The sequence below is a fragment of the Mixophyes fleayi genome, chromosome 3, assembly GCF_038048845.1.
Source record: "Mixophyes fleayi isolate aMixFle1 chromosome 3, aMixFle1.hap1, whole genome shotgun sequence".
In the NCBI taxonomy this organism is placed as follows: Eukaryota; Metazoa; Chordata; class Amphibia; order Anura; family Limnodynastidae; genus Mixophyes; species Mixophyes fleayi.
The window spans coordinates 73,327,406-73,462,657 of record NC_134404.1 but is presented as its reverse complement, the minus strand read 5'-3'; the positions used below and the strand labels follow the sequence as shown (position 1 = coordinate 73,462,657).

The following is a 135,252-nucleotide window of genomic DNA, read 5'->3' as shown; positions in this document are numbered from 1 at the left end:
GGGGTCCATTGAAAAGCCACTAGGGGAGATGATATATCCAAGGAATGTGACTTGTGTAACCTCTAACTCACATTTCTCCAACTTAGCGAAGAGGTGGTGCTGACGTAGTTTGAGGAGTACCTCCCTGACGAGTGGTCGGTGAAGTTCCAGTGATTTGGAGTCGATTAAAATATCATCGAGGTAGATCACAACAAAGTAACATAGTAACATAGTTGATGAGGTTGAAAAAAGACACCAGTCCATCAAGTTCAACCTATTTTGGATCTCCTGTGATCCTGCACTTATATTTGAAATTAATCCAGAGTAGGCAACCGCCCATCTGTTTCAATTTTGAAAATCCCCCCAGACTCAATATTGCAATCCAATTTTTACCCTATATCCACTACTATCCTTTATTTTAAATTAACGGTCGTATACCTGGATACACCTTTCCGCTAAAAATTTGTCTAACCCTTTCTTAAACATATCTATTGAATCTGCCATCACAACCTTCCCTGGCAATGAATTCCATATCTTGACTGCCCTTACTGTAAAGAACCCCTTCCTTTGCTGGTTGTTAAATTTCCTCTCCTCTAACCTTAGGGGATGACCACGTGTCCTGTGTATGGTCCTTGGGGTAAAAAGTTCCCATGAAAGCTCTCTGTATTGACCCCTAATGTATTTGTACATAGTAATCATATCTCCCCTTAGACGCCTCTTTTCTAAAGTAAATATGCCTAAACTGGCTAACCTTTCCTCATAACCTAATGACTCCATACCCTTTATCAATTTTGTCGCCCTTCTCTGAACCCTTTCTAGTTCCAAATTATCTTTTTTATAGAGTGGTGCCCAGAACTGTACTGCATATTCAAGATGAGGTCTTACCAACGATTTATACAGTGGCAAAATTACACTGTCTTCCCTTGCATCTATGCCCCTTTTTATGCATGCCAATACTTTGTTTGCCCTTGCAGCTGCTGCTTGACATTGAGCACTATTGCTAAGTCTACTGTCTACGAGCACTCCCAAATCCTTTTCCATTATAGATTCTCCCAAATTAATTCCATTTAATTTATAGATTGCGTTCTTGTTTTTGATCCCTGAATGCATAACCTTACATTTATCTGTGTTAAACCTCATATTCCATTTAGCCGCCCAATCCTCCAGTTTATTTAAGTCCCTCTGTAGAGAAGCTACATCTTGCTCTGATTTTATTACCTTACAGAGTTTAGTGTCATCTGCAAAAATAGAAACTTTACTCTCTAAACCATCACCAAGGTCATTAATAAATATATTAAAAAGGAGTGGTCCCAGCACGGAACCTTGAGGTACTCCACTTAAGACCTTTGACCAATTAGAAAATGTTCCATTTATCACAACTCTCTGTTCCCTATTCTCTAACCAGTTTTCGATTCAAGTACAAATTTTGATTTCTAGACCCAGTTCCCTTATTTTGTAAACCAACCTCTTGTGTGGCACTGTATCAAAGGCCTTTGCAAAATCTAAGTAGACCACATCTAAAGTCTCGCAGTACATCATTAATAAAATCTTGTAACACAGCAGGAGCATTACAAAGCCCAAAACTAAAAGAAAAATAATGGCGCTGATCGATACGTGAAGAATAATTAGAATGAGGGCTAGACCGCAGCTGTGGAGGATTGGTTAGATCCTCAAAAGGTACAAAAGGACAAGAGAACATACACAGTGCTGAAACTAGCAAACACTCCAATATTATGATGCAGAAAAAAAAATATGTAAAAAACATTTATTAGTACACAATATCATAAACTATTGCACCTGATCTCATATAATAATGTCTAAGACTTCACATAGATTAAAATCATCCTATCATCAGTGCACTGATGTATCAAGAAGAGGAGCTGAGATCCTCTGCACGGCCACACAGATTAATCAGATGAATAAACACCTTCATACGGAATACATAAGCTGTTAAATAACCTCTGTGGCAAAAGAACTGCTCTATGGGTAATCTGCCCATTAAGACTTCAACATAATATTTATGCACACCACAACTTAGGTGAAATATTGGTGTGTATAATATACACCACTACTCCTATTCCAAACCAAAGCCAATAAGAACCATGAATCCAGGCTGTTGTTCTTTATCACAGTCTCGTATGTATAGATAATCTGGTGATTGGCATATATTGATGCATCTGTAGTGGACAGGAGAAAAAATTTATAATATGTATATGTGCACATATAAAACCAAAGTCAGTTCAGTTTATAATGCATGACCTCCAATACGTATGTTTGATGAGAGATGTGTATGCCGTAGATCGATAAACAACTAAACAAATGGCTATCTGGTACTCGCGATACCATACAGGAGTTAACCCGTTGGTGGACCCGCCGTCATGTGGGTAAATCCCCCACTACTGGAGCAGCCGGTGCTCGGCGGTCAGCCCACTCTAGTGATTCTGATATGGTAGATAGTGCTATAGTCAGACCGAATGTAAAACAACGTGATGTGAGCCAAATAATCCAGGTGAATTCTATACGCCGTTATTAGGGTCAGCGACCCCTACTGGTCATAAAACGGCAAGCGGATACTACAGATCTGTTCTATTTGAACTCTGGTCCAGCTGTATGAAAGTTCAAAATGTGTATACACATGTAAGCGTAGATGTTGAGAGTACTACTTCCTGCTCCTTGACACATAAGCTACCCTGCCAGGATAGCTTATGTGGCATTGACGGCTTCCTCTTGGGCGGACAAGCTAAGCGAGAGGTCCTGGACCACCTGTGAAATGGTCTGAATCTGCCTTGTGAGGACTTGGGCTGGACTAGGATCCGTCACAGGTTTGTCCTTTTATTTTGGGCCGGTTATAATGTTAGGGCTGACGGCAAATAACATAAACTCGCAGAACAGGCAGAAGTGGTCTTCACCTATAGCAGCCGCCTTTCCCATAGAGCTAAACATGCTCACAGTTATTCAGATGTCCCAGGTCTTAAACTCAGAGTAATACAAGTTTATATATATTACCGTAGTGCAGGCAAGGGCCTGATGGCAGGAATGGCAGTAATCTGCAACTTTCACTTCTTTTGTGGACATTTTTATTTTTATCAATATATTTGTGTCCTTTTGAGGCTAATTTAGAAGAAACAATTGAAGTATATTATAATATAGTAACAAAAAAAGCCCTAATATTGGCCTTGACTTGCTTACACTTACTAATAAAGTTTTTATTGAATTACCTTACATCTTTATTCACACTTTCCTCTGTTCACATTCTAGTCACCTTTGTTCCATTGTTCTCTATATGGAAAAAGTAATAGCTACTGTGAGGAAATAGGGATCATTAATCCCTATAAGATTGGAAGCAGTTTCAAAACTTGCTCGTATGAACCGCGATTTGTATTTTTTAGACAGATTATTAATCCTTATACCCTGTGTGTTTTGATGAATTGAACAACATATTAACTGACCTATGCTGAAACAGTGATATCCTGAAACCCCCCCATAGATATCTGTTCCCAAGACCCATGACATGATATTGTATTAACATAACACTGAATTAGTTTTATATCCCTTTAACTTTTCCAACATGCACAATTAAAGTAGTCTCTCAATCATGTCATCATGATTGCCTGGTACAACTAATTACCAGATGACCAATTCTAGCAGATGTACATTCTCGTAACAAGGACTGTTGAATTTAGGAACTGTGTATTAAGGATATTATTATGTGACAATGTCTTCATATCAAAGCCAAGAGTTCATCATGTTGGTAGATTGTAGATAAACAGAAGGAAATGGGTGTTGCAGGATAGAATATCTGACAACTGTTACTAACAGTTGTAACCAATTGTGTCATTTATTGTCCCTGAAAACTAATGCTACAGTTACAGGATTAGTTAATGCATTTGAGTGACAACAATACAGGATATCGCTGCACTGCTCTCGTAAGATTGAGGTAAGTACCTCCATTATGTGTATCTTCTATGTAAGCTTAATAAATAAACTAGTAAAGTTCGCCTATCATGAACGCATTACTAGTGCAGGGTAATACTCATGGATTTTTTTTATAAATGTGATGATGCCAAGTGTGAAAATTAAGCTTGCAGATCTGATAATCTACAGTTAAATGTACCAAGACTAGTCTATAGCATCAGTGGAAGTGCGAAGCTTCAAACATCTATTTTAATCAAAAGAGACAAATATAATGTTTCCCTGTATGGCCATGTAAACATCTAATAATAATAATTATCTGTAGCTGACAATACAAATTGCAAATGTTCATTCACTAACAAAAACATAAGTTTTGCACACGTAAGGTAAGTTTCTCAACTTTTAAGTGTCTATAAATGTTTACTGAGTACTTTCGTCATATTTACTAACATAAAGGGGTATATTTACTAAACTACGGGTTTGAAAAAGCGGAGATGTTGCCTATAGCAACCAATCAGAGTCTAGCAGTCATTTTGTAGAGTGTTCTAAATAAATGATAACTAGGGGCCTTATTCATTAAGGATCTTAAATTAAGAGGTATCTATCTCAGTCTCCTGGACAAAACCATCTTACAATGCAAGGGGTGCAAACAAATTTTCTGTTTTGCACATAAGTTAAATACTGACTGGATTTTCCATTTCTTTCACATTAGCTGCCTCTCTGCTGTCTCACTTAGCTCTTGTCCCTTCCATTACTCCTCATAAACTCTGTCCTGTCGGCTGCCAGCGACTCCTCTTACAACTGGCACTTTATGGGGCATATTCAATTGTTCGGCAAAACCGCCGAAAAATTAGTGCTCTAAAAGTATTACCGTTAATACGGTAACTACTCGCTGAATTTCAGCTCGTGGCTCAGGGAGCTGCGAGCTGAAAATCAGCGAGTAAATTACAGTATGAACGGTTTTTATGCGCAATATTACCGTATTAATGGTAATATTTTCAGAGCGCTCGTTTTTCGGCGATCACGCAGTCAATTGAATACCCCCCTATGGGTTCGATTCAGTTAGGAGAGAGGTGTTAATGAACATCGTAACAGCAATTAGAGTACAGAAATCTTTGCTTATTTTTGCTCATATCCCTATGAGGTGCAAGAAAATATAAGCAAACATTTAAACCCCAAACATTATGCAAAGCTCCTATGGGACTTCTCCAGTAATTAAATCTGCCCCTATGTGTTTGAGTGCACTATAATTTTATTACACTCTATGCAGACTTAAGACCCTACACCTATAAGAGTTTGGTTCACTTTATATCATTTTACACATTGCCTGCAGAAGTGTTAAAACTTGGCACAATATAATGCACTTCTATGTAGGGATGTGCACCGGCCACTTTTGGTGTCTCGTGTTTTGGGTTCGGATTTGCTTGATGTTTTGGGTTCGGATTTGTTTCGCAAAAAACACCTGTCGAAAGGTTTTGGTTCGGATTTAAGGTTTTGGATTCGGATTTATTTTGAAAAAAGCATAAAAAGTTCCAAAATCAAGTTTTTGGGCTTATTTTCACTCCTACGCTATTATTAACCTCAATAACAATCATTTCCACTAATTTCCAGTCTATTCTGAACACCCTCACACCTCACAATATTGTTTTTAGTCCAAAACGTTTCACCGAGGTAGCTTTCTGGACTGCATAGTGGAGTGGTCTCGGTACCCAATTTGGTACCGGGGCCACAATATATCACCCTCAACTGGTCTCAATTCCACCAAAAAAGTATCTGGACTGCGTAGTGGAGTGGTCCCCACAATATAATAAAAAATCCCTCAACTGGTCTGAATTCCACCATAAAAGTATCTGGACTGCGTAGTGGAGTGGTCCCCACAATATAATAAAAAACCCCTCAACTGGTCTGAATTCCACCAAAAAAAGTATCTGGACTGCGTAGTGGAGTGGTCCCCACAATATAATAAAAAAAACCAATTGTTCTGAATTCCACCAAACAAGTATCTGGACTGCGTAGTGGAGTGGCCCCGGTACCCAATTTGATACCGGGGCCCGAATATAATAAAAAAAAAACCTCAATTGTTCTGAATTCCACCAAACAAGTATCTGGACTGCGTAGTGGAGTGGCCCCGGTACCCAATTCGGTACCGGAGCCACAATATAATAATAAAACCCTCAACTGGTCTGAATTCCAGGGAACAGATGGCGGACACCGGATGGACGTCTAAAACCAACATAGCAGTTAAGGGCGCAGTTCCTCTTTTTTGTGACTGCACAAACAATTAACGTAGTAATAGAAATGACAGTTTTGTTTTTTTTTAAATAGAGAAAGAAAGAAGGTAGTAATAAAAATGGCAGTTATTCGAATCCCCAGGAGAGTCTAAGTGGGGTGAGCCACAGAGAGATTATTTCCCTCAGTTTCTCTAACAGGTTGTCAGTGTTGTGCCTCTTCTTAAAACCTGTGATACATAACTACACACACTCGGCAAAGCTTTTACAAATTATCTGCGGCACAGGAGAGTACCACTGGACTGTACTTTAATAGCAGTACCTATTATTTTTGGGTACAGCAACAGTGAATGATCGTAGTTAGACTTTTAAATAGCAGTACAAGCTAGATTTTTTAAAATTTTGTAATATTTTTTTCCAATTATTTTTTGAAAATTTTTTTCCAATTATTTTTTGAAATTTTTTTATAATTTTTTTTATAAATTTAAATTTGTTTTTTTAGAACTTTTGGATAACTTGGAAATAACAATGCTCTTATCAGAACAGACCACAGGACACAGGAAATACAGAAAGAAAGAAGGTAGCAATAGAAATGGCAGTTCCTCTTTTTTGGAACTGCACAAACAGTGATGAAAATGAAGGTGGAGCTGGTGGCATGTCACGGTCCTCTTCAGAGGACAATCTCCTGACCAGCAGGTCTTTGCACCGCTGTAGAATTGTGTCCGCCGGAAACAGAGACACAACATACGCTTTAAACCGAGGATCGAGAACGGTGGCCAGAATGTATTCCTCTGACTTTAAAAGACTGACCACCCTCGGATCCTGGCAAAGCGTACGAAGGGCTTCATCCACAAGAGCTACATGCTTGGTGGAATCGCAATGGTGTACCAGCTCCTCCCTCACTTTCTCCAGCTGCTTCTGCAAAAGCCTGATCAGGGGAATCACCTGACTCAAGCTGGCAGTGTCGGAACTGACTTCTCGTGTGGCAAGTTCAAATGGCTGCAGAACCTTGCACAACACGGAAATCATTCTCCAGTGCGCATCCCCACTCCTTTTCCTATGTCGTAGGTGGCTGTGTAGGCTTGAATGGCCTTTTGATGCTCCTCCATCCTCTGCAGCATATAGAGGGTGGAGTTCTAGCACGTCACTACCTCTTGTTAATTTAGATTGCAAGGCTTGTAAATACTTTGAAGATAAAAAAAAGCAGGCTGCACAGACTGTGGAGCTAGAAAGTGAAATTAAATGGACCACGTTACTTTGGTGGCTATCTATGCCCCCCCTACCCCGCCCTACACTTGTAGTTGAATATAAAAAAAGCAGCCTGCATAGACTGTAGAACTAGAAACTCAAATATACAAAGAAATGGACAAAGGCAGTTTGGTATCTGTCTGCATCAGATCCCCTCTCCACTAGGAGTAAAATATAAAACTATTCAGCCGTTATATAATCTAGAATATAAATAGAAATTGAGAAAGGCAATTTGGTATCTGTCTGCATCATAATCATCAACATCCTCCTCAGCGCCAGCTACATCAATATCCTCCTCCCGGTGTACAACATTCACACCTTCATTAGCCAAATCTGTAACTGGACTGTGGGTGATCCTTCCAGCATATGCAGAGGGCGTGCTGCAAATGGTGGAAGGAGCCACCTCTTCCCGTACAGTGGTGGGAAGGTCAGGCTTCGCAACCACCAACAGCCTTGGACTCGCCTTGGGGATTTGTGATAATTTCTCTTTAGAAGGCAGAGTTGTTTGCTGTGTTGTTGCTGACAGCATAACTCTCTTAAATTTTTTGTAGGGGGGGGGGGAGGGCATAGTTCCTTGGGTGAAGCTGAACACGGGCCAGGGCCTAATCCGTTCCTTGCCACTGCGTGTCGTAAATGGCATATTGGCAACTTTACGTTTCTCCTCAGATGATTTTAAGTTTCTCTTTTTGCTACTTTTACTGAACTTGGGCTTTTTGGATTTTACATGCCCTGTACTAGGAGATTGGGCATCGGGCTTGCCAGACGACGTTGATGGCATTTCATCGTCTATGTCATGACTAGTGGCAGCAGCTTCAGCATTAGGAGGAAGTGGGTCTTGATCTTTCCCTACTTTATCCTCCAAATTTTTGTTCTGCATTATATGTAGCACAAGAGAGTGGACCCCGAAGCCACACACACTCGGCAAAGCCTTTAAAAATTATATGCGGCACAGGAGAGTACCACTGGACTGGAGTTATACAGCAGTACCACTGGACTTATACTGCAGAATCAGTGAAATTTATAATATGGCAGTAACAACAATAGACTTATACTGCAGAATGAGTGAACTTTGTGATATTGCAGTACCACTGGACTTATACTGCAGAATGAGTGAACTTTGTGATATTGCAGTACCAATGGACTTATACTGCAGAATGAGTGAACTTTGTAATATTGCAGTACCACTGGACTTATACTGCAGAATGAGTGAACTTTGTAATATTGCAGTACCAATGGACTTATACTGCAGAATGAGTGAACTTTGTAATATAGCAGTACCAATGGACTTATACTGCAAAATCAGTGAACTTTGCAATATAGCAGTACCACTAGACTTATACTGCTGAATCAGTGAACTTTGTAATATAGCAGTACCACTAGACTTATACTGCTGAATCAGTGAACTTTGTAATATAGCAGTACCAATGGACTTATACTGTAGGATTGTTTTGGGATATTTTTTTTTATTTATTTTTTTAATAATTACTTTTTTTGTAGTTTTTTTTTATAACTTTTTTTGACATTTTTTATAATTTGGGAATAATGGGGAAATAACAATGCCCTTAGAAGGACAGAGCATAGGACACAGCACCACTGGACTGAACAGGACACAGCACAGGACCCAGCAGCACCACTGAACTCAGAAGGACAGAGCACAGGACACAGCACCACTGGACTGAGCTGAACACAGAGCACAGCACAGCACAGCACAGAACTGAACAGCACGAGATATAGCAGGACAGAGGACCACCTAACCCACCCTCCCTCTACCCTGATCAATGCCCGAGTGAAGATGGCGGCGACTAGCGGGGAATTTATAGGATCCGAGTATCGCGAGATCCGACAGCGGGATTATGACTCAGAGCCTTGGTTTCAGTTTTGCAATTGGCAGGAATACCCGGATCTGTCTCGGATCCCCCTCGGATCGGCAACGTTCGGGTGGGCTCGGATTTCAGAAATCCGAGTGCGCTCATCTCTACTTCTATGGGAAAGCTCATTAAATTCATAGTACAGCCATGGCCAAAAGTTTTGAGAATGACACAAATATTATTTTTCACAAAGTCTGCTGCCACAGTTTTTATGTTGGCAATTTGCATATACTCCAGAATGTCATGAAGAGTAATCAGATGAATTGCATTTATTTTAAAAGTCCCTCTTTGCCATGACAATGAACTTTATCCCAAAAACAACATTTCCACTTCACTTCAGCCCTACCACAAAAGGACCAGCTGACATCAGATCAGTGATTCTCTCATTAACACAGGTGAGAGTGTTGATGAGGATAAGGCTGGAGATCACTTTGTCATGCTGATTGAGTTAGAATAATTGACTGGAAGCTTTAAAAGGAGGGTGGTGCTTGAAATCATTGTTGTTCCTCTGTTAACCATGGTTACCTGCAAGGAGACACATGCAGTCATCATTGCTTTGCACAAAAAGACCTTAGGATATTGCTGCTCGTAAGATTGCACCTAAATCAACTATTTATCGGATCATCAAGAACTTCAAGGAGAGAGGTTTAATAGTTGTGAAGAAGACTTCAGGGCGCCCAAGAACGTCCAAAAAGTGCCAGGACCCTCTCCTAAGGTTGATTCAGCTGCGGGATCAGGGCACCATCAGTGCAGAGCTTGCTCAGGAATGGCAGCAGGCAGGTGTGAGTACATCTGCACTCACAGGGAGGATGGCCTGAAGAAGGCCAGCAAAGAAGCCACTTCTCTCCAGGAAAAACATCAGGGACAGACTGATATTCTGCAAAAGGTACAGGGATTGGACTGCTGAGGACTTGGGTAAAGTAATTTTCTCTTATGAATCCCCTTTCAGATTTTGTGGGGCATCTGGAAAAACGCTTGTCTGGAGAAGGAAAGGTGAGCGCTGCCATCAGTCCTGTGTCATGCCAACAGTAAAGCATCCTGAGACCATTCATGTTTGGGGTTGCTTCTCAGCCAAGGGAGTGGGCTCTTTCACGGCCATGAGTAAAGAATGGTACCAAAACATCCTTCAAAACCAACTTCTCCCAACCATCCAAGAACAGTTTGATGACGAGTAATGCCTTTTACAGCATGATGGAGCACCTTGTCATAAGATTAGCCTGAGCCACTTAGTTATGATGATAACTAAGTGGCTCAGGGATCAAAAATTTACATTTTGGGTCCATGGCCAGGAAACTCCCCAGACCTTAATCCCATTGAGAACTTGTGGTCAATTCTCAAGAGGTGGACAAACAAAAACCCACAAATTCTTACAAACTCCAACCATTGATTAGGCAAGAATGGGCGGCCATCAGTCAGTATGTGGCCCAGAAGTTGATTGACAGTATGCCAGGGCGAATTGCAGAGGTCTTTAAAAAGAAGGATCAACACTGCAAATATTGGTAAACTTAATGTAATTGTCAATAAAAGCCTTTGGCACTTATGAAATGATTGTAATTTTACTTCAGTATACCATAGCAACATCTGACAAAAAGGTCTGAAATCACTGAAGCAGCAAACTTTGTGAAAACCAATACTTGTGTCATTCTCAAAACTTTTGGCCATGACTTCACACTATGTTGCAGGGAAGGTTTGAGAACACACTTGCTATCCTCTGTTAAGTTAAGGACAAAGTACAATGTTTTTCTCTAAGCTTTTCAACACCCTAATGTACGAGCACTTAACATTTCAAAAAGCATAACAGGAGCATTAATCTATAACACAACAACTGATTAGAACATTTCTACAATACTGAAAGTATCTTATTTTAATACTGACTGTATGCAGGAATGAATGCAGCTACATAAATTTCCTTTCATGATAATTAAAGAAATGGATTTTATAATATAGTAAGGTATATAAAATCTGCTACATCCAGACAGTGGAAATTGAGGAAGGGACAGGCCTAAGAATTATGTCAAATACAAGAAAAGAATAAAATATTATAATGGTAATGGTCTCCCATTGTCACTTGATAGTGTTGCATGAGGCAACAGCAAATGAACTGGGTGATTTGCTGAACATGAATATACTTTATATTAAGATAAGTTATTGAGCATTGAGGTAAATAGTATACTTGAAGTACCAGATGTTGCAACATTCCTACCCAGACCCATAGCTCTCGCCCTGGCCTACATTGCCTTATACATTGCCTTATACCACGGCACCACATGAGCAGTACTGTCAGGAACAGTCTGGAATAAGAAGGGCAGATCCATGACATGCTCACTCTAGCCCATGAAGTGAGCATTAATATCTCTACCCATATACCGTATTTTGTATGGATCCTAAGGATAGACCTCTAATTCCTCCTACACTGTGTTTCTCACTCTTCATTTGGAAGTACTGTGTACACTCTTATAAGCTAGTAGACAACCCTAATAGAATGATGGAATAATCCGGCTTTCTATCCAGGCTTAACATCAAAGCATACAAATGCTGGACAATCCATAACAATTTCTACCAGACACCACATGCTTTAAAAACTTCTTCCCTGAATTCTGTGAGCTCGGCAATCGTATAAATCTCCATTTTACCAGTATCTACCAATTTACAATCTCTTTCACAACAAAAATAAAATACTAGGACCACCCTCCACCTTGGAGCTATTCTTTGTATGCTGATGCTCTTCTAGGTGTCTAATGTCTACCTTCTACTCCCTCCTAATTAAGCATAATCAGCCCGAGAAGGAAACCTATGAACTCCATAGGGAGGAGGACATGGGTGAGACACTGTATCCACAAGACTGGTCCCTCATCAGGAATGAAGTGACCAAGAGCTCTATTTGCATATTAATGAAAACTCTTATAAACATCTGTTCTGTTGGTACTTGGTCCCAACTTGACTTTATGCTATCTATCCAATATCCTCAGGCTTTTGCTGGCAACTCTGCGACGATTGAGGGCACCCTGCCCCATATTTAGTGGGATTGCCCCAGGATAATGGGTTTTGGTGTGAATTTGGTCCATGTTATCATGCAGGTTAGCCTCCCATCCAACTTGTCCCATGACCTCTTTCCATCCCAATCCCAGGTATACCAAACCATACACAGAAACGAATAGACCACATACACACAGCATCTAAGTTCCTAATAGTTCTTATAGTTCTTAATTTAAAAAAAACTGATTCCCCCCCATGGTCCCTACTGTCATCAGCAAAGGTTGGGAGATCTACAAGTTTTAACATCACCAGCATAATACGGAACTCACCGAACCAATTTCTCAATGCCTGGGACTATTGGCTCATGCATTTGAGCCTGACCGCACACAAAATAAATCAGTCCTTTTCTTATGATTGCTCATACACATTTGCAAAATCCAGTCTTTTTACTTCTTTTCCCCTTCTGCTCTCCTACCTTTCCTGTACTAACGTCCCACTGTTTCCCCTCTCTCACCTCTCTTTGGGACTGTCTTAAAATATCTACCATACACTCGCCAATCTCCTATAAAGCTAATTATTTACGATACGTTGTATGGAACGATTTTATGGTTTACCAATATAATAATAATAATAGGTTCAACAGATGGGTAGAGTTATTAGTTACGTTGATTATTATTTACAATCTCTGGTGGTCTCGCTGAGATCTCCCATCCGGGACTCTACTTATCCTTTGAACTTATTACAGAATGTATTTTGTGAGGATCATTTTGCCTTCCTGACATTGGATGTGGGATCTTTATATACAAACATTCCCCATACCAAAGGTGTGAGCGTTATAGGAGAGGTATTATCATCCAGATGTGAGATCTCAGCAAGGCACAAGAGGTTTCTTATTGACTCTGTCAGGCGCCGTCCCGCTGTCTCCTCGGGACGGTCGCCTGCGTCAGTTCCCGGCACGTCTGGTTGCGTGGCAAGTTCCGGCGGGCTGGTGTGGCCTTCTGCGCATGCGCGTCCCGTTGCTAGGCAATGGGACGCTACTCCATAGTCTCGGCAGCTGAGATCAGCGCTGCCGCCCACTGCCTTCCATTGGTCCCTCAATATATAAAAGGCACTTCCTGAGCACTCACCTGTGCCAGAGTATCAGGTCTTCCTGCCTCCAGCGTGTTAGTGTGTATTCCAGTCTTCTGCATTGTTCCTGACTATCCTCGTGCTGCTTGTGACCTTTTGACCCGGACCATTTGAACACCTCTATTTGGATTCTCCTTTGTGCTCCGGTACCTGAACGTTACCGACCCGGCCTGTCTGACACCTCTTGTACCTCGCTGTTGACTCATGGGAGGACCGCGTCCTGCGTGTCCCTGCAGTGGAGTCCATACTTCCTTGCGGGGGTTCCTGGTGAATACCAGGGGCACGTTAGATTCCGCACCTTCCTCTGAGTTGCGCCAACAATAGCAGGTACGCAATATAGTTGTGACAGACTCTATATCTTTTATATTAACTCAGTCACTTTTTGTTTGATAATCAATATTATTTACAGGTGATGGGAACGGCCATGGGGACACGCTTTGCCCTGAGCTATGCCAATCTATACGTGGAAGACTTTGAGGAAACCCACGTGTGGGATGGCAGGTTCGGGGTGGATTTTGTCCTCTATGGCCGTCCATTGAGTTCCTGGATATCTACCTGTCGGTTACAGGTTCTATTATATCCACTTCCACTTATTTTAAAAAGGTAGATTGTAGCAATTGTTTACATTTCTCCAGTGCTCATTATTCCAAGTGGAAGAAATGGATTCCAAAGTGGGAGTTTATGTGTCTCCGTCTGAAACTTTCCAATGGAGATACATTTTTGAAACATGCTGAGATAATGAGAAAAAACTTTCTCGATAGAGGATATCCACCTAAATTGGTCTATCAAGCACTTAGAGAGGTTAATATGATGGATAGAGGTACTCTTCTGATTCCTATGATGAAAAAAGGAGATCATAAGGTGACTGTGAATATTATTGGTAAAGATTAATTAAAAATGTTGGGAGAAGAAGTAGGCATGTCGCTAATAATTCGGAGTGGGCATTTATTTCTAGATACAATAAAGTATCATCCAGTGTTAAAATAATTATATTCTCTAATTATCCAATTCTTAAACATGATCCATCATTAAAAACACTCTTACCGGAAAAGCTTGTGGTTGTACTTAAAAGAGAATATACTGGCTCCTAGCTTCTTAAAGTCCAGAGTAGATCCTTTGAAACTTAAATGTTCAAACAAAGGTTCTTAAGGAGATGATGCTAGTCTTGCATGGTTTTCCCCTACCCCAGATGGTTGCTATAGATACGGCGGACAGCGCTATATCACATGTAAACATATAACAAATAGAATTTATTCAGTTCATTCTACGTCCGGTGACCAAGAATATAAGATAAAAGGGTTTATCAATTCTAATTCTTCTTTTATAATTTATCTGTTGAAGTGCAGTTGTAATCTGCTATACATTTGTCGAACGAGTAGAACTTTGAAAACGAAACACAACGAACAAAGACATATTATCTTGAATGGATTTAGAGCACATAGGGGAATATTCAATTATGATTCGCGGGTGCGATTACGCAAGGCCACAAAGGTTCCGGTACCGCAACATCGTGGATTTCTGTGTGCACCGAAATCTGCGATATTGCGCTGCCATAATGACGCTTTATACGCGCAGCCGCGAATTGTAACTGAATATGCCCTATAGTGTTTCCCGACATTTTGCCCTCATGCATAATTGTAACCCTGATTGTTTTTCTGTTACTGGGATGGAATTGGTAAAACCCACCCCAAAAGATGGCGAGAGATTTAAAAGATTGTGCAAACAGGAGGTTTTTTGGATGTACCATGTGAATACATTATCACTGGTAGGGCTAAATGATTTCTTGGAACTTAACGAAATTATTTAGCTAGTTGTTGTACACTTTTTGTGTTGTCCTCTTCCTCACCTTAATATAGGAAAATCAATTAATTAACTTTCCAGAAGACGTTTCCCTTGATTCTATGTAGTTTTTTCAAATATTTCTTCAAACCATATTTGTTAACATCTTGGATGTCTCTTAGATTAATTTGAGATATGTTAGGTATTGTGTTTGCTTTTTGTAGTTATCATATTGTAGGAGCCATTTATAAATTGATCAATCGATGGACATCTGTAATAACATGGTACCTATATCAGACCTATATGCATGAGTTAGTGTCAGAGTTACACCCCAATAGTGTAACTTATCAGCTCTGGTACCTGTGCAACAAATGGGTTATCGATCGATAGAGAAGAGACACACTCAGTTCTTTAGGGCTGAATGAGAATCAATTCTGACTGCCCCCTAGTCAGAAGGCTTTATTTATACATGAAAAGTGTGCTCGCAGGCACATTCGTTATCTAGAAATTATTGCATTTTCTCAAGAGAAAATTAGACATAGTCTCAACAGAAAGAGTCTATACATCTATTATTTCACTTCTCAGGGATGCTGCTGTAAATGTCAAGGCCTGTAACTCCTGTAACTCCTTATCTTCAAGGACGGTCCATAGCCTTAGTCTCCACCACGGCCTCTGGGCGTATTGCCAAGCTCAGCATATTCACATGAGAAAGAAACAGAAAAGCTGGTGTCAATATCATATTCAGAAAAACAAAGAAAAGCATCTTTTATTTTACAAGTTTGATCAATATATGTACTTTTTACCATATTAACTCTCACAGATTCTCCTTTTTATCATACTTTTAAAATGCTACCTGTCTTTTTATGTCTGTGGATTACACCTGTACTTTGCCTACTTCAATGAATGGAATCCCTTCTGGACCCTAGACGCTGGTAAAGATACATTCAGTCAAAGTCTTATAATCCACATACATTCATCATATTATGGTATGACAATAGGAGGCATCCGGGGGGGCTTAGTAATATAAATCAGGGGTAGATTAGGTATAAAAATATGCAGTGCGCTTGGCAAGTGTCTTAGTCACTTATTTCACAAAAGGGGGATCACCTTTTGTGCTGCATAGTTTGAATAGGAAGGTGAGGGTAAGGTATCAATATAGCTGAAAAGGTCTGGGGGCGCAAAACATTTTATAGGCAATAAAGCATTTCCATAAGCTGAGTAGTAAAATGATTATACATAGTATCAATACTGGGTGTATCAGCATATTTAACATTGCAGATACTGTGGGGGATGCCCCTGTGAATACATCCCACCAATGCTTTTCCAAATCCTTCAATTTGGTAGCCATGCCTCTTAGCTCATTTCCTTCAATAATAGTTACCATTTTAGCATGATTATTGGTATAATTTACCTGTTTAAGATGCTCATTTAGTAACTTAGTTTCATTAATTACCCTCACTATCATCCCTATATCTAGGGTCAGTTGAGGTAATGTTAAATCATTATACATGAACATTTTGTCCACCTGTGTCATTTTATCTTTATAGAACATTAGCAACTTCCCTTGCCATTGTAAGTGTGTTACATTTATTAAGCACCCTGAGAACGGGTAAGCTAGTCCATAAGTTTGTGTTATTGCTTCATCGTATGTGATGAGGCAAACCATCTGAGGAGCCACCTCTATTAATGTCTCATATTCTTTTTCTTTTGGATGCACTGTCCATATACAAATGCTGGTATTATGCTGTAGTAAACATGGTTCAAAGATAAGTCTGTTGTGGGCATACTGGTCCCATGTCTGTGTCATCACAGAGGTCTAAATTATGTGACCTGTTTTTGTTATCAATATAATGTCCCTTAAATTCAGGTGTCTATAGGTTACCATCCTGCAAAATCATGGGCATAACAATAAATTTACATACTTGAACTTTTGTTTTTATTGTATATGTTTCTAGAGTCCCTGCACAGAAGGTTCCTTCACATCTTATTTTTCTTCCATCTAACTTAAACCTTTCTTGGTTTGTCAGATTAAACATTTTTCTATAGAATAATATGTTTCTAGTCATAAACTTTGTTTGTGCAGTGTCCTTCTGCTGCTTTTGATACAAATATTGCAACGTACACTGGGTCCAATTTACAAATTTCGTAATGTTTACTTGTGTACTCCAGCTATTAAGTATGGTTCTGTTGTATATCTGCAAAAACTCTTTATCCCACTGTATGTTTTTAGTCAAAGGGTTGAAGACTGTGGGCATCCAATCAGCTTGCATATGAACTATTTTACTGAGATCTGCTCCTGTTTTGCTAAGTTTCGTGTCTATGACCTCAGTGTCTATTGTGTTCATTATGCCTAATCCCGTCCCTGTAGCTCCTAACAAGGTATCATACCACTCCCGCTTGCACTTTTTTTGACTATGTGCCGGGAAAGTAATGTTCCACCTTATTATTGTTCTTTGTTTTCTTATTCCCATCATTAGACATGTAGATGGGACCCTTACAATTGTGTTGGTTACCACCTTAGGCTGTAATTGCAAAATATAAAATCTAAGCCTTAACCCTAAGGTGGAATTTTGCATCTGTGTATTATTGGCACAAACTATTACTCTATCTTGATAGTTTGTAGCATTATTGGTTTGGTTATACTTTATAGTATCAGTTCTATTTCCACACTGATCTATTTGATTCTTTGCCTCATAGCTTTCTAGCCATTTCAGAAAAGGCTGCTCACAACATTGAGTTTCATTGGTTCCTTTTAGCTCAAAAGTACTATTCAATTCTGCTGCCCATATTATGTGAGTGTGTGTATCTCCTAGAATTTTGTACACCTTTCCACCTTTTATTTTTACACTTAATTTGTCACATGGCCAGACAAATTCCTGAGCTCCAGTTTTATTTTGTATTGTGTCTTCCATGTCCCAAGTGCCATCTCTCAAATAGCTTTTAAAACATGAATCTGCAGTTACATTTCTCCCTATGCTTGAGAAATCTGTAATATTCCATTTGCATATAGTCATATTGTTTTTTGGTAGTTCCTGGTGTATGTAACCTCTACCTGTGCAAACTGTCACATGTTCTTGCAATAGCCCTGGAGCGGCAGACAGTATTATAGTCATGTGATGGAAAAACAAAACACATGTGTAGGCTTTGTGTTGCATTTTGCACATATCAGGTGTCATTCCTGTATATTACCTCAGCTAGTGGTCAGGATTGGGATCTGGTGCTGTAGCTTTCTTGCAATGACTAGCATGTATCCAAGATCCTTTTCCTTCCAGTTTCACTGAAGTGGAGGTAATTAGTAGGACTTGGTATGGTCCTTCAAATCTGGGTTCCAAGGTCCTTCTGACGTGCCTTTTTACGAAGACGTAATCTCCTGGCTTCAAACAATGGGTACCAGACAAGTTATCTGGATCTGGAATGGAAGAGAACACTAGACCATGCACTTTAGTTAATTGTCTTTGTAACTCTCCCATATAAGTCACCATATTGCCATAGTTATGTTCCATCTGTTGTGGAAAATAGCACCCTGTTTTGGGTGGCCCACCAAACAATATTTCATAAGGACTCAACTTAGTATTTTTATTTGGGGTTATTCTTACAGAATAGAGAGCTAAGGGCAGACATTCTACCCAGGATTTACCAGTTTCTCTCATAGCTTTCTGTATTTTTAATTTTAGTGTCTCATTCATTCTGTGCTGTTGCTCCCCTTTTTTTCCCACTCTCCCTTTTCCATGGGCATTGCTTGTTTCTGTAATTGTTTCAACACCTGCAAGTCTATTGGTTTCCCTCGGCCTAGGGTGACCTCATAGTATATGGCTACTGCTTTTAAAGCTGCATCCTTGGCTGCTTTATCTGCTAATCTATTACCTTTTACTTCAAACGTTTGCTCCTTAGTGTGTGCTTTTACCTTTAAAATAGCCACTTCTGTAGGGGCTGCTAAGCCCTCAAATAATGCTTTTATGAGGCTTGCATGCTTTATTGGCTTACCATTTGCCCCCAGTAAGTTCCGGCTACGCCATATGGGGCCAAAATCATGTGCTACCCCAAAAACATACCTGGAGTCTGTGTATATATTAACTCTCTGCCCTTCAGCCATAATAAAGGCATCTATTAAGGCTTGCAGTTCCACCTCCTGTGCTGATTGCACTGGGTCTAAGGCCTCTTGGACGAGTATTTGCTGTTCAGTAGTTACAGCATACCCTGTTTTGGGTTGCCCCTGTGGTAGTATCTGGAACCATCTACAAATAAGATCATATCAGGATTTGTTAGTGGCTCTTCGAACACATTGGGAAGCCCTTGATGCTCAGAATCCATCAAAGCTAAACAGTCATGAGAAAAATTTGTAGTGTGATCTGAGCCCTGCGCATTAAACTCCTCACTGAAGTCATCATGCTTATGGCTACTTTCCAGACTACTACTCCCCTCTTTTAAATCCTCTTCCTCATCCTTTGGTAACAGGGTGGCTGGATTTAAAACTGTACACCTTTTAATGGTTAGGTTACTCTGACTTAATAATGCAACCTCATATTTAGTAAGTCTGGCAGTTGACAGATGTTTGGTTTTAGCTTGATTTAAAATTTCTGTTACTGCATGCGGTACTTGTAATGTGAGGGAATGATCTAACACTATATCTCCCACTTTGTCTTTTAGCAGAGCAGCCGCAGCTACTGCTCTTATGCATGAAGCTGAACCTCTGATTACAGGGTCTAGTTTTCCTGAGTAATACCCCAAAGGTCGTTGTTTACCACCATGCTCTTGAGTTAATACACTGTGTGCAAAGCCCTTCTGCTCATGACAAAATATACAAAGGGTTTATCATAATTTGGTAACCCCAGGGCTGGTGCGTGTAAAATGATTGCCTTTATTTGGAGAAAAACATCAACCTGTTTATCTGTAAGTTGCAATGGGCCCTTGTTATTACCCTTGGTGGTTTCATACAGAAGGTCTAATAATGCAGAGATGTTGGGTATCCATTCTCTGCAATAACCTACCAAGCCTAAAAAGGCTCTTAATTTTCGCACTGTAGTGGGCACAGGAACATCTTTTATAGCATTTATTTTGTCTGCTGTAAGGTATTTTGTTCCTTTTCCTATACAGTGTCCCAAAAAGATTACTTGGGATTGTGCCACATGCAATTTATCCTTGCTTATTTTGCATCCTACCTTATGTAAAAACATAAGTAGTTTTATTGTTTCTGTTTTACATTGTTGTTTATTTGTTGCACACAATAACAAATCATCCACATATTGTAACAACCTTGTCTCTGGGTACTGTGGCTGCCATTGCTGCATTACTGTCTTTCAAACCATCTGATATAAAATTTGGTTTAAAAAAAACCCCCCAAAAATAAACTTAAACACTATTTCATATTCAACTTCAATGTTAGTCCATTTCCCCTTTTCCCTTTAAAAACATCTTCTCACCTTCTTCGACATACAGAAAAACCACCTAGTTCATGCATTTGCGAATAGCCCATAAACTCTAATATCTCTTTCCAAAACAAGGTAATCATTACTCAGCAGAATCTACGTTCTTTAAATCCTTCATTAGTTTATACTTATGTTTGTTGTGGCTGTTGACCAAAACATATTGCAACTTCTATTCATTGGAAGTTTGATCAATGCAATCTGGATTGCCTAAATGGTCTTTTTTTCTGGAGATCTGTGAAGAAAAAACTTTTGCATAGAGATTAACATTTATTCACTAGGAATTACAGTAACTGTTATTAATTCACATTGAACAGCTGCTAATACGACACTAATCTCACAAACAGGGAATGTCAAAGTGACGAGACCTGGGTTAGTGTTCAAAGCCACTCCTTTCTCATCATCTCTTTGTAAACCAAATATTCACACATATTTTCAGATTCTGTGATTTCCATGTTTAAAATACAAATATATATTCACAATTCTCGCTTGCAGACGACATTTTATCTCGTAACATTTCATTATGGGCATAACAAACCCTCCTGATTTCTGAGAACATTTATCAGCGCCATTTTACACAGATAAAAACAGCTTGTAATATCTCTCCATGTAAAGCTTACTCCCACAATTCTCAACTTCAGAAACAAAATTACTTTGTTCAAAATATAGAAACGGCTTGTTGGACCCCAGCCAGTTTTGTTCTGACCCTATTAATAGTGATAATGTATATTATTTACAGTCTTGTGACGGACCTAAGATTTTAAAACTTCTTTGCATCTCTTCAAAAGCATTACATTTGCAACTGTACAGCTTTTTCAACCTTGAAACATGTCTCTTAAAACTAGAGATAGTCACTGACCCCCGTGTTTTGGTTTTGGATTCGGTTTTGGATCTGGATTACCGTCGTGTTTTGGTTTTGGTTTTGGTTTTGCAAAACTGCCATTGCGTGTTTTAGTTTTGGTTTTGGTTTTGTTTGGTTTTGTTTTGCTATTTTTTTGGAAAATCCATGTTTTTGGGCCTAAATTAACCCAATTTAGTGCTCCAACTGTTTTAGAGACAAGTAATCTAATTGTTGAGGTAATAAATCATCCAAAAAAACAGTTTAATTCTTCGTTGGTAGGCCTATTCTACACACAAAACAGATTGTCTTCCTCTCCATCTATGCATATTGGCAATGCAGCCATCGTCTTTGAATGTATATTAAACCCTACACTTATAGTTAAATATGTAAAGAAATGGAAAAAGCCAGTTTGGTTTCTGTCTCTCAAGGCCCCCCTCCACTTGTATAAAATACCAAAAAATTCAGCCATTATAGACTGTACAATATTAATTGACATGGAGAAAGCCAGTTTGGTTTCTGTCTCTCTAGGCCCCCCTCCACTTGTATAAAATACTAAAAAATTCAGCCATTATAGACTGTACAATATTAATTGACATGGAGAAAGACAGTTTGGTTTCTGTCTCTCTAGGCCCCCCTCCACTTGTATAAAATACAAAAAAATCCAGCCGTTATAGACTGTACAATATTAATTGACATGGAGAAAGCCAGTTTGGTTTCTGTCTCTCTAGGCCCCCCTCCACTTGTATAAAATACTAATAAATTCAGCCGTTATATACTGTACAATATAAATTGAAATGGACAAAGGCAGTTTGGTATCTGTCTGCATCAGATCCTCTCTCCACTAGGAGTAAAATAGAAAACTATTCAGCCGTTATATAATCTAGAATATAAATAGAAATTGAGAAAGGCAATTTGGTATCTGTCTGCATCATAATCATCAACATCATCATTAGCGCCCTCGTCGCCTACACAAATCTCCCCCTCATCCTCTTCTAATTCCAAAGTGGCATCCTCAATTTGGGTATCACCGGCTACTCTCGGGCTATTAAGGCACACATCAGCAGAATGCTCACGATTAGACATCCCACTGTTGGATGGACTCTCCACAGGGATTGTTGTCATTTGTGAATCAGAGCAAATATTCTCCTGTAATGCCTCACTGTTATCTTGCAGCTCGGATTTGACGCGTAACAGTAGTTGTGCACCAATTGTAGGCTGGGTAACTTTTTGGGATCTGCCACTAATAGCCAAAGGTGAAGGCCTCATTCTCTCTTTGCCACTGCGTGTGTAGAATGGCATGCTTGCAATTTTTTTTTTATCGTCACTTAACTTTTGCTCAGTTACACTTCTTTTTCGCTTCAATACAGTAAATTTTTTTTTGGTTTTTGTTTTTTGCACTAATTTGAAAACACTCTGTTGTTTGACATCGCCTTGGCCAGATGACGTACTGGGAACACTAACATCAGGACTGGTGACAGAACCTGGTTGCTCATTCAGATCATATGTGGACTGCTTTGAATCCATTCTGAGCGCAAACCACTGGGGAGTGCTAAAAATTATTTAGTAGATACTGCTGACAGATATGACTTTTGACAGCCAGAAATATTAATGCACAATTAGGGAGGACACCCCAAAAGCACTGAGGAGTGCTAAAAATTATTTAGTAGATACTGCTGACAGATATGACTTTTGACAGCCAGAAATATTTATGCACAATTATGGGGGACACCCCAAAAGCGCTGGGGAGTGCCAAATATGAAGAAAAAATAATAAACCTCTATCCTCCTCTCTGCACTAGCGATTTTGGTTAGAGCAATTGCAAGAACAATATTGTATTCTCTGTCCCTGCTATAATTAGCCTATGACTACACCCTGCTCTCTCCCTCTGTCAAATGGCGATGGATTGCTGTGGAGGCGTGTATTTATAAAGTTGAAGTATCGCGAGAACCGAGCCCCGAGATCCGACGACGTCACAATGACGTTCGGCCTCGATTTGGATTCGGAATGGGCGGGAGAGTACCGAGCTGCTCAGCTCGGTACTCGGATACCCAAAGTTCGGGTGGGTTCGGTTCTCGGAGAACCGGACCCGCCCATCTCTACTTAAAACGGTCAAGACAGACAAACACGGATCTCCCTCACACGCAGTAAGACGGAGATCAAACTCACATACAGAGAAAGAAAACTTAACTGCTATCTTCCAGCCTACTGCTGTGGAACTACAAGTCCCAGCATTAGACTAAATACACATTAGCTTCAACATGTTACTATCAATCAACACTCCGGACATATTTTTTCTCTTGAAATATTGAAGCAATGTTACATACATTGTCAGATAACAAAAAACAGCGTTCTTCTTATCTCAACACTGAAATCTTTTACACAAAATAAGGGAGGGGCACATCTCACTCTTTAAGCTGCGCAACATCAAACATACATTTTTAGTACACAACCTACTTGATTCATTGTTTTAGTCATTATATCATTTAGCTTGCGATACATTGTTCAAGATAACCTTCTTTTAATGACTGCTTGTGATGTCCTTTAATTAATTTTTTCCATTTGTCTGCTTTTAATGTCCCTTGCTTAGGAAATCCTGTCACCTTAAAAACTTTTTCCATGCCTGTAGTGAGGGAGCTTCCCCCATGCCTGTATGCATATTCCCAGGGGGTATACCCCCAATAATTTTCTGAATCCTTATCGGTCCTAGACTCTTTATTACCCACGTCTGGGTACACCTTATGTCTTTACTCTTAGCGGACCATCAGATAATTATATCTTTATCTTTATTGTTTATATAAAGGCAGGATTACCAGGGGGACAACAAATCTGTAGGGTTTAATCCCCTTCTTATGTTGCAGACTATCTTTATGCAAAGTATAAGAAATAATATTGCTATTACACAGCTAAGTATTAGTATTCCTTCTGGGCAATCTAGAAATATCCACTTTACACATTGTTCTAAATAACCTTTTGCCTCTTGTCTAACTTTAGTGTGCCTGTTTCTGGAAAACCTGCTGCTTTAAAAACTTTATCCATGCCCTTTATGAGGGATGAACCCCCTCTCTTTTTGGCATATTCCAGGGGAGTGTAACCCCAGTAAGACTCTTCCTTATGCCCGGTTCTAGACCCTTTATGCCCACAATGAGCGACTAGATGGTCTCTTTACAGAACCGTCTGCTTTTGAGTCTTACAACTGTATGTTTTTAAACTGATTTATCTACCAAGGAGATAACAGGTCAGTGGCACTACGTCCTCTCTTAATATTTAGAACTATTTTAATCAACAGAGCGATGAACAATATTGCAAGTATACAACAAAGTACTGTTATCCCTTCTGTACATTCAATTTTCACCTATCTAATGTGGTCTTTGCACATCTTTATTCCGCTCTCTCATAGCCTGTGCACCACACTTGTCCTATATCGGATATATCTGGTTTATTTCGGCTATTAATTATTTTATAGAACCGCCCATATCTTCCAGCAAATGTTAACCTAGCACTTCTGTCTATGTGTGTGTGTAGAGCAGGTATTATGTCACACAATATCCACGAGTTGTTCTCTCTTGCTAGGACTACACTGCAAATTACCTCTGCACCTTCTTCATTTGACATGACTCTTACATTTCTTAACAAGTACTTTAAACATGCAATTTCAACAGTTCAACATAATTTCAACTTTATACTTTATATAACCTCTAAAGGGGTTATTCTGGTCCAGAGCTTGGGATCTTCGTCAATCCAGATGAGTTACCCCCGGACTTGTTACCTACCCCACTTCCACAAGGACAGAACTCTAAGAGTAAAAATAAAGCTTTTTACTCACCATATGGATTTTGTCCTCTGTCCTTGGGGATGAGGTGGTCCTGTGTGCCGGAAGGTCTGGATATATTGAAGACCGCGGACGAGCCCCCACTGAAACTGTCAGAGTTACACCCCAATAGTATAACTTATCAGCTCTGGTACCTATGCAACAAATGGGTTATCGATCGATAGAGAAGAGACACACTCAGTTCTTTAGGGCTGAATGAGAATTAATTCTGACTGCCCCCTAGTCAGAAGGCTTTATTTATACATGAAAAGTGTGCTCGCAGGCACATTCGTTATCTAGAAATTATTGCATTTTCTCAAGAGAAAATTAGACATAGTCTCAACAGAAAGAGTCTATACATCTATTATTTCACTTCTCAGGGATGCTGCTGTAAATGTCAAGGTCTGTAACTCCTGTAACTCCTTATCTTCAAGGACGGTCCATAGCCTTAGTCTCCACCACGGCCTCTGGGCGTATTGCCAAGCTCAGCATATTCACATGAGAAAGAAACAGAAAAGCTGGTGTCAATATCATATTCAGAAAAACAAAGAAAAGCATCTTTTATTTTACAAGTTTGATCAATATATGTACTTTTTACCATATTAACTCTCACAGTTAGAGTTATAAAATATGTGAGATACTCAGACCTTTCTGGTCCAAGGTCATGGAGGTCTCTGCTGAAATGTTAGGAGATGATGTTCCTCATAGTCCCACCTTCTGGCTTCTCAACAAGATCGACGTTCCAATTTCCAGGTTTAAAAAAAACATTTTACGTTATCTGATTTCAGCTGCGAAAGCAGTGATTCCAACCCATTGGAGATCTCCTAACCCCCCAACCATCCAGGAGTGGTTCCAGAGATTGGAGTTTTATAGAGTTATGGATGAGCTTTTACTTTCATCTGCTGATAAAGTTACTGAATATTACTCCATTTGGAGCCCATGGCTCGAATTCCAGGACTCCGATAAATGTAATCATTTAAACAAACCAGTTCTCTCACCTACTCTCCCTGCTAGGACTTGAATTATTTATTTACATAATCTGTACTAGGAAACATTGCCCCCTCCCCCCTTACCTATGCCCGCCTCTGTCTTTTCCTTTTTCTCTCTTCCTTCTTCTTCTATTTTATAACATTTATTTGAATGTGTTATTATGGCATTTTGTATTAATGAGGTGGTTTTGTTACCCACTTATCTGTTCTTGTGAATCTCTGTTGAAACTGCCTTAAAAACTTCAATAAAGATAAATATTATAAAATATGTGTTTAGTTATACTAATTGAATTGAGTGATATCAAAAGATGGAGTTGTTTATTATGTTTTATTTATATTTTATTGTTATATATTTTTTTTATTATTATTTTCATATATTACATTTTTATTAGGATTATGCTATGGTGCATCATACTTTATCTGTATAGAGAGCTCCTCATGTGGTGTGTACTGATATTGACAACTATATAGCAGTGGTTTATTTTAAATGTCCTGTTTTAAGAGTAATTTATTATTTTTACTATTGCAGGATTAATCGCTGTTTTTCTGCTGTTTTGTCTAATCTTGTTTAATATTTTTTATAGCTTTGAATTAAGGTATGACTACATTAGGTCTTACTGTACTATTAATGTGTTTGGTCTTGACTTAATCATAGGTCTGTTTTAGATTCTCTTGATAGATAACGGTAGATCAAATGTCTGTGAACAATTGTTCATATAGATGTATTAAATGGTTTTGTGCGTTGCAGATAATAGGTGGTTAATGATCTCAGGTGAGAAGGATGCTAATCAATGCTGGATATGTCTAGTAGTGAAGTGTACTGATTCTGAGTTTGGAGTGCTAGATATATTTTGTGACTTGCCGTGTATGTTCCTTTTCTCAACCAGTCGTTTGTTGGATGTAACTATAATACCGATCTGTGCACAGACGGCATAAGGAACAGCAGTAGGAATCGTCCCCCCTGCGTGAAAGGTAGGAGGCTCTGAAACACTGCCGGATATTTTCAATAGTTTGTGACGGTAATCACAGCTGCAGTGCGATATATTGACTGACCCGACCCAGATCCTGGTAAGACAACCGGTGTGTGTGGTTCTCTGGTAAGACTTACCTTTCCACGTTTATACAATAATAGGCGGCTGTGGCTGTTACATCGATATGTGGTTGAAAGTTCTTATGTGGCGCCTGGACGCTCAAGTTGCATTTACTAGACTTTCCTTTATGCTTCAATCCATCGTTTTGGTTTCAAGAGGGTTATTGTGCTTTTATCAAATCCGTGTTCTCAGACTTTGAGTATAAGGGGCAAGCAACAAGTACATACTTACATTACTATAGCAGATAAATGGGTGATAAATCAATTATTTGTGTGAAACAAGTGTCTTCAGAGCTATATATCCTATCGAATATGGATGCTTAGGAATACAATATGTGCTGAGTAGTACTTGTGTTTTCTATATGTATCTTTGCTAAATAATTGTCAAATTATCTGCAGTTCACTGACCTGTTTGTGTGGCACCTAACATACTTTTGCAGTTTTGCTTTTTATCAATATACTGTCTTGTAGCATTATCTTATATTGTGAGTGTATTCCCAAGCCCCCCTCCCTCATCCCCCTTTTTCTCATTGTACCCCTTCATTTTTTTGGTCTTCTTTGTTTGAAATTCAAATAAAAATATATTATTAAGGATAGAGCCCCAAAACTGGAAGTGTCTATATTTCACTGAATCTATCCACCTTGAAATCCATACTTTGCTGAATGCGGGTATAACTAGGTAAATTCTTTGGATCTCCATATTACATCTCTGAAGAGAACTGCAGAAATCTGAGTATAAGTGATTGGATTGACATCTATTAAGAAATGCTCTGTATAATGGGTTTATCTTGGAACTGAATTATTCCTATAGTATCCTACATTTCCAATCCATGTACACATGAAAAGGGCAGTCCATACTCCTTCATACACATAAGTGTGAACATATTCTGACATCTAATCCCAAATAATTGTCTTTGTCTAAATTATATATTATGTACATGTAAAATATTGCAAATAAATGTGATGCTTTTTAAGCATAATCCAATTGCTTGCTTTTTAAGGAGACATAATGAACAAACAGATGAAGCAAGAGGATGACAGCTGCCCTCTTTTTGGTGATAACTATATGCTAGACACAAGGGTAAGTGCCCATGTACATTATCGGCCTGGTTTCTCAAGTTAGCTGTTTCACTTTACTCTGTTATTTATTTAGACCAATGCAACATCAGCTATCACAATCTACTGAACTGTAACATAAATTGCAGTTATTGAAATACTTCCATGGAATATACGGAGTTCCACAAACTTGGAGTAACTGAAGCTCTATTTGTCATTCCTGTACTGTTATCATACCACACTGACAATTCTACAACAATCCCTTCTGCTGACACATTGTTCCAGTTAAACAAGAGGATCATCTTGTGCGCACTGATTGGATATGGAATGTACATATATTCTGAATAATAATTAGCATAACACTTTATTACTACAACTGCTTGTAGGAAGGAATCGCTGGAGACGTACAGTCTTTGCTCATTTATTAAGTACATACAAATAATCAAGTAAGCACAAGTGCTGCTTCTTGTATCTGACAAAAGCTACTTAAAAATCCAAGGTTGGCTATGGTACAGCAGAGCCTCCAAACATAATTACAATAACCAGCTATTAATGAAAGGACTGAAAAGGTCTAAACCCATGATAAGTGGTCAGTCATGCGCACATGCAGATACAGAATAAGTATGGCTGAACCTAGTTCTTCTCCCTAGTCCTGCTCAGCAAAATCAGTATGTTTGGAGACTGTACTATGCATCACAGTAGAAACCCATGGCCATCTCTCGGTGCCAAGTCTCATCTGTAAAAATAAGGGCTGACGTGGGGGCCTGGTACCTCACTCCTCCCTTTCCAGCCTGCACCTTGTTTCAGTGGTGTAGGAAATACCTGACTTACGTATTGCTTACAGCTAAAAGTTTACTTTGCTTTTCTTCCCATGGTAGAAAATATCATTCTGGTCAGTCGCACCATAGATGACTCGTTCACATGTGCAATAAAATATAAGGGGCATGAAAGTGTTAAATATTGTACATTCTGAAAATCCTGAGTACATGGTTGCAAACATTTTAGTGTAGTGTCCAGGGGCACTCTAATGCTGGGCAGATGCATGTGAGCATATGCAGTGCAGTTTATACTGATCCTGATACTCCTGGTTAATGGTTTCTGTGAAATGGTTAATGAGAGGTTAAAATTAGTAGAACTGTCTCTATTGCTCTTTGCTGAACCTAGGATAGTTATATTATTGGATATAATTGGATATTATTATTAATATTAAATATGATTGGATTTTATTGGAGATACAAGTAAGAAATTAAAAAAAATCAATAAAAAAAATCACATCACTTATGTGAATGAATGGCAGCTGAAAAGAGGAATCGGTTAAGAATGAAAATCTTGGCACTGTGATGGGCGTCTTGAACAATTGCAATAAAGCTGTTGACAGCACCACCTATGTTGGCCTATACAGATCAGGGGGTAAATGTATCAAGCTGAGAGTTTTCCGGCGGGTTTGAAAAGTGGAGATGTTGCCTATAGCAACCAATCAGATTCTAGCTATCATTTTGTAGAATGTACTAAATAAATGATAACTAGACTCTGATTGGTTTTACAAACCCGCAGGAAAACTCTAAGCTTGATACATTTAGGAGGATTACAAGGAATGTGATAAAGGGCTATAAGAATGCTCTGTACTACACTTATGGTACAATATTATTGAAACTGGATATAGGCGATAAAGAGATGGATATTGTGAAATTTTAGAGACATTTATTTTTTTTGTGGCAGAGATTACAGCTATATCAGCTCTGCAAGAACACTTGAATTTTGCACCAGCTCAGAGCAGGTGGAGGTGGCCTTGCCCTTTCCTCTAAATGGGATGTGAAACGCATTTCAAGGCGTACTTGGCCAAAATAAAAAAGCTTCACATAAAATGTAACAAAGATCGTCCTGATGTCCGCTCAATTCCATGATTAATTTAAGCCCATAAATTAGGCTAACTATAGAAGATGATCGGAAAATGTTCTTAAGAGTAATGTGTATGTAATCCTCAACTACTAGAACTGCTTCCTGAGATTTTCACTTTTATCGGCCCCTTTCCAAGGAACTATGGGGCACATTTATCATTCATCGGCAGAAATGAGAAATAGTTATCAATCCTTATCGCATGGATAAGGATTGATCTATTTCTCAAATTTATTAAAAATGGAACTCAGAAACAGCAGTTCCGTAAAACTGCTGTTTCTGTGATAAAAAAAAATCACACTTACCCCTCTCTTCGGGACGCGCTGTCTCTAGGATCTCCTCCACGTCATCTTCGTTCCTCTTCTTTCCATTGCGCATGTGCAGTTCCACAAAGATCCCGGTCTGTCGGCAATTCTGCGAGCGGTGAGTGACAGGGAGGGATCATGTGATCCCTCCACACATGCACTGTCCAGCTCTGCTCTTCGGAGCAGAGCTGACAGCATTGGGTTTTTTCATTTCTGATAATGTACGCCAGCTTCAGCTGGCGTACATTATCAAGACAAGTTTCCGAAAAAAATGTTTTTTCGTAACTTGTTTAATTGCAGCTGGGAGCAGTCACCATACTGTTGAATGGTGACTGCTCCCAAAAACGAAGAGGAGTGCAAAGCAGCAGATATCCATGATATCTGCTGCGATGCACCCTTAATAAATTTGCGGAGGACACAGAGGCACTTTAATTACCCGGTAAAAAACACTATCGTGCTTTCTTAAATATGCCCCTATATACTTTCCACAGTACTCTGTTGCTCCCAGGACTTAAGCTCAGGTAGTAGTAGTTGATTTACAATTGACCAATTGAATGGACAGAACACAGTAGAAGGTAATGAGCAACCTTGATGGTTTCGTAGAGTAAACTGAGAATCAGACTGGCACTTGCCTGGTGAAGTGGACAGCGCACAGTAGCAGGTAGTGAGCAACCAGATAGTGTAGTGTTGCAAACTGACAATCAAACAGGCAGGGGTTAATGTAGATAACAGACAGGTCACTGTCAGGAATAGAGATATATATGCAGATCTGTTTAATAAGCCAAGGGTCAGAATTGGAGACAACAGCAAAATCCTTGAAACAATCTGGGTCAAATACTGATGGCAGAACACGTTTGGATACAGGGCACACTAGGTCAAGCAGGAACTATCACCAGCATTGGTATGAAGCCAGAAAGAGGTTTATAAAGGCAGCAGCAACTGCAGGATGATTGGCTGTATCAATGTGGTATGTGATTGCACACCTGAGGCTGCCAGACTGAGAGCTGAATGAAGCTTGTAACTATTTACCTAGCAATCAGCTGAATCTGTGAACTGCAGGAATGATCCTACACATGGTAGTAGCAGTAATTGCACGGATGATGGATCAAAGCATGTTTCTTAATACATTGATGAGACCCCCTCTGCCTCCCTTCTATGGATTCTATGTGTTAAAACAGTGCGGTGACAATCATTATGCATTGCTGTGATGCATACTGAAGCACTGCTGTAATTCACCATGCCAAGGCTACTGTGTTAGCCCTGGCAAAGTCCCCATACAGCACCAACTTTTTACCGGCAAGTGCATAGCACTTCCACAAGTGAGTGATCCAGGGAAGCTGGAGAGGCTTCAGCTGGATCCCATAGTAAATGACAGGAATCCTGACATAGCGTTTCTTGTTGTGAAAAGCAGAGCTTTTCAAAGCTTAATGAATTGCAGAACTTCGCAGTCCCCATATTAATCTATGGGGACTGCGTTAAGAAATTTTGAATGGGTTATAGCAGGATAACACTCAAGCATATCCAATGCAGACGCAGCGTAGAAGGAAAAACCGACAGAAGAGCTGCGACTAGCAGGCCCCCAATTTAACACACACCAGCAGGACACCGAACAAAGAATCTCTTCTAAGGGACGGTACCTCCAGACTATGGGACCTGTGTGTACCATGTTCTACTTTTTATACCAAATCTCTTTGCTTTATTGTATCCATTTTAGAATATACGTTCCTTCAATGTTTTACTATTTTTTTTACATATGCTACCATGTGCATTCTGAGCAATAACTGTGAATTTATCTGCCCAGCAGGTCTGGACTACTAGCCATGGACCTCAGGAAGAGGAAGACAGAATACATTTTTTTAGCAATGAGAAAACCCAAATTGGTAATGAATTGTAAAATAAATATTAACTAGAGTATAAATGACGTGTGCTATCAATCCGTTTCCTTTTCTTCAACACTTGACTTCAATTCTTTTATATATGACACAAATATTCAAACATTCTTATCCTATAGGTATGGACTCAAAACATGTGACCATGATCCTTTTTGTGCAAATATGTGATGTATTAACAATTATGGATCACAATTTTTTTTTTTTTTAATTAACATTTTATTGAGTTTTTTTTAGCATATAGGTTAGGACATAAATTGCTTAATCAGTATATAAAGTTATTAAGAACTTTGTTATAACAAAATAAAACATCAACATTAGAAATAGAGGGAGGAAGGGAAAAGGACAAGAGAGGAGGAGGAAAATTAGACTGGGGAAAAAAGGATGAAGGCAAAGAATTATCATATTTTCATGTAACAGTATCACCAGTTTTGGGAGCAGCTGCAGTTACAGATCCTGCTATGGGTATACAGTGTAATCCCTGAGTCTCCTATCCTACACCGTTCTACTCATTGTGCTTTTTTTTTCTTTTTCTACAGAGCATGATATCAAATTCAATGGTTTATGATTTCTTCTTTCTGTATACTCTATGTAATCATATGTCCCCACTTTAGTTTTATCTGGTCTCTCCTTCCATATCTATATAACCTGTGTGAGACTATGTAAATAGGTTGGAAATAGATGACGCAAGATTTAGATAATGTCATTGCTGCTTCCCAATCCACAGTCCTTTAAATAATGAATATAGACTTGGTTTTATATAGTTTAACATATTACATTTTTTTCATTTTGGACAAGACTGAAAACTTTATATAAATGCAGTATTTTCTCATTTTTAAAATATCGGACACTAAGGGGGGTATTCAATTGTCGGCGTTAACGCTGAAAAACGAGCGCTCAAAAAATATTAACGTTTATACGGTAATATTGCGCGCGAAAAGCGTTAATACAATAGTTGACTCGCGAAATTTCTCGCGGGGGCTGCGAGCTGAAATTCCGAGAGTAATTACCGTATTAACGGTAAGATTTTTTGAGCGCTCGTTTGTTAGCGTTAACGCTAACAATTGAATACCCCCCTTAGGGAACCAAAGCAACTTATCAGCAATTGGCTTTTATTCTGTCAAGTGCAAGTTAGAAACTTAATTAATTTAGTGCAAAAGCCATTTTGGACAGGTAGTTTGCCTTCATTTTGTCCTAATTCACCTAGGTTTTCTTCAAGGTGCAGAAGTTTACAACGTGTTCTTGCAGAGTAGCATCAAGTTGCATAAGCAGAGAGGTGGAGTTGGGTGGGGTAAAAGCATTCTGAAGTGTAGACAAGGTGCAGCCTAACGTTGTGCAGAAAGAAGCTTTCATTTTGTGGGCAATAGTATTGCAATGAGACAAAGGTACGGAGAGGAGACCTTTCAGGGGCCCCTCTGCGTAGCCATATCCCCTCTATCAATGGAGTTGAATTTTGTATCGGATCGGAGTTGGTGGAGATTGGCTCCCTTTGTATACTTGTAATGGGATTGTTTTGCTTCTCTGTTGTATTTGGTGGGAGCAACAAATTTCTACTTTCAAGCAATGTAATAAAAAAAACTTCACACACAAAATAGCCACCTGTAGTAAAAGCAGTGCCCATGTTCTTACATTCTCAAGTTTATTTTTAAGCCATTAATGAGGCTAAGCTGAGCACTATGATGGGAGATAAAGTGAAATATTTATTTGATTGAGAGGCGTGGCTGGCTTTTGTTTGCACTTTTCTGGACATTGAGGCACACTTCTAACTTGCAGAAGGTGGATCCTGAGAACAGTAAGTGGCCTGTTGAGAAACAGTAGTGTAAATTCAAAGGGATTTTACAGTGTGCAATGGGTGTGCTCTCAAATGAGGGCAACCAGGGCTGCCAAGAAGAATTCAGGGCCCGGGTACAACAAATTCATGGGGCCCCCCTCATAGTGAAGTAAGCCCCAAAATTTTTTTGCGCCGCCTTACGGCGGCGCAAAATAAATTAGGTATATGGTCATATATTCAGGGGCGTGGCTAGCCAAACAGCAGTGCAAAATTTTTGGGGGTGTGGTCATGCATTTGGGGGCGTGGCAAACGTGCCATTGGGGCGTGGCTAACATAAAAACCACTAGGCTCTCAATTCGCCGGAGCGTCACATATGTTCAAGCACTCCTGACTTTCAGGACATCTACCACCACAGGGTAGTATACAAACAATGCAGTGTGTACACAAACAGTTCAGTCTTGGCCTACACCTTACATTGGACACAACATTCACCAAAAATTGGTATTGTCCCTACTAGAATCACAACATTTCACACACTGTGCTGCTCTCTCCTACCTGTTCTTCTCACTTTCTCCACCTGTGGCTGCTGCTTTCTTTAGTTGTGGCTTGTCCGGATCCAGAAATGTTGAAGGACCTATTTTGAAAAAAAAATGGCTACATTTAGAAAATTACAGCCAGCCCCAGCGTTAAATCAATAGCACCCACGATTAATAATTAGGCCTTCCTCCAGCCCCAACATTAAAATACTATTCACATTTAATAAATAAACCTATATCCCTTCCTGCAAACAGCCCCAGCAATACCTATTTCCCGCAACCATCACTGCCATTAAATAATTCATAGTCACATTTAATAAATAGACCTCATTCTCCCTAAACTCACCCCAAGATTCAATAGCCCCCAAACCACCCCATCTTAAATTAATAGTCCCTACTATTAAATTGCCTCACCATCACCCTACAAACAAAATAGCGCCCATTAATTAACCTACCTCACACACACTACATTGCAACAAGCCCCCTGTGCCATTACACACACAATACTGTGCCCCTTCATCACAACTACACTGTACCCCCTTATGCTCACACTGCGACCTCCATGCTGCTTTTCCCCCTTCTTTTTTACTTTGTGCCTCTCTCCCACTATTTTTCCTCCTCTGTTCCTCTCTCCCACTTTTTTTTTTATTCCCCTGTGGCTCTCTCCTTTTTTTCCCTCCTCTGTTCCTCTCTCCCACTTTTTTTCCCCTCCTCTGTTCCTCTTTCCCCAATTTTTTTTTATTCCTCTGTGGCTCTCTCCTTTTTTTCCTCCTCTGTTTCTCTGTCCCCTTTCTTTATAGTACTGTCCCTCTCTGTTTTCCTCCCCTTGCCTCTCCGTTTCTTTACTTACCTTTTGTCAACTTCTTTCTTTTCTTTTCTGCTCTTCTGTCTCCTCTTCTGTCTTCTTTCTTCCTGCTGGCTGCGGCGCTCCTCACTGACTGACAGGTGTGACTTGATGACGTCACGCCCGGCAGTCAGTGTGAATGGAGGAGAGGAGGGACACGGCGCCGCGCGATCACGTGAGTATTTATTTATTTTTAATTTATTCTTCCTCCCAGCTCCCAAGAAACCCAAGACCCCCCCCCCCCGCGGGAAAAAAAAAAAGCGCAAGACAGAAAAATTAAAAAAAAAAAAAATTAATTAGCAGCGGGGGCCCAGCCCGGGCCCCCTGGCATGGCCGGGCCCGGGTAAACTGTACCCGCTCCCCCCCCCTCTCGGCGGCCCTGAGGGCAACTGTCTGGTCGGTTGGTAAACATGGCAACACGTGCACTAAAATATAGACAACATGATTTCATTGAAACCTCAGATATAGGGCCTGATTCATTAAGGAAAATAAGGCAAAAAAGAGTAAGTTTTCTCTCCTGGACAAACCATGTTACAATACAAGGGGTGTAAATTATTTTTTTATTTTGTACATAAGTTAAATACTGGCTGTTTTTTCATGTAGCACACAAATACTTGATGGTTTTATTTTTACACTGACATTTAAAGTTGTTCTAGGACATGCCCTATCCCCAACTATAAATATACTATAAATCTGTCCCCACATTTTAAATTTGCCTCCTCTCCAATGCAGCATGGATTTGCCAAGTTGCTCCTTTTTGTTTTTCTTTAATGAATCAGACCCATTGTCTTTAAATGTTTAAGGGAACATGCTATAATACCTTAATGTGTCTTTCTGCATCTTCATATAATCCCAAAGTCAGACATGTGCTTTGAACTGGAGTTATTAATCCTTATGGAACACAAAAGGATAAGATGACTCTATACACGTTTGGAGGGCTGTTGGGGTACTTGCATGAATGGAGCCTCTCAATTCCCTAAACCCTAATGACCTTACACATTTGCCCAGTTTACCTTATTTGCTAATTCCACATAAACCTGTATAATGTATTTAATGCTTATGTCATACATTCCAATGTATCTTGCCAATTTCATACTGTAATGATGTTTTGTAAAACTTCAGGTTCTGATCACTAAATTGAGTGTTCTGTTTCTTTGTTTTTTACATGACCACAGATTTTGTGTTGGTTTGGAAGACGAATAGCGATGTCCACGAGGAACATAAGAATGAAAGGAGGCAAACCTACTTTGAAAATCTTAAGATAATTGGAGTTCTCTTGGAGCAAGTGAGATTTACATACTATTCGATTTCAAATCCCAACATTCTAATCTAGCCTTAGAAAAAATGGGGTCATTTCAAAAGTGCAGGTCTAGTGGATTGACATGCAATAGCTTTTACTAGGTATTAATGAGCGGTTAGTGCCTTTATCTGAATCTATACTACACTTAAGGTAAATATTTGAGATAGAAGTACCAGGGGTGATTCAGGAAATCTCTCCCTATAGCTTCTTGTTAATATTTAATCTGATAGATTCATGCAGACCACCAAAAATGTTATAGTATATATAGCTATGTATTGATTACACAGCAACAGCAGTGGTGAATATCATACAGCAACCCAGAAATTGATACATTCAATGTATGCAGAAATTAAAATGTAATCTGTATAATTTAAATCTTCTGGACCATATCATATTACTCCCTAATTTGCTCATTATAACTATTCAACCCTAAACTTACACATGACAAATCTGATTATGCTACTAATTCTTCATTGTAAACTGTTACTTTAATGCTATTACTAGAGATGGGCGGTCTCTGTTTCCCGAAAACTGAGCCCAGCCAGGATACGAGTGTCGACTCGGCTCGGGGCAAAACGTCATTGTGACGTTGTCGGATCTCGCGAGTTTTGGAATCTATAAATACCGCCCTCCACGGCGATCTAGCTCCATTTGAGAGGGATACAGAAGGGGTAGGATGTAGAGCAGTTGGGCAGGCAAACTTACAGAAGTGAAAGAGGAGGGTGGTAGCAGTGTTCAACAAAGCTCCATTGCCAATTGTCATTGCTGAAATCCAAATATACAAGTCCTTGCAGGCTTTTTTCTGAATTTGCACCAAAAAGTGTAGGGTGTTATCCAAATAGATTTACAGCAGTACACAGAAGAGCAGGAGCAGCAAGCAGCTGCTGCCACCAGTTCTGATGATAGTAATCCCTGTACGTCATCTGGCAAAGCCTGTGTAAAAGTACATAGTCTTTTTAAGTCAGGGAAAAAAACTCGCCTTTTACTGTGGTGACGAAAAAAAGAGCTGTAATCCAGGAAAAGTTATCTGCCGAAAAAAATAATAAAATAAAAAAAAAATATTGCCAACATGCCATTCTACACACGCAGTGGCAAAGAGAGAATGAGGCCTTCGCCTTTCTCTATGAGTGTGAGATCTAAAATTGTTACTGAGGCATCTTCTTATAAGGTCACTCGTGACCAAGTAATTCCGACTCTAAAAGTGGTGCACAAATACTGTTACATGTAAAAGTCGAGCTGGAAGAAAACAGTAAGGCATTAGAGAAAAATGTATGCTCAGATTCAGAAATAACACCAATCCCTGAGGAGAGTCCATGCATGAGTGCTATGTGTAATTGTGATCATTCAGATAGTGTATCCATAAAGAAGGCCCCTTTCAGCATTTCTGCTGATGTGTGCCTGAACAGCCCAAGTGTAGCCGGTGATGCACCAATTGAGGATGCCACTTTGGAATTGGAACAGGATGAGGGGGATATTTGTGTAGCCGACGAGGGCGTTAATAAGGATGTTGATATGATTTCGTTTGTGTTAGTCTTGCACCAGTGGAAGCCGTTCTGTCAAGTGATAAGTAAGCCATTGTCATGCCTGGACACAAGACCAAAAAAGCCACTTGTGTGGAATTATTTTTACCCAAATTCTGCCAACAGTTGTCTAGCTATTTGTAGTGTATGTAAAGCCACAGTCAGTCGAGGGAGGGACCTTAACCATCTAGGAACTTCATCCATGTTACGCCATTTGACGCGAGTTCATGGAAAGGTGTTTGTAAAATCAGAAAGTTATGGTAAAAAAATAACAAGCAGTCCATCAGCTAGGACCCTTCTCACCTACATCCCGACACCTGCAATCTACACCCACAACACCTTCCTCATAAATATCCTCAGTAGCGATCGGAGTTAGTCCTGCATCCAAGTTGCTAAGGCTAGATGACTCCTGCACTATCCTTGATTCCTCTGAAGAATTCTTGAGCGTTGGTCCCGCTGCTGCTGCTGCTGCTGCTGCTGGGGGTGGATCTTCATCCCAGAAGCGGACCAAGAAGACGACTACTAGTAATTTACAACAATTGACTGGTAATCCATTGCAAGAGGAAGCAAGTATTAAAGCTGTCGCCCAGTGGCAAAACGGATCACAGACGCCATGGCGATTATGCTCGTATTAGATTTGCGTTCAATATCCACTATTATTGCAGCTGGTTTTAGACAGTTACTTGAGGTCTTCCGTCCAGGGCCGGTGCTAGGGTCCATGGCGCCCTAGGCATTTTTACAAAATCGGCGCCCCCCCCCCCCCCCGCAAAAAATCAGCGCCGCCGAGTCCCCCCCCCCCCCACCCCCCCCCGCGCAAAAATCGGCGCCCTCCTCCCCCTCACCCTGTCTTTCCTTACCTTATCTCACCACCGCTGCCTCTCTGCTCCGTCTCCTCCCCTCCACTCACTGACACTAGTGAGGGGAGGAGACGGAGCAGAGAGGCGGCGGTGTCTTTGCATATAGAAACTTTCATTGTATCTAGAATTGAAGCATGGCGATGTGTCACAGGCACATGCTATTATGTTTTTGTAAATTAAAATGTTTAGATTTTTTTTTAAATTTTTTTTTTATTGTATTGGTTCTTTTGGTATGAACAATATTGCTTTAATAATTGGGGGCTCCTATGAGATTTCCTATCAGTTTGTCGTGGAAGAATACATTTGGATGCTGACTTCACAAATTTGATGGCAATTGAATGGCTGACAGTTTGAAAATGTAAGCAAATTAAGGCCTTCTTTTTCAAAAAGTACATCTTTGATTCCTGGCTCTACAGTGGAGAAAAAAAAAAAAAAAAATGTAATCTGTGATGGATAGATAGATAGATTTATATTTCCGTTGGACAAATACAACTTGATGCCTGGATTCTGAGTAGAAGAGACTAGGATGTGTTTATTGCTGTGTGAGTGGTGGAATAATGTGATAAGAGTTTTGGCTCTTTTACCACATGTGGTGCGTGATGGACTTTCTGAACTTGTGTTGTGTAACTGTAGGGCCACAATACATGAGTTTGCAGACTGCAGGATGCAATTATCATATATATGTGTTACAGGGTCCAATTCTTAATTCGAAAAAGGTTGGAAGTTTAGCTAGCAAGGTGTACTAAGATGAGACTGCTAATGTGTTTGTGAAACTGCAGGGCCACAATATTTGTTCTGCGAGATTTCTGCATGACTGGGTGAATATGACTAATAATGATTAATATTTTCCAACTTCAGGTTCTTTTGATAAAATTGTGTTGGATAATGTGCAGACGGAAACTTAAAAATTAGAAAACAAAGTTGCTTATGACATATTTCCCATTCTGGGGGGCCCACTAAAAAACAAACAAACTGGAAGCCATTAGGGACTTCAGCCAGCATTGCTCAAGTATTTAAATCTGAAATGATTGATTCTGAAATTGCACAACAGGGCAGATCTCCACTTCCTTACCACCCATCTAAGTCTGTAAGCTTGTATCCCTTGGCAGTTAAAACGGATGGAAAATTATTCCAGTATGAAAAGTGAGTCTGAATTGCTAATGCCACTTGATTATCTGTGATTAATTCAGAGGATTTTGCAGATGCAAATAGTTGATCAGGGAGTGGCTGCAATACCAGCAGTCCCGGTAGATGGCGCAGCATCTGCAATTGAGCTGGGTGGAGTGGGGGGGGGGTTTACAATATGCCCCTAGTATCTCAAAAAAAGTTTTAAAGGAAAGAAGACATGTAACAGATGATGGTATATAGAACCATCACATATGCCTCCTGCAGATGGCCCATTCCAGGTAATATAAATTGACTTCATGCAAATGCCAAAATGTTGAAATTTGCAGTGTGTTTTCATGTTTTCTAGCTAGGTATAAGAGTATCCAGCTGCAAGTTGCTCAGCATTATTTACAGCAAAGAAGTTGGTGCAAAAATTTGTGTGTAGATATGGTATACCACCAGGGTCGGATTAAGGGAATGGAGGCCTCTGGGCTAAGGGGGCCTCCATTCCCCCATGAGGCCCCCAATGTGAGCTGCCCCCCGTGCGGCCCCCCCAAGCGCTTACCTGTCAGTGCAGTCCTCCTTCCGCGGCGTGCTGTAAGCTCCTTACTGAGGAGATCTCGCGAGAGTTCACAAACTCTCGCGCGATCTCTTCAGTAAACATACTGAGAGGCGCCGGGGATGGATGATTGCACTGACAGTGCTCAGCAGCATTGATCGGGCCGGGGGCGCCCCCGCACCGATCAATAATGCTGCTGAGGACTTTGAAGGGCCCCCTGGATGCCCGAGGCCCCTGGGCTATAGCCCAGTTAGACCTCGGGTTAATCCGGCCCTGTATACCACAGGTGATTGAAAGTGATAGCGGTATACATTTCACTGGGCAAGTTTTTCAGTCAATGTGTAAATTATTATGAATTGAGAATAAACTACATACCCCATATAGACCACAAGCAAATGGTAACGTTGAAATACTTAATGGAATAATCAAGAACAAACTGAGTAAAGTAATGAGGGACACAGGAATGGGTTGGCCAGAGGCATTACCTCTGTTAATGAACAGTATCAGAACCACTCCCAGGCCCCCATTTAATCTTTTACCATATGAGATTTTGTTTGGAAGACAAACATAAGTCCTAAATCCCAAGAGACTTTAGAGTGTCACAAGATATAACAGTTAAGTGCCTGACACAAATGAATAACATTAAATTATTGCTTTAATAGTGAAATGGGTGTAGTGCTATTAGGAAGAACAGGGCTCACAGTGCTTTCCTAGCAGGGGTCATGGTGCAGTGCAATCATAGGGGAGCATCACCCTTGTGTACCCAGGGGGATTCCGCAACACATGTTCAAATAACAATGAACCAGGATTAGCAAAATCCATCTTGGTTAAAGTCAATGTGTGTGTATGTATGTATGTATGTATATATATATATATATATATATATATATATATATATATATATATATATATATATATATATATATATATATATATATATATATATATATATATATAATTTCTTTCCTTTTACCTGGAGGAGGGTAATTGGGCCTTGGTGAGCACCGTCCATGGTACAGATGGTGGGTGTGAAGATACCAGGTTTCTCTGGCCCAATGCTACCCACTTCACGCTGGCTGGCCACCCACAGGTGCCTTCCTGTGCCAGGGAAGTCTACCCAGTACCTTCTAGGATTCATATAGTCACTCAGACAAATGCAGTTAGAAAGTAAAGTATTACATTTATTGTCATATAAACAATCACTAGATTATGTACACACAGCAAATAAATGTCAGGCAGGTTTACCACATCAACTGTCCCTTACCCCACTAGCTTAAGGAGTTAGTCACCTGGTTGTCCAGACTTGTTGACCCATGGATCTCTCAGCTGCATATGTAGACTCTGGTAGAGAACAACTCAAAACCAGACCTTGCACATTCCACCAATCAAATCACAGAATGAACACCCCCCTCTCCCCCTGTAGTGGCTTCTTATATCTACGGTCTAATTTACACAGAGCTTTCCCTTCTCTGGACACATCCCTGGGCCTCTCCTTGTTAAACATTGGTTCGTGCTGGGGGTTGGAGAGGGCAGTGAAGATGAGCTGTCCTTCCACAGAACCTCCCCTGCTAGATGGCCTGTCTGGACTAGTCTTGTGAGAACAATGAATACTAATTAGTTTCCCCCCTCCAGTATCTTGCAACCTGATCCCTATCCATAACTCCCTGGCTTCACATTAAGGACAATAAATAACAATCTCGCTACCACATCACCAATATACAATAAACAATATGCATAGTTACAATGAGCTACAATGTCCTCTTCTCCACATGTAATTGGACACTGCAGTTGTCTGTTGAGCTGGGGAAAATAAGCAAAGTCTGTAAAAAGGGGTTGGGTACGTTTAAACGATGTTGACATCGCCAACCTAGTAAATGCCTACAAAATAAAAGCGAATGTAATAAATCCGATAAATAAAACATTCAGACTTAACTTAAAGACAGAGTACATCCCCGACAGATGCGCTACACAACTGTTCTATTTATCAATTGAAGGCAATGCTGGAACTTGGTACTTGCGTCAGTAATGTGCGCAACACCAACATTTCCGGAATTAAAGCAGCAATACCATCACTCCACGCATTTAGCATCTAATTTAAAGTTTAGGGATAGGAATAGTGTTTTTACATTGGAAATTCGAATTGTGGATTCTAATTACATAATAAATACACTGAGTGATGGTATTGCCTCTTTAATTCCAAAAAGGTCAGTGCCACGTACATTACGGATGTAAATGCCAAGTTCCAGCTTTGCCTTCAATTGATAAATAGAACAGTTATGTAGCGCATCTGTCGGGGATGTACTCTGTCTTTAAGTTAAGTCTGAATGTTTTATTTATCGGATTTATTACATTTGCTTTTAATTTGTAGGCATTTACTATGTCGATGATCTGAGTGATGGGCATGTGACTACCACCGATAAAAAGTACTTGCTATAATACACATTATGTGAGAAACGAGGACAAGTTGGTTGCAGTGTTATCAATCTCGTTTCGTCACAGTGGGACATAACGAGTGATTCGTTGTAGTGGTGAGAAGAGGGAGGCAATCACGTGGTTTTAGCTAAGAGAAAAGGTGGCTGGATTCAGGTACCTTGAGCAGATGAGTAGCTGTGTGAATATGTAAACCACTCTCGGGTGTATTCTGTTTGTCTCTCCCATGGTGGAGGAAACCTGCGTAAAGTGCAGACTGAGCATAGGCTGCAGAGCAGAGGCAGCGTATGTGACTGTGTATATGGTTGTTGCTTGAATGCTCTTTGCATTGTATTGTGTTCACTCTCTGTATTGTATGGTGGTTACTAGAATGCTCTCTGTACTGTATGGCAGTCACTAGGAAGCTCTCTGTATTTTATATCACTAGTACTTGGCAAATTATTATGCATAAAAAGTATAATACCTGCTCTGTCTTACTTGCAATAAATCGCTGCTATTTCTTCTTCAGGATACAATATGTAGTCCTCTATATTGACATAATTTTCTCAACCTTCCTTAAATGTTGCACAAGCCAGTTGGTTGTAGGGAGGCAATTCCTATGCCCTCCATACTACTGGCCACACTTCCTCCAGTGGCATGTTGTGGCCCTTAATCTGGCCCTGGTGCTTTCCCTGTATTTTATTGAATTAACCCACCTATTGTGTGCACCTTTTCATCAATTGATTTGTAGGTCATCCTTCTGAAACTAACTTTTTCAGCTTCTGTGTCTTTCTCTTAGCACTCACTCCAGATCAAGGATCTGACTGTAAATTTCGTGCTGCTCAGTGCTCCATTTACCACGCTGTGCCATTTTGCTGAGGAAATGTCAATGAGAGCCCCTCTACAGGTACACATCATGAAGTCTGCGTGTGTGTTAGCAATTCTGCCACTGTCTAGTGTTGTAATGTCTACTGTGTTATCGGCAAAGTACTATTAAAGTTGTAAAACAAAATTTTGCTGAACATGGTATTATATTTCTTTAGGTGAAAATGCCAAATATAACAATTTCTAACGCTCCTCTTTATTTAGTATTTTACAATGTTATGCTACGTTTAATCACAAACTAAATGCCATAATGAGATCTAAATTATAACAGGCACTTGATGTGCTGCACAAAACACATATGCAACCGTGCATCTAGATGGTCCACCCTGTGCACATCATTGTGCACCTAGAATCTTAAACGCTCTATGCACAATTATAAATGTTACATGTTCTACCCCTTTACAATCATGATCATGTGATGCTGTTGTGCATTTGAAGTTTTACATTATGCAAAGTGTTCATAATTTGCTTCTCTGCCAAAGGGTAACTGAAAGGCAGAAAATACGTCCATTAAAAATAAAGGATAAGAACCTTAGTTGGGTGTTCCCTAACCCTCCCTTCCAGTCTCTCTATACCGAACACCCCATCCTTATAAAGAAATAAAATGCACAAACAGCACTTTTACTTTGGCTCCCACTCTATTAAGTCGTCCTGAGTATGTGGATCTGAAATGTATTCTAGAAATGCATCGCCTGTTATTACTTTTACAATCTACTATATCAATATGATCAGATTTGATAAGGAACTCAACCCACTTTGTGCTTTGCGCTATCCCCCCTCTCCCATCAGTATTATACTGTTTGACTATGTTTTCCTATTAGCATGTTTTATCTCTGTAACTGCTGCATTTCTAAATGGTTTTAACAAAAAGAAAAGATAGGATAAGACCAAATCTCTGAGCTCAGAGCTGGTAAATGAAACAAAGTATTTTTGCTTAGGGAAAATAGCCATGTGCCCACCCAAGGAGCAAAGAACAACCCAGAAATGTGCCCAACCCTTGTTCTCATTGCAGTAAACTCGCATCTCATTTTTGCACAACTATGCAAAACTTGGTGTCTGATGTACTCCATATTGTGCAAGGAACGCCCTTGTTTATACAAACATAGGTTATTTTCTGCCATCCAAGTCTATGTGTCATTTAGTCTCTCCCACCCAAATCTCCATACCAACAACTAGGTGAAGTACTATGGCATGTCCCAGCAAGTTGCGCTTTGATAATATTGTGTGTCCTAGGGCTTCGTGGCTGTTCTGTTGCTACTAGACATCTCCACTTCATACCAGCACCTAGAGTTGACCGGGCCAGCTCTAGCAGGCCAGAAATCTGACAAACCGTTGTGAAAAGGTGGCATCATATGAAAGTGCCGTGTTGAAAATGAGGTCTTCTAATCTTTATCTATGCAAATTGCACGTCTATATACTTGATTTTATGCACCTGTTAACAATGGGTACAGCTGAAATGACCAAACACATTAAATAAAAGGAGCTATGTACTGTATGTATAACCTTCACCACAACAATGGCGTAAAATACTGTGTCATTTGAGGTGACTTTTTGAATAAAAGCTTAGACTTAGTGGTGGTTTCAGCATTTTGAAAAACTGGTGCTTGGTTTTTCACTTCTGCAGGCATCACCCTTGATTATTAATTATTTGTACAATCTAATTTTACACTGCTGATTTTATGTTAAGGTGAATATAAACTGATTTGGCAGTGGATAACTGTTGAGAACAGCAAATCACAGGTTATTAATTACTGAACAAATGTCATGCACATTGTGAACAGTATTAAATGTAATGTATCATGAACAGGTTATTAATTACTATGAATTTATTTACATAAGGTTCTGATTGTGATCCTTGTAATGTCGTGTGATTTCTGTGAAAAATGATGTAATAGATAATGTTTGCTCTATAATATGATGTTGTGACATCATTATTTATATAACTTATCATATGATATAAACTGTCAAAAGGAAATCCTGTTGTTGGGGCTAGTTGTATAGAACCTTAATATTTAAGTTTCCTGGTTTCTCCTTTTGTACAACATAGTCTTAAAGGTGTTTTGAACAAAGTTTGTTTCCATTGGATTCAAAACTGTTCTTCTAATTAAGTGAATTGCACTATACGATTAGTGTTCAGTTTATAAAAAACAATATTTCATGTGTTTTGTCATTGTTAGGGGATTCAGCAGGCTGAACCTATCTGGCTTTTCCCTGTCTTTAAGCGTGCGTTCACAGACAATGTCCCCAGAGATCCTCCAGATCTGTTGACCTGTCCCTTTAGAACCCGTGCATTTAATAGGTAAGTGCACAGAGAAAATGTGTAGGTGCAAGATCAGCATTAAATACCTGTACAGCAAGCTTGTGAATTAAAATGAGAACCATATAAATTCTGGGGTATTGTAAATGCCAGTATTGTATTATTGTAAGTAAACTACTGCTGGTATTCTATAAGGATCGGCAAGGATACGATAACGTAAGAAAGAAAATAGCAGAAGCACTTCTCTACCTGTATTTAAAAACAGCAAGTTTTTAAGAGTGTATTGTGAACTGTTAAACTGCTTGCTGCTACTCTAGAAGTCAGCCCAGAGATTGATACAAGTGAGTTGTTTCATCTAATGTTTTATACCCACTACCATAGTATATATTGATACACTTTAACTGAATAGTTTTTTGTGTGAATATAGAACATATTGGATTGATTCATTAAGGCACACGAAACGAGCGCTTTGTGCATTTTTCTAAAAACGCATGTAATGCATGCATATGCACGTCTGTATTCAACTACAAGCGGGTCTGAATAAATGTCTCTTGTTAAACACAGGTGTATGTACGCTCTGCCTATACGGCAATGTATTGAGACACATAATACACTGTAGGATACGTAGAAAACACTTGTGGTATATAAAGAGCAGAATTCACAGAAAAAACACAAATCAATTGGCACCTGTTTATAATTTAGTCCTTAATGAAAAATATATAGACAAATATTATTTAGTCATAAAAAAATATATGTATTTAATGATTTTTCTTTAATTATTTCCAACCCCTATAAAATTTATCAGAATGTTTTTAGTGTCTGCAATCTACATAAAATACATTTTTATAATTGAGTAAACACATGTTATAGCATGCATAAGAGTCCGTCATCACTATCAGTTAGCACTTACACCACCCCTATAGCTAGTGCAAGTGATATGACTGAAAAACACGAACCTTAGAGATGGCCACAGCTTGAATTGGACACTGCTGCATATGTTCAACCTTGACATGACCTTACTGTAGATTGACTACGTGCATATACCCCTTCCCCCACATTCCGCTCATTTATAGGCTGTTGGACACGTCCTTTGCGTTCAAAGATGAATTGGATGCTCATGCGTACACTGGTGTATAGTCCGTTTCTGGGCTTATGCAGTGCGATTTAACGAAAAATACGCCACATATCAGCGTTCATGTTCCTTAATGAATCAGACCCACTGAGTGCAATAACACGCTAGTGATTGGAAACTCTAGACGTTTAACTTTATATTTCAACATGCTTGTGAGATTATCTCCATTAAGATTTGCACCTCTTTAATTATACTATGCATTATATATTTAGTCATTGAACAGTTACAAGACTTGCTATTTCTAGAACTATTAAAATATAAGAAAAATGATTCCTATTTTAATTGGAGAAAACTAATTTTGATCTTATTTTGATTGCTAATTATGCTTCTTAGGAACAGATATATAACAAATTAATGAGATCATATGAGAATCTACTAAAAGGAGGCTACTTAGAGTAAAATAATTATTGTTAAGATTTGAGTTGACAGTGACACACCAATTTTTTTTTTTTTTTTTTAAAGCAATATTATTCAGATACCATCCTGTAAAAAAACCATTCATAATAACATTTTCAATTACCAAGTTGCAAAACAATAAAGTTGTATATACAGGTTTATAAATAGATGATTCAGTACTTAAGCATTTTTTTTTTTTTTTTTTTTCATGCTTATGCTTTTTATTTATTGCTTTCCATTGTTGCACAGTTTGAATATATATTTGTATAATACTAGTCTTGTCTTTTCTCTCAATGAATCTCACCCTAGGCCAGAAACCTAAACAGTAACATGTAAAGCATAAGTAAGGTATAATGGTAAAACAAATAAGCCATCATTATTTGCAGTAGTTCTGATTAACACAACAACCATTATTGTTGCAGTAACCTGTGTTGTAGCCTGTTACAGAAAATCTGAACCTGTAATGACTTGGTTTCATTAAAGCCTTTCATATTAGAACACCTCATTAGAAATGTAAAATATTTATACCAATGCAGGACACTTCTGTACCACGCTTTTAGCAGTATATCGCTTGGATACCGTATACAACAGATGTAAAAGTAAATATGCCTTGAACATCGGTCCAAATACTGAATGTACAGACCATAATCCTAGAACCTTTCTATTGTTGTGAGTGTATAATACTTGTACTAATATTTGCAGATTACTAGTGCATTCACTTCTCACAGGTACAGAGGAATGGTCAGTTTTTTTGTAATTCCAAAACACCTTAAATCTTAAAGTAATGGAAGCTGGCATAACTTTTCCCTCATCTGTGGTCTCCCCAGGTACCTGGGAAGTGAGAACAAAGAAACATTTTTCACAAATGGCCAACGTCACCAGATGGTGAGTATTTGTTTGAAATACATTTATCCATGTGCTTTAGATGTCTTATTGTAGAAATATAGACATGTTGTATGGACCGGAGTCAGGGCCGGACTGGGACTAAAAATCAGCCCTGGCATTTAAAGCACACAGGCTCACCTCTATGCCAGATAATATTACAGTGCTTTTTGCAAAGGTCATTGTTATACAGTGTCCCGTGAGATATAAATGTATTACGTGCATCTTGACTCTCTATTTGTAGCATAGGGCTTACCAGTATCGGCAAATGGTATGTACAGGACCAGCAAGAGAAATTTGGGAACTTTTGGGGTCCCCCTCCATAGATGAGTAGCAAACAAACTGTGTGCCAAATGGCGCCAAAATGGGCGTGACCACATTGTGCTGGGGTGTGGTCAACATGGGGCATTGATACATATATTGTAATAAAACATTACATTTATCATGCCCTCCCAGCCACATTGACACCCCCAGCCCACTGTAGCTGTGCTTCTGGTGCTGCTGACATCCATCAGGGTGGGAACTTCCTGTAGAGTGAGCAGGGAAGCTTTGTCTCGCAAGATTACCAAATCTTGTGATACATAGAGCTCTTCAGCTTGCTCTGCAGGCTGTGTCCCTTCCCCTAACCAGAGCTGGATTAAGGCTCGGTGGGCCAAGGGTATTTAAGACAGCAGGGCCCCTATTACGTAACATAGTTATCATTTTAGACAAGTACACAGGCAATACTGTGTGCACTACTGTTAGTTGCACACAGCTCTGCCTGCACAAGCAGTACGTGGTGAAGCGGGACATACCTCCCAACTATCCTTGTAGTCAGACTAAATCCCGACTAAGCGAGACAGCCACCCAAATTCAGGGCTGTCCCATCAGATTCAGGACAGTTGGCAGAGTGTCCTGCTCTCTCCTACCTGTCTTGGTCACTTTCATCACTTGTAGCAGTTGGTTTCTTTAGCGCAGTTCCTTCTTGTCTTGATCCTGTGATGTTGGATGCCCTATTTTGAAAAAAATGGGTACATGAGATTTAGAAAACTCCAACCAGCCCCGGTGTTAAATCAATAGCACTCACGTTTTATAATTAGGCCTTCCTCCATTCCCAACAGTAATATTCACATTTAATAAGTAGATTCCTATTTCCCTCCAACCAGCCCCAACATTAAATTGACAGTATACCCATTTAATCAAAACTTATTTCCCTCCCTCCAAACAGTCCCAACAATAAATAGCATTTACATAATAATAATAATAATAATAACCATTTTCCACAACCATCCCCGGCAATGAATAATTCATATTCACATATAATACATAGCCCTCCTCCCCAAAATCAGCCCCATGTTCAATTAATAGCCCCAAACCACCCCAGCATTAAATTAAAGATTCTGTCACCTCACCTTAAATAATTAGCCCCCATCCACACTCCACCATTAAATAGCCTACTTCCCACACTATATTAAGACCCTCCTTTCCTTCACACGCCTAATTAAAATACTGTGGCCACACACACTATATTAACAAACTTTCACTCCCCCCCCCCCCCCTCCTAGCAGCCATGTTCACTCACTCCCTACCCCCCCACACAGCAGCCATGCTCACCCCCCCCTGCACAGCAGCCATGTTCACTTACAAATGTCTTACTATTGCCTTGATGCAGTAAAATAACTCTGCATCCATTTTATTTGAAATGTAGAGCACAAATTTTTACGATAGCTGATGTTCCACATTAAAATGTTACCTCATTGGCCTGTATATCTTAGCAACATTTACTACATATCTTGTTTGATATTTCTGTCTTCTCTTGTGTGTTTTCAGTTATTTATTTTTTTGCCATACAATACAAAGTTGATCTCTGGATAGGTTTGTGCCCATCAGGGCCGGATTAACCATAGGGCTAACTGGGCTACAGCCCAGGGGCCTATGGCATCCAGGGGGCCCTTGAAAGTGCTCAGCAGCAGTATTGATCGATCGGGGGTGGGAGCACCCCCGGCGCGGTCAGTGCTGCTGAGCACTTTCACTGCGGTCCTTCTCCGGCGCGCTGTAGTCTCCTTACTGAGGAGATCTCGTGAGTCTCACTCTCACGAGATCTCTTCAGTTAAGAGCGTACAGCGCGCCGGAGAAGGAGGTAAGTGCCGGGGGGCGGGCAGCTCGGATCACACTGGCGGCGCGGGCAGCTCGGATCACGGGGAATGGAGGCATCCTTAGCCCAGGGGCCTTCATTCCCTTAATCCGGCCCTGGTGCCCATAGCCCAGCAGAGCTGTCTCCTGTCCCAGGGCTACAAAAACAGACTGAGTATAAGTTGCAGGAATACAAATTAAAGGATGTGACAATAAGGGGAGTAAGGGATAGGATCTTGAAGTAAGTTTGTAGAGCGGTTGGAGATAACTAAAAGAAGCTACACCCCCCCCCCACCCCCTTCCTGTACACATGTTCACTTATTCCTCCTCCTCCCCTCCAGTACCTGTCCCTATCCCCCGAACGGAATAAAGATACTAAAAATAAAGACCATGCAAAACACTCGCCTCATGAGCCTGCTGGCATTCACTCTGCGCCGCACTCAACACATTGCGAGAGATCCTACGCGGCCGCGCATAACGTCATGCCGCGTGAAACTTAAAGCGCCGGGACTCGAGAGTGCTAGGAGCCGGACCGGCCCACAGACCCATCGGCCCTTCTGGCAAATGCCAGAAGTGCCAGATGGCCAGTCCGGCCCTGACCTGAGTCAAGCTGCAGAAGAACAAACTATAATGCAGGCAAAGGTACATTCCAGTACCAGGAAATCTATTATCATGTCTGTTTCACGTGTTTGGAGTTGTGTGGAAACATCCTCCATGCACAGGCATGCATAAAATTGCACACAAATTTTGGGCAGAAAACTATTATCTGGGCACTTGTGCTGTTATATGTAATGGGTGTCAGCGGCGTTGATGGTAGATGTTAAACCACAACAAGATTTTAGACTTAACAAATTTGTTGGTTTTGTTTCAGAACTTGTTGTAACAGATGAGTATGTATATGTGTATACAGGTGTGTATGTATGCTGTTCTCTAACATTGTTCACAATAGCAGTTTACCAACTGCATATATGAATGTACTATAACAGTTTTAAGTACATTAACTGTCCAAGTTTGTTATCCTGTCTGCTACAATAGTCAGTATCAACTGTGAATACATATACAATACTGTGTGAAAGTTTGAGGCAAGTGTAGAAGAAATTATTATTATTATTATTATTATTATTATTATTATTATTATTATTATTATTATTATTATTATTATCTTTGACTTATAAGGCGCCACAAAGGGTCCGCAGCGCCGTACATTACATATACAGAAAACAGAACCAAGACACAACATGATACACAAATATATACAAACACAGGTGACAGGGTAAAGCAAATCAAATTATATCTGACAGATAGTGAAAGGGATAGTAGAAATCAGCAAGAAGAAGGCCGAAGATGAATAAAATAGGGAAAACAGAGCTAGCGAAGCAGGGCAAGAGGTACAGAGGGTGAAGGAACAGTAGAAGAAGCACACAAGGAAAGAGGGCCCTGCTCATGAGAGCTAACAACCTAAAGGGAAGGGGGAGACACATAAAGGGTGGTACTAACTAGGGGAGAGAGCCAGGACAAGAAAGTTAGGATGACTGATAGACTTGAATAAAGAAATGAGTCTTAAGGGCACGCTTGAAGCCTTTGAGAGTAGATGCTAACCTGATGGAACGTGGAAGATCGTTCCACAGCAGGGGAGCAGCCTGGGCAAAGTCCTGAAGACGAGAGTGAGAGGAGGTGATCAGTGAAGTAGTGAGGCGGCAGTCAGAGGCAGAGTGGAGGGGGCGGGTAGGAGTGTAGGTAGAGATGAGATTGGAGATGTAAGGAGGGGAAGATTGACGAAGAGCTTTAAAGGTGAGGGTGAGGAGTTTAAATTTAATTCTGTAGGGTATGGGGAGCTAATGTACAGGGTGATTCAAAAGTTGCAGTACACCCTTTTATTTAAAAAACTCTACAGGAAATTGGGAAACCTGAATACTCCAGTAAGGTATGGGTGACGTGGTCTGTCTTTTACGGTATGTACCAAACATGGGCGCCATCTTGAAATCGGCCAATCGGCCCAATTCCTGTAGAGTTTTTGAAATAAAAGGGTGTACTGCGACTTTTGAATCACCCTGTAGTGACTGTTGGAGGGAGACCGCAGAGATAGAGCGGCGGGAGAGAAAAATGAGGCGGGCAGCAGCATTGAGGATAGACTTAAGAGGGTCAAGGCGAGAATCGGGTAGGCCAGAGAGAAGAAGGTTACAGTAGTCAAGGCGAGAGATAATAAGCGAGTGAACAAGGGTTTTCGTGGCTTCCGTGGTGAGAAAGGGACGTATCTTAGATATATTCCGAAGGTGGAAGTAACAGGATTTTGAGAGGGACAGAATGTGAGGCTTAAATGAAAGGGAGGAATCAAGGATGACCCCAAGGCATCGGACTTGGGGGACAGAAATGAGGGTAGTGTTAACAGAAATAGAGAGGGGGGGGAGGTGGGAGAGTCCTGGCAGGGGGGAAGACTATAAGCTCGGTCTTTAAAATATTGAGTTTAAGGAAACGTTGGGACATCCAAGATGAGATGGCCGAGAGACAGGAGGAGACGCGAGACAGAAGGGAAGGGGAGAGGTCAGGGGATGAAAGATAGATTTGGGTATCATCAGCATAGAGGTGGTACTGGAAGCCAAAGGAGTGGATGAGGACAACAAGGGAGGAGGTGTAGAGGGAGAAAAGCAGGGGGCCAAGAATGGAGCCTTGAGGAACGCCAACAGGTACGGGAGGAGGGGGTGATGTAGAGACAAAGAAGGAGCGGTTGGTGAGGTAAGAGGAAAACCAGGAGAGGACAGTGTTACATAGGCCTAAAGATTTGAGAGTTTGCAAAAGGAAGAAGAAATGCTGTAAAGTAAGAATGCTTTCAAAAATAGAAGTGTTAAGTCACTTTGCATTTTGCTAATTGATTAAAGTAAACTTAAGTCTAAATGAAAACAATATTTGGTGTGACAACCATTTGCCATCAAAATACACACACGTATGTGTGTGTGGGCGTGTTTGGAGGCACAAATATATAGTAAGTTTACACAATAAGGATGCAGCTTCAGTTGACCTCTTTTCAGTTAAACTGTCACTGGAAGAACCTGCTGAGAGCTTAACTTCCTGTCTGTGCGTGCTCAGTAGAGCAATGTGGACGGCTGGAGGCTGCATCAATTCCTGTCTTCACTAGATAATAGGGGACACCACTACTAAGATGAGACGGAGCGCAGCACTCCGTATTAACATCGAAAACGTTGCTACACTTGCGGAATAGCAACCACGTAATTTTTAAAAACTGTCGCAATCCAAATATGCGGCCTAAATGTGCATTAACATATGATTTGTGTAAGCATTGTGTCCTTACCGGCTGTTGCATTGAAGACACCAACCAGGGGCTGGATATAACGACTCATGATATACACAAAACTAATCTAGCTAGTTAATTACCCTAAGGATTATAGTCTGGATGTTGATGATGTAAGGCTAAACTGGGCAAATGACAAAATGCTGAAGTTAAATGAAAACCCAAAACTCGCCAAGAAGGTAAAAAAAATAAACAACCCAGAACAAAGCTATGATCCCAAGAGCACTTTTTTTGCCTCATAATTTACCTCCACCGTCTCTGACAGAGCAGAAACATTACTCGTTGGATGTAAATCTGACTGATGCTCATTAGACGTAATCCATGTGATTTAAACAATTTCCTTCCCACCTCTAGATTCCCAAAGTACTTCATTAATGATTTACATGTATTATATAGTAGAAAGATATACATAAGGAAAAGTTTTTTGAAAGGGTTTTCATTCCTCAGACTGCACTTTTTTTTACGCTTATTCACCCTTACACTCACCTTAATTATATCAATAGCGTAGATTGTAAGCTTTCAAGCAGGTATAGACCTTTGTCTGTTTGGTACTGCAGAGTATGCTGGCCGTATATAAAGTGATGATGCTAGTAGTAGTAAAATGGATACAAAATTTAACTGTACAAAATGTTTAATAAGACTTGTGTTTTCTCCAGCTCTACGAGATTCTGGCTTGCACTCCATATGGTAACTCCTCTAAGGGTGAGATTGGCGTGGAGAGATTACTGCGTGAAGATGTATTCAGTGATGCATACCCTCTGCATGATGTAAGACCCTGTGCAGTTCACTAGTTGCCATTCAGGTTTCAAGGATGAACTATATTAGTGCTGTTCAATTTTTTTCACCATGAAACCTGCACTTGTATTTTAGTTTAATAGCAGACTAGATGTCACTAAAGGATCATAACAGAAAATTACGTTTGAGTGTTTGCCACAAAAAGTACTTGTCCTAAGGGAATATAGTCTCAATGAGTGTCTGGTTATGTATTTGGACACCCCTGCAAACAGTCTAATGATTTTTATATATAAGATTCAGAGCTCTTCTAAAAATATCTTCCAGATTGTTCATATTAATACTTTGTCAATATATCATATCATAAATACAGGCATGTACAGGAATGAAGGAAAAACAAGCATCTATCGATGGGTATAATTTTATTTTGTACTCCTTGTAGGTGAGGAGTTTATTTTAGAACTATTTTTAGCTGTTAGGAGGGTAAAGAATGTTTAGAAACTGCAATCCAGCCATAAGCGCAATAACATCCCAATTTTTTTAAAGACCTAGTACACAAGAGATGTACACACTAATTACAGACAGATATTTTAAGAACTGTGGGGGTCATTCCATAAAAAATTATAGGGCAGAAGTTGTCAAAAAAAAAATAAATCCAAAGTGCTTTTAATTTTCACTGGTCACAATGACCCCAAATCAAAACAATGGTTCTAACTAGAGTACAAATAGAGAGGAAAGAGAGACTAAGAAAAACAGTGAGAAGGATAAAAACATTGACAGAAGAGACATTTTCATTAATTATAAACTAGTCCGAAACGGCATCGTGTGAATAGCGACAATAAGATGCTTTGCTACATAAATAGGCTTCATAGAGAGAGAAAACAGAAAGAGGGAGATTGATGGTTAGAGATAAAGGAGCCTTTTTTATGAAGAGTCATAAATCCCCCCAATATTGCAGTTTTCGGGGTTATTACCAAATTTATAGCCTCATTGATCGCAAATCCAGTTTCCATAGGTGTCTTATGCCCTATTTATCAACCTCTGAAATTGGTAGCTTGACCCCCGACAGCCAACGCCATGTTGGGTTCTATCCTATGGGGAGAGCATCGCAGGAGAGGCAGCTTTGGATCCCTTCACCTACAGGCTTCGTGCTACTCTCCATTGCAAATTGTGCAGAGCCATTAGAACTTGTACCTGTCATAAATAGACCTAAAAAAAGAGCTAAACAAAATAAAACAGAAGAGAGCAACCGTTACACAGAAATAAAGACAGAATAACCTTACCACCTCCAATGTGCCATCTGCTTCCTTTTGCTGCCATTTTTGCAACTGCATCTCTAGTCTGCTGACCGCACTGACCTGCAGAGAGGTCTTCTCCTGCTACCCTGACCTATTCATTTATGTGCTGACAGAGTATAACTTGTCTATAGGAGGAGAAAATGCTCCGCTAATCCGAGCTGTCAACGGATTGTGGGAGTGGATATTGAGGCACTAGGTAATTCATCCAAATATATAGTTGAGACAGCTATACCTATAGCGGATGAAGGGTATACGAGGAACTGAGGGTGGATTTAGACCATTAAGGAGCTATAGTCCCACTGACTGCTAAGGATTATTCCCTGCCATAGGAAGATGCCTTCACTCATGGGGGATTTATTCTAATAAAACCAACCTTTTGATACAACTGCACTTCTAACAGAAGCACTCGAGCATGTGACAAGAAGTGAGCTCTAGATGGGCAACAAGTTCATTGCTCATTTCTCACAGTCAAGATCTAAAGATTCATAATGTTATATTAGTTATAACTTAAACTAATAAATTAGATTTATTATAGATGTACTTCTATTGGAGTCATGGCACAATTTAATTGTAGATGGAGTACCTTTAGTTTACATAAAAGCCACAATCAAGAAATGAAGTGCCCTGGTGCTGTTCAGCATTTGGAGCAGTTAGGCTTGAGTTGTGCGGTCAACACACCGTGTGGCAGGAGGTCTATCTCAACATTTGTATAAAATATTTACTTTAGCTGTGTGAACATTTTCTACTAGTCCAGTTGCTCCACAATGACTTTGCATGATCTGCCTTTTACTTCCCTCAGGGTGAATACACCCACATACCTGGGACGGACCCAGAAAACATGACACACAGGCAGATACTGTTTGAGTACTGGGCTTCTTGGAGGAAGTGGTACAAGTACCAGCCACTGGACCATATCAGGAAGTACTATGGAGAAAAGATAGCATTGTATTTTGCATGGCTGGGTAAGTTAATGGTATAAAAAGCTGAGAAGAGTATTGTTAATGGACATGAACAATAGTGAGCAGATCGGTTGTGTGTCCAAGTATTCTCCCTTACGCGATGAGCAATGATTGATAATCTTACTAATGTAGGGGTCTTAATGCATAGACCACTAAATATCTCCATCAGTCTTTCACCCCTTTGCAGCAGATTGCCATGTCAGAAAGGGGTGGCTTCTCTAAACAAGTATAGAGTTATTAACAGCTTGGCAGATGTGCACTGTGTGTATTGCTGGATTTGTGATGTGCAGCCCTAAATCAGATCCTATTACGTCAGTGTCCTAAAATAGTTTGAGGAGATTCAAGAATGTCAGTTTAAAAATGAAAAATGTGGAGTTTAGGGGTCCTTTTATAATTTAGAAAAAAAAAATAGAAGGTGGAAAAAGGCTTCTCATTGAACATATATTAGCCCTAGGAAGTGTAAAATTCAAGTTCTTTGTGAGAAGCTGCAGAGCCTCTTTCTTCTGTCAAAGTAGGAAACACGAACAAATGCTTTCTTGTCACCACTTGAATTTAATTTAAATATTTCTTCCTGCAAAGCTAAACCTTGCTTTTGCAGATGGGTCAATATGAAGCACCGTTCAGCAGAGCACACAAGTCCTCCTGGCACCACCCACCAAAAGATGTAACGCCACAATCCCAGCCACCCTGGGCAGATAATCGGTCTGCCTCCCGCTGTAAATATGCGCACAAATACGCATAATGTTTTAAATGACACTTGCGCTGCAGGCCTGCATTCATTTTTGTTTTGGTAATGACTCATGTGCAAGCTAATTTCTAGGCATAAAACTGAAGATGTGTTTGTGAATTAATTCCTAGTAATAGCGCGACATGGCTCAGAGGAGCTGTTAAATCAATGTGTTTTCCTCAGATGGTGCTTGTAGATAAGGGAGCCCCAGATCCATGGATATGGACTAGCACTTTGTATCCATTTATGTCTGGTCACAAAAAGGGAAGCCTTTGAAATGTCTCTTAGGACAGTGATATGCTTCAAACTCAGACATGCCGGCTGCGGAGACAGGGTTATATGTTGATGACACATTCAAGCTGAATAGGGTTACAGGAAAATATAATATCATATTTTCTCCAATATCATACTCACCGGAGGCATCTGTGTTATGCAGATGGAGGGGAACTTATCACCTGTTGTATGGAGGTAAAATCATGTCTATAAGCCATGCTGGAAAGAAGTTTGGAAAGGGTACTTAAAACCTGATTTAGAAGCTGTTGTCTACAGGGGTCATAAAACCCTAATTTGCATTTACACAGACCTTTCAGTTCTGACATCACAAGAAGGGTGGGCTGTGGGCCCTGCATGCTTTGTTTTAAAACTAGTGTAACTGTAAGGTGGTGGTCACTTTTGTGAGTCAATATTATATTGAAGAGTGGCCCATTTTTCTGTTTCTTCCAGCACTGGAAACTTGATTATACGCAAGTTATCTATTCTGTGTTTTTATCCTTTTTTTTTATTTTATGCGAAACCATTCCATTATATTTGTATGTCATTTTGTTAATTTTATATTAAGCATAGTGGATGTATATTCAATATTAAACTACACTTAATAAGTTCCGCTCTCTGTGTCCTTACAAATTTACGTGACAGTTTGGTCAAAATGCTACAAAGTGGAAAGAGGGGGAAAAACATTGTGGTTTTTGTTAACTCTGATTTAAAGTAAATAGTGATATTAGTTTTAAGGGAGAATCTAAGGCTTCCTAAATAAGAGTGTCAGCTCTTCACAAAAAACCTTGGGGGTGGCATAATTGGTAAGACAAAGCTTGTGTGGGGCATAGATAGGGAAGGATTTAATCATTTTGGACAGACCAGGTGGTGGTTTTTGATTAACCCTTTGTCACACACGTCACTCAGGCTCATGTAAGCCCTGTGCGTGGCAATGACCTTTATTGAATATATGTGAAAAGTATCCAGGAGACACTTTTACAGATCAGCCTGATAGTGGAGTATAGAAGGAGTAGTTACAGTATTACAAGATGTACAGGCTGTATTGTGTGATAGGCTAATAGTTATAGTCACTGGAAGTCTTTGTTGTAATACATGATTATCCCTCATTGCAGGCCTGTACACTAACTGGCTCCTTCCTGCTGCAGTTGTTGGAACCTTTGTTTTCATAGTGGGTTTCTTCCTTATGGCCACTGACATCCCTGCGTAAGTACAGCATGTGTTTAATACAACCCATTCACATTCACAATAAAGAGACAACGCATGACAGTGGAATGTGGTTGTGGACACAGCAATTTTATTGAAAGTAATACAAATTTCAACCATTGAAATAAATAGCAAATACATAAGTTGGCACACTAACAACCATTCCCTCAATTTTTTTTTATCAACTACAGAAGTATAGCAAGGACCTGTAGGGGTGCTAAGGAGGGGAAGCAAGTATTGAGGCTCAGGCCTGGCTGGGGCCCCTGGCCTGTCTGTTTAGTGGGAGGAGCCACATCCCATTTGATGGCTATGAAAGGTGCCCCAAGAAGTTGTTGTACCGGGGCCCCAAAAAACCTCTTAGCGGCCGTGAGGACCTCGTAGCAGTGACAGAACTTTCCACAGTGCTGCCTTAGCACTTCACAAGAGGCTGGAGGCAGATGAGGGTTTTTGTGTGGGTTTTTTTTGTGTGTATGTGTGTGGGTTTTTTTTTTTTTTTAGTTTTTTTTTTTTACTATTTGTCACTTTTCTCTTCTGCTCACCCCACCTTTTTCATCAGGATGATTTCTGGCATTGAAGGAAGATGATTGCAGCCAAGCTAGCCCTGCTACTGTGTAAACTGATGCAACATGTGTGTTCTAATGTGACCAATTAGGAGTTGTCAGTACACAATTGGGTCTATTTAAGACCCTTTGCAAATTTAGTGAACATAGTGATATATCTGTTATACTGTTCTTAAATAGCCCCTAAACTAAAATTTGCCTTAATCCTGTGGATACAGCAGTTTCTGCAAGATTTAAAGTAAAATAATATTTCATAAATAGGCCCCAAGGTCACCTCATACTGTGGGGTAGTGGACACGGGTACTTAAGGATCTGTATCACTGCTTATCGCAGAAATGTGTACCACTGCTATTCTAGAACACTTGCCTGCTGTGAGATCCTGGGTAAAAAAAACCTTGTCTGCAACAAAAATCTTGTTTTGTTGTGAAGGGGACTAGCTTCATTACAGTGACCGTTGATTTAATGCGCATGTGCCAGTGTTTAGTTGTGCATGAGCAATAAAGTCAACTCTGGCCTAATGAGGCGAGGAGCATGCAGCCTGCAACGAGGATTGCACGCCATTGGAAAATGTAAGTAACCATCCTGAGATGGCGTTAAGATTTTGGTGCTAGCGGCAGTGTTGGACTGGGGCATGAAAGGCCCACAGGGGGAATACAGTCGTAGGGGCCCACCAGAGGGGGTGTGGCCAGCCATTAGAGGAGTAACCAAACTACTAGGGGGGTGTGGTAAGCCCACGAAGAACAGCTAGAACCATAGTGTAGTATATAAAGAATGCATTGTGTATATAAAAAGTAGTCTTGGCCTCCTTAGATTGGGCAGAACAGTCACCAAAAATCAGGATTGTCCCACTAGAATCGGAACATTTGATAGACTGTCCTGCTCTCTCCTATTTGTTCTTGTCACTTTCACCATCTGTGGCTGCTGGTTTCTTTAGTTGCAGCTTGTCTGGATCCTGGAATGTTGGGGACCCTATTTGGGGGAAAAAATAGGCACATTTAGAAAATTACAACCAGCCCCGGCGTTAAATCAATAGCATCCACAATTAATACATAGACCTTCCTCCAGCCCCAACATTAAAGTTATAGTATTCCCATTTAATAAATCTATATACCTCCAACTAACCCCAACATTAAAGTAATAGGTTTATTTATTAAATGGGAATACAATTTACCTCCCTCCAAACAGCCCCAGCAATAAAATTTATGTGTAATAAATATACCTATTTCCCGCAAACCGTCGCTGCCATTAAATTCATATTCACATTTAATAAATAGACCTCATGCTCCCCAAACTCAGCCCCACATTCAATTAATAGACCCAAACCACCCCATCTTAAATTATAGTCCCCACTATAAAAATTGCCCCACAATCGCCTCACAAACAAAATAGCACCCACTAATTAGCCACCACCTACCTCACACACATTAGATTTCCACAAGCCCCTTGTGCCATTACACACACACATTACTGAGCCCCCTTATCACACTGTGCCCTCCTTGTTGCCCCACTTCACATCCCCTCCCCCCCCCTCGCATCACTCTGTGCCATGCTGCTTCCTCCCCTCCCTTCCTTCATCACTCTGATGAAGGGATGGGTGGAAGCAGCATGGCACACTCTGTGCCATGCTACTCCCCATCCCCCTACATCAATCTGCTTTCCTTCCCATGCCTCCATTCCTTTACTTACTGTTAAAGGACCCGTATTTACACCATAATTGCGCACGCTATCTTTTATTTCTGAATACGCTCGTTATCTTACCATATGCATTTACGCTTTACCACGTATGACACGCCTACTTCAGACCTTTAAACCTGATTTACTGCATCACACACATTTATATATATAATATCTCCTATATCAAGACACTATAAATTCATAACCACAACAGATATATATGTATGAAATAGAATCTTGTACAATAATGTAATAAAATAATTTCGATAACATAATCTTACACACAGTACATATAATAGATGGCATTCTGTGTGTAGGTACAATAACTTATTAATTTCTTGTTAATTCTGCATGTGCATGTGACTGCGTGTAAGTATCTCAGATCATCTTACAATGTAGTCACCATCCAAAATGGCTGACTTGCAATGCTTTGTTACAAACTCATGTTGTCTCACAAGGCCTCAACGGCAGGACAGACCCATAACTCATTGCAAGCAGTATTCGCTAGTCCACCACAAATGGCTCTCTATTCAGCAGTTATCACAATATGTCCACTAACATTTCTTGTCTAACAGGGGAAGGAGGAGATCTCTACAAAACTTCCCAGCAAAAGTCTTTTCATCTTATCACACATCTGTTTAACTAGTCACATAGGGGGGAGGGGATGAGAGCACAGACCAGCCAGACAATTTACCAAATACAGTCAGTATTAAACTCAACAATCAGAACTTCAAAGTGTTATACAATACAGTATGAATATCTAGCAGATATTAACAGAGAAGCCACATTATTGCTACATCAAATACAATACTATTCAAGTATGAAGTCTATTGTATTGTTACAATCAAACTCCTAAGATATTACTAATTTCAAACCCTTATACGGCATCACTTCTTAAGCAAACTAACATTTACTACAATGACATCTAATTCTATGACTATCCCATGCAACTTCACTTTCTATGCTTACAGTGTTAGCCTAAACAAAACCCTTCTTAACAGCTAAACCACATGGTCTGTGATTCTATAACAAAGCTTACAACACAGTCTATTGTAGCTCCTATAGTCTATAGATCACTAACAATACAGAGTACATTTTACTCATATTTACAATGTCAGCAGAGCCCTATTAGAGGGCTCATATATATACTTTACTATTTTTCAGTCCAAACAGGGATAGAATCCTTGGTGTGTGTCTGCGTAATCAGTCTGATCCCAAAAGACTGTTTTGTCTTCAGAAGGTAATTACAAAACTTCTGTGGGATGGGCTGATGTATCTGATTGGAAGCCAATTCTTTTCATATGTAAATGTACTGAGCCTCACAGTTCACTTCTGACAAAAGCTTATGTACTTTGATATAGAGACAATAGTTATTTAAGGAAGGAAAATTATATAATATATATATATATATATCTTCACTTGCCTTCCTATTGGCTTCTCTCTTTTCTTCTCTTCACCGCTCCTCACTGAATATCGGGCGTGACATGGTGTTCAATATGAACGGAGCAGAGAGGAGAAAGCAGGGGTGCCGGCACCGCAATCAGGTAAGTATTTATTTTGATATTTTTTTTGAAAAGTACCTGCTCCTCCCACCAACAGAAGAGGGCGGAGCTGTCAGACGTCGGGGCTCACCAGGGAATTCCCCGGCGGGCCAGTCCGACCCTGGCTAACGGTGAAAAGCTGAAAGAACTGAAGGTTGCTTAAAGCCCGGATATATTTCTGATTTCTCTGGTGTTAAGCCTTTTTTAAACGAGATGAAGCGGTGAGTCTTTTTCCATCACTGCTTTATAAATAGACCCCTGTATGTGACTGTATGCAGCAGCTGCTGCTCTGGTTGGAGACATTGGAAGAAGGGGACGTGGCAGTGTGTGGGTGCACAACCTCACACTGAAATTTCAAGGTGAAAATTTTTAGTGGAAAATCCATACGTTACTCTTGAGCAGATAACTGTACATTAACTCACTTCTGACGGGAAGTGAACATGTGTTTCTGCTTATCGCATCTGTGATACAAAGTTATATGGGAGAAGAACCCTAATAAATTATGATGATGATCCCTGGACAGTGTATTTATTAGGATTGCGTATGCTGGGAATGGGAGGAGAATGGCAGGTAGATGGTAAAGGGTAATATAAGGGCAGTGACATGGCAGTCAAAGATAATAACCATGTTATTTATTATCTTTCCAAGTAGTTGTGTTACATATTTTATATAAGTCAGTCTAAGCATATCTTTATGGCAGACATTCGCACGTAATAAGGAAGATCTATTATTTTATCCTGAACCTAGGCCTTAACATAATGTGAATGCCAACAGTATGATATAGTACACTCATTGGACACTTGCTTACTCTCCCACTCTGTTACTATCTTGTCACCCCAGGGTCCCTAAGCTACATTGCAGCCTTTCTGGTGCACATTCTATTTGATATAATAGGCCTAATTCAGGCTGCTGGGCAAGATATGCCAATCATCCGCCATGTACAGCTTTTTAAGGCCCTTTTTGTACTCTATTGTAGAAACAGTATTGGTTGGGGGATTAAGTTTATAAACAGGCTATAGTAATAGTATCACCCTTATCACCATCGTTTGTTTATATAGCGCCAGCAGATTCCGTAGTGTTTACAATTGGGAACAAACCGTAATAATACAATGCTAGATAATGCATAAATACAGAGAGTTAAGAGGGCCCTGCTCACAAGAGTACAATCTATTACACTCAGATCAATACATCAATATAATGGTACCTGTTAACAGAAGACCTTTGATCAGGATCTCACACAAAGGCTTCCTACTGCTGTACACTTCATAAGGCCTCCATAGCAATTTTCCTCTGTTTGACGCTCAGTTGGAGGGTCCTGAAACATGCAGACTCTCAAACTGGCACTCATCATCATCATCATTTATTTATATAGCGCCACTAATTCCGCAGCGCTGTACAGAGAACTCATTCACATCAGTCCCTGCCCCATTGGAGCTTACAGTCTAAATTCCCTAATATATACACACACACACACACACACACACACACACACACACTAATTGTGTGCTATCACTTGCAGAAGCTGTCTGCTGTCACTTGCTGTGGTCATGCCTGGAAGTCTCTACAGAGTATTCTCCCCTTCTGTCCTCTCCGGTCCTGCCAGAAAGAAATATGGGCCTTTATCTCATTTTCCAAGAGGCCCTGCTGTTCTATTCTGAGCAGCCAGTACACAATGTCTTGTCGGGTCCCCAGGGGCTGCCCAAGAATAGGGCTTGTCTAGTAACTCCCAGTATGACAGGGATACATTACAAAACCCAGAGTTACAATAATATTTGCATACCTCTTGTGAAGACACGTAATTCCCAAATAACTCAAACACGGTATTAGGAAAAATAGAAGGATGTTTTATTCTACATAACAGGATTAAATACAGCACTGCCCCTTAACAATAGCAGGTCCAACAAGTGAGGAAATTGGTTCAAATAAATCCAGTGAGATTGGTTCCACAGCACATCTCTGGCAGAGCGTTACCTCTTGTCCAAAGTCGGTCACATCCATGTCCAGCTCCCAGGGTAGCCTCATTTATCACCTTATAATTCCACCTTGGGAACTGCCTGCCCAGGGGAGTTGCAAAAGGTCTCGATTGGTGGGCTTCTCACACTATACAGCCCCCTCCCCTAACTCCCCAGGTGTCTTCCCTCAGGTGACCCCTGCTGGGTCCAGCTCCTGGCTATCTGTAGAGCTCACTAGTGAACAATAGGGAGCAAACAGAAATAACAATGGTAGCTTAATTCACTGAACTCCTGAGTGTTCCCTGTGGAGGTGGAATTTAACCCCTGAAGTGCTTTTCCAAGGAGATGTTATAGTACTATCGCTGATACTTACTGATAAAAATGTAAGGACCCGCGAGGAGAAGTGCCTCACATGGTGACTAACTCCTAGTACCTAGGAACTTCCCACAATTTGCGTGGATGACCGGACCCTGCCCATGCCTCCGTTCCAGAGAAGAAAGATCTCCGTCCACTCGCCGGTATCACCCTAGGAAGGGAAACAGAGAATTAAACCCGGGCCTATCAGGAGAGGAGTGTTCGAGACCACGGCAATAAGCGAAGGCACTCTAGTCAAGCTCGCTTGCCGCCACCTCGCTTTTTCTCTTGCCAAGGTGTGGGAGACTACGAGCACTTGAGGCCAGGAACAGTCCTGCCTCAAGTAACCCACTAACCTCTCGGTGAGGGCCTAACCTAAAGGGGGAATCAAGCACTATACTCACCGGGACACTCCCGCTTCCGGTCCTGTTCTCCTGCTCCTCCCCGACACCTGTGGGCGACAGGAAACACACAGCCTCCCTCTACTCTACCAGTTTACCAGGCTAAGATGTACACCCACAAAACTACTTAACTACAACAGGCGACCCGACCCTAACAACTCACTAATGGCTGGCAACGCAACTAGAATAAACAACTAACACTGAGTGCGGTGTACTATCGGGACGTACTGTACTCTACGGGGAACACCAGCCGGTGTTCACGATCTATTCCGGAGGGCGGTTCCTAACCCCCTCTCCCAGGTCGTACCAAGAAGACTGTCTTCTTGCTATGGGGTCATCCATGGAGTCCTAAGGTCCGGCTGCACAAGGCCCGAAAGAGGCTCACTGGAACAGCACACCAACCTGAGAGTTGACTGCCGCACGGGACAGACAATCGTCACCGCGATGAACCGCCCAACTGCCTCCACCCAGGTCGGAACACGTGTCCCACCCCTGGAACCGCCAGAGAACCTGCAAGGAACTCAGGACTGGGACACTCAACCAGAACCACGGTCCGCCCCTGGAACTCAATTTAGCTGTGCCGCATTGCCAGTGAGGTACTCTATCACCACCTCTGGAAACCAGCATAACCCCAGGGACCTACGGGACGGGAAAACTATGTGCGTTCTTTCCCTGGCTATGTGTAAGCTTGTAACTACACTTGTCCCTACAGTACAGGTCAATACAGGAAAACAGGAAACAAGAGCCTACCTTTAATGGGGCCTGACGTCTTGCACCTGGAAACAAATATACAGCACACCAAAATACAATATACACGGCAATTCTCGCCGCACAGGCAGAAAAAAACTATGTTACAGTATATGGCAAGCTAATCACACGAGTACACAGCTGCTAGCTAACCAGCCGGTTACTACAGCACCAACAGAAGCCTTCTGCTCTACTGTTACCTTACTCCTCTTAGTGTACTCACCTCACTCACAGGACCGCGCCCTACTCTCACAGGACTCTCATGCCACTGCACACAACCAGGGCCTTGTACCCTTCACTTTGGCCTCTAGGCCACCAACTAGGGCCTTGTGCCCTGTCACCCAGGGGCACTAGCCCTTGCCTCACTAGGCCTTGTGGCCTTTCTAACTATGGGCACTAGCCCACTCACTAACTACAAGGGCCTTGTGCCCTTTATACACAATGGGCTAATAGCCCACTTCCTATAAGGGCCTTGTGCCCAGCTCCCTGGGCCTTGTGCCCCTGTCTTGTGACCACGGGCCTAGCGTCGGACTGTGGCCACAGGCCTTGTGCCCGAGCTTAGGGTGTGTGCTGCGGGCGGGGGCCCGGTAGAGGTAGCACCCCAAAAGGGCCTCACCTGCTTCCCTGGTCTTCGGAGAGCTTCTCCTGGCTCCTTCCCCCTCAGCCGCCGACTCTAAGCCCAGTCGCCGGCTTCTGTTCTTGATCCCGGCGGTCTTCAGGTGACAGAGGCACTCTTAACCCTGACAAGGGTTCTCTGCCGCCGCCGGTGATCTCCACTGGCTTTTCTTCTTTACTTGATTGCGGAGGTCTCTGATGGACGTCTTCTCTATTCTGGCTCCGCCGAGGCACTGAAAATGGCGGCGCAGGTGCCGGCTTAAATAGCCGGCGGTGTGCTGACGTCACTACGCAGCGTCGACGCGACGCTAGGTGATGACGCGTCAAGTCCGGATTGGCCAGACGCCACGCCATGAATTCAAACGGCTGGGAGGTGAGCCCCGCTTGGCTCACCACTCCGGATGAACGGAGCTGACTGCCGCCGCCCTGAGGACGATGACAGCCCCCGGGGAAGCGCCTATCAGGTAAGTTCCCCACAACAACATGGCTAAAAAGTGCAGTTTAAGTATGTATTAGATTAAGGGGTTTTAACACAGGTTCCGTACACCGTGCCCATTGATTTACAAATCTCAATTGTCCGGTTTTTGTGTTTTGTTCTTTTTTAAAAAAAAAAAATTATTGATCTCACCTGTGACAATGTACAATTGCACATGAGAATATACATGTCTTCAATACAATCAAAGCTATTTTGACAACATCGTAAACATCGTGGTATACAGTCATATCAAATACAATAGAAATCATATACAGTCCTAAACCACACGGGACCCATGTTAGCGCTTGTCTTCAATTGTCGAGTTTTGAATGCATTGTCCCACCTATCATAACTTTTGTCCCAATTACTGAAATGTTGGGAATTATGTCCGGATCAGCGGTGCTCTGATCAGGGGTGAGCCACAGTCAGCTTGTCACTTATAAAGTCCCGAAAAGAGTTGTACATATTGTATAAAGATGTCATCAGTCAGAACCAAATAAGGACCCAGGCAAGAAACTGGTTTGGGCCCTGACCCACCTCCTCCATTTGGCCCTTACATGAGGCCAATTATCCTGAAGCAGAGTAGTATTATGCAAAGTGTTGTCCTCAATTGTTTAACTACATTCTCTGCATACCAGGCATGCCGGAGCTTGTAGTTCCACAACAAGTGGATGGCAACTGGTTGCATAATACTAGTCTGCTTTTGCTCTTCTAAGTAAATGTTATTAAAAATAGAATTGTAATGTTCAGGGTAGTGAAGGTAACAGTGATGGCAATGCCATGTATTAGTGTAGCTGAATTAACAGGATCGACAGTGCCATGAGGTTTTGGGGTGGGTAAGGTAACAGGAGTTGCATTATTGCCATGTGGATTGGGGAGGCAATAAGTAAACTTGTGAGACAAACTAACTCCAATCCAGACAGCATATACACAGGAGATATAATTTCAGGGCCATGTCGTGTATGTTATTAATCCTACAGACAAACATTAATGATGCCCAATAAAATGTAAAAACTGTCCTGTGCAAAAGCCACATTTCTGCCATTATCTCTTCCCGAGCTCAGTGGGATAAAGATCATCCTTATCACCACATTTTGATAAATAGGGGCCTCGCTCTCGTGTGATAACAAGTAGCAGCTCCTGACTCAAGACCACTTCCCTTTCTGCCACACGCCAAGGTCATTACAAACTGTGGGCCTCAAAAGGTTCTCTGTGTGTGTTGTTGACAAGGGCTATGAGAGGCCCAAGACCCTTTGTCCCAGGAGAAGAGGGTATACTGGGCAGGCTAGGTGAGGTTTTACTGTTTTCAAGTTATGTTCAATCAGTTGAACTGCCTTTCCTGTTGCAACAGGAAGGGGGAACTATGGGGTCAGGGATGTGGAGATTTGATTGACTTATGTTACTTTTACCAAAGAACTGTTTTCACAAACTGCAGTGTAAAGGAGCGGAAAAAATTGATTCTGACTGCAACCTGTTTATTGCAGTGGTATGTGTAAATATTTATTGAGGGCAGGATTTAATTTATTGAAGTTTTTATGTGCTAGCATTTTAATACTGTAATGCTGCTATGTTTTACTGTTGTACAATCATTGTTTGCGTGTAGTAAGTTGAACTATACATTCCCACTATATGTGAGTGAGTTGTTGTGCTTGGTGTGCAATGTAGTTACACACAAAGGCATAATCCATGTCTGTTACTATAATAGGGGAGGGTGGTTGTAACATGTATAAGCGATGGCTTTGAATGATGAATGAGTGTAGCACCGCTGGGGCATGACTAAAGGTTGTATCAGGACCAGAGTATTTCAGTCTGAGGAGTGTGGAGAAAAAAGCTCCTTTCCATGGCTTTTGGTCCAGCTACAGAGCTCTCATTAGTGAATATTAATGTTTTCATATGATCCCGGCCGGCTCTCATGCCTGTTTTTGTCTTCTCAGGAAAGAAGTTTGTGGGAAGAATGGAATGTTCTACATGTGTCCAGTTTGTGCCACGTGTCCGTATTGGAACCTATCGAGCATCTGTGAGCAGTACAGGGTGAGGACCATGCCAGTTTCACGTGTCACATGGAAAAGCTGTGACATGTGAGCCTAGAATCGACAATTCATACCAGTAACCTATCTAGCAGTCCCTGGGACTCGGTGCAAAATTTTAACCTACACCTCCACTATTGTCCAGTATATAATGCAGTATCAGCCTGTAATATATACTGGCCATTTGCACAGAGATACCTCTTTCTGTATAGAAATACTTTGCAGCAAGATTGTCCAGTACACACAGAACTCGCCATTTATACAAGAAGACTTCCCTTTGAACAAAGATATATCCCCTTTACAAATAGATATTCACCCTCTTACTCAGAGATCCCCCATTCCCCACTTAACGTTATCCAGATGTTGGTGCCTCTAGATGACTGTGTGGAGGCTCTGGACCCTTGCACTGCTATGATCGTTTCTGACATCACAAAGACACGAATCACGCTATGAAAAACTGTCTGAGAAGTGCTCACAGCCAATCCGTAACCTAGGAAGATATGATTATTCCATAGGTGGTAGACAACCACTTCTCTCCAATAAGTCTTGTAGGTGGCTGTGAGAAGGTTAGGTGCAGATCTAGGAGGGCATGAGGGAGAGTGTTTGGAGGTTTGAGATATGAGGTGGTGGTTTTGTTGAGAGAAATGTAGGTGAATAATTTGCATTGGATTTTAATGGATTTACAGAGTGGTAGATATGTAGCAGGAGCACTTTTTATAGCTGAGTTTTGTACTGTTAGACAAAGAAGCTCCAGATATCACATACAGTCTAAGGCTGAAGTGAATGTGTTGTAGAATGTCGCAGCCAGATCAAGGCATATTGGGGTATTTACAGGAGAGAGGAGTAGTTTTAATGAAGATGAGAAGTGGATGTGCAGAGTGCGAGTTGGAAGAACTGGGAATGGAGCAAAATCGGGAGAAAACAAGGGCAAGAGCGTGTCCGTCACAGTGGGTGGGAGATGAAGGTAATGTGGAAACACCAAAGAAAGAAATGGTAAAAATTTGTAGCAGCAGAGCCAGACCATATCAGCACACTTGTATACTATATATATACTATGTACTGCTGTTAACATTTTGATGATCTGATTTGGTAAGGTGTTCTGGCTCCACCCACTTCACAGTAGGGTACAAAAAGAAATAAAATATACAGTGTTGAGTGTTGTCACTGACCCAATTCACACATATAACACCAACACGGATTTCAAAAGATAAATACAAAATCTATAATTTTATTATATCCTAATAAAAATTAACATTACAATTGTTAGGAACTCCCAAGTCAGTACAGTGGGTCGAGTAGCGTATACTGACTTAAAGGAGTTTCCCAGAAGTGGAGTGATTGGTGGACTGTAGTATAAGAGAAATCCAAGGTCCAAAGGTCACAGGCACAGAAGCAATATCCAAGGGCAAGCAAAGGGTCAAACTCACAGGCAGAGAAGCAAAATCCGAATTCCAGGCAAAGGTCAAGGTCAGAAGAGAAGGGTCAAAGGTCCAATAACAAGCAGGGGTCAAACACTGGTGGTCAAATCTAAGGTAACAGGAACCTAAATGGATAGTACAAGCAGGCAGCAGGACTGAGGACAGAACGCTATAACCGGCAGTGAGGCTCAGTCCTCACTGCCTTAAATAGGACACAGTCCAGAATATGTCCTCAGCTGCAGTATGATAGAGATGCAGAGCCTGCAGCCAATGGAATAGGCAGAGTGCCAGCAGTAACCTAATCTGTAATCAGCCTGATTAGCTGATCCTACACAGCCTTGCATGGCTGGCCCTACCTAATCCTGTGCGCACGCGCCCGACTGTTTGACAGCTGGCCGGGCGCGGCGTCAGGAAGACCAAAGCGTCCCGGTTGTTGCCCAGGCAACCAGGACACAGAAACCGAAAGTGACGCCCTGGTTGCCGTAGCAACGGCCGGGGCGTCACTAGGAACAGCAAGAGAGTCGCGGCGGTGACCGGAGCCACCGCGACCACTAACAGTACCCCCCCCTTGAGGAGGGGTTAAGGAACCCCGACAACCAGGCTTCGTGGGGAACTTCTTAAAAAATTCTTTAACGAGTCTTCCAGCGTGGAGACACCTCTGCGGTATCCAACATCGCTCCTCAGGGCCATAACCCTTCCAATGAACGAGGAATTGGACTTGACCCTGAACCCTCCTAGAATCAAGGATTTTTTCAATAGCATATTCGTGGTCTCCGTTCACCATCAGAGGCCTGGGCCTGTTAGAGAGAGAGACCGATTAAACTTGCTGGGAGCAGCGACTTTCTTCAGAAGTGAACAATGAAAGGTCGCAGGTATTTTTAAGGAAGTGGGTAGTTAAGGAAGTGGGTAGTTTCAATCTAAATGCCACTGGATTAATTTTCCTCTCAATTGGAAACGGTCCGATGTATCGGGGCCCCAGGTTCCTACAAGGTTGCCGCAACTTGATGTTCCGTGTGGATAACCAAACGTGATCCCCCACTTTCAATGAACAGGGTCTATGGTGACGGTCAGCGAAGATCTTGGATTTTCGGGAAGCTTGACCTAGTGCAGCGTGCACCTTTTTCCAAATGGACCTTAGCCTGGCCGTGAAAGCAGGCGTTCCGGAATCTCCACAGGGAACAGTAGTAGAAAATGAATTGGATTTTGGGTGAAACCCGAAGTTGCAGAAAAACGGGGACGTGTGAATAGTGGAATGGCAAGAATTATTGTACGCAAATTCTGCCCAGGGCAGGAGAGAGGACCAATTATCGTGAAATTTAGACACATAAATGCGCAAAAACTGTTCCAGAGCTTGGTTCGTCCTCTCTGTCTGTCCATTCGACTGAGGATGATATGCTGAAGACAGACTGATAGAGATCCCGGTGGACTTACAAAAGGCTTTCCAAAACCGGGCAATAAACTGGGATCCTCGATCTGATACTATATCTTCAGGAGTCCCATGAAGACGAAAAATATGCGTCAAAAACAAGGTGGCCAGGGTCCTGGCATCCGGTAGCTTGGGCAAAGATATAAAATGTGCCATCTTACTGAACTGATCGACCACTACCAGGATGGTGTTATGTCCTGCGGATACTGGTAGGTCAACAATGAAATCCATCGACAGGTGGGTCCAAGGTCTGCTCGGTGCCGGCAAAGGTAACAATAGCCCAGAAGGACGGTTCCTATCGGTCTTGTTTTTAGCACACTTGGGACAAGCCCGAACATAATTCTCCACATGGTTTGACAAGGTGGGCCACCACAACCAACGAGAAAGAACCTCAATAGTCCTACGGATTCCCGGATGGCCAGCAGAGCAGTTGTTGTGGCCTTCAATGAGAACAGATTTCCTTAAATGGACGGGGACAAATAATTTGTTGACCGGTGTCTGAACTGGAGCGATTCTCTGGAAGCGCCGGATAGCTGCTCCTAGGTCATGGGTAAGACCAAGATGAACAGCAGTTGTAGGAACAATAGACAACGGGTCCGGAGACTGAGGATGATGGGCCAAAAAACTTCGGGACAAGGAATCGGCCTTAGTATTTTTAGAACCTGGACGGTATGTAATAATGAAGTTTAAATCTGGTGAAAAATAAGGCCCAGCGGGCCTGCCTAGGATTCAGAGTTTTAGCGGTCTGAATGTATTGGAGGTTTTTATGGTCTGTGAAGATGGTGATGGTATGGGTAGCTCCCTCTAACCAATGCCGCCATTCCTCCAGTGCCAACTTAATGGCCAACAATTCACGATTGCCGACCTCATAATTACATTCGGCCGCTAGAATTTTTTTTAGAAAAGAATGCACAAGGATGTAATTTTTTGCTCCTTGGGTCTTTTTGAGAAAGGATAGCGCCAGCACCGATATCGGAAGCGTCCACCTCTACAATGAACCGAAGTTCCGGATCAGGATGTCTCAGCACTGGAGCAGAAATGAAAGCGGCTTTGAGTGCCGAGAAACTCGCCAATGCCTCCGAAGGCCACTTCGCTGGGTTAGCTCCCTTTCGAGTGAGAGCAGTGATAGGAGCCACTAATGAGGAAAGAGTCAATAAACCTACGGTAATAATTCGCGAATCCGAGGAACCTCTGGATCGCCTTCAGATTAGTAGGGAGGACCCAATCCTGGATTGCTCGAACTTTGGCAGGGTCCATGGCGAATCCTGTTGAGGAGATGATATATCCCAGGAATGACACGGTGCCCACCTCAAATTCACATTTCTCCCTTTTTGCATAAAGGTGATGTTCCCGTAATTTCAGCAGAACTTGGCGAACATGCTGACGGTGCTGAAGTAAAGACTCAGAGTAGATTAAAATATCATCCAGATACACAACTACTGTTTTACCCAGGAACTCTCGTAAAACGTCGTTGATCAGGTCCTGGAAAACCGCCGGAGCGTTGCATAACCCAAATGGCATCACGAGATATTCATAATGTCCCGACTGCGTATTGAAGGCAGTCTTCCATTCATCCCCTTTCTTGATTCGAATAAGATTGTACGCCCCTCTGAGGTCAATCTTCGAAAATATAGTGGCAGATTTTAATTGATCAAACAACACCAAAATCAATGGTAACGGGTACATATTCTTAATAGTGGTGATATTCAGTCCACGGAAATCGATGCATGGTCTAAGACTGCCATCTTTTTTTGACACGAAAAAACAACCTGCGCCTACGGGAGATTTAGAAGGACGTATGAATCCTTTTTTCAGGTTTTCCTCCACGTATAGCTCCATGGCCTGAGTCTCTGGAATGGACAAGGAGTATAACCGCCCTTTGGGCAACTTGGAACCCGGGACTAAATCAATGGCGCAGTCATACTCTCGATGTGGTGGAATGGAATCAGCTTTTCTTTTGCAGAACACATCAGAGAAGTCCTGGTAGGGTACCGGCAACAAGTCTGGACTAGGCTGTAAGATTCTAAGCGGCAGGGTCAAGCAAGACGTAGAACACTCGGGACTCCAATGAGTAATCTCTCCACTTTTCCAGTTGATAAGGGGATTGTGACTGCGAAGCCAGGGATACCCCAATATCAAAGGAGCAGAGGGACAACTAATAAGATAGGAGAGCTTCTCTGTATGGAGAACTCCTACAGTCAACCGAACCATTGGAGTCCTAGTGAGAATCCTTCCCCCAGGCAAGGGGTTACCATCCAAACCACACCTGGTGATGCTTGATCCTAACCTGATATGCGGAATATCAAGCGTCTGAGCCAAATGTATATCCAGGAAATTACCAGCCCCACCACTGTCAAGAAAAGCTTTCAGGTCCATGGATCTCCCACGGAAAGTTAAACGTCCAGGGACTAATAAAGAGTTTTCTGAAGAGGTAATCTGAAGACCCAAGCGCACCTCTTCACCTGCACTTAGGCTTTGGAGATTCCCGGCTTATTGGGACATGAGCGAACTAAGTGGCCTGGCTGACCACAATACATACACAGGCCTAGTGAGCGTCTTCTGGAGCGCTCCTCCGGAGGCAAGCAGTAAGCGCCCAATTGCATGGGTTCAGAGGAATCGGGCAGAGTTTTATTGGAGCTAGTGAAAATGTCTATCGGAACAAAGGACTCCCGTTCAGCCTTCCTCTCTCTGATCCGATGATCAATTTTTATGACAAGTTGCATCAAGTTCTCCAGCGTGTCGGAGGTGTTCAGAATAGACTGGGAATTAGTGGAAATGATTGCTATTGAATGTTATTGAGGTTAATAATAGCGTAGGAGTGAAAATAAACCAAAAAAACTTGATTTTAACACTTTTTTTTATGTTTTTTTCAAAATAAATCCGAACCAAAACCTCAAGCAAATCCAAAACACGAGACACCAAAAGTGGCCGGTGCACATCCCTAGTCCAAAGACACCATAACTTCATCCCCTGAGGGAGACAACCGAACCTGTAGGAGAGTGTATAGCCTCCTAAGATTAATAGAAGCCTTACATGGCGCACCTAACATTGCTTTAATTTCCAGTATGTTAATGGGCATATATTCTAGATTATATAACGGCTGAATAGTTTTCTATTTTACTCCTAGTAGAGAGAGGATCTGATGCAGACAGATGCCAAACTGCCTTTGTCCATTTCAATTTATATTGTACAGTATATAACGGCTGAATTTATTAGTATTTTATACAAGTGGAGGGGGACCTAGAGAGACAGAAACCAAACTGGCTTTCTCCATGTCAATTAATATTGTACAGTCTATAATGGCTGGATTTTTTGTTTTTTTAAAAAAGTGGAGGGGGGCCTATAGAGACAGAAAGCAAACTGTCTTTTTCCATTTCTTTACATATTTAACTATAAGTGTAGGGTGTAATATACATCCAAAGACGATGGCTGCATTGCCAATATGCATAGATGGAGAGGAAGACAATCTGTTTTGTGTGTAGAATAAATGAAGGCCTACCAACGAAGAATTAAACTGTTTTTTTGGATGATTTATTACCTCAACAATTAGATTACTTATCTCTAAAACAGTTGGAGCACTAAATTGGGTTATTTTGGGCACAAAAACATGTATTTTCCAACAAAATAGCAAAACAAAACCAAACAAAACCAAAACACGCAATGGCGGTTTTAAAAACCAAAACCAAAACACGACGGTAATCCAGATCCAAAACCGAATCCAAAACCAAAACACGGGGGTCAGTGACCATCTCTAGTTTTAATGTTATCGCAAATGTATGACCAATGTTTGTGTGCTTACAATTATACTTGATGTATGCTCTGCAGGGTTGTGGGATACGGGACAGTGGGACTCGGGGGACCCAGTACAAAGTTATGTGGTTTTTGTATGTGTTCTGGTGCATCTGACGGGGAACTGAGACTTCTCTCCTGGAATGTGCGTGGCTTAAATAATGCTGTGAAATGCTCTTGTGCTATGTCAAATCAGACAAAACGACCCCGATCTAGTTTTATTAGAGACTCCTCTACATAGTGAAAGAGTACTCTCCCTAAAAAAAAAAATCAAAAAAAAAATCATGGGTAGCGCTTATCACTATATATATATATATATATATATATATATATATATACACATACACACATACACACACACACCCCCACCCGCCTCTCGAGGGGTTTCTGTACTTGTGCATAATAGTCTTGGTTTCTCTTTAGAAAAAATCCAGGCGGAATCGGTGGGGAGCTTTGTGCTAATGAAAGCTGTCATTAATTGGGTCCCAGTGCTTCTCCTAGTAATATATATACCCCCACCGTATAACAGTGAGGTGTTAAAGAAATGTGGTGAATTCATAGCAATGGTTCCGGAGGTTCCCATTATATGCATAGGGGATTTCAATAATGTGATAAATAAAGCTGTTGATAGATGGCGGGAGCAAAATGCTGTAGTTAGTCAATCTACGTCGGCTTTCTTCGCCTTGGTAGATGAGTTGGGTCTGGTAGATGTCTGATCCCTGAGACATCCAGATGATGTCCAATTCTCCTGTTCCTCTACATCAGGGGTCAGGGAACTTTTTTACCTTTTACCCCAAAATATATTTAGAAATGCAGACATTACCCCCTTGATTAGAAATTTAAGAAAATAATAATAATAATTAAGGTAATCAGATATTATTATTTGAATTCAAACCTGTATGGAATCAGCTTCAGCTTCAAAACTTCAGGCTTTGGAGAAATGATGATGCTTCATTGTTGATACGAGAGCATCAATATTGGGGCATTTTGATGTCAGAGCAATTTGGATACAGTTTTCAGCGTCCAGTCGATTTCTCTGCTTTGTTTTTATGTTCGTTAAAGTTGAAAATCCTTGTTCGCAAAGGTAGACTTGATGATGATGAGACTTGCTGAAAGCTGTACAAAATGAACACATGGAAATTGATTGAAGCACCAATGTAAAACCATCCAAAGAGAGAAAAAGACACCAAAGCACCTCTAATTGAGCACCAGGTGGGGCCTGATTGTTGCGCAAGGCTCTAGTTAAGCATCTAATAATAATGCAATTGAATATATATATATATATATATATATAATCTCCATACTTTTGTTCCCCCCTCTCTTACTTCCCTCACCCTATATGCCTGTTATTTTACTTACTTTTCTATTGACTTTCTCTCTTTTTTTTCTTCTTTTCTGTTCTTCTACTCTTGTTTTCTTCTGCCGCTGCTCGTCTCTGCTCCTCACTGAAATTGGCGTCGGGCGTGATAACGTCACGCCCAACATTCAGTGGGAGAGAGCAGGAGAGGGGACTGCTGGGAGCCATCGCGCCGCGCAGTCATGTGATTTATTGGAAAATAAAAAAAAACCCGTTTTGGAGCCACGGTGGTTACCCCCGGAAAAGTCATTTTTACCCCATTTGGGGTAATTTACCCCTGTTCGCCGACCACTGCTCTACATCATATAATGCATTCTCAATAATTGATCTAGCTTTGTTGTCACATTCTCTGGTGCCAGCCGTACATGAAGTAGAATATAAGGCTATAGGGATCTCTGACCACCCGCCTCTTTGTCTATCGATTTTTCTTCTTAAGACAGGTCAGTCCTTTTTGAAATTGAACCCCCTTATGGCGCTCCTTGATGGGGGCATCACTGGTGACGCAGTGGGAAGGTTTTTTCTACGGATAATTTATGACAGCACGGCCACCGATAGTTTGGGACGCTTTTAAGGCTTTTTTGAGGGGGACATTAATCTCTGTCGTTGCCCAAATAAAAGTTGCCTAGAATTAAGGAAAAAGAATTGGAGAAAACATGTAAATCATTAGAAGCGCAATATATAAATGGTAGAACTGAGACTGCAAGGTGAGCTTGGCAGTTGGCCCAGAGGGAGTGGGTTGATTATGTCTTTGATAAATTCAAAGACGTCTGGATTTATCAATCCAGACGCAAGTTTCTTTATTCTAAACGGGCAATATGCTGAAGGTGACAGAAAATGTTGTTTTTTTGGCATATCTGACAAGGGTTGGGAAGGCTGACGTGACTGTACTGGTCATTTGTGGTGATAGCCGGGTTAAGAGGTTTCTGATGCCAGATTATTATCAAGGTGTTTTATAAATACTATGCAAATACATATAAAGCACAGGTCCGGTATGACTTAGCTGCTTTACATGCATACTTGAATGTTATTTCTCTCCCCGTGCTCTCCGCCGATAGTAGGGAGTATCTTGATTCACCTTTCACTCATTAAGAAATTGATATGGCTATTATGTTGTTCCCTAATGGCAAGGCGCCTGAAGTAGATGGTATACCAATTGAATTACATAAAAAACATCAACCTTTTTTGTATCTAAGTTATTGGACACATTCAGCGAGCTTTGCGAGGCCGTCGCCCTTTCCCCTTCCATGGCGGAAGCAATAGTGGTGGTGTTGCCTAAATCAGGGAAAGATCTGTTGTACCTCGAGTCCTATCGCCCGATTTCACTTCTGACGAGTGATTTAAAGATTTTGGCTAAGCTGCTGGCTCTGAGGTTGAATAGAGTGGTGCTGGAATTGACTAATCCGGATCAAACGTGATTTATGCCGGGCAAGTCTACATCTATTAATCGTAGGAGGCTGTACACTCTCCTACAGGTTCGGTTGTCTCCCTCAGGGGATGAAGTTATGGTGTCTTTGGACTAGGAATGTGCACCGGCCACTTTTGGTGTCTCGTGTTTTGTGTTTTGGATTCGGATTTATTTTGAAAAAAACTTAAAAAAAAGTGTTAAAATCAAGTTTTTTTTGGTTTATTTTCACTCCTACGCTATTATTAACCTCAATAACATTCAATAACAATCATTTCCACTAATTCCCAGTCAATTCTGAACACCTCACACATCACAATATTGTTTAGTCCAAAACGTTTCACCGAGGTAGCTTTCTGGACTGCATAGTGCAGTGGTCCCGGTACCCAATTTGGCACCGGGGCCACAATACCTCCGCCTTCAAATGGTCTGAATTCCACTGCACAGCTGCCTGCTCCTACATCCTCTTCAGCATATACAGGGTGTAGTTCGAGCGTGTCAATAGCTCTTGTTTTTGACGATGACAGGTCATTTTCATTAATTTATGATTTGGCAGCAACAGTCAACGTTGTTTAATATCTGATACGCCTCTATCTGGACTGCATAGTGGAGTGGCCCCGATACCCAATTTGGTACCGGGGCCACAATACCTCCTCCAACTTTCAAATGTGTAGTGTTTATAATTTATAAAAACTACAGTAGTTATAGCACGTCAATAACTCTTGTTTTAGACGACCATGGTACAGAGCATTCATCATTGAGATCCCATCAAGTATGTGAAAGACGAAAGAAGTGTTATTTGTTGACTTTGTTAACCAAAAAATTGTCCCTGTTGCAAATATTCGTGCAATGAAGAGTGACTTTTTCATTTAAAGGCTCAAGCTTTCAAGTGTAGTGTTTATAACTTATAAACACTACAGTAGTTCAAACACGTCAATACCTCTTGTTTTCGATTATGACAGGGCATTTTACTTTTGGTTTAATTTGTTAAATTTGTTTTACTTTGTGCCCATGGCAAACGACTGTTGAATGGTCACATAATGGCAAAAAAAGAGTTGCAAGATGGAATTGTCCTTGGGCCCTCCCACCCAACCTTATGTTGTTGAAATAGGACATGCACACTTTAACAAACCAATCATTTCAGCGACAGGGCCTACCAAACAACTGTGGCTGAAATGATTGGTTTGTTTGGGCCCCCACACCAAAAAAACAATTCATCTCTCCCTGTACAAACTAAACAGGCTCTACTGAGGCAAGATGTCGTCCTCATCCTCAACCTCTGATTCCTCTCCCCCTACAGTGTGTACTTCCTCCTCCTCACACATTATCAATTCGTCCCCGCTGGACTCCACAACCACAGGTCCCTATTATCTGGAGGGCAGTGCTGTACTTGATTGAGGAATTGATAATTCATTTTTATGAACATCATTTTTTCAACGTTCTGAGGAAGCAACCTCCTTCGCCGCTCACTGACCAGGTTCCCCGCTGCACTAAAAACTCTTTCCGAGTATACACTGGAGGGGGGTCAACTCAGGTAAAATAGAGCCAGTTTGTACAGGGGCTTCCAAACTGCCTTTTTTTTCCTGCCAGTAACATAGCAGTACCAGTAGACTTATACTGCTGAATCAGTGAACTTTGTAATATTGCAGTACCACTGGACTTATACTGCAGAATCAGTGAACTTTGTAATATTGCAGTACCACTGGACTTATACTGCAGAATGAGTGAACTTGGTAATATTGCAGTACCAATGGACTTATACTGCAGGATTGTTGTGGGATATTTATATTTATTTTTTTAGAATTACTTTTTTTGTTTTTTATAATTTGGGAATAATGGGGAAATAACAATGCCCTTACAAAGACAGAGCAAAGGACACAGCACCACTGGACTGAACAGGACACAGCACAGGACCCAGCAGCACCACTGAACTCAGAAGGACAGAGCACAGGACACAGCACCACTGGACTGAGCAGAACACAGAGCACAGCACAGAACTGAACAGTACGAGATATAGCAGGACAGAGGACCACCTAACACACCCTCCCTCTACCCTGATCAATGCCCGAAGATGGCGGTGACTAGCAGGGAATTTATAGGATCAGAGTATCGCGAGATCCGACAGCGGGATTATGACTCAGAGCCTCGCTTTCAGTTTTGCATTTTGCGGGAATACCCGGGTCTATCTCGGATCCGGCTCGGATCAGCAACGTTCGGGTGGGCTCGGATTTCAGAAATCCGAGTGCGCTCATCTCTACTTTGGACGCAGCCAAGGCGTTTGACTCGGTGGAGTGGCCTTACCTGTGGGAGGTGTTATCCCGATTTGGGGTGGGACCGGAATTTATAAAATGGGTTGAGCTCCTGTAATCGCATTCAGTGGCATGGGTATGTGTTAATGGTCATCTTTCTCAACCATTCCAATTAGAATGAGGCACTAGACAGGGATGCCCATTGTCTCCGGCTCTGTTTGCGCTAGCATTAGAACAGCTGGCTTGTCCGATCCGTCATGATAATGAAATTAAAGGACTTAAATCAGAGCATAGAGAGGATAGGGTGGTGTTATACGCAGATGATATGCTGCTGTTTCTTTCAGACCATGATACCTCCCTAGGAACTCTTTTGTGAGTGGTTGATGGATTTGGGTTATCTTCCGGTTTAAAAATCAACTGGGATAAATCCAGTGTGTTCGCACTGGGTTGGGAATGTCCCGTGACGCCATTAAAAGACCTCCAATTAAAATGGGCACCAAAATTTAAGTATCTGGGAATATGGATTACTAATACCCCCTCAGAATATGTAGATCTAAATCTGCGACCCCAGATTGAATATCTTAAATCAAAAATTCATGTGTGGAGGAAGCTCTCTGTTTCTGGTACGATAAATTTAATTAAGATGGTGGTGCAGCCAAAGTTTTTGTATATACTTTAGCAGTCACCCATATATATTCCACCATCCATTTTCCGTAGCATTGATAGTTACTTGATCTCTCTGGTCTGGGGAGGGTTAAGGTAAAGCTCAGCTCGCTGTGCAGGTCCAGATCCTCTGGTGGCCTTGCGTTCCCTAACTTGAAATTGTATATTGCCTCTCGATTGGCTCATCTCAAGGCATGGGTTTTTGATCCTGACTATCATGACTTACACTGGGTGTTAGTAGACCAATTCAATGTGAACCATACACCTTTACAGTCACTGTTGTCAGGATGACTTGGCTCACGGGCTCCCCTGCTCCAGGCAATTAAGATTTGGGCAGGTAGTAATAAAATAATGAGATATATTGACATTGACCCATGCACTCCTATCTGGTGGGCAAAGAAATTAAGGAGTTAGACACAATGGAGGGGTCCAGGCGGTGGTCCCGGTTTGGTGTAGTGGCTGTAGGTCAGTTGTATGACACGAATGTGCTCAAATCCTTTGTTCTGGGCATGGAAAATTCCCTAGACAACTGTTCAAGGTTTCTCATGCCTCCAATTGCGAAATGCTATAAACGCACAATTCAAGGGGGAGCCGCCAGTGATTGCTATATCCTCACTGAGAAAACAACTACAGGCTCTGGGTCACAAGGGTCTGATTTCACATATGTACTCATCATGTCTTTTATATGAATCCACAGTAGATTTGAACGACCTGAGAAATCAATGGGAAATAGATATTGGTCCTTTTAACAGATAAGGACTGGGGGATGGCTCTGGACAGCACTAGTGACTATACATCGTCATTAAAGTTTCAACAAAAACAAGTGTGTGTTTTACACAAGGCTTACTTGACTCCTATTAGATTGGCAAAATTCTGCCCGGATAGCATCCCTAATTGTCCAAAATGTAATTCAGAGAATGGTATTTTTGGCACCTTCTTTGAGAGTGTCCTTATATACAAACCTTCTGGCGTAGGGTCATGCGCTGCATTCAGAATACTGGAATCGAAGTGTCCCTTCGCTCACCGGCCACTTGTCTCTTTGGGCTTCGCTTGAAGGGTAAGGTTAATGAGCTGACAAAAATGTATATTTCCCAGTTACTCATGGTGGCTAAGGTTAGCATAGCGAGGCTGTGGTTGGCCACGACAAGTCCCACGATTAAGAACTGAAAAACTCTGGTTAACACCACTATAGGGCACGAGTGATTTGTGTACACTAGTAGACTGGTCTTGCAGAAATTTGAGGGTATATGGTACAGGTGGTTTGAGTCTCCATTTTCACTTGTGTCCTCGAGTCAGCGTGTCCCGGATACATGAGTCCTCGTCCTCCCCTAGATCTTGCAACAAATGTCAAATGCTAAATGTTGAACCTTGTAATTGTATTTTACTGATGTATGAGCATGTACGATATGTTCCTAAACAAGCTCAGCACATATGTTGTGGTTATGCGATTATGTAGTGTGAGTAACTCATCTGACTTTGATATTGGTATATTTGTGATTCATTCTTTTTCTTTTTCTGTTCATGTCGTATGTACGTACACGTACCTTTGAAAAATTGAAATAAAAAAAAAATGTCAGACTGACCCTCAGAGGTTTGCTTATTTCATTAGAAACACTTTGAGCAGCACACCCCAAAAAGCAATTAGATTTTCCTTTTTTAAAATCCAGTCAAACAATATCTGCACCCTGTTTTTCGCCACTAAAAACAAATACTATTTCAGAATGATGTTCCACTAAGTAGAAATTTTAGTTCAGAATGTGTAGAATACTATATAATATATACTATACACATACACAGTAGCCACTACTCTAAAGTCTCTAACAGACTGACACCCAATTGATCAGCAAACTACTCTAGCCGACTGATCTCTCTATATAAAATTAGAGACTGTCAGTACACAATGTTAAACCCAATTCTTTTTCTAAGGGACATATTCAATTGGGTCTAAAGATCGCAGATACGCGCTCCCATTGGCAACAACTTGTCACAACAACGAGGATTTCCGTGCGCACCCTATAGGGCTGCGAAGGGAATTCTGTGATGTTGCGGTACCGTATTGTCACTTTACACGCGCAGCTGCAATTGCAGGACCTAATTGAATATTCCCCTAAATGTCATTCTTCTGAATGATTGTAAATCCCAACTGTTTCCTTAAAAAGTAATTTTTATTAATCTTTTTAAAATTGCAATATTAAACAGCAAAATAACAAGCTGAAATGAAGTGATATTGAAATATACCTTTTTATAATACCTCGTATTGTAAAATTCCTAATAAATTGATTTCTATGAACACCCTCAATACAGTCAAAACACAGGTTACATCCCCTTCTATATTCCCACAGTGGTGGAGCTAATGGTGTTTTCGACTAGGGGCGGTAGCCAGGTTATGATAGGTGGGTAAGTGATAAGGTATAACACTGAGGGTCCTCCCCCATGGTGATAGGGGACTGCTGGCTCCCTGTGCAGAAGCTGCCTAGGAGTCTAGGTAACCAGGTTATTGTTATACTAGTATCCCTGGATACTTGTGTGTCTGTGTGTGTGTATATATTAGTGAATTTAGACTGTAAGCCCCAATGGGGCAGGGACTGATGTGAATGAGTTCTCTGTACAGCGCTGCGGAATTAGTGGTGCTATATAAATAAATGATGATGAAACAGGAGACACTAGATGACATTATAGATGTGTACACCAATTGTTTAACCCAGACATCTAGTCCTCGCTTATCCCTGATTTACATTCCACCTGGCATCATCTAAGAATACCTTGTCTAACTTATGTAACCATGTTACTATTAACATAAATACGAACGATATATAATGACATATATTAAAAGTCAAGAGCAATAAATGCAAATAAACTGTAAGACAGAGAGACATTGAAAGTTCATAGCATGCAGAGAGAGTGATGGATAGCAAGTGTCCTTCTGCTTTATTCGCACAAGTCCAAAATTTACACTGCATGGCTTCACACCTCCTGAGCGGCGTATCTGTATATGCAGCCCTGTATACTTAATTAGCAGTTACATGTATTTGGCCTACAGTTTCCCATCCCTTGTCTCCCCTCTTTCACTTCGCCTAGCATAAAGTTATAAGTCGCAAATACGCAAAAATCTTCACGTGGATGTATGTCGCATTTTTGGTGCACATACACTGTACAAAAGTGTGTATCTTGCACAAAAAAATTATGTAGGCAGCACGGTGGCTTAGTGGTTAGCACTATTGCCTCACAGCACTGGGTTCATGAGTTTGATTCCTGACCATGGCCTTATCTGTGAAGTTTGTATGTTCTCTCCGTGTTTGCGTGGGTTTCCTCCCACACTCCAAAAACATGCTGGTAGGTTAATTGGCTGCTATTAAATTGCCCTTAGTCTCTCTCGGTCTGTGTGTGTTGGGGGATTTCGGTTGTAAGCGCCAATGGGGCAGGGACTGATGTGAATGAGTTCTCTGTACAGCGCTGCGAAATTAGTGGCGCTATATAAATAGATGTAGGCCCACTCCTAAATGAGATCCAGTGTCCACATAGTAGCAATTGTCGTTTGGCTAAAGCGGTAACCAAACTGATGTATGTTCTGTAGTAGGAATAACATTATATGTTATGTTATGTATGATGAATAGTGACAATAGTGAATCTGGTATATATGAATATGTAATCTCCACAGGCCGGTTTGCTGTTTGACAATGCAGGAACACTTCTGTTCAGTTTGTTCATGTCAATCTGGGCGGTGTCCTTCTTGGAGTACTGGAAAAGACTTAATGCCAATCTGTCACACCAATGGAGCTGCTTAGAGTTCTGTGAAATTGAGGTGAGTTGAACAGATATTTGATTTTAGATAATTTACTGCATAATTTGAATGAACTGTGCAACCAGTGGTCGAAGTGGAAATTTAGAAGTGGTGGTATGAAAACTGTAATGGGCAGGGGGGGCAACGGCCCCCCGGCCTGCTGGGTCAGACGGCTATTGGGGCCGGGGGGGTCGGCCGGTCGCCCGCCCCCTGGATGCAAAAAACATAGTTTGCCGCATCCCCGCTGCCGCATCCCCTGTCATATGATGCGGCCGCCTGTGTGCCCCCCGGCGATCCCTCTCCCAGCCCGCGCCTGGTAATGGGATTGTGAGTAAATGGAGTTTGATAGTTTTACAACAAAGGCAGTAGGAGAAGAGGCGGTATGGCATACCACAGTATATACCCCCACTTTGGCCACATTTGTTAACACTTTCAATCTATACAATGATACCTCTGCACTGAGTTATTGCGATGCTATGCTGGTCGTACCGTATGGTGTCTGATTATTTATACGCTTGTTAACTCTGCATGTGGGTTTTAATTTTATTTGACCTTGCAAAAATCATTGCTCGAGGATTCGCATACAGGGTGTGGTTTCCACTATATAAATGCAGGAGATGCAACAGGTATAGGACCACCCTGTACTTGGAGGTCTATTGTTTCATATCAGACTTTATATATGAGTTCCCAGTGCTACAAGAGCGCTCCATTACTTACCTGCAACTGTCAAGTGCATCTTTAACAGAGGTCTCCTCTTGTCAAGAGACACTTGCATATACTAATCTGAATGGCTGAATTGATATCTTTACCCTGTTAGTTTGCAGTGGAAAAAATGTGATCACTTTTTAGATGACATTCAGCAGCTTATACGTGTTGTAGTAGTAGATGCCAATCACGGTTACTATGTGTACAATGTGTTTTTTCTATTGGGTTTGTGTGTAAGAAAATAATGCATTAGAAAGATCTTATTATATTAGATTAACTGTGATCTTTAAAAAAAACAACAAAAAAAAACTTTATGTATTTTCATATAGTTAAGGGAGCATTGCCTCCGATCTAACAACTGCTTAAGCCACAGTCTATTGAGACCCATTTTGGGGGATTTTGTGTTTGTTTTTTGCTATTATCCATAACAGGAGGTCCCCTTCTTACAGTGACAAGTTCAGAGTTTCTGGGAGGGTATTCAAACTGTAAATGGTAGCTTAGAATATGTCATTTTATAGGAGCGATCATAGGGACGAACAAGGATACAGGCAGATATATAATCTCTTCAGTTCCACTTTTGGCCAAGTATCACTGTGCATTATGTTTGTGATATGCGCATAGATGTGTAATGTAACACAACAAGTTAAATGGTAAATACACACATAGATATTGTACAACATGACTTCTGCACTAGTATAGATTATTAAATAAACGTACAATATTTGAATATGATGCTGGTCATGTGTTACTGTACTTTTTATCTTGGCATATTATGTCCAATATTTCTCAGATTTTCGGCATAACAGGTTCCTTTTGTAATGCCGTCTTTTTTAAATGTTATAGGGCAAACCATATAAATTTATTCACTTCTAGTAAACAAATAAGACACCAACCAATTTCACACACGTGTTTTCCTGGTGCCAAAGGGAAAGTTTGACGATGCCGGTCAAGTGATCAGTCCACCTGGAAGCTGACAAACCGTTAACATTTTATATTGTACAAGTGGGGTTCCTGCTTCCTAAAATCACACCTATGCATTAGGGAGTGTTATCTGGTATTTAATGCAACATTTCCAAAATTACTGCTATTTATTTAATAAATCCAATGGTGAAAATGCTGTGTTTTTGTTGAATTACCGCTATGTTCTAGGACTGTTTGATCACCCCATTAGTAGGTGACCACATGACAAATTTACATCTGTGACACTTATATTTCAGGAGACTCCTCGTCCTGAGTTCACAGCATTGGCTCCTCTCACTGCACGCAATCCAATCACCGGGGTGATGGAACCATATTTTCCAGATGCTCAACGTCTACGTAGAGTCCTGACGGGATCCATGGTTATCATATTAATGGTGAGCGACTGTAAACACTTATTGCAACAGTGTGTAGAGCTTTGAGGGTGAAAACATTACCTGCATTATTCCATATTTCTGGCTATATTCTAATCCACAGCTACTATAAAGGTAAGAGGGGTACTGCTAATCAGTTTTTCTCTTTGCTTCAGGTAAGAGGGGTTTTGTTGGAGCTGGGACCTCCCATTAACTTTATTCAGTAGGTTAGATTACGAAGGGGTTGTCAAAAATGAAAACTCGCCTGCCCATGATTACCCTATATATTCTTCTTACAGATTGCTGTGGTTATCATGGCTCTGGTTTCTGTCATCCTATATCGGCTCATCATCTCTGTGTTTGTTGCAAGAAGTGAGAACAAGCTGCTCATCTCATCTGTGAGTACCCATCTTACTGACAACTGCCTGTTGCTGAGTTGTACTTACTCCAGTTTGCATAGCGTAAATAACTAAAATTTGCACTGCACATGCCCATAAAGAGCCCAGACAAATGTGCACATACAGAGTTGTGTACATCTGTCACTTGCTCCTCCTCATGACTAGAGGCAAACCGGGGGGAGGGCAGGGAGACCAAGTACAGTAAGGACATGTTCATGGAAATGCGTCTGAGGCAGGTCAACATGGAGACAGATATAGGAGCCAAATCATTTACACCTGCAACAGGGCAGGTGCAAATACACGCTGATAATGGTCACCGGCACTAGCTAATCGGTTGATTGGCTGATTGCAAATTCACCTCTGAAGCCCATAGACGCTTTCTGCTTTGATTGTGCATACAATTATTTTCTAGGATTTGGTGGGGGTACCAAAAGTGTGTGTGTGTGGTGGGTCGTTTCTTTTGTTTTACATGCTACTTTCATATGTATGCGAGCAAGAATATTATATCTGCTGCCTTATTTAAGCCTAATAGCGAATGTTTTTTTCGCAATCAAATGTTAACTAATTATCCTTCTGCTTATGACCTGGTTGTGCATGTGTATGTATGGCAGGTGCAGAGCTGCATGCATCTAAAGATGCCTACGACTCAGTATATGGGGGTATTCACGGATGGCTTTTCTTAGTGTAAATTAATCCCAACATACATTCAACTCCGCATCAGGAGCAATGTGTGCAGTGCTATTGTATGTGCATAGAAGTTATTTTGGGTTACTGTGGGTGTAGTATTGGTATACCAGCAATGTGAATACTATTTCATGTATACTATTGGCATAGTCAGGCCAAGATTTACATTTTGTGTCCTTTCATCCCCCCTCATTGCTGTAGCTCTCCACCTGTTCAGAATTCTGGGGTTTCTCCATACTTTGAAACACTGTGCAAATATACTAATTTACATTTACCGCTGACCATTACCATATGCTAGGACTTGTGCTAACAGAGCAATGTATGAATATATTTCAGCCCATCTCCTCTCATTGTTGTGCTGTTATATTCCCCACCTTATGTTAGTATTGGAGAGCATTTGTTGTTTATCCCTTTTCACTTACCCATAATACATACCTAGATTTGTTTTCCCCTTATGTGTTCAACTCTAGAAGAGACATCCACCCCTGTCAGGACAGGGTTAACTTTTTTGCACACTTTCTTCCTGATGCAGCAGTTCTTGTAGCAGTTTATCCCCTGAACTGGCTTCTGATTCCCTGTGGCTGGTTACCTGCACTGATTACCCAGGTGCAAGCTTAGGCAGGTTTCCAGTTGCCGATTCTGATAGGACCGTTCTGATTTTGGGTGACTGGACAAAGTCTTGACTGAGTGGTACAAAGTGCAGGGACAGTCAGAAGTATGTCCTGCTTCACACTGCACTGCTCAAAAAGGGGGAACTGCATGCACCTAACAATAGTGGCATTGCCTGTGTATTTGAACGCGATGAGAAGGGTTTGGACAACAGCCGAACGCTGTCTAAAATAGTCATGTAGTGGGATTCTAAGATCCATATAACATTTAATTTACTTATACATTTGTGACAGTGATCCACTTTACTGTGACAAACACGCTGGAATAGTGTTTGTAGGCAGGTATATTAGTCTCAGGTTTCTAACCTACATGTTTTAAAACCCCAAAGAGAGTTTATATTTGGGATCTGCTTCACACAGAGATGTTCAGCTTTATGGAAAAGCTGGTAAAGGGTTCCTGGGGTTGTAGATGGAGAGCGAAGGGTGGGCTTAATTTACAAGGCCCAGTTTGGATCTTCTGTTCTGCTGTGGGACTGATTAATGCTGGCACCTGTGAGCTGTATTTAAAAGGCTGCTAGGCAGTGGATTCACTCTCTCCCTCCCTCTTAGCCTCTGCAGTCCTTTTCCCCAAAAAGGCGGACCTTTGTTGTGAGCAAACTGTGCTGGAAAACTGTTTGTTTTAGTCAGGAGAGACGTATTTAATTGGTGCTAGACAACTGCCTGAGGCCATTTGTATCCGCATTTTAAAGAGTGCATTATTGCGCTTGGCTGGGGTAGGTTGTGGTGTGTGGGAACTGCAGACACAGGTTCCTCCACATAGTAGAACTAGAAACAAGTAATACTTATTTGTACGTAGCCATTTGAGCGCAGCCATGTGTGGCTTGTCGTGGTGAAATGTCTTCTCTGTAGGGGGTGGGTGTGGTGGTTGGATTGTGGACCATAGAGCCAGTTCATTCCTTGTGTGTTATGAAGTGTGGGTAGGTCCCAAAAGCATTTCACCACTTATAATGGCTTCCTTAGTGGGTTCTGCTGTCAAAATGGTCTGTCATTTTGAGAAGTTGCCCCTTTAAGATATCGGGCTGATTTGGGCGCTCCAAAGGATTAAATTTATTGGTTGTAGTAATCATTGGTGTTATAGTGTGTGTTGTTTGGTGTTAGGGGCTGTGATGTTGGTGGTTCAGTGGGCATGGTATGCGCTGCAATCCATATTTTATTTCCAGGCATGCTCCTTGGCCAAATGTTTTGGAATCTCATTGATTTCACAAAAAATAGTTCACTTTGTTCCTGTTTATTGAAGAGATCTATGAAACATTAGCCACTTTGCTGCTTAATCGTGTCATGGAAATACATGGCGTTCCATAAAATTCACACTCTATTTCAAATTTTGGAATGCATGCTGTAATAACCTAAGCACAAATCTATCTCTCGTCAGCCTATTGCCCCCAAACCAATGAGCAAACCATGTGAACCAGGTCTTAGAACAGTGTCTTAGGCAAGAGGAATTTGGGGCCTTGGTACAGCAACTTTTTGGCGCCACCTCCATAGATGAGCAGGAAAAGGGTTGTGTGCCGATGAAGAGGGCGTGGCCTCTTAGTGTTGTGGGCATAGCCAACATGGGACGTTAGTGTGCCTCTTTAGACATGACCTGTATTAAAATTGTGTTGCTCTCGCCTACCTGTATTGCAGCTTCCACAATCAGGTACTGGATTCTTGTCCGAATCTTAGAATGTGGGGATCTGTTTGAAAAATGTATAGGTCCATGAAATATAGAAAGCCAAGCAATAAGTGAACACAGTACATAGTACAGATAACACAGTATATAATACATACATTATAATAAAACATTACATTTATCATACCCCCAGCCACATCACGCCACCCCCCCAAACACATCACAAGACACCCCACATTGACACCCCCAGCCCACTGTACTTATGCTGTGCTGGTGGCGCATCAGGGTGGAAACTTCTTGTAGAGTGAGCAGGGAAGATTAGTCTCGGAGATTTGATAATCTCTGAGACTAATCTTCCCTGCTCACTCTACAGGAAGTTCCCACACTGAAAACTCCATTGCTTGTTCTGCATGTTTTGTCTTGTCCAGGGGCTGGAAGCAGCTCCCTCCCCCTAACCCCACCACTACCTCTCCGCTCCCACACTCTCCACCTCCCCCTCGGCACCCCTGTTCTTAGATACTACGTCTATTATTATTATTATTATTATTATTATTATTATTATTATTATTATTATTATTATTATTATTATTTTATTTTATTTTTATTTATAGGGCGCCACTAGGTATCCGTAGCGCCATACAGGGTGAGACAGCACGGTACAGTTAACAAAAAGCACAGTAACTCCGAAGCTCAATGCACAGCTAGATGAGAGGTGAGAGCCCCAAGCGGGGTAGAGAGAGGGATAGAAGGGCAGGAGGACCTTGTGGAAGAGACAAGGAGCTGAAGAGCAGAGTTAAGGTGGTGGAGAACAGAAGGAGAGGAGGCCCTGCTCGAAGGAGCGTACAATCTAAGGGGAGGGTAGGACGGACAGAGACGCAATGGTAGGAGGAGGGAATAGGGAGAACAGAGACGGAGAGGGGGGGAAGAGGAGAATGGAAAGGGGGGACAGGAGGGCAGGAGTGGAAGGGGGGGGGAGGGGGAGACTGGGAGGAGGTCAATTAGGTGGGGGACTGGAGGGCTTTAAGGAAGAGGTGGGTTTTTAAGACCCGTTTGAAGCTGGACAGGTTGGGGGAAGTTCTGATGGAGCGGGGGAGCTGGTTCCAGTGGAGGGGGCAGGCGCGGGAGAAGTCTTGGATGCGAGCATGGGAGGAGGTAACCAGGGGGTAAGAGAGGCGGCAGTGGTTAGTCGAGCGCAAAGGGCGGGATGGAGCGTGTATGGAGATTAGGTTGGAGATGTAGGGAGCAGTGGAGTTGGAGAGGGTCTTGAAAGTAAGAGTGAGGAGCTTGAACACGATTCTGTAGGAGATGGGGAGCCAGTGGAGGGATTGGTAGAGGGGGGAGACAGAAGAGGAGCGGCGAGAAAGGAAAATGAACCGAGCTGCAGCATTGAGTACGGAGCGAAGGGGAGCGAGATGAGAGCGGGGGAGGCCAGTAAGGAGGAGGTTACAGTGGTTCAAGCGGGAGATAATAAGAGAGTGGACAAGAGCTTTAGTGGCATCTTGGGAGAGGAAGGGCCGAATACGTGCGATGTTGCGCAGCTGGAAGCGGCAGGATTTAGCGAGAGAGAGAATATGAGGGGCAAAGGAGAGAGAGGAGTCAAGGGTGACGCCGAGGCAGCAAAGTTGAGGAACAGGGGAAATAGAGGAGCTGAGAATGGTGATATAGAGTTCATTCCCCCTCCCCTTCCGACCTTTCTATCTATGAACTCCAATCATATTCTATTACTAAAAGGTAACCAAAAGGGAGAAAACTTGTAGACTAACACTCTTCTACTGAGACTTTAAACGTTATTTGGATGTCTACCAATGACAGAAAATAAAGATAATTTTCTTTGGGTACATCAGATTTACCCAAATCAAACATGGTTGACTAAAATTAGGTCCAAGAAAATTTGGAAAAAATGCACTATTCTCTAAGAAATTATTTTAGTAATAGATCTCAGTCAGTGGCTCCTGAATATAAAATTGGAGATAAAATTGGAGATAAAATGTGACTTTCTACCAAGAGCTTAGAATACCTAAATTTGGGTTGGGCACCGTGACACGAATCTGACAACGACAACATGGAATAGTCCGACATGATTAGACCAAAGGTGTTATGCACGCGTGGTAATAGTGACAACTTGAAAAGGAGACTTCAAACCGTTCTGATCAATGAACATCCCAGCAGCCTACAATTACGTCTGTTTCAAGCTGCCTACTAGCGTTCTTGCTGTTAAACTGGTAATTTAAGGAGGCGCTGGCTGTACAATGTTCTAGGTGGTTTGGGCGCTAATGACAATTAGCAATGGAGGAGCTCTCCTGAATGTCACTGGAGACTTTAAAGAACACTGCTACCCCTCCTCTCCTTCTTTTTTTTTTTTTTGTTTTTTTACCTGATGCTGCCGACTGCAGTAGACTGCCAAGAACTGTGCTACCCCTTCTGTGTCCCTCTGTGAAATGGCGCTGGTTGAGCATGGATTGCGGTACCTATAGAATCCAAAACTCGCGAGATCAGACGATGTAACGATCACATTTTGCCTCGCTTTCAATTCAGAGGGTGCGCAAAAGTACCGAGACGGCTTGGATCTGCTAAGTTTTGGTGTGTTCGGTTCTCTGGGAACCGAGCCTGAGCATCTCTACTTTCAATAATTTGCTTTACTAAGTTGATTTAAGATCTCCTGGGTCAAATAAAAATTGTTAAAAGAATAGTTCTTTATACTATGTATTGCTTAGCTATAACATTAGCCCAAGCCACAAATCTGAACATACCCAAAGATTTAAACCTAGACCTATATTTAGCCAAGTAATGAATCTGAACCTACCCTTAGCTTTACCCCTAGTCATAAAAATTCAAGATGATATGGGTGTCCACTTTACACTATACTGTTGTGTGGTTCTCAAGATGCAAATATAAAAATAATTCACAGCTTATTTAATTAGAAAATAATTGCTATCCCAAAATATCAATATATGTATTACGTTGCTTATGTGCTGATCCTCCACAGTGCTGTCTGTTGCATTTTAATGCTAACCATGAAGTAGATTTAAATGTTTAAATATAGTTAATTTTAAATGTTCAACAAATGTTATAATGAAATATAATGTTTATATTATGTCTTGGGGATCCATGGTATTGTGATTATTATCCAGACAGGTGCAGTGTGTATTTTACCCTGACACTCCTTACTGTGTGACTTGTTTATGGGTGGTTCCCAGGTGCCTGCTTTCTGGTTGGATACTGTTATTCGGCGCTTCGAATACGGACACATGTATAGCGACAAAAATAACCACGATGACTGTAATGATGTCATAGTTTAAATGTAGACTTACCTTAACATAGACAGCGGAGATTTCCTAAAACACGGCTATGCGACTGGTGCTAATTCCGACAATACCGGATGCCAATGTTCAAATGTGTAAATTTAAAGCACCATTAAAATGCCACTTTAAATGTTGATGTCGCTTACTTCCGTGATTTCAAATTGTCGCTTTAGTGGGTGTCGTTGTTCAAAGCGCCAGAATACCGATTACCACCGCTATTATCGCCTTTCAGTAAAGAATGGTCCATCAAAAAAAGCTACAGTACTTATTATGACCATTGGGTGGTGGTGTAGAGCACAGCTATTAAAACTGTCTATTCAAACCCAGTCCTCAGGGCTCCCCAACAGTGCAGGTTTTCCATATCTCCTTGCTGGAGCACAGGTGTATTCATTACTGACTGACACATTGTAACAGATCCACAGGTGGTCCTAATTATATCACATGTGATTTGGAAAACCTGCACTGTTGGGGAGCCCTTAGGACTGGGTTTGGGAAACCCTGGTCTATTGTACAACATAGTTGGGAGATTCACGTTAACCATACATGTGAGTATGTGTCATGCATATATCAAAATGCACAGCGGCTCAGTGGTTAGCATTTCTACCTCACAGCGTTTGGGTCATGAGTTCAATTCGTGACCATGGCCTTATCTGTGTGGAGTTTGTATGTTCTCCCTATGTTTGAGTGGTTCTGGTTTCCTCCTACACTCCAAAAACATAGTAGTAGATTAATTGGCTTCTGACAAAATTGACCCTAGTCTGTGTCATAGGGAATGTAGACTGTAGGCTCCAATGGGCTGATGTGAATGACACGTTCTCTGCACTGTGGAATTGGTGGCACTATATAAATTGATGTGGCAGTTGAAATTCTGTAAACTAAATTACCACTTTCATTTCTCCACAATGTCTTGTATCTAGTTTCTCAAAAATAAAGGCATAGATTGAATTCTGTTATGGGGACATTTCTGAGGTGTTCAGTAGCAGTGCAGATGAAGTGTTTGTGCACAGATGGGGTTTCTGTAACAAATTACCTGCAGGAGTGGAGTTTACGTAACTTAAAAATAGATCTTCATGAAATAATTGTAAATAAACATACAAATGTTTGGAAAACGTTATTTGCAGAGAATAAAATATTCAATTCATGTCTATGTATTGTGGAAGTGATGATTAAATTTTAGCTATATTTTGGTCCATGAAATGAACAAATTTCAATATGAAAAGGATATAGAGGAATAAACTTCATGTACAATCCTTCATGTCCCATAGGCTGGTCACATTGCCAGCATCACTGGATCCCTGCTGAACTTGGCTGTAATTCTCCTGCTGTCCAAGATCTATTTGACTTCGGCTCATTTTCTGACTCGTTGGGGTGAGTAATAGCAAAGAGTGGACATACAGACACCTGGTTGCTGCTATCTAAAAGCCATAAAATGTAATCTGCATCATAATACTGTTACTAGGAACTTTAAGGTCTAAGATGTGAACCACTAGATAATCTGTGTGAATAAAAGATTATAATTCTATCGATCACCAAATCCTACCAAATGGCTTTCGTGGTTGACCTCTCAGCATTTTTGGAGCAATGCTGGGTAATTTAGTTCAACAAAAAGCTAAGGACTGGAAGGTTACCTGCAATGCTGTCTTCTCAAACAAACCATACCTCATACTTGCACGGAGTTGAGGTCAGGTGACAAGTTTGGGAGAGGGCGTGGGCCTACGTCGAGATTTGAACCATTGCACTGCAGCTGGATCTGAGTTTCCCAGGTCCTAACTGTTGTGCATTTTACATGGTCTGACATATGTCCTATTTAAATCCCATCTCCGACCACATTAAATCCACCCTATCATAGACTAAACAGAGCAGTATATTAAAAAAAAGTAAGATTTTAATCAATTATCTCTTAATCATGATAGTAAGAGAATATCTTAAATGCAGAACTGATGTGGCTGTGCATCCTCCTGCATTGCAAGGAATGCCTCTAGAAATGCACTCACTCCACTGCTTCAGGCGCGCACCTAAAAAGGGGCTTTCTAGTTGCCAGGAACCCCCCCCCCCCCATTTCACGACCCCCTCTGTGCCCACGGACGTAGTACTAACTCTTCAGAGAGACAGAGCTGCTGCGCATGCCCAACCGCAGCACCTCCTCCCATGATCGCAGGTCAGACTCCGTGTGCAGACTCCAGTGGTGAATTGCACTTTAGTAATATATGTATATTTAATCTTACTCGTATACACCACGCATTCTACTTACACACACATTATATATCGATATCTGATCTATACCTGATATTTGATAGTCTGAATTGTCCCCTTTCTGCCCAAATTATTATGGGGTTGCGTCTCAACCACTTTACACTTTGTGAATGAGACCCAGTAATACCCTGAATCATATATAATTTCATACTGTGTAATACTGTTTTTAATGGAGAATAAAATGCATTAAGTACAAGTGTCAATGGTCTACTACTTCTGACTTTCTTCTAGAAATGCACCGTACACAGTCACAGTATGAAGATGCTTTTATCTTAAAAGTCTTTATCTTCGAGTTCGTTAATTATTATTCCACCCCCATATACATTGCATTCTTCAAAGGAAGGTGAGTTATTTTGATTTGATAAACGTTACATGGTAATGTTGCACTTGACACTTTACAAATTACGATTTGGTTGTATAATGAAGGACATTCAGCTTACTACAAAAATGGAGTGACAGGTTGGGTATTATACTTTGCTTTAGACATTGTCATAGTCAGAGATGAATCAAGGTAACATTTAATTTAAATATTCATCACCTATTAAATGGGAATATGGGTAATTATTGGACATTTCTTTGAAAAAGATTTGTGTTGCCACCTTTTTTAATCCTCCTATTTTATCTAGAATACTAGATTACTAAATTGATTATTTTAACAGTATATTTGTGTGTAGAATATAATCTGACCTCTAGGACAGCCAGTTTTATTCTGTACATTTTATACTTTGGCAAGTAGTTCTGGATGATCAGTATTCAGTTGCAAAGCTAGAAATGTTTTGACATTTGTGGATTTTATGCAGAATGATGGATCTGGTTTTAATGTTAACTATTTTAACATTAAAACGGCTGCAAATCAGAAAATGTAGCATGGCTACCATGGGCTTGGCTCGTACTATACAGGCATAGACAAAACTAATGTGACAAATTATACGTTTAGGTATACAGGTAGGAGGACTGAATTGTTCAATCAATGAAACTAATTATATGACTCTTTCAATACAATGTTTGCATTGGACAAGGCTTATGAATGACCCTCTGTGTTCCAGGCAGGAAAGTAAAGCTCTGTTGCTGGGTGAATGTCCTTTTATATATAATGTGTTTTCTGTTACTATTTGGCAGATTTGTAGGATATCCTGGACACTTTACCACCTTTTTCCAATTCCGTAATGAAGATGTGAGTATGAAACCCAAAACACAACCCATACATTTCTCTGTATATTATCTCTGCTCTTCCCATTTCCTTTCCAAAATGTATGACGCAAAGACTGGAGCCGATCAATACATAAATTAATATATTACAATAAGCACTAAAGACAACAACTTTTACCCATAGACTTGCATTTTATCACACCTTACCTTACCATGTCTTCTACAATACCAATTTTAGTTGTTAAGATTCTTGAAACATCAATAGATCCCATAGCCTATAAAATGAGGTTCAATAATCACAAATTATTATATTGTCCTCTTCTCTATACCCAGTAGATATTAACTGGCTTCTGATAAATAATCCGGGAATTTCTTATATGATGGGATTGATTTCAATTTTGACTTGACTGGGTCAATTATCCTACATTAGGATAATGGAAATTGGCTCAATATCTAAGTGTGGTCACAAAACTAGCTTGATCCATAATAATGAAATTGATCAGATCTATATCTGAAGTGTTGGTAAATGTGGTCAGGATATAACTGCTATCGGTCTGTTTGTGGCTTCTTCCAACCACACTGAAACGCCCCTCCAGCCCTGCGAGTGAGCAATCAGCCCAAATGTCAAACCTCCAGATTGTGTTCAATTTAGCCACCTAGTTGTGCAGCTAATTGTAAAGCTAGACCTAGCCAAGTAGAGAGTATCTGGTTTCTGATAAATAATTGCTGCTAAGATATGAATCAATATTATTCTGCAGTGCAGAAATCTGTGATCCCACATTCCCCTGAACCAAGCTTCATTTGTGCTTTAAGTTCAAGCATTGTAAGGATGTGAGTAGTAGATTTGTGTTCAAGTAAGCAGGCATTTTGAGTTAAAGTTGCAATGACAGACATCATCTTGCTTTATCCAACAACTGTCCTCCAGTCTTCAAGACGTACTGAAAACAGGCAAAGTGTTCAGAGTTAATAATGTAATCTTTCTTGGAACAAATGTCTAGCATAACATGGAAGGAGTTTCTGATATAGCATTAATTTAAAAACATTTTATGATATGGTGATCAATGTAAATATCCTCCCCCAGAGTGTTACTTACCTGTGGTCTATCATCCACTCTATCTGCCAGCTTTCTAGTCTCTAAAGTCCCCATGTAGTCTACTACTTACCTGACTAAAAACATGCAGTAGCATCTGACAATGCCTCTTCCTGAGTGTATATATCATGAATGTGTCTACTTCATTCATAAGTTGTACACTAGAGGGGCATCAGCAAACACTTCTGACTGTTAGATCTCTGTACAGCGCTGTGGAATTGGTGGCGCTATATAGATAAATGATGATGAATCAAGTGTACAAGATATACATATTGCATTTGGAGGGTGGGACCCTGGCGTATCCAGTGAACAAAGGTAATTAATACTCTGGATTTTACCTTAACCTAATAAACTGCTGCTAATCTTATAAATGTACCCTTTTTGGTTTTAAACTCTGCAAAGTTAGATGGATAATCTACAAAGCTTGTAGATACTTATGTAAAAGATTTCATAAAACTTTATGGAAACTACCATGGAACTGTGGAATGTTTGACCTTTGGTCAAATTGTTTTCAAGTACTGAGTGGTGAGGATTAACAAATTTGGATGGTATTTGTGAATAATCTTTTGGGTTAGCTAACATTGTTTTAGACTGTTCTCGTGCCCCACCTGTAGTAATGTGTACACTCTTTCAAGGTATGATCACATTGGAAGTTAAATCCATTACAGTGCATGTGTACCATGATGGTCAGTTTTGGCAGCTTTGAACTATTGTGATAATAACACTTTTCAATCTAAAAAGACCTGTGTAACAAAACCTCCTCATCATATTTACTTTCTGCATTACAGTGTAGCCCAGGAGGTTGTCTAATTGAGCTGGCTCAGCAGTTACTGATTATTATGGTGGGGAAGCAAGTTCTGAACAACCTAAAAGAAATTGTAATTCCGTGAGTATGATGAATTTGTGTCATGGTCCAAATGAAAAAAATTAAACCAATAGATATGATTGTCAATAAATAAATTTATCCTAATTTTAAATTTGATTAGGAATTTGGCAAGTAGCCCCAGTGAGGGATTAACTATGTTAAATGCATAAAAGAGCACAAAAAATGTTCTCAAGAAGCCAGCATAGCATATGCACATCACAAAGCTGACAATGACCTCATTTGTGGGATTCTATCTGGTAATCCAAAGGAAGGGCTGGAAACTTCTGGTCTGGTGGGTGACTGTAAGCAGTTGGCCCATGTTTTTTACCAGTGCATTGCTATAAAACCGTGATGATGTGGTGCCGCTGAAGGGGCATGGCCAGCCACCAGAGTTTGGCCAGTTTCCACAGAGACGTGGCCAGCCACTAGATGGGTGCCACTTAAGCAAAGGGCAGACAGCATTCAGTTTGTGTGGCCCTCAAACCTCCAAAAGGGCCACACATTATTCTCAACTTCAAGAATTAAAAAAATAATTTGGCTCCAAAATATCGGCACCCCCATATCACTCAACCCAAAATAGCCCCACATTCCCTCAGACTCTCACTTCCAGCAAAAATCCCCCACATTCCCTCAAATTTCCCATGTACTCTAAAACTCTACCACATGCCCCTCACATGCTAATCATACCTTGAAACATACCCCTCACATACCACTGAGACTTCCCCACAGTTTGCTCCAGGCCTATCCTCCCTCTAATGCCATTGGAGGCCCAATGTATGCTATAGAATGGTGCATAATGTTCTAAACCAGGTTAATTGTGCTACATTGGAGATGTTGCAACAGATATATGGGCTTCAGTTAGTTAGATTCTTTAAATATTTACAATTGGTGCACTACGTCTCTTCTCTTCCTAAGACACGCAATGCCAGGCCTTGACAACTTGAGTCTTGATGCTATAAAGATCCCCCTTTCAAAGGGAATGATTTCCTCCCTCTATAATTTATTAGCAAATGCTAAACAATCAACTACCCCATAGCATGAAATTAACTTGGAGGCAGACCTCTAGACCAAATAGACTGCACAGCTTTTCCTCAGTGTTGGAGAGGTTGTGGTGAATTAAGCTATTTCCTTCACAGCTGGTGGACATGCCCTAAAATTGCCAGCTCCTGGGACAACATAGCCATCCTTATATTCAATTTTACTTCAACACCCACCACTGCCGATTGAGGGCTTGGATAAAACCTTCGATAAATTGGCTACTCAAATTCTTAACATAACTAGATCCCTAGTAGCTTGGAATTGGAAAAAAATCTGATCCCCCTTTAATTCAGCATGTGTACAACAAAATATGGTACCATGGCAACTATTTAATAAATTCACAAATTTACCCAAATCTGAAACTTATTGTATTATTAATATACCTCGCCCCATCAAATTATGTTGCTACATTTGACTGTTCCTTCCATTATATTTATGTTCTTTTCGGTTTCCCTGGCCAACCTCCAAAGCAACTGTCACAAGAATGGGTGCCCAGGCTATAACCCTATGTGCGGTGTCTGCTTCCCTGTAGCAAGAAGCTGCCCAACTCCTCGAATCTACTATGACTTGGTCATGGAACGAATAGCTCTATTACTTTACATGACACATCACTGTAATGACAGAGATGCTCATAGCTTTGCATCACCATGAAATCTTCAAATTTTCTAAAGTTGTGGTTGTCCATACTTCTCAACTGTCCATTTTAGGAGGAACATTCCTGATTTGAGGGGATTATCCCATCACACCTTTGTTCCGGAGTGTTTGATTACCCATGAAGGAACATACCTAAAAAAGCAGACGGTATTTGGGTGGTAAGGGGTGGCATAGCTCACCTTGTGATAGTCATGCCTCCATTGTGATGTGATCACACCACTTTTGTGTCCCAATTTCAGGATTACAAAAGCTAGGAGAAGATATCTATGCACAAAAGGTGAATTGTCTGTAAGTAGGAGATCTCTGTGCAATGCAGCCTCCATTGCCCAGTAGATGTTGCAGCCTCAGACTAAGGCAGCATTGTGCTTCATTCTCAATGGCACTTTTTAAATGCAATTTACATTCATTTTTAATGCTTCTAAAATGTATATAAACTGGTTTGACAGTAGAAACCAAAGGATATAGTGTTACTATGACAATTGGTATTTTTACTTGCATTGCTTTTCTTTGCGGAAACCCCCCCCCACCCCCAAAAAAAACACTACTTGTTCCATTTTTGTGCACTTATGCGTCTCAAAGCAAGGCCACAAAAACTAGCAAAACTAGTAAAAATGCATGTCACACACTAATGGGTATGTGCTGTTAAAGTAATTGAATTTCTTCAGTGAAATAAACTTTAAGGATAAAAATGTATAAAATGTTTACCGTATTTACAAAATGAAAGCTTGTTTGTGTATACAAAGCAGAGCTTCATACGTGAAGCTTGGTCATAATTTTAATCACAGTGCAAGACTGTTTTTAACAGAAGAAAAAAATAGATTGAATTACAGTTCAAATGGCCTACTACAATTGGCTGAGAGAGAATGTAGGCGTTTCTTGGTACTTCAGGCTCTCATGTATGAAATGGGGGTTTTGATGAACAAGGACATTACAAAATTTTCTCCAACACTGATTAGGAACATCTGTTCAAATTAACTCTTTCATTACAGCTCACTTTCCTTTCATTTCAGAACACATGAACAGGTCAAAAAATACAATATCAAATAAAACAAAACAAATCTTTATATATTATATTATATACTGGCTTCATCCAAAAATAACTTTCAGTGCCCTTACACACTTTGGCAGTGAGGGTCAAGATAGGTTGTAGAGTTCCCATTTCAATGAGTCTTATGAATATTGCAGTGTCGGCACCATTTAGTAGACTCTAATCCCAGGATAATACCATCAATCATTGACTATTGGGTAAAATATTTAAAAAAGTGCTCTCTCATCCTGCAGGGGAAGGGAGTCGAGTAGCCCGAGGTTCTACCTTCAAAGAGACTCACCAGAGCTCGTTTTATATGACTAGAGCAGAAGTGCTCAAATCTAGTCTTCAAGAGCTACCAACAGGTCATGTTTTCAGGATTTCTGTCTGTAGAAACAGAAACAGATGGGATAATTACTGTCCTAGCCAAATAAATTAACTCACCTGTGCATGATTAGAGAAATCCTATAAACATGAACTGTTGGTAGCTCATGAGGACTGAGTTTGGGCACCTCTGGACTAGTCTTTAATATGATCCTGAACTCAACAGCTTGATCACATTCAGTAATCTAAAGGGTATGCTGAGCACTACCAGTAGAGACAATGAGAACTGCACGTCTGAGGTCCGAGTGGGAGACTAGAAAGACATGCGGAGCGGCTGAGTCGTGGAATGTCATGGAATTTACGGGTATGTTGGGGGCCGATCTCTAGTCAGCCAAGTCTCAGGCTTGGCTGACTATCCAGTGAACTCATTTAATGAGTAAGACAGACTGAGAATCAAAGAAGCCTGATCATAATGGAGGACCCTGATATCTGTAAATTGTGGGATGACCATGTCTAGAGGGAGTAACGAGACATTCTAGTGGAGCTAGGAAACACCTACTGTTGAGAAATCAAAGTTACTGCTAAAAAGGACAGTGTACCCAGTAATCTGTTTATTAAATTCTTCCTGCACACATGTAGTAGTTGCAAATAAAGGTATAGTCTGGTACCTTTTATACCAACAACTGTGATATGGCATCTCCTAATTATATCCCTATCAACTGACTTGGTTATCAAATGTAAATGTGCAAGGATCCCTTTCCACAGTTCAACCCAGAGAGTCTACACATAGAGAGATTGAGTTAGCTCGATAAACCCTGACTGAGGCAGGGGCAAGCTCAGAGCACCCACAACATTGGAAAGTTGTTACAGTATTGTGTGTTAATTCTGATTGGTTTCTGTAACTGTATTAAAATTGTTTCTTGGGATAACGTATGAGATAGTATAGTGATGTACATGAATGCAGTCCTGGTGACCTACCATTATGTAGGTCAATGTTTCCCAACTCCAGTCCTCATGCAACCCCCAACAGCTCATGTTTTGAGGATGTCTTTCGGTGGAAACAGTCTACTTGGCTGGGTCAGTAATTATCTCACCTAAGTCACCTGTGCATGATTAACGAAATCCTGAAAACATGAGCTGTTGGGGGCGCATGAGGACTGGAGTTGGGAAACACTGATGTAGGTTTTAGAGGTCATTCTGCAATCCTGGACTACTCGCAAAATGTACCCGGTTGTCCTGTTTTGTAGGCTAACAAAAGACTATTTATAAAAACTTATTTAACATAATTAGTGCTGTGTGCCTCAAACACTAGTATATCTATAGCAAGACTTATTTATTAAAGTACAAATATTTTATACATTTTCTCCTTGTTGCATAAAGGAAGCTGACTCTCTGGTGGCAAAACAAAAACTCCATTGCTGTGGCCAAAAAGAAGACTGATGAGAACAGAGAGAATCCATGGGAAAGAGATTATAGACTGATCCCTTATGCAGGACTATTTTATGAGTACCTAGAGATTGGTGAGTCAATAAGTTGCTCAAAGGTGGTTCAGACGTTTAATCATTCAAGTGCTATTCCGTTGATCTAAAAGTGAAAAAAGGCAAACAAAATAAACAATTGCTAAATTTCAACATGCCAACTATCTATAATCCTATTTACATGCTTTTTGAAGGAGAGTCTGCAGATACCAACTTCTGCAGTCACCACTTTGTCTACTTATGTGTAACTTGGATATCAATGGATGTCCTCCTTTCTGTTGGTGAAAAGGTGAGCAGCAAGGGTGGATCTAAGCCTCTTGTCTGAAGAAGGGCATCATTTTAGGTGCTGTTAAGACAACCAGAACAAAAAAATGTGAATTATGATTACTGTTAATTCTTTTCCACACCTCCCAGTGAAATATGACGCTTCCTATATAACTCCTCTCCCTATCAATGGAATCTTTAAGAGGACCCCATCTTCCGTAGGGTTAGTCATACTGGATGACATACTAGCTAGGGGTGTATCCACTTTCAGGACCAAGCTCAACTTCTGAGCCTATTCAACACTAAATGGATACATACATTCCGATCTCTGTCAGACTGACTCTCTTCCACCTGTGCCCTTATTAATAAGTTTTGTTCACATTCTAATTGAGTATCTCTCCTCTATATCCATGCTTGTCTGAGACCTTGCTCTTTAACCCTTTGTATAGTACACAGATCTTTCTTAGTCCCAAAGCATTCTCTCATCCAGGCTATAAGCTCCTATACTGCTCAGAGGGTTTTCTGTTGGGCTGATCTACCTATTAGGAGCTCCCTTACATACCATTCGGGGGCGTTTTCTAACTGACTTTTCCTAAACGTCAAAAAACGTTGTAACCTTTTGTAATGGCTGCCATGTAGGATTGAAGGGGACATGTCTATTTTGCACCCCATTTGTTATGCCTGTGACAACTGCCTCAGTTTGCATCATCTTAGAAACACCCCAGCTCAGATTGTTGTGGTGTTTATAAGATGTACTCAGTGCTAGTAATGAAGATATATCCTTCTGCCTTCTGTCTATTTAGAGTAGAGATGGGCGGGTCCGGTTCTCCGAGAACCGAACCCACCCGAACTTTGGGTATCCGAGTACCGAGCTGAGCAGCTCGGTACTCTCCCGCCCATTCCGAATCCAAATCGAGGCCGAACGTCATTGTGACGTCGTCGGATCTCGGGACTCGGTTCTCGCGATACTTCAACTTTATAAATACACGCCTCCACAGCAATCCATCGCCATTTGACAGAGGGAGAGAGCAGGGTGTAGTCATAGGCTAATTAGAGCAGGGACAGAGAATACCATATTGTTCTTGCAATTGCTCTAACCAAAATCGCTAGTGCAGAGAGGAGGATAGAGGTTTATTATTTTTTCTTCATATTTGGCACTCCCCAGCGCTTTTGGGGTGTCCCCCATAATTGTGCATTAATATTTCTGGCTGTCAAAAGTCATATCTGTCAGCAGTATCTACTCAATAATTTTTAGCACTCCTCAGTGTTTTTGGGGTGTCCTCCCTAATTGTGCATTAATATTTCTGGCTGTCAAAAGTCATATCTGTCAGCAGTATCTACTCAATAATTTGTTGCACACCTCAGTGTTTTTGGGGTGTCCCCCATAATTGTGCATTAATATTTCTGGCTGTCAAAAGTCATATCTGTCAGCAGTATCTACTCAATAATTTTTAGCACTCCTCAGTGTTTTTGGGGTGTCCTCCCTAATTGTGCATTAATATTTCTGGCTGTCAAAAGTCATATCTGTCAGCAGTATCTACTCAATAATTTGTAGCACACCTCAGTGTTTTTGGGGTGTCCCCCATAATTGTGCATTAATATTTCTGGCTGTCAAAAGTCATATCTGTCAGCAGTATCTACTCAATAATTTTTAGCACTCCTCAGTGTTTTTGGGGTGTCCTCCCTAATTGTGCATTAATATTTCTGGCTGTCAAAAGTCATATCTGTCAGCAGTATCTACTCAATAATTTGTTGCACACCTCAGTGTTTTTGGGGTGTCCCCCATAATTGTGCATTAATATTTCTGGCTGTCAAAAGTCATATCTGTCAGCAGTATCTACTCAATAATTTTTAGCACTCCCCAGTGGTTTGCGCTCAGAATGGATTCAAAGCAGTCCACATATGATCTAAATGAGCAACCAGGTTCTGTCACCAGTCCTGATGTTAGTGTTCCCAGTACGTCATCTGGCCAAGGCGATGTCAAACAACAGAGTGTTTTCAAATTAGTGCAAAAAACAAAAACCAAAAAAAAATTTACTGTATTGAAGCGAAAAAGAAGTGTAACTGAGCAAAAGTTAAGTGACGATAAAAAAAAAATTGCAAGCATGCCATTCTACACACGCAGTGGCAAAGAGAGAATGAGGCCTTCACCTTTGGCTATTAGTGGCAGATCCCAAAAAGTTACCCAGGCTACAATTGGTGCACAACTACTGTTACGCGTCAAAGCTGAGCTGCAAGATACCAGTGAGGCATTACAGGAGAATATTTGCTCTGATTCACAAATGACAACAATCCCTGTGGAGAGTCCATCCAACAGTGGGATGTCTAATCGTGAGCATTCTGCTGATGTGTGCCTTAATAGCCCGAGTGTAGCCGGTGATACCCAAATTGAGGATGCCACTTTGGAATTAGAAGAGGATGAGGGGGAGATTTGTGTAGGCGACGAGGGCGCTAATGAGGATGTTGATGAGGATGAGGTTGTTTGTGTAAGTCCTGCACCAGTGGCAGCAGTTCTGGCACGTGACAAGAAAAAGGCCATTGTCATGCCTGGGCATAAAACAAAAAAATCCACTTCTTATGTGTGGAATTATTTCTACCCAAATCCAGACAACAATTGTATAGCCATTTGTAGTGTATGTGAAGCCACAGTCAGTCGAGGGAGGGACCTTAACCATCTTGGAACCTCGTCTATGTTACGCCATTTAACGAGAGTTCATGGCAAAGTGTTGGGAAAAGCTGAAAGTTCTTCCCAAAAGAATACAAGCACTCCCTCATCAGCTAAGACCCTCCGCTCACCGACATACCGACGGCTACAAAATACACCCACCACACCATCCTCATCAATATCCTCAGTAGCGCTCGGAGTTAGCCCGGCATCCCACTTAAGGCTGGATGACTCCGGCACTATTATTGATTCCTCTGAAGAAAGCGTTAGTCCTGCTGCTGCTGTTGCTGCTGCTGGGGGTGAATCGTCATCCCAGAGGCAGGTGAATAAAATGAGCAGTCCTACATTTCAGCAATTAACTGTGAAACAATCATTTGCGAGGGGAAGCAAATATGACAGCAGTCACCCAGTCGCCAAGCGAATCACAGACGCCATGGCTGCAATGTTAGTGTTAGATCTGCGTCCAATCTCCACAATAAACGCAGCTGGTTTTTCACAGTTAATTGAGGTTTTGTGTCCGCGTTACAGAATTCCATCGCGACACCATTTCTCCCGTAAAGCTATTCCACAACTATACCAAAAAGTGTGTAAAAATGTAGAGATTGCGCTGAAAAATGCCATTCTGCCCACTGTTCACTTAACCACAGATATGTGGACAAGTGGAAGTGGCCAAACCAAAGACTATATGACTGTGACAGCCCACTGGGTTGGTCATTCACCTTCACCAGCAGGAACAGCAGCAGCATGTACACCACTACGTAACATTTGTCACAGGCAGGCCACTCTTTGTATCACCGGCTTCACTAACAGGCATACGGCTGACAATTTGTTACGCAAACTGAGAGATGTGATTGATGCATGGCTTATACCACTCGGACTCTCCCCAGGGTATGTCATTTCAGATAACGCCAACAATATAGTGCGAGCATTACAGCTGGGTGATTTCCAACATATTCCCTGTTTTGCTCACACCATCAACTTGGTGGTGCAGAGCTTCCTACGAAATAACCGTGAGGTGCAGGAGATGCTTTCGGTGGCCCGTAAAATTTCAGGCCATTTCAGGCATTCAGCCACAGCATGTAGGAGATTACAGCAGCTCCAAGAGCAGTTTAACTTGCCCTGCCACCAACTTAAGCAAGAGGTGGTAACTCGGTGGAATTCCACCCTGTACATGCTTCAGAGGATGGAGGAACAGCGCAAAGCCATCCAAGCATATTGCACAAGTCATGACATTGGGAAAGGAGGGGGGATGTATTTCACTCTTGCACAGTGGGGAATCCTTTCAGTGCTGTGCAAGGTGCTGAAACCATTTGAAGTTGTGACATGTGAGGTCAGTGCAGACTCTGCTAGTTTGAGCCAAGTCATTCCTTTAATTAGACTATTGGAAAAGCAGCTTGAGAAAATGAAGGAGGAGCTGAAAGCAAGCAATTCAGCAAAGTATGTTGGCCTTGTCGATCAAGTACTTAATTCGCTTCACAATGATCCTCGAGTTATTAAGATCTTGAACTCGGATCAGTACGTTTTGGCCACTGTGCTTGATCCAAGGTTTAAAACCTACATTGAGTCTTTACTTGTAAATGAGCGAGATGTGAACTTTTGCAAGGAGCTATTGCTCAGCAAGTTGGCCGCTGAACTGGGCCTCGGCTTGACGACGTGTCCTCCTTCACTTTCTCAAGCTGTTGCTCGTAAAAAATTAAATTTCCAAAAAAGAAGCAGGGAAGACACAGGGGGCAGACGAGAACAATTTAACATCTGGGCTGGTTTGAAGGATTTTTCAAAAAAAAGTGTCACTTTGCCCATAAGTCCATCCAATATGAGTATAAACATGCAAAGGATGGTGGAGGATTACTTTCAAGAGGTAGTTGATATGGAAATGTCAGACAGTCCCTTTCCTTACTGGGAAGAAAAGCAGGCCATTTGGAAACCCATGTACAAACTTGCTTTGCAATACCTAAGCTGCCCACCCTCCAGTGTGTACTCTGAACGAGTGTTCAGCACAGCAGGGAACTTAGTCAGTGATCGCCGTAGAAGGTTACTTCCCAAAAATGTGGAGAAAATGATGTTTATCAAAATGAACTACATCTTCCACGAGGAAGGCCTTCACCATCCAAGACATCCAAGCACTGACTGTTCTCTAATGGCGGATTCAAGCGGCGATGAATTGATAGTCTGTGATGATGACGTACACACTGATGAGGGTGAGGATGAAGCTGAAGATGATGCCGATAACATCTTTTTAAAACTTTCTATGTAAGTGTAGGGTGCAATCTACCCCCAAAGAGGAAAGGGACTTGTGGCATTTCCATATCACATACCATCTTGAAAGGCTGCTGTTAGGGCAATTTATCCTTAAGGGTAGGGTGTCATAGACAGAGTGACCCTAAACTGGCTTTGTCCATTTTTCATAATATTGTACAGTCTATAATGGCTGAATTTTTTAGTATTTTATACAAGTGGAGGGGGGCCTAGAGAGACAGAGTGACCCCAAACTGTCTTTCTCCATGTCAATTAATATTGTACAGTCTATAATGGCTGAATTTTTTGGTATTTTATACAAGTGGAGGGGGGCCTAGAGAGACAGAAACCAAACTGGCTTTCTCCATGTCAATTAATATTGTACAGTCTATAATGGCTGAATTTTTTGGTATTTTATACAAGTGGAGGGGGGCCTAGAGAGACAGAAACCAAACTGTCTTTCTCCATGTCAATTAATATTGTACAGTCTATAATGGCTGAATTTTTTAGTATTTTATACAAGTGGAGGGGGGCCTAGAGAGACAGAAACCAAACTGGCTTTCTCCATGTCAATTAATATTGTACAGTCTATAATGGCTGAATTTTTTGGTATTTTATACAAGTGGAGGGGGGCCTTGAGAGACAGAAACCAAACTGGCTTTTTCCATTTCTTTACATATTTAACTATAAGTGTAGGGTGTAATATACATTCAAGACGATGGCTGCATTGCCAATATGCATAGATGGAGAGGAAGACAATCTGTTTTGTGTGTAGAATAGGCCTACCAACGAAGAATTAAACTGTTTTTTTGGATGATTTATTACCTCAACAATTAGATTACTTGTCTCTAAAACAGTTGGAGCACTAAATTGGGTTAATTTAGGCCCAAAAACATGGATTTTCCCAAAAAATAGCAAAACAAAACCAAACAAAACCAAAACCAAAACCAAAACACGCAATGGCGGTTTTGCAAAACCAAAACCAAAACCAAAACACGACGGTAATCCAGATCCAAAACCGAATCCAAAACCAAAACACGGGGGTCAGTGACCATCTCTAATTTAGAGTAGTAGTCAAAAGAAGTCCATATTCTGGGCAGTCCAGCATAGCTGTATACTTTTGCTGAGTCCCAGCTTCCCACAACGCTATTTATTTTCTAGATCTTCAAGTTTAAGAGCATCTATGTGGCTTTTGTGCTCCTGCAGACAGGACCTAACTGCTAGAGCAGGGTTAAGGCTTTGGGGGGTCCCTGTAGTTTAATACACACATATATAAACATTGCCCCCCCGTATCTCTCCCATTGCTCTCTCCATGCCTCTCTGGTGCCCTCTCCTGCAGACGTGACAGCCATTTTGCAGCATCCCTGTCACTTCCTCTCTGAGCACTGGATTGTGGGGTTGCCCCGACAGCTCCTTGAAATGCTCAAAAAGCATTTTGAGGAGCCTGCGCAGTCAGCTTAGCCTTGTGCATTTAAAAACTCATGGGGCCAATAAGCTAACCGGCGGTGGGTGGTAGGTGCTGAGGGGGGGGGGGGATGTCTTAAGAGAGGCTGGCTGCATTCACATATTGGGCTTGGAATGGAGCTTATCTAAAAATTAACTTCCTACAGTGTTGTATGTCCTGTCCTGCTCGTTTTTTTTTTTGGTTTTTTTTTAAGTAAAAAAAATATAAAGTTGCAGTAGCAAGGACAAAGCAACAAATTAAGACTGGATAGAGGAATCTATTTTGATTGACAGGACAATACATACCGCACCGGGTAAACCCTATATTCCTTTAATAACTTTGAATTATGATTGATGCCTATTGTGAGAATAATAAATAGTTATCAATAGGAAGGTGCACCCACACATATTAATTCCATAATCCACGAGAACAGAAAGACAGAAAAAGTGTAAAACGGGGCAGTCGGAGGGTTACATTTTCATAAAATCTGCTTGTAGACTTATATTTTTTTTAATGGTTATTAATATTCCCTCTGATGCTGAAAAGCAAAATGTTTTGATTTTAAATATTTCGCTAATAAATTAAATAAAATCCAGAGTGTAAGAAACGTGTGATAAAATGTTGACTGTTAAAAATAGCAGTAACAGTCTGCTATACCCCGCGACTGCTGTATTTTATTTCTTGCTTATCTAAATGTATTGCTCCTATTATCTCTACATCTTAAATAGCTCCTTTTAATATTGGTTCCAAGTTAATAATACAAGTAATTAATTTTCCATGCCCTAATGAGCACCAATCTGTGGTCTTTCTAGATCTTCCAATTGGAGGAATCACATCTTAATCCTTCTATTATATTGAAATTTTCCCAAGATACACTATGAAAGGATCTGAACAATTGTCAGGTCGACATGTCTGCACAGGCAAAAATCATGAGTGCCAAAATAAGCACTTCTTATGCCAATACTTTGATTCCCTTGATATCAAGTGCTAATAATACTAAGGTGCTAGAGTCAGGTGGGCAAGGGGGCCCCATAGGCAGGGCTCTTAATTAGAATAAATAATCCTGCCTAAAAAAAATAAAAAATTCCTCCAAACCCCCCCCCAAAAAAACGTACCTTTTGCAGTCACGCGGTATGTATGTATGTATGTATGTATGTATGTATGTGTGTATGTGTGTGTGTGTGTGTGTGTGTGTGTGTGTGTGTGTGTGTGTAGGGGCCCCGGTGCACTGCTTTGCCCGGGGGCATGTATGTATATAGGACTGATACTTGCTAATAGTTTTTTTTTTCAAAGGCAGACAACGTCAAGGCGCATTTCGCTAATTGCCTCAACCACGCGATCTGCAAGCTCCTCTTTATCATTAGAAATAACATTCCGATATTGGGGACACATGGGTTGGGGTAGATTAGAATTCTCCCAGTCAGAACAAGCAGGCGCTTCAACCGAGTAACCGTTAGGTGATTGCTGATAGATCATTAAATTATTCAAGCAGTAGTGAAGGTATCAGGAGTGCATGTATTCATATGTTCAGCGGTGCAGAGAGTATGTCCTATATACACACTCAAGAACCTTAGTACTATTAGCACTCGATTTCAAAGGAATCAAAGTATTGGCATAAGAAGTGCTTATTTTGGCACTTGTAATTTTTGCCTGTGCAGACATGTCGACCTGACAATTGTTCAGATCCTTTCATAGTGTATCTCATGGAGAATATAATAGGAGGATTAAGATGCGATTCCTCTGATTGGAAGATCTAGAAAGACCACAGATTGGTTCTTATTAGGACCTGGAAAATTAATTACTTGTATTATTAACTTGGAACCAATATTAAAGGAGCTATTTAAGATGTAGAGGTTATAGGAGCAATACATTGAGATGAATATAAGATAAATAAAACACAGCAGTCAATTGGTATAGCAATCAACATTTTTCATCACACATTACTCTTGATTTTAAATAATCCGCTAATTGAATAAAATCCCAAAACGTATTTTGCTTTTCCGTATCAGAGGAAATATATAATAATGTTTAATAGTTAATAAAGTATACAAGCAGATTTTATGAAAATACAACCCTTTTGAATGCCCTGTTATATACATTTTCTGTCTTTTTTTTTTTTTGTTTTTTTTTTCCTTTCTTGTGTGGATTGTAATTTGACTACAGATAGACCAGTACAGGAAACTTAACAGTTGGCAATAAATGTATTTAAACATAAAGCCTACCATAAAGCACTTATGAAAACTCCCTTTTTCCACTACAGCTCCAACTAAACCATAAAAGGACAACCCCCATAGTCCATATCCATGAAACACAATTTGCATAAATAGATGATGCATTACTTTTAATCTTACATTTACCCCACGTAAGGGAAGCTGACATACTGAGTACAACTACCTACCATAGTAATTAGAGAAAGCAAAACATAAATGAAACCACTAAGAATGCAACACAGACCCCAGTCTGGCAAAACGGAGTCCCAGGTACCCAGTAACATGACATTGGGCATGAAAATAAAAAAATGAGTGAATAGATCAGTTTGAAGGGCAATGTATTTATATTTTGAGAGTTCTTACATTTAAAATAGAGGATAATTAGTTTGTTATTGCAACATGTCCTTACCACTTACTCTGTATTTTATGCAGTCATACAGTATGGGTTTGTGACCATCTTCGTGGCTGCTTGCCCGCTGGCTCCTCTCTTTGCTCTGCTTAATAACTGGATTGAGGTGCGCTTAGATGCACATAAATTTATCTGTGAGTACCGTCGCCCTGTGGCTCATCGTGGCCAAGGCATTGGAATATGTATGTCCATCCTAAAGGCCATTACCTGCATTGCGGTCATCGGGAATGTAAGTATAATTGAGGGACAGTTTCAGAAAATATTTATTTGTTACGCCATTCTGAAAATATAACAGAATCTCATTTGTGAGAGAATATATAATCACCAGCTACTATAGTTGAAGTATATTGTACAATCTGCATATTTATAGGTGCTTTTTGCTATGTACCATCAGTATGTCTTGCTGGCATGTTACTCATGTAATCGATCAGATGCACAGATTCCCTATGTGAGCAGTCCTAACATTCCCTATTGTCGCCATAGATAAGTGATTAATATTAAACCTAATTTGTGGACTGCTAGCTTGTTACCAATCCTTTCTTGGAGAGGTTCCAAGATGAGACCTAGATATGACTTTTTCCATTGAAAAAACATTAAAAATGTTCAATGGTAGGGTCATTTTCATATAGATGATGGGAAGATAATGGTAATGAGATTTTTTTTTTCTTCATAGAATGCAGCTGTGTGCATGCTCCTAGTAGCAGAGTTAGATAGAGGGTGTGGGATAGGGGGTAGACAGGCATTGATGAGACACAGATTCATGTCATTAACTAGTAGGGGAGTGAAACTTACTGGTTCACTGTTCATACAAAACAATAGCAACTCCAGATACTTTCAGCAAGAAACTTGAAAAGTGGTGATAAAGTCCAATTTCCGGCACAGTCATTAATCAGGCTATATTGAGCCAAATTGCAAAAAGTAACTCTCCCCCCCCACCCACGAAACCCCACCCGCATAGCTTCCATGTTTTTAAGTACATTGGCATTGGCTTTTAAGGATACTCATTGTTCTCATGTTTTGTTCTGAGCTATTTCCATGGGATAAAGCAGATATAGCTTTACAAAATAGAGAAAGTGGAAAACAAAAAATGTTTTCTGTCGCTAGTCAAAGCCGCTTTAAGTATATTACGATGTAAAGATGTAAAGATACTCCGGGTCATCTGTGACTTATTTTCAGGCATTTCTTGTGGCCTTCACTTCTGATGTCATACCACGCCTTTATTACCAGTACAAGACAGATGGAGATTTACAAGGATACATCAATTTTTCCCTCGCTGCTGCACCTGAACCTTATGTGAGAAAACACAAGCCCTGTAGGTAAGGACACAATTACTTCAGAGTAAAATGACTTAAAAAATAATGTTTATACGTTCATTTATTGGTTTGTGCATACACCTTATACTAAATACATTACTTTAGCACATAGTTGGAGTCCATGATTATAAAGATACCTGGAGGTAAATGTATCAAGCTGAGAGTTTCTGGCGCATTTGAAAAGTAGAGCTGTTGCCAATCAGATTCTAGCTGTCATTTTGTATAATGTACTAATTAAATAACTAGAATCTAATTAATTAGTTTCTATAAGCAACATCTTCATTTTTCAAACCAGTGGGAAACTCTCAGCTTGATATACATTTACCTCCTGGACAACCAGAGAGATACGACTAATCTAATCTTATAAACATATGTAAAATATTATAACCATATCCAATGTTCCTCTGCTGTTTGGTAGATTAATCTGTATGCATTGTGAATGTACTACTCTACTCAATCACGTTCCTAGCCAGCAGGAAAGTATTAAAAATTTGGCAGCCATGCTGAAGGTGGAAATACCCTTTAAAGAACATAAGGTGATTGTTGTCTACAGCGCCGTACAAGTACAAACAATAGGACAGAACGCGGTAGAACAGTACAGTGCAATAAACAAGTTGCACAATAAATTGCGTAGTTCAAAGCACAGCGAATATGAAAGGGTGAGAGATATTCAGCACAAGGTGTAAACCTGTGTCCAAGAGGGTAGGCGCAGCTAACAGGTTAAGAGTCACTGAAAAGGAGAAGAGAAAAGCAAAACTGGAGTCGGTAGGCAGAAAGCCAAGAAGGAGGTGAGCAGAGTAGCTGGAGAGCAAAGTTAAAAGTTATGGAAACAGGAGGAGAGAGGGCCGTGCTCAAAGGAGCTTACAATCTACAGCATATTATCAATGCATGCTTTCTTAGTTTTTACAAGCTCATTTAGCCATTCATTATATCATTATTTTTATATATGGAAATTAACTTAATGCTTTCCTCACACAGATTAAAAGGCTACAGTTTAACGCTATAGATTAGACCCAACTCCCATTTTTTTCTTATCAGTACCTGGCTAATAAAGATACAGTATAACAGTATTACATTTTTTCCAAGTTTGTGAGTGAATGGATGAGGCTCACTCCGTGGCGTACCATGCAATCACCAGGATTCATGGCAAAATTTATAGGGAGGGGTAGAGGTGTCCATCCATTCTGGAGACCCCCTCTACTATTATGAGCATGTGCAGTTAAGCACTATTTCTCTTTCATCCAGTTTGGGGGATACTGCTTACCATGGGGTGTGAAGGGGAGCATGGGAGTTGGCACCTAGCTAGTTAATTTCTAGCATTCTCTCCCCTTCCCTCTACATACCCCCGCCTCTTCCTCTTCCTCCTCAGTTTTTTCTAGGTGCCCATGGAGTTAGGCACTGTTTTAGTTGCTGCTAGATTTTATTTTATTGTTTATTTTGTAGGAGAATATCTTGGGCAGACCTGGGAGTGTGTTCTATTATAGAGAGCACACTCCCGGAACAGCAGCACAGGCACTGCTCTGTCAGCTGAAAGCCAGAGGCTCTCACTGGCAGAGCAAATTAGGATGCTTGAGTACAGAGTGACTAGTGGTCTCCGGACCGCTGTCACTCTTGGGGACTCACCGATAACCGGCGCTGCCTTTAGGCATGGAGGGCCGGTTATCAGAATGAAAAGAATGCCGGCGGCCATTTTAAAAAAATATAGCCGCAGAGGAGAGGAAACGGAAGGGGGCCATACCAAGATCCCCCCTCATACATAGGAGGGGGATTCGGGGTGAAAATCCGCTGCGGAGACCTCAATTGAGGTCTCCACTACTCTGCCATATACTATTTGTTTTCTTCTCCCCGCTAATGGGGCAGGAAAAGCACTTCAGAGAGACAGCATTATCAGAGGAGGGGGGGGGGGGGAGCTATGATATAGAGCTCCCCTGCTCTCCATGGAAAGTTTGATTAGCCCAGCCTTTTTGGCGCCAAATATAAGTCCGGAAAAGGACACAGATCAGAGGGAGCAGGCACCAGGCACTGCTGTTGGACTTCTCCCCTGTTTGGGCTAAGTATCTGATTTATTTAAATATATTATTGTATTGCTGACTGCAAAGTGGGCTAGTGGAAATTATATTATAGTTCTCACACTTGCCAAGTTATTTTATTTTGGTTTTAATAATTTACAAGTATAACTTTTATGCCTGTTCTTTTTTCTTTTTCATATTATTTGCTATGCTGTCTCTCGCTCTCTAACAGCTAAATTTAAGTCTGTATGTTGGTGTGCCTTCCTTTGTAAAATGACAGATAAAGGAAAGCACCCTAAAGTAAAGTGTTTCACTTGTTCAAAATGTAATGCAAAATTACCTAGTGGGCAGAGGGACCCGTTGACTCTATGTCCTGTCTGCGATGCAGGGGGTCCCCCTAAGCAATCCCAGCTTGTGGCAGCCCCACTGACGGAGAAACCGGCCTGGGTGGCCTCCCTGACACAGTCGGTTTCCTCTCTAGCACAGATGGTGTCACAGTCCAATCAGCTGATGTATACTGTGGCAGCCGCGGTGGCTAATAGTGCTAGTACGCCTTTGGGCCTTCCTGCTGCCACAGGTTCCTTTGAAGAGTCTATGCCAGGACCTTCCTCATTGCTTACAGACCAGGCCCCTGTTCCCTCAGAACCGGCATGGTCCGCAGCTTTTATTAAGGGTTTGGATAAACTAAACCAGTTACTTGAATCCCCAAACATCCCGCCTGCTAAGAGGAAGAGGCCTAGACCCACTAATATCCTTATGGTCCTTTCAGACCCGGAGGGGGTTTCTGAGGAGGAGGGGGAAGTATATTCTGATCCTGACCAGGGGCAACCTTTGGTGCAGGAAGAAGACCCTAAAAGCCATTTTGTTAATGATTTGGTTTTAGCGGTAGGAGAGGCGTTTGACCTCCCTGAACCGGAGGATCCTACTCCTAGAGACATAAGGCTCTTTAAGAAGGCCAAAAGGAAAGCTATTCGTTTCCCCTTTCGGTAGAACTCAGAGATATTGCAGAGGGAGCCTGGAAACAGCCTGATAGAAGAAGGTTCTCTGTTCCCAGAAAGTTCTCTTCCCTGTATCCATTACAGGAGGAAGATATGGCCCGCTGGGAGAGTATTTCTAAGGTAGATATTCCAGTAGCCCGTTTGGCCAGACACACTTTACTACCAATCCCAGGTTCGGCAACTCTGCAAGATGTCAATGATCGCAGGGTGGAATCCCAGCTAAAATCTATATTTGTGGCTGCGGGTTCTTCCTTTAGACCCACATTTGCTTCAGCTTGGGTTGCTACAGCCATGGAGACATGGGCAGAACAACTGGCAGAGGCCTTACAGGACTCGGAGTTACTTCCCCTGGCTTTGCATCTGAAAGAGGCATCGGGGTACCTTTTATGAGGCGGCTCAGAGCTCAGCGTCTGTGTCCTCCTCTATTCAGGCTGCATCCATTTCAGCAAGAAGAACGTTATGGCTGAAACCCTGGGAAGGAGATTCGGAATCAAAGAAGTCCGTTGAATCCATTCCTTTTTCAGCAGCAGGGTTGTTCGGGCCGGAATTGGATACTATGATTTCCCAGGCAACAGGGGGCAAAAGCACTTCTTTGCTGGTATTCTCAGGTAGGGGCAGGACTTCTCGGGTCAGCTCCTTTCGTCAGCCCTTTAGAGGGAACTCCTGGCCTAGAGGACAGTCATTTAGAGGTAGACAGCCAAATGTTCGAGGCTCCTCAGTCAGGGTAGATCCTCATTTGCGGCTAGGCGCCAGGCCTCTAGGACACAGGAGAAGCCTGCGTCCTGACGACCACTCTACTCTGCCAGAGGTGGCGCCACAGGGGGTGACGTCTGTCTCTGTTCGGGAACAGTGGGCATGGTCATCCCAAGGCACTTGGATTTGGGGTATTATAGCAGGGGGGTACATGTTAGACCTGCTGGGTCCGGTACCACATTGTTTTTTTGTTACACCTCTACCCCGAGAGCGATCAGGAAGTCAGGCAATACAAGTCTGTGTTGCCTCTCTTCTTTTACAAAGAGTCATTTGCAGTCCAAGATTCACAGTGGGGTCCTCCCATTACCAGAGAGGTTGGGGGATGGTAATATTGCTCCTCCGGCTCCAGGGACCTTGGTCGGTCCAGGAATCAGCCTTACCAATAAATGTGTTACAGTTGTAGGCAATTCCTTTAGCCCTTTGGGGGGCCCAGTCCCTCCTTTAGGGCCACCCTGTCAGAATTCAGTCCGACAATGCCACGGCTGTGGCATATGTCAACAGGCAGGGAAGAACCAGGAGTGCAGCCGCAATGAAAATTGCAGCTCAGATTTTTTGTTGGACAGAACAATAGGTTTCGGCAGTATTCATTCCAAGAATAAGGGGTTAGGAGGCCGACTATCTAAGTCGAAATCAAATGATGCCGGGGGAGTGGTTACTCCATCTGGATGTATTTCAGTCTCTAGTTCAGAGGTGGGGTCTTCCGGATATAGATCTCATGGCCTCCAGACACAACAAGAAGGTTCACAGGTTTTTAGCAAGGGCAAGAGATCCCTTAGTGGTGGCAGTGAACGAAATGACGATGTCATGGGAGCTCAGGTTGGGATACCTGGTTCCTCCGATGCCCATGCTTCCTCGCATGCTCAGACGAGTAAGGCAAGAGGGTCTTCCGATAAGATAAGGATTTTGTCTTCCGCCACCAGACGACCTCCTTCAATTTACCTTCAGTTACCAGAATTTTCCTCAGCTCAGTTTAATGGCATGGATGTTGAAGCCAGCCTCTGGAGGGCTAGGGGTTTTTCGTCTAGTGTAGTTAACACTATGATGCAAGCTCGAAAACCAGTTTCGGCTCGCATCTATCAGCAGATTTGGAGAACCTATATCAGATGCTGTGAAAATAGGTCATATCACACGTCTTCCTTCAGTCTCCCTCGCTTATTGGCTTTTCTTCAGCATGGGCTGGAAACAGGCCTTCGTTTAGGTTGCCTAAAGGTTCAGGTATCAGCTCTGTCAGTCTTTTTTCATCGGAAATTAGCGGAGTTACCAGATATCAAGACTTTTCTTCAGGGAGTCTTACATATTCAACCTCCCTATGTTCCACCTACAGCACCATGGGATCTTAACCTGGTACTGGACATGCTTAAAGGGCCTCCCTTTGAACCCCTACCTGAGGCAGATTTTAGGTGTTTGACCTGGAAGGTTGTTTTTCTTTTAGCAATTGCATCAGCACATAGGGTATCGGAATTGGGAGCTCTGTCTTGCCGGGAGCCATATGGTTTTTCATGAGGACAGAGCGGTTCTGAGAACACTCCCCTCCTTTGTTCCAAAAGTGGTGTCCTCTTTCCATTTGAACGAGGAAATTGTAGTTCCGTTTTTTTCATCTTCTTCTCACTCTGATCGGCAGTCTATGAAAAAGTTAGATGTGGTTAGGGCTCTCCATATTTATGTCAAAAGAACATCTCAGATTAGACGAACCGATTCTCTGTTTTGTCCTATATGATTCTAACAAAAGAGGCTGGCCAGCCTCTAAACAGTCCATTGCAAGATGGATTACGGCAACTATTAGGCAGGCTTACATGACAGCTAACCTGCCTGTGCCGGAGAGACTTACGGCCCATTCCACCAGATCGGTAGGGGCGTTGTGGGCAGCAAGAAATGGGGCTTCTGCTGACCAGCTTTGCAGGGCAGCCACCTGGTCTTCTGTCCATACATTTACCAAATTCTATCAATTTAATATATTTGCATCCGCAGATGCAGATTTCGCTCGTAGTGCTCTACGAGCGGGGTTTTCAGAGCGGTCCCACCCTTAGGGGGCTGCTTTAGAACGTCCCCATGGTAAGCAGTGTCCCCCAGACTGGATGAAAGAGAAAAGAGGATTTATATACTTACGTTAAATCCGTTTCTCTGATTCCGTCTGGGGGACACTGCGATCCCTCCCTTCTGCCTTTCCTCTGTATGCTCTTGTTTGATTGACCTTTCTCCTTGGGGCTTTTTGAATTAACTGAGGAGGAAGAGGCGGGGGTATGTAGAGGGGAGGGGAGGGGTCTGTCAGCAATGCTAGAAATTAACTAGCTAGGTGCCAACTCCCATGCTCCCCTTCACACCCCATGGTAAGCAGTGTCCCCCAGACGGAATCTGAGAAACGGATTTAACGTAAGTATATAAATCCTCTTTTCAGATATTACTGCTGGTTGTAGTAATATATCACAAAATATCAACATGATAAATTACAATTTACTTCTTTAATGTGTTGTATTTGTGAAGAATAAAGTATATACAGAAAGAAAGAAATCAGATGAGGAATTCATAAAACATTTACAAACATTAGTGGTAACTTTAAAGGACTGCTACAGCCCAAAATTAACTTCCATATATGAACATGTTGGGGTATTGGGGTTCACCGATACTTCTATCAGTCACCTTCAATGTCCGTCAGATCTTCCTTGATTTTTCAGTTGACTGGCAAACAGAAAAACACTCAACACCTGTATGATATAATGCTGAGCAACTTTTATTCTGTTCCAAATTGAGACCACTTCAGTGTCTTTATTTATACATAAAAGTTTATGGGTATAGATGCTTAACAAATTATAAGACCGTAGATTATGAAAGTAAGTCAATCAACAATTATATGTATTGCAGTTTTCCATCAAAGTTCAAACAATTCTTTCTTTCTGCGCTATCTCTTTCCAGGTTTTCTGCCGATATTCTTGAGCTGCCCCCAGCTTTGAGTTCTTGACTTTTATCTATAAAGAACGTTTCGCTTTGCTGCGTGTCCTTGGTCTGTTTCTGTTCATGGGAACATCCTGCTATGTAGTTTCACAACCTTGAATAATTATTACAATATCTGCTGAAATTTCTTAAGATTATAGCATAACATATTAGTTTTTAAAGCTTAATACATGATAGATATTAAATCAATAATCATAAAATGTTACCCTTACACTCCCCTCTTCTGATTAAATATCTTCTAACTTCTACCTATCAGTCATGGTTAAAATCAGCAGAAGACAGTTAGCACTTACCTTTACACTATGTGGTATCTTAAGGACCCCATATAGGTAGAATAATTCATTCAGCACGTATTCCCTGGTATCTTTATCACCATAACTCCTCTTTCCCTATTTAATGTCTTATCTAGGTGTATAGAGCGGAATACTTTGCTGATATCTATTTAGAAGTTTCCTTGTATTACTTGTTGGGTAACCGTTCCATATTATAGTTAATGCAAGAAGGATTAGTAACAATGGTTGAATCAAGATATTCATTGCTTTCTTCATGGAATAAGATCCATTAACAAATATGTCCCACTAATGATGTGATAATCCATTTTTCAATTCCATTCCACAATTATCTGCCAATTCTGTTCATAGGTTTTTTTTTAACCAACTTAGTATCTGACCCGGGGTCCACGCCTGCCCTAGGATTCCCATAAATTCTACCACAAAAAGGATATAAATCTTCATTCTGGTTTCTCGATGGTCACTGTCAATCTCTTGTTGCAGACTGCGGTTTTTTGGTTTGATTGCTGACCATTGTTCATAATGTTCACTGTTTGTCTCAGGCATTAAACTTGTAGACATTTCAGTGATCATTACTGGTTCAGGAAGCTCACTATTTTTCCTTCAGGAACAACAATAAAGTGTCAGTAATTTCTTAATCAGCCATATAACAATTTTTACTACCACATATACGATCAACAGGATTGTCAAACCCTTTGCTACTAATGCCAATGTTCCCAATATCCAAAATGAATCATTACTGACCACTTTGAAAATGCCTTTGTGTGGATGCATAGCCTCATTGGCAGAGTTTACTCTCCTATGAGTGCAGATTGTTGAGCACTCCTTCCCCTTATGTTTCTCACAGTGGCATAGACAATTTGTCACTTATCTGTCTGTTTCACACTGGGTTAGGGAGGCCTTGATCCCTACTTCAGTCACAACTATTCTGGCAAGACATATCAATACCACAAGACAGTACATTTCTATTTATCAGAACAAGACTTCCCCGATTTTAAGACTTTGCAATGTGATGCGTGAATCCAGGTGTCTTTTTTTTTTTTTTCCTCCTGTACTTTCACGGCTATGGGAGTCATCAACAGGACTTTATAAGGACCCTTGTATCTGGGTTCAAGACTTCTCCTGACGTCCTTTCTCACGACTACCCAGTCCCCAGGTTGCAGTCTACAGACCCTAATTTTGATACAGGTACCGACAATGGAAGGAAACACTTGACCATATACTTCAGTTAGTTGTTTCTGTAATAAGGCAACATAGTTCAACAAATCACCATGTACATGCCGTAGTTGCTGTGGAAAATAACAGCCTGTTCTGTGTCCTGTGCCAAACAAAATCTCATATGGTGTTAAACCTGTGTCTTTCCTATGAGTGTTTCTTACGGAGTGCAGGGCCATAGGTAAACTTGAGATCCATGGCAGGCCTATTTCAGCCATTATTATCTGCATTTGCTTTTCTGCATGCTCACGTCTCCAACTAGCGACTGAAAAGGTCCACATACACGCAAGTACATTTTCATACCCTGAGCATTTGGGAAGCTGAATAAAATCTATCTGAATCCTTTTTATAGGGATACTGTGTCTGGGGTGTGCTTTTCCGTGGAGTTGGGACATAACTACCCAGGTTGTTTTGTGCACAGATTAAGCAACCAGCCACTAATGCCTACACTGCTTGGGCAAACCCTGGTGCTATCCATAACCTGTTACTGAGTACAACCATAGCATCTTTCCCCAGATGCACTTTCCCGTGTGCTATAGTGGCCATAATGGGATAAAGTGTTTTTGGCAGACACAAACGCTGACCTTTACACCACTCCTTGCACTTCTAGTGCTCCATGCTTTGCCCAAGTCTTTTTCTCATTGTTGCTTGTCTCTGCATAGGTTGGAGTGTGGTTTGGTCAAACTTGGGGTCAGGGTGTCACCATGTAAATAGACTCCCCTTGTGGACTGGGGCTATGGTGGGTTCTCGTGCAGCCTGGTCTACCAGTCTATTTCCCTTAGCTTCGGGGGTAGTGTGTCTGTGTGTGCGCCTTCACCTTCATCATTGACAGTTTGGAGGGCAGCTGGAATGCGGTGAACAGTGCCCTGATATGTTCAGCATGTTGACTGGTTTGCTTTCTGAACCCATAAAGTCCCTATTTTTTTCTATATGGTGCAATAATCATGCGCAATTTCAAACGCATAACCTGAATCAGTGTAAATGTTTAATCTTTGTCCTTCTACATATATGCATGCAAGTGTCGGGGCCTTCAGTTCAGCTTCTTGTGCTGACGTGACTCGGTAGAGTCTGTTGAATCACTATTTCTGTGTGTGGTTACAGCACACCCTGTATACGGTGTGCCTTTTATGTAGTAGTGTGAGCCATCTACATATAGATCTATGTCGGCATCAGGGAGTGGTGTATCATGTATGTTAGGCCCAAAGCCTCTAATTGCATGAGTAAAATACAATAATGATCAGAAAAAAAGTTTTCTGTTTTTGTGTATTCAGTTTATTCTTCAGATGCTTCACTCAAGTCCTCATATCCCCTGTCTGATGATTCATCTTCTTTGTGACTCCCCTTACTCCCCTGTTCTGAAACATCAATGGGGAGCAGGGTTGCTGGATTGAGGATTGTGCATCTGGTAATTGTTACGTGTGAGGCGCTAAGCAAGGCTACCTCATATTTAGTCTAGCTGCAGACTAATGTTTTGTCCTTGCTTAATTGAGAATTTCTGTGACTGTATGTGGAACTTGAATAACAAGTGTATGGTCCAATACCATATCGACTACGATTTTCTATAGTATTACTGCTTTTATACAGGATGGAAAGCCTCTTATAACTGGGTCGAGTTGTGCCGAATAATAGGCCAGTGGCTTTTTGTTTTGTTCCATGTTTCTGTGTGAGGACCCCTAGAGCATGTCCTGACTGCTCATGGGAGAACAATGTGAATGGTTTCAGTTAGTCTGGTAGTCCAAGTGCTGGTGCAGTAGAGATGGCGTGTTTCAAGGCTTGTTCTGCTTTCTCTATTTCAGTTATATTGAGCAGTTCTGTTCCCTGTTGTTTCCTCAAGCATTCATACAATAGTTGCATAAGACTTAAAGCTGAGGGAATCCACTCTCTGCAATACCCTATGAGCCCCAAAAAGGCTCTGATTTCTTTGACTGTCTTTGGTGTCTTCAAGTCTTTTGTATAACTTTAACTCTTTCAGTTGTAAGATGTCTTGCTCCTGCAGAGATACAATGTCCCAAAAATATTTTTCCTGTACTAGTTGCAACTTGCTTGGTGATATTCTGCAGTCTTGTCCGGCCAGGAATCATAGTAATGACAGGGTTTCTGCTTTGCATTATTCAGTTTCTGCAGCCACCATGAGATCATCCACATATTGGATAAGTTGAGTAGTTGGATTAATAGGCCTCCATCCTTGAAGAATTGGTGCCATTGCCTCTGAAATTTCTGATGGGCTGGTGGCTCCTCCTTGAGGGAGTCTTGTCCATGCGTATTGGTTTCCATCATGGCTGAAGGCTAGAAAAAGTAATGGGGACTAAGAAGAAAGCGTTTACCAATTCTATTACTGAGAACCATTTTGCATTTGGAGGTAGCTGATAAAGCAAAGTGTGGGGGTTGGGCACAATGGGAGTGTTGATCAATAATCTTTTGTTGATCTCTGTTAGGTCATGTACCATCCGGTATTGCACCCCTTGTCCGACATCTCATTTTCTTCACTGGGAATAGGTGTGTGCTATAAGGAGAGCGACATTATCTTAACACCCCTATTTGTAGGTATCTTTGTATTTGTTCTGAGATTGGTTTGGTTTGAGCTACAGCAAGTGGATACTGTTTAATTGAGACAGGATGTGTTCCTAGTTTAGTGTCAGTTTTACAGGACTTACTTTAAGTGTACCCACATCCTGTTTTCCTTTGGACCATAAATTATCTGGTACTATGTTCAGTTAATCTGGTAGATTAACAGTCTTATCCTTTTTGACATGTGCTAATCTGCTCTAGCATGTAGATTGCTGCTGTAAGCTCCTCTTGGACTGGAGATGGGAGTTGACTAGTGAGTTTTACTCCATTTTTGGTGTATTTGATACTGGCTTGTATCTTTGAAAGTACATCTGCTCCCAACAGATTATAGGGACAAGGGGCCTGATTCATTAAGGATCTTAACTTGAGAAACTTCTTTTTTCAGTCTCCTGGACAAAACCATGTTACTATGCAAGGGGTGCAAATTAGCTTTCTGTTTTGCACATAAGTTAAATACTGACTGTTTTTTCATGTGTAACACAAATATCAACTTTAAATTTCAGTGTACAAATAAGCTATCAAGCATTTGTGTGCTACATGAAAAAACAGTCAGTATTTAACTTATGTGCAAAACAGAATACTAATTTGCACCCCTTGCATTGTAACATGGTTTTGTCCAGGAGACTGAAATAAGAAGTATCTCAAGTTTAGATCCTTAATGAATCAGGCCCAAGATGAGGAAGTGAAAAATTGTATTGATACTTCAATTTTCTGTTCACCTACTAAGTGTGACTAGTTTACTTTCTGTTAATTTTACTTCTTTTCCTGCAGGCCTGTAGCAGGTAAATCAATTTTTGTTTAATAGTTGTTGAGGTACCTCCTGTTTACTTAATACAGTGCAGTTTGCTCTAGTATCAATTAGACACTGACATTCTTGACCATTCGGTAATATGACATTCACTAGGCCTTTAGTCAAGTCATCTTTCAGAGTTTGGTTATTTGTGAGCCGGAGGTACGTTGGAGTGCCAATTTCCTATGTGGGTTGTTGGTCTGTAACTTGTTGATTTCTTCTTTCAAGTCATTTCTTATGCTTAATGCAATATCTTTTCATGTGCCCTCTTTGGAAGAAATGAAAAATGCAAACAGTCATGTTTCCTTTTTCCTTTATTTGTTGCTTAGGTGCACCTCTTGTCTGTTTGAACCTTCCAGTTTTGATTTTCTTAGACCACATGAACGATAATTCTCTGAGTTTGGGACTTATCTTTGGCTTTCCTCTGCTTCTCCTTTTCCCGGTCTTCTATACCTTCCAGGACTTGGAGCATGGATTGTTTTCCCATTGTCGCTGCTTCTGGTCTTATAAGGAACAATTGTTTAAGATATGTTTCAGAAAGGCCATTAAGGAATCTAGTCTTAAACAGTCTGCGATGTTGGGCATTATCTTGAGTGAAACCTTCATCTTCATGTGCTTGAGTAGCTCTGTCATAATCTGGCAAAGCCAGTGCTGGTGTTGAAGTTACTTTAGCTTAAAATTGGTTAAACATTTGGTTCTGGTCAGCGGAGAGTGTAAATGGCTTACTATCATCCAGAAATGCTAATGCAGAAGCACGGATCATTGTACATAAATGCATTAAGACTTTGAATTCCCAACAATGCATTCCCATATCCAAGATACAAATAAGTACTTGCAGTATATGACGATTATAGCACAGTAAATAAGGGCAGTGAATGTGTTTACAACATTGATTGACTCAAAACTGTTATGAGGATAAAAATAAAAACCTTTTGTTATCTACCATAATTTGACATTACATTGCATTACTTTCTTTCAAACCATCTAATATAAAATTTGGTTACAAAAAAACAAAACAAAGACAAACCCAAAAACTATTTCATATGCAACTGTTAGTCCATTTCTTGTTTTCTCTTTAAAAACATACCTTCTGACCTTCTACGACATACAGGAAAACCACCTAGTTCATGCATTTGCTATGCGAATAGCTCATAAAGTCTAATATCTCTTTCCAAAACACAGTAATCATTACTCAGCAGAGTCTACGTTATTTAAATCCTTCACTAGTTTTTACTTATGTATGTTGTAGCTGTGGACCAAAACATATTGCAAACTTCAATTCATTGGAAGTTGGATAAATTCAATCTAGATTGCCTAAAGGGTCTTTCTCTGTAGCTGGAGACCTTCTGTGAAGAGAAAAAAACATTTACATAGTGATTAACGTTTATTCATTAGATTACAGTAACTGTAACATGCTTGTCAGGATCAATACACCATTATCAGGTAACCAGTAAACACTTTTGTGCAGTGAACAGCTGCTAATAAGACACTTGCTTACATGTTTCTCTGTGTAGCTTAACTGTGACGCTATGCGTTCCATGTTATGAAAACATGATTTCCACAATGTGGCAGTCCCTAATCTCACAAACAGGGAATGTCAAAGTGACGAGACTTGGGCGAGTTTCCAAAGCCACTCCTTTCTCATAATCACCTAGTACAGGCCCCTTGAATGACCCTAATGTGTTTTCCAGGTTTTCAAACATTCAATGAACTGGTTCTCAAAAGGTTCCAGGCATTCAGTCATTTTGAAAGCAACACTTCTTCTTTCATAAATCGGAGTTCTCTCGTTTAGACACCTTGCATTGTGTCTACAAATCACTTCTCAACAAAATCTCTGATCACCAAATATTCACACATTTACAGATTCTGTAATTTCCGTGTCGAAAGTGCAAATATATTCATTTGTTCAAGTCTCGCTCACAGACGGCGTTTTATCTTGTAATATTTCTTTATGGGCATAACAAACCCTCCTGAATTCTGAGAACATTCATCAGCGCCGTTTTCACACATATTAAAACCGCTTGTAATATCTGCATGTAAAAGCTCACTCCCACAATTCTCAACTTCATTAAAGAGAGAGATTTTTTTGCTCAACTTCAGAAACAAAATTATTTTGATCAAATACAGAAACTGCTTGTTGGATCCCAGCCAGCTGGAGGTCAGTGTTTTCTTCTGACACTATCTGTACATTATTTACAGTTTTGTCCGTCCACTGAATCGTGCAGATTTTAAAACTTCTTTTGCATCTCTTCAAAAGCTTACAATTAAGCAATGCAGGCATTACATTTACAAATATACAACTTTTTCAACCTTGAAACATGTATTATTTAAAACGGTCGACAGACCAACACAGATCTCCCTCACATGCAGTAAGACAGACAAAACTCACATACAGGAAGAAAAATTAACTGATATCTTCCAGCCTACTGCTGTGGAACTACAAGTCCCAGCATTAGACTAAATACAAGTCAGCTTCAATATATTACCACTCTCCCCTCTGGACACATTTTAGTTACTCTTGAATTATTGAAGCATACTCAAAGAACCATTTTATCAATGTTACATACATTGTCAGATAACAAAATACAGGGTCCTTCTTATCTCAACACACTGAAATCTTTTTACACAGAATAAAGGGGGCAGGTACATTTCACTCTTTCAGCCGCACAGCATCAAACATACATTTATAGTACACAACCTACTTGATTCATTATATCATTCATCTTCTCATGCATTTAGCATATTCACATATTGACCTGATCTTCATAGCCAAGCCTCATCTTCATAGCCAAGCCTTTTTATCCATTCTTTATTATTCAAATAAAACAGAGACCATTTCTCCAAGTCTAATGTCCCTTCTGGGGGAAATCCTGAAATCCTGCTCTCGAGTACTTTCTGAATCTTTTAAGAGCTTTACTACCTTTTCTCTCCCTCATTATATCCATAGGTTTACCTATAGTAGGCATCTTGCTGTTCTGTGCACCCATTACTGGGTTACTGGTCACAGTACTGTCAGTATCTGGGATACAATGTCCTGTAAGCAGAATAAGGCAATATCATTTTCCCCTTTTGTACAGACTACAAGTGTCTTTAATCCTTTACCTCCTAGTCTGCACTAGGAACACCAGATATGAGTTTTATCGGCTTTTGATTAAAAGGCTGGCACTTATGGCTGATCCAATCCTTCCTCTCAAGTCCGTGTATGGACATATAGTTTTATAATCTGGTAACATTTGAATCAAGTAATACTTATACGGACCACAAAATAATGACACCCTAACGTACAATATAGTATATATTCATTACTCACAAAACCGTAACATGCATTTGTAGTTGTAACACCCTCTAGTCAAGGTCCCTTGCAACCTGAATATTTTCTCAGAACAATGCAGCAGGTACAATTCTTACATACACCCCTCTTGTTATCTTCTAATTCAAATTGTCTACATCCATCATAATCTACAGTATCCATACATTTATAATTTCATTATCCTTTCCTCTGACTGAACATTTGGTTCATGGAATACCCTCTAATCACCTCAACAATATTTCTTTGCATGTATAAGGAAAGTCAGAACAGAGTAAGAAGGTAGAAATCTACACTCTTTTCTTACTCACTGTACGGAATTTAATTCAGCAGTTCTCTGGACATCAGTGGAGTCTGGCGTCAGGTGTAGAGATATTGGGGCATCCTGGACGAGCCCCCAGAAATGTTGGGGTATCGGGTTGACCGATACTTCTATCAATCACCTTCAATGTCAGTCAGATCTTCCTTGATTTTCTGTCGACTGGTGAACAGAAAAACACAACACCTGTGATATAATGCTGATCAGCTTTTATTCTGTTCCAAATTGAGACCGCTTCAGTGTCTTTATACTTAAACGTTTAGGGGTATAGATGCTTAACCAATTATAAGACCGTAGATTATGAAAGCAAGTCAATCAACAATTATATATATATATATATGGCAGTTTTCCATCAAAGTTCAAACAATTCTTTCTTCTTTCTGCATTATCTCTTTCCAGGTTTTCTGCCAATATTCTTGTGCTGCCCCCAGCTTTGAGTTCTTGGCTTTTATCTATAAAGAACGTTTCGCTTTGCTGCGTGTCCTTGGTCTGTTTCTGTTCATGGGAACATCCTGCTATGTAGTTTCACAACCTTAAATAATTCTAACAATATCTGCTGAAATTTTTTAAGGTTATAACATAACATATTAGTTTATAAAGCTTAATACATGATAGATATTAAATCAATAATCATACAATATCACCCTTACAAACAATGAAGGTGGTTTGTGGTAAGCTGCATTCCTCTGCAGCTCTTAGAGTAAAGTTTTTACCTCCTCACTCCATTAGACAGCTAAAGCGCCTATCACATATTAAGGTCAGTATGGTTTAAGTTAAAAAATCCAAGATTCCAGTAGTTTGAGGTGCTGTGATGGCAAGCCCTTTGTTTGTTTGAATCCACTGATTCACAAAATACATGTTTAAAAAGCAAGCCTTCCAATCTGTCAGTTAGGCTAGGTACATGCTACAGAAATTTTCGCCCGATTTGTGTTATCTGTAACAATTTTACCAACGACAGATAAAGTCCCGATCAGCATGTCGATTCGTATGTACACACTATACACATTTTACAAGATTTACCAGATCTGTGCTCTTCATCTGTCATAACCATTGGCTGACAATATCATGACTCTGTAAACTCTATGGAGAGCCTGATTGTGAGTGCATACACACTGTAGTATTGGAACAACATCGTTCCATTGCTGAACAAGATTTTCAAGTCAGTTTGAAAATCTTGATCAACAATTTCATATCTCTGGAACTATAATTGTTTATCGTTCCAGAGTACACACTACTATGATATTGGGCCAATCACCACTGGGGAGCAATGAAAATGTTTGCCTATCGTTCCTATTGGGTACTAGAGAAAGATGTGTACTCATGTATGTACTCTAAATGAACATACACTTTATCAGCGCTCCTAAGTAAGTGTTGACCACCTATAAGAGGATATCGGCCACCTCCTTAAAATGTACTTAAATAACACACAATATATAGATGATCTCTGCTCCAATGGATTGACAGTCACCACTAGATATATACACAATGGATTAATAGTAATATCAATCAGCACACATTTGTCCATACAACAATATCTCAACCATTTTTTTGTCTTTAGTCCATCATTAAATTCTGTGGTGTATTTGTAAGAAATGCCATTCTGTTCGATCAGTCCTGTTTTGTAAGTGTGGTCTCGAAAAAATAAATTAAATGAAAAACAGTACAGTCTTAGAACTGATTATTAAAATAACAGAACTATAAATGTAATGAAAACCCAGTGTTCCTTGTGAGCATCTACAATTGTAGCATGCACACCTCCAAATATGTGAATCACTCCGTGTGCCCAAAACTTTAAAACAATCAGTGCTACATTTTTATTTATTTTTTGTAGTTCTAAAATTCCTTTTTCATTACTTACATATTGATGGAGAACAGACAGCTGACGTGTCTTTGTCCTGGTCCCTAGTCTTCTAATTCTATGAGGAATCTCCACCTTCCCTACATAATGATTGGTCTGCAATAAACTTGTTGAATAGCTTTTGTGTATACACATTTTTGGTTGGGGTGGTATTAATTCAGTTAATGCAGGGTTCTTTCTTTTTTTTTTTTTTTTTAATACCCAATTTTTTTTGGATCCTCAGGTTCTCCTCATGAGACTGGCCACTGAGAACAGAGTGGTCTTCCCAAAATCCCATGATATGTATGTAGGTTTAGCTCTTCCATCTCTCGTATATACTCTCCACTATGCCACTGGTGCTACAGCTTTTTATATTTTAATTATATTGGAAATTAAAGCCACCACTAACATTTTTATTTGTCACATTACTGCTTCCTTATGATTTGCTTATTTACTGTGGAGTGAGTAATTCTAACTATCCCCAACATCAGTAGCCTTCACTTTACAATTGTTTATAGATACATGGCTGGAAAATAGATAAAATGATGTATGCCACATTGGACGTATAATTCATCTAATATGTGTAACCTATGGCAGGCAGATAACTTAAGTGCTGACCTTATAGTCTATGGAGACTTTCATTCAAATCACCCTAGAGCCAAATGCTAATCAGATTTGCTACATGACTGTACTTACTTGTTCAGGTATCGAGCATTAAGGGACACAGAAGGAAATTTGACTCTCGATTTCTGGACCCTGTTGGCATTGCGAATGGCATTTGTCATTTTATTTGAGGTATGTACTTAACAATTTTGTCAGCACATGCTGATTATGACAAAAGTCATGGACTCCATATATTATACCATTGCTGTAAGTCTCTATCAACATAGATCACTCAAGTAAGTATTATTACAATGAAGTTATGTTCAGTGTTACCTTATTTTATGTTATGCAAAGTGATAACTAATGTTAACTACTGAGCCTAATTTATTTTACTAAACATGGTGCATTAAAAAAGGGATTGTGTTCTCGCCCTGCTGTAAACTAATTTTTACTTCTATCATATTTATTTTATTCTTGGCTCAAATGCCATTAGGTCATGCAAACTCAATTCTCAGGTTTACAACTCCTTTAAAAAACTAGCCTCTATGCCTACCACTTACCCAAATGTATATCATATGGGCATCTATCATAGTTTCTATGTCCTCATTCTTTCTTCAGCATGTTGTGTTTCTCCTTGGCCACTTAATTGATCACCTGGTCCCAGACATCCCAGAGTCTATTGAGATAAAGGTTAAGAGAGAGCGGTACCTGGCCAAGCAGGCATTGGCAGAAAATGAGGTAATGTGTAACGGTTAATGTGAAAAAACATGCACACTGTTATAGCATTCTGTGGATAATGTCAACCATACTGTCTCTTTCCAACCAACAGGAATGGGCTTTTAGAGCGCAAACTAGCATGAATACAACACATGCAGATGTACAGTCTCGCCAGGCTGATTGTAGTCCTGTCCCTTGGTTCCGTCCTAAACAGAAGTAATATGCACTTTGTGTGCATTTATAACTGGAAATTACCAATAAGGAGTGAATATCACCTCGTAGTTCCATAACTCACCAGATGAATTGCTTCCTTAACCAGAAGTTGCAGAGGACTGCATTGGTCAACTGGCTAATTGTGGTTGGTGGTGGGTGTCAAGTCTTTTTAAACCTTAACGTTTTAATATATTCTCCTATAATTCCTGTCCACATTATCAACAGGGGCTGGCATACCATTTATACGGAGTACAAATCCATGGTAGTTCTTTTAAGTTCTGCTCCCCGTTCTCATAAATCCAAGACACAGTAGTCTATTTGCATTATTCCCTTCATGGTTCTGAAAAGATCACTGGAGGGGTAATCCAACCCTCCTAAAACCTGTCCTCTTGAGTTATAACCCCCTCCCCCTATCCCCCAGCAGTTTGCCACACAGCCCTCTCCTCACTCTCATCTTCACCTGTCCCTAATTAAACAAAATCAATCGGGTGATTACAATGTTTATGACCCTTATTGTTTCACTGATATTGTGAATCATATTTTTGGTTTGATACAATTCTTTTTTAGTCACTGTGTATAAATATGGACCTTGTTTATATTTGTTAAGCTACTGATCTTGAAAATAAAGGTATAATAAAAAATATGTCAAACATAAGCATTTTTATCTACAGTAGAAATAGCAAATCTGTTGCTGGCTATAGCAGTGTGCTGGGGGATTTCTCTGTGTGTTTGTTCCTTTTGCCCCACCCTCTCACGCACCTGCTATAGCCTATAAATTGATTGAGCAACTTTCATTTCTTTATAATTCTTAAATATGTAAGCAGAAAATGCACTGTTGTGGCAACAAATATATGTTTGTATATTTGATACTGATAAGTCTTGGGGCTCTAGGTTCTTCCTGTCCCTGGTCAGTGTGGCTTTACAGGATACTGTATTTAAACATAGGAGTGCTAGATAACATGGGGCAGAAACTGTGCTGCTAGATCACTGATCCATAAGTCCTCTAAGTCTTATTTATTAATAGGAAAGCCATGAGTCTCTACCCTGAGGCATCAGTCCTATGTGGTGTATGGAGAACAGGTGTGAAATGTTCTTTGAAGATGAGTTAATCTTGACAAAGGAAAGTCTACTAAACAGTGGTTCTTTAGACTACTTTGGTGCCTCTATAGTAACCTCACAAAAATCAAATTTACCTATTTATTGGGCTGAAGCCAGCACAAATAGAAGGCCGGTGAATGCTGCAGATGACTTTTGTTGGATGGTTTACTATGCAGTCGCTCAAGCATAGTAACCACAGTGTCCGTGGGCAATGACAGACTCACTGCAGCGAAGAGCAGGTATGATGGCGTAAGACACGAGTATTGGAGAGAGGTACACACGTTAGTGTTTGTTTTTTGTTTACACAGCTGTGTAAACCCTAATGTGGAGAGTTCCCCTAATAAGAAACTGTTTGAAAAGCTAGCATGGGTGTCAGACTGGTCTACACAAAGCTTCACAACCAACCTGCTCCTATGCTATCTCTTGGGACAATTCACAATCTCATTTGTGCCAAGAGTGGAGGACTCATTTGCAGTCTTTATACTACAACCACCAAAGTGCCATTGTATTGTGCCATAACCACTATACAGTTTTTTGGACATTAAAAATAGGGGAA

General features: G+C 40.9%; 1 protein-coding gene across 1 annotated transcript; it reads left to right on the top strand.

Moving 5' to 3' along the window:
* The first annotated feature begins 28,273 nt into the window (after nt 1–28,273).
* Nucleotides 28,274–134,200, top strand: ANO7 (anoctamin 7). Its single transcript, XM_075200858.1, has 23 exons — nt 28,274–28,350; nt 32,331–32,406; nt 36,742–36,851; nt 44,118–44,225; nt 46,381–46,502; nt 48,816–48,873; nt 54,946–55,056; nt 57,119–57,281; nt 59,391–59,481; nt 69,735–69,831; nt 85,790–85,933; nt 87,835–87,972; nt 88,248–88,346; nt 95,878–95,980; nt 97,097–97,208; nt 97,985–98,039; nt 99,893–99,990; nt 104,393–104,532; nt 113,741–113,946; nt 114,894–115,033; nt 132,770–132,860; nt 133,287–133,406; nt 133,498–134,200. Exons 1-23 carry the CDS (start codon nt 28,279–28,281, stop codon nt 133,603–133,605), a joined length of 2,562 nt encoding a protein of 853 aa, XP_075056959.1. The 5' UTR covers nt 28,274–28,278; the 3' UTR covers nt 133,606–134,200.
* Nucleotides 134,201–135,252: the final 1,052 nt, after the last annotated feature.

Excerpts from the sequence above, each read along its gene's own strand:
- ANO7 (XM_075200858.1), top strand. The coding sequence starts at position 28,279 with ATGAACAAACAGATGAAGCAAGAGGATGACAGCTGCCCTCTTTTTGGT. Across the intron at positions 28,351-32,330 it reads ACTATATGCTAGACACAAGG|GTCTGGACTACTAGCCATGG; the intron begins GTAAGTGCCCAT and ends TCTGCCCAGCAG. Across the intron at positions 95,981-97,096 it reads TCATTTTCTGACTCGTTGGG|AAATGCACCGTACACAGTCA; the intron begins GTGAGTAATAGC and ends ACTTTCTTCTAG.